Source organism: Pinus tabuliformis, chromosome 6, assembly GCF_031772625.1.
Source record: "Pinus tabuliformis cultivar Carrire ecotype Pingquan chromosome 6, CPIR1, whole genome shotgun sequence".
Lineage (NCBI taxonomy): Eukaryota > Viridiplantae > Streptophyta > Pinopsida > Pinales > Pinaceae > Pinus > Pinus tabuliformis.
Window position 1 is genome coordinate 1,055,433,855 of NC_142292.1, and position 144,179 is coordinate 1,055,578,033.

Sequence of the window (144,179 nt, forward strand, 5' to 3'; positions counted from 1 at the left end):
ATGTAAAGGTAATCAAATATTCCAAGGCTCATGAAAACCTCAAGAAAATCCCCAAGTTGAGGGAGAAGAAACTAGGGTTTCCCTCTTCGGGCAACACTTAGGGAAAGATATTTTATGGATGAAATTTGAGTGGATTCCCACAATAATGATAGGTCATGTAGCTAAGACCTACCTCTTGATGATTAGGCTCTCAAACCATGAAAAAATCTCCTCCCTAAAATTTCGCTCAAATCCATAGATTTCTCTCTAAACTTAAAATGACCGAAATTAAGGAGAGAAATGTATGGACAAAATTTTGGGATGATCACCAAATACATGGACTAATTCCTTGTAATTTAGGCATCTAGAGTCAAGTATGTTATAAATAAGCCATTTTTTTGGCCAATGAGGCCGAAGTTTGATGCCCTAGGTATCAAAATTCCAACATTTACCCACTTAATGACAAATGGAGTTTGATGGAGAGTTATAATAATTCCTCCACTAGGAACATTCATTACATGTTATAAAATTATTAACATGTTCAATTATCAACTATATAGCCTTTAAAATTTATTTTCAACCAATTAGGGCACAATCAAGCATAATCTAGAAGCAACAATTCCATACATTAGACAAATTAAAATGATAATCTTCAACAATAGGCACTTAGAAGATAACATGTAGTATATCCATCCATTCACCAAAGAAATATATCCAAATACAATCCAAAATAGCTTCCAAGTATCAAAATTCATTCCATGAATCTCCAATATCCAAGAAGGAACAAGTGTGAATTCTCTTATGAGATCTGAATTCTCCAAGTGATGATTATGAGAGAGTGAAATTACCTCTCTCTTATTTATAAATGTCTAATGATCTCTAATTTAGCCTAAAAGCCTTCCAAGTTGTATTTATGTACCTACTAGCTAATAGTTGCTGGCTAGCCGGTTGAACGATTATGAACATTCAGGTTTTCTTTCCTACTAACATTCTTGATTTCCCAATCCAATAACGCATAATATCGTAAGTAATATCTGTTCCGAACGCGCATCGACGAGGTACTACTTCTTTCCTCGAGATCGGCCGGATTCGAACCGGTCTGGCTGAAGCTGCCCCTGCTCCCCGATCTCCTGGCGTCCTCCTCTGCTGCTGGATCCTTGATACCGCGATTTGATGGGGGCCTTTTCCCCCTTCCTCGAAGGAGTCAGAGCCTTATTTCCCCTCCTCAGATGTTGAGCCTGATGCTGCTGAGCCTAATGCTGCTGAGCCTCTGCCTGTTGGGAATGATGGGCAAAACTAAGTGAGGTTATAGGCCAACCTCATAGCCAATGTAAAACATCAGAAATAACCCACAAAAAAGGCCAAAATGATGATGTAATGCATGTGTATGCGCTTGTATAGCATGCATTGAGCTCCGCTAGTGCCAAGTTGATTGTAGAGGACTCCAAAAATATGGATCTAGGGGTTTTCCCCTAAATCTCCATGCAAATCATTTTGTGGACCCAAGTTTTGTGTTTAGAGAACAAAATGTGTTCATGGGCCTCTTGTTTATAGAATATATTGGTTTTTTTTCAAGGTTGAGGGCTTAGAGGATGGTGCTACCCCTCCCACATCTCAAGGGGTGAAACAAACCTCATACAGGCCTCATATCAACTTCCAAAACTCATATATACTACTAAGGCGATTAGGGGCATGCTAGTCCAAGTGCATCATGTTGTAAATAATGTGGGGCAAAGTGCATACTATTAGGATGCTACAGATTCCCATGGAATGGAATGAAGCTCTAAAAGTGATAGGAGTACCTTGGCTCTTAACGCTTCACTTGTAGGGTGTCATAATGCTCCTCTATTGGACCTAGGCCTTAGTTAAGTTGCCCAACCCATAATGAAAAACACTTGCTAATCACATGTTGTTTTTCCATGGTACTGGAGTTTAGGAGAGACTCTTAAATCATTGATGCTAGCAATCCAAGTACCACAACAAGACTACTTTGCATAGCGGAATATTGTACAATAGTAAATCTACTATTACATAAAATATACAAAGACTTTTATGAATTTAATCAACAACCCAACTTTGTTATATTAATCAAATTGATAATACAATAGTCTAGGGTTCTCGTAATAGGGATAGTGGCCCTCATACATCCACTAGAACAAGAATACAAGATACAATATACACTGATGATCTAGCTGATGTAGCATGCAATCACAACTTCTTTGTCATATCATGTACACTATAGGTATTTCGCTTCCGTTCTGCAGCATTTGCCTATATCAATGCACCAACTCCTTTAGGCCACTAAACTTGGCTATCCAATCAATCCTATAGCTGATCATAAATCCATATAAAACCAACACATAGGGTCTTCACACTCACTAGCTACTCCTTCATTCATCAAGGCCACAACACTTTGAGACTTCTTGCCCATTGTTTATCATCATCTACCTAGGGATTTGTTCCCACTATAGTCTTCCTATGTTGCTTCAATGAATACTAACATAGGGTAGAAGGGATTCCACCTATCATTGTCAAATATGCTTCTCCAACAATGAACATGGGCTATCCAAATTTCTCTTGGTTGGCGAAACCTTGAGCTCTTATTCTCTTCCTCTCCTAGAAATCACCATATTCCATCAAGGTGCTTTTGTAGGCTACACTTGGTCAACTCTCACGTTGCCTTCCAATAGACCAAAAGTGTCCAATACCAAGTTCTCTCCTAGGAATATGCATCTACTAACATCCAACCATCAATAAGAATTCATCTACAACTCACTAATTTTGCATTCTTGCCTTGGGATATATGATTCCTTGACCTCTATTTAGGGTTGAAGTCATACTTCTCTAGCACGTAAACACTTCTCCTCATAACTATGTAACCCTTCCCAAACAATATGCCTCCTTTTCTTCCCTTCCTAGTCCTCCAAACACTATATTATGACTTGAGGAATCTCCGCACAACACCCTACAACACTCCTGTCATAAGAAAAACACAAATATTCCTTCAAGCAAGGGTTACACCCTCTGTCCCTATGTGTTGGTTAGTCTAAAGGTTATGGCTCAGTGAAACCCACTCCACAAGGCCTCACAACCCTCTAAACATCCTCCAATTAGTGTTTTTGATACAACACACCCTGTAACCTTGTAAACAAAGGCAAACAACACCAAATATAGCACATAATTAACCTCAAAATTACCTTTGATTTGTAGTCTAGGCCTACAAGAGAATACACCCTCAAAATATATCTAAGGTCATCCTCCAAGCTCCTCCTAGATTCCTCATACTTGTGGCTCAACTCCTCAAGGAATCCACACCCTAAAAACAAAGAAACCCTCTTAAAACTTTTGCTCCTTGCCTCCTACGTTCTTGCCTCATATTCGTTGTCCAATTTCAGAGCCAATCTTTGATGTTGGATTGCACTTGGATGTGCTCAAATGCCTCACACTTCACTTCTATTTATGCACTTTCATGTGGTGTCAACAAACATGTCTTGTGGCAACCTAAAACTCCAAGCTGACCTAACTTGTATGCCACAAAACCCATCAGCAACATAGAAAAATTAATTTCGCCACTTCTAGAACTTATATTTGAGTGATTTTCATTTTCCATTTCTCCTTTAAGGGTCCTATAACACCTCAATGTGTCAAATCACTCAAATTCCTCATGGTTTCACACCCACCAGCTTAGGTGGAAAGCCCGCACCTAGGGTTCCAAGCCCACAAACCACTTTTGTGGTGCTCCAACCTCTAAACCCTGAACCCTAGGGCTTGGAGTATCTCCAAAGCTACCAAATCTCAAAATTACATAAAATGTCCAGTTATAACATCTTCACCATTAGGTATAATTAATCACTAGTGCATCTAAGTGAACCAAGCTTGTTAGTCAAGGGAAAATTGAGACTTCATATGGGCTTCTCTTCCAAATTTGGGGCTTTGATCATGTAATATATTTCTTTTGTTTTTTTTAACCAAATTACAAATGTTCTAAGATGTAGAAGGAAATATCCTACCTTGTTCTAATTTTTTACCTTTGTTAGTCATTTTGTCTCTTTTCTTGTATCTCTCTTTTGACCTCAATGTTTTCTAGCACTTCTTGAAGCATCTCCCTTTTATGTTTGGACAAGATCTATCTAAATTCCAATGCTCATGGCACACCTTGCATTTAAAAGGGATGTTCACGGTTATCCTAGTTAATAATCTTTGTTGAAGTGTGTTTTATGAGTTTAAGACTTACAATAGCAGGTAGTTTGTTCTATTCCCTGAATCTAGATGTGTGCTACTTGTTCCTAGAAATAATATTACTTTCCTTGGTTGTTTGAAAATATTTGAGATGAATTTTCTAAATGAATTTCCAATTACTATGAATATAATAATATATCATCATGCAAACATAATTTTGGTGGCATAATATGCATGTTGTTTCTAAAACAATTGGGTCTATATTTCATTTTTGTATTTGTTGGCATTATGATGCCTATGTTGTCCTTGATGGAAACTCACTTGTAATAGAACAAGCATATGGTAACTAGATGAATGCACAGGTCAATTCAAAGGTGACAATGTTGAGAAATGGCAACAAAAAATTCCAGTTTAATTTTTCCTTGAATTAAACTAAAAACTACAATCGAATTCTATTCTCATAGCAACTTGTAAATAGTTAATTAAGTTTAATTAACTTAATTAGCTTAGGAATTTCGAGTTAGAAGTCTTTTTGAAGTCATGTATATGTTCTCCCTATATTATAGGGGTCTAGGATGAGTTAAGTATGAGTTGTAATTAGATAAATCAGTTTACCAAGTTAAGTTAATTTAAATTAGTTCCAAACTATTTGAGAAACTAATACTGAGTTAACAGTCAGTTGGTATACTAATGCATTAACTAGTGCTACTCCAATTAACTGAAGATTCCCTCATCAGATTCTCATGCATGTCAATTTTGAGAAAGACCCAGTTGAGACTAGAGTGCAGGGAAAGTTTACTATTAGTTGTATGATTTACTGAGTTGTATAGATCATGCATGCAATCAGAAGCTGAACCTTGAAGGGATTTCCCAGTTGTGGATGCACTGGTTTCCCATTAATATGGGTTGATTAGATATAGGAATTGCGCAAGGAAATAGGGACTTTGAGAGCTACAAAATTGGCTAAGTGTTGACCAAGGGTTTTCTTGTGAGTTGGAGATTGATTTTACTGAGTGTGGGGATTGTTCTCAAGAGAACAAGCATTGTACTATCATCTTTGATTTCTGATCTATGCAATACAGATAGTGGGGTTTTGAGCTATGGCTTTCCCTAGATACTTATTGTGTTATTTGTATTTGATTATCTTCCTCTTGTCGATTATTGTTTTCATCGATCTATTGGCTTTCACTGGTTGATAGTAGAAGTAGCTTCTTGTCTCTTGCTTTAGTACATTGCATGAGCTTGTGAATATACAAAATTTTATACAGACGTATTGATGGAATAGAATAACAAAATAATGGGACAAAGGTTTATAGATTAGAAACATAAGTTTAATAAAGGTGAATATTTTAAGATCTATACGTGGGTTTCTCAAGTCCAAATCACATATACACATAGGTACAAAGAAGAAAAGTCGTGTACATGCTGGCACACTAATTCAAGAATACCAAGGGTTATTACCATTGCACAGTAATGATTACTTGATCCCGGCCAATATTACCACCAGAACTAGTGTAGTTTTGACTCATGGTATTGGATAAGGATCTAACTATATAAGGAGGTGAATATCAAAGTATTAAGTGTGCATGTGAAAGGGTTTTTGATGAATACTTCAATCTGAAGTATATTTGCATTGTAAGGGCCATAGTTGACACATAGATCTGAAATAATTATGCATTAATGAATACAATGAGGGGTCAAGAATATGAGACCTGAAATTAATTTCCATTGTGTGATCTGTGCATGGATTGACTAGATCTAAGTATTGGCGCTTGTTTTTATCTATGAATATTATGATCTGTGTATTTCTGATGTTCTAAAGAGCTACACAATTTTAGGTCAAAATTTGTATATCTGTACGTAGGTTGGTCTCGGTCAAGTCTTGTATACATGCGGGTTCGTTTATTCCAAGTCACATACATAAAGGAAGGGTTTTTGTTCATAAATGAATGATCAACCTTATCAGTGCTACTGTATCTCTGATGTCTATCAATGATGTCCTCATGTTGATATGAGTTGAGTGATAATGTTTGAATTAGAACTGATTAAATGATAAAATTGAATTTGGTTACTTGGTTGAAAATATTATTGATGCTACTAACTATATGAGGGTTCTATAAGCTAACATAATATTTCAAAATAACTCGGGTCAACTTTGTGTCTGATTCAGAATTACAATTTTTTAGTATATTGAAGTATGTACATAGGTTTTTCTACAAAAAAGCACCTATACATGTGGGTTGCCTTAAGTGAAGTAGCGTGTACATGTTGGCATATGAATGATCAAGGTTGTAGTTTATTCTTTGTGTTGGTGCAGTATTCTAAATTTAGTTCTATTTCTATTTATAGTGATCTCACTGTTATGTTTGAATTAAGTTGGTGTTTACTTCAGTTGATCTACAAGTTGTGATGTATTAACGCAGGTGGATCCAGGGTGAAAATTTATGAAACATGGTCCAAAAATGTTGTTGAGGGTTGGAGCCTTCAGTGAGGAAGTCAAAGCTTCCTACTAGTAGTATCTAGTAATCATATTAGGGGGTTGGAGCTCCCTTCCAGTAGAAGCTGGAGAACAAGTGAAGGTTGTAGTCTTCAGCAGGTGGGTGTCTGTGTACTAGCACGAGTCTATACTTGTAAACAATATAAGAAGTTTTTGATATTGATAAGTTTGAAGACTGAGATAAAAAAAACAGCAGTGGTTTTCTCCCACATTGAGTTTCCACCTTAAATCCTAGTGTTCATGTGTGTTTCTTACGTGTGATATTTTATTATGTTCTTATTGTACCTTCTTATTACTTATCAAATGTCTGATAAATCTCTTACATAATGGATTAAGTTTAACAAATAAAGAATTAGTTGTTTTACAAGTTTACTAAGCATACGCTAGTTTATTTTACAACAGTCGTGTACATACAGGAGTTGGGTCCAGTAAAGTCACATACATATTTCAGAAAATAAAATTATTATTTTGAGTTTTTAAAATACTGATTCACCCCCCCCCCCCCCCCCACTCAGTATTTTTCCCAACAATTGGTATCAAAGAAGGTCCTTCAAAGAAGCTTGATCGCTTGAAGGAAGATATCCCAAGATGGAATGACATGTATCAAACCACCACGCTTCAACAAAAATAATTTAATATACTGGAAGACAAGAACTAGATCCTATCTTTAGTCCCTTGGAGCAGATGTTTGGGAAATTGTGGAAGGAGGTTACCAATATCCAGCCGCAGTTCCCACAGATGAAGTAGAAAAGAAGATGTATGAAACCAATGGAAAAGTTGTCAATGCATTATTTGGAAGTCTGCCAGAATCAGAATTTTTCAAAGTTATGTTGTTAAACACAACAAAATAAATATGGGACAAAATAATTCAAAGCTATGAAGGCAATACCAAGGTAAAAAATGTTAAACTCCAAACTCTCAGAATTCAATATGAAACTTTTAGAATGCATAATGATGAAAGTATTACTAGTTTCGTTCTACATATAGATGAGATTGTAAATCGCATGAAAAATATGGGTGAATAAATAAAGGACGCCACTTTAGTAGAGAAAATCTTAAGATCTCTAACTCCTAAATTTGAGTCAAAAGTGTCTGCCATTGAATAGAAGTAGGATCTGCAAACTCTTTCCTTTGTTCAATTTCACAGGATCCTAACTGATTTTTAAATGAGGAAAGGAGGTCCCTCAGAAGTCAGATAATCCACATAATGAAGAAGGAGAATTTGATCAAGATCTTAAATTACTCATGTAAAAAGATTTCTTTGAAGAAATTACTTAACTCCAAATTTTCTTGGAAGAAAATAAAGTAGTCGTAGATACATTAAAGCATCAACTCACAGAAAAGGAAAAGCATAATTAGAAGTTAGAATGTGAAGTAGTAAGTCTAAGAAAGGAACTTGAGAAAATAAAAACTTTGAATCTTAGATTTTTTAAAGGATCTAAAACCTTAGATGAAATTATCAAGGTATAACACTCTCCTCTTATGAAGAGAGGTATTGGATACAGTGGAGAAACATCTTAAACATAAATTTTTTCAGCCACCACCGAAAGCTATCTGAATGTAGCAAAACCCAGTCAGCAAAGTTTCGGTCCTCAAAAAAATAATAAATACATTCCACAGGTAAATCATTTTCACTCTAATACAAGGATGAATAAAAATAGAAGCACCAGGAAAAAGGTAAACAACACCAAAAGATTCTATGATCACAAAAATTTATTCTTTAATGGACAATGTTTTTCATGTCATAATTTTGGTTATAAGGCTTCTCAATGTGTTGCATACAAAACCATCATGACTAGAGAAGCAATAAAAAAAAGGAATGAGACAGGAGTTAAGAAGAACACTTATAATAACTTCTCACCTCTTAAATATGGAATTGAATGCTCATTTTTCAATAACTTTGGATATGAAGAATCTGAATGCAGGAGCAAATTACAGCCAACATCTCAAAAAGAGAAAATATCAACAAATTATATGGTATGGAAAAGGAAGGAGTTACATTCTGAAAATTGTGACATAGAAATGTTTGCACAAGGACAAGAAAATAAATGGTACATTTATAGCGGATTCCCAAAATACATGGCAAGTGATAAAGATAAACTTACTTCATACAATGCTTTAGAGAAAGAAAACAATGTCACTTTTGGAAATGACTCGCCTGCTATCATTAAGGGTAAAGGTTATGTTTTTCTAAAAGAAAAGGTTAAAGTTGGTAATGTTATGTATGTTTATGGATTAAAGTATAACTTGTTGAGTGTTAGCCAAATGTGTGACCAAGGAACTGAGGTTGTATTCCGATCAAAAGAATATGTGGTTTGTGAACTTGACACAGGAAATACCATAATAAAAGGAACAATAACCCCGAGTAATATGTATAAATTGAAAGGTGGCCAAGAACAATGTTCCCTAGGAAAGGTAGAGGCAAAATAGTTATGGCATAAAAGGTTGGGACATGTAAGCTTCTCTCAAATAAGCAAATCAAGCAGGCTCAAAGTTGTTCGTGATCTTCCCAACATCACCCTATGGGAAAGTACCATATGTAAGTCATGTCAATTCGGTAATAAAAAACAAAGTTCAATTCAATGCCAAAGAAGGATCATCAAATTGTAAGCCTCTTGAAATTATACATACTGATTTGTGTGGACTAGTAAGGAAAAATTCACCTCGTGGAGAACAATATTATATCTTATTCATTGATGACTTTTCTAGAATGTGCTAGATCGGTTTATTGAAACATAGAGATGAATAATTTAATAAATTTAAAGTATTTAAAGCATTAATTGAAAATGAATTAGATCCAAAAATCAAATGTCTTAGATCTGACGGAGGAGGAGAATACATATCATATGAATTCTTTGATTTCTGTGAACAACATGGCATTTAAAGACAATTTTCTGTAGCTAGAACTCCTCAACAAAATGGCATGGTAGAAAGAATGAATAAAACTATTCAAAAAATGGCTCATGCTATGCTTGATGATTCTGGAAATCCTAACACCTTCTGGGGTGAATCTGCACATACCACAATAAATATTCTCAACAAGGCTCATGTTCATGTGAATAGTGATAAGACTTCGTATGAACTTTGGTATGGTAAGCCTCCCACTGTAAAGCATTTTAGAGTTTTTGGAAGCAAATGTTTCATAAAAAATAATGATGAAAAAATTGGTAAGTTTGAAGCTAGAGCATATGAAGGAATACTTCATGGTTACTCATCTAGAATAAAAGGATACAAATGTTACAATAAGTGACTTAGGAAAATTGTTGAATTCATTGATGTTGTGATCAATGAATCATGCACAAATCCCAAAAAGGTAACATTAGTAAAACAATATGTTGATGATGAATTCTTTCCCACATCAAATCACAATAATATAGAAGAAGAAATTAGTGAAGCAGTAGAAGAAGACACATCAGACAAAGAAAAGGCTCCATCCAGGTATGTTCAAAAGAATCATCTAGAAACTCAAATTCTAGGAGAAAAGGAATCTCAGGTACAAACAAGAAGAACTCTTGTAGGATCTCCTAGTTATCTAGCTTTATTCTCCACCATTGAACCACAAAATGTAAATCAATCTAGTAAAGATGAATGTTCGGTTAAGGCCATGGATGAAGAACTTGATCAAATTGAAAAGAATGATACTTGGGAATTGGTTCCAAGGCCTCATGATAAAAATGTTATTGGGACAAAATGGATATTCAAAAATAAGTTGAATGAAAATGTAGACGTCATTAGGAACAAAGCTAGACTTGTTTGTAAAGGTTATGCTAAAAAAGAAGGTATAGACTTTGAAGAAACATTTTCACCAGTAGCCAAACTTGAAGCCATAAGAATGTTTCTTGCATTTTCAAGTTTTTGACATTTCAAATTTTATCAAATGGGTGTAAAATCGACTTTCCTTAATGGAGATCTAGAAGAAGAAGTATATATTAAAGAACCAGAAGGATTCATTTTGGGGAATGATGAAAACCTTGTATGTAAACTCAAAAAGGCTTTATATGGGCTAAAAAAACCTCTGTGGGCATGGTATTATAGTCTTGACAAATATCTTCAACAACAAGGTTTCACAAAAGGATTCGCAAACAACAACTTGTACATAAAAATTGAGGATGATAAATTGTTAATTATTGTTGTTTATGTTGATGATATCATCGTTGGCAGTAATGAAAAATCTATGAGTCAAAAATTTTCTTTTGTTATGCAACAATAATTTGAAATGTCTTTACTTGGGGAACTAACCTTTTTTCTTGGTCTGCAAGTGCAACAAGAAAAAGATGGCATCTTTCTCTCACAAACAAAATATCTTAAGCAGATTTTGAAGAAGTATGGGATGGAATGTTGCAAACATGTATGTGCTCCCATCATGAAATGATGTAGCCTCAATTCTAATGATGATTATCCTACAATAAACCAACCAGAGTACAGGTCTATGATTGGATTTTTGCTTTATCTAACAGGCACCAAACCAAATATCATGCATGTAGTTCGGATTGTTGGACATTTCCATGCCAATCCAAAGGAATCACATCTTCAATAAGTAAAGAGAACATTCAAATATCTCCAAGGAACCCAAGAATTTGGTCTATGGTATCCTAAAGACGCTGATCTTACCCTTCACGCATACACAGATGCAGATTGGGTTGGAAATGTTGATGACTAGAAAAGCACTAGTGGAGGTACATTTTACATGGGGCCCCGATTGGTATCTTGGTTTAGCAAGAAACAAAGTTCCATTGCCTTATCTACATCAGAAGTTGAATATGTGGCTAATGCACCTTGTTTCTCACAACTTCTCTAGATGATGCAAACATTACAAGATATACAAATCAAATGTTCTCCACCCATCTCCATCCTATGTGATAATAAAAGTGCTATTAGTATTTCAAAAAATCCTGTTATGCACTCCGAGGTCAAGCCTATTCCAATTAAGTATCACTTTCTATGAGAGCAAGTGCTTGAGAAAAAGCTTAAACTGGACTATGTTCCCTCCAAAGAACAAGTTGATGATATATTTACTAAACCTCTTCCCAAAGAAGCATTTGAATAACTCAGACAAATATTGGGAGTTGTCTCTACCTCATTTTGTTGTTAATCTAGTATGTTGAGTCTACAAGTAAAAATTCAAAGATTTCTCTTTGTATGTTGGTTTCATGAAGTATAGTCGTGTATATACACGAGTTTATTTTCAAGCAATCGTGTATGTTTTTATCTTATAGAAAAACAGTGGGACAAACTCAAGATCGACCTTTGACATGCTACTGACAGCTATGATTTTTCTTGGTCTGGTGTTGATGGGTACAATCTGCTGATATGGTATTGAGTTATGTTTTTCTCATTGATATTTATCTGATTGATGAAGATGCTTTGATGAATGAGTTGTTGACAATGAACAGGTAGGCGAAGTTCAGGGGGAGCATTAGCCTTGCAAAATATAATGCATTGTTGGCATTATGGTTGTTGAATTATGCTACTATTAAGATCTTTTGGTCTCATTTATTAATGTCATATCTGTCATTTGATGTAAAGGTCATGTGGAGACCTATGATGTTATAATTTTGATATTCAGTCATGTATGGGCTTTTGATGTCATGTCAAATATTTAATCCCACTTGGTTGGGTGGTAGTGTAAAAAATGTAATCCCACTTGGTTGGGTGGTTGAGTCAAATATGTATCCCCACTTGGTTGGGTGATTGATGTAAGTATGAGTCCTTGGTGATAGGAAGGTCAAACTCAATTGAGTTATAGAGCCATGTTCTTCATTTGAACTATATTTTTGAAGATTCAGCATGTGCTCAAGGGGGCATGGATAGTATAGTGCAAATCAGATCCAAAGGGGGAGCTTTGGTCCGCCCTTTGCCCTTGATGTCAAAGAGGGAGAGTATCTTGGTGTTTGAATAATAGTTATTTGATGTATCTAACAGGTTTCTACAAGTTGAGGTGATCAACACCAACATGGTTTCCATCAAGTCCAAGGAGGGAGATTGTTGGCATTGTGATGCATGTGTTGTCCTTGATGGAAACTCAATTGTAACAAAACAACTATATGGTAACTAGATGAATCCACAAGTTAGTTCAAAGGTGATAGAGTGATGGAATAGATTAACAGAATGATGGGACAAAGGTTTACATATCAGAATTAGAAGTTTGATAAAGGTGAATATTTGAAGACATATATGCGGGTTCATCAAGGCCAAGTCATGTATACATGCAGGTACAAAGAAGCAAAGTCGCATACATGTTGGCACACTAATTTAAGAATGCCAAGGGTCCTTACCATGGTATTATCGCACAATATTGAGCACAATAATGGTTACTTGATCCCGTCCAAGATTACCACCAGTAGTAGTGTAGTTTTGACTCATGGTATTGACTAAGGCACTCACTATATAAGGATGTGAATATCAAAGTGCTAAGTGTTCATGTGAAAGGGTTTTTGATGAATACTTGAATTTGAAGTACATTTGCATTGCAAGGGCCATAGTTGACACATAGATCTGAAATAATTATGCACTGATGAATACAATGACGGATCAAGCTCATGAGGCCTGAAATTAATTTCCATTGTATGATCTGCTCATGGATTGACTAGATATAAGTATTGGAACATGTTTTTATCTCTGAATATTATGATTTGGGTTTTTCTGATGTCCTGAAGAGTTGTGCAATTTTAGGTCAAAATATGCAGATCTGTACACAGGTTGGTCTCGATTAATTTGAGTATACATGCAGGTTCATTTCTTCAAATTTGCGTACATAAAGGAAGGTTTTATGTTCATAAATTACTGATCAACCTTATTAGTTCCACTGTATCTCTAATGTATGTAAAAGGTGTCCTCATGTTGAAATGGGTTGAGTGATAATGTCTGAAGTAGAACTAATTGAATGATGAAGTTGAATTTGGTTACATGTTGATTGGTTGAAAATATTATTAATGTTGCTAACTGTATTAGGGTTTTGTAAGCTAACAAAATTTTCCAGAATAACTCTGGTCAACTCTTTGCCTGATTCAAAATTACAAGTTTTCAATATATTGAAATATGTACGCAGGTTTCTCTACAGAAATATGTGTATACACGTGGGTTTCCTTAGGTGAAGTAATGTATACATGTTGGCATATGAATGATTAGGGTTGCAATTGTTTCTTTGTGATGATGCAGTATTCTGGGTTCAATTATGCGTTCTAGTTACAACGATATCACTGTTCTATTTGAATTAAGTTGGTGTTTGCTTCAATTGATCTACAATTTGTTATGTATTAAATCAGGTTGATCCAGGGTGAAAAATTATGAAACGTGGTCCACGGATGTCGCTGAGGGTTGGAGCCTTCAATGAGGAAGTCGAAGCTTCCTACTAGTAGTAGCTAGTAATCAAATTAGGGGGTTCAAGCTCCCTTCCAATAGAATATGGAGAACAAGTGAAGGTTGTAGTGTTCAGTAGGTGGTTGCCTACGTACTGGCATGTGTCTCCAAAAATATAAGAAAGTAAGAAGTTTTTTATATTAATAAGTTTGAAGACTAAGATGACAGCAATGGTGGTTTTCTCCCACATTGTGTTTCCACCTCAAATTCTGGTGTTCATGTGTGTTGCTTATGTGTGATACTTTATTATGTTATTACTGCACCTGCTTACTGCTTATCAAATTCCTAATAAATCTCTTACATTCTAGTTTAAGTTTAACAGATAAATAATTAGTTGTTTTACAAGTTTACTAAGCATACACTAGTTTATTTTACAAGAGTCACATACATACGTGAGTTGGGTCCAGTAAAGTCGTGTACATATTTCAGAAAAGAAAATTATTATTGTGATTTTTTAAAATACTGATTCACCCCCCCCCCCCCCTCTTAGTACTTTTCCCAACAATTGGTATCAAATCAGGTCCTTCAAAAGAAGCTTGATCGCTTGAAGTAAGATCCCCAAAGATGAGCAATCAAGATGGAACAACATCTATCAAACCACCACTCTTCAAGGGAAATAATTTAATATATTGGAAGGCAAGAACCAGATCATATCTTCAGTCCGTTGGAGCATATGTTTGGGCAATTGTGGAAGGAGGTTACCAATATCCAGTCGCAGTTCCCACAGATGCAACAGAAAGAAGACATATGAAACCAATACCAAAGTTGTCAATGCATTATTAGGAAGTCTGATAGAATCAGAATTTGTCAAAGTTATGCAATTAAACACAACAAAAGAAATATGGGACAAAATCATTCAAACCTATGAAGGCAATACCAAGGAAAGAAGTGTTAAACTCCAAACTCTCATATTTCAATATGAAACTCTCAAAATGCATAATGATGAAAGTACTGCTAATTTCTTTCTACGTATAGATGAGATTGTAAATCACATGAAAAATCTGGGTGAATAAATAAAGGACACCACTTTAGTAGAGAAAATATTAAGATCTCTAATTCCTAAATTTGAGTCAAAAGTGTCTGCCATTGAATAGAAGTAGGATCTGCAGAATCTTTCTTTTATTCAACAGCATGGGATCCTAACTGCTTTTGAAATGAGGAAAGGAGGTCCCTCAGAAGTCAGATAAGCCACATTTAAAGCATCTACAAAAGGAAAATAAAAGGAAGAACACAAGGAATCATGATATATATCAAAAGAATATGAGGTGAACTTTGTAAAGAAACTTCAACTAGGAACTGGAAGGTTCAGAGGTAAGCTTCCCTTCAAACGTTACACTCATGGTAGAGTTGGTCATTATGTTGCTAAATGTCATCATAATGACAACCATGAAAAAGGGAAGGATACTACAAAAGTTAATAGGAGATGGTTTGACAATAGAAGAAGTTATTATAGTCATGAATATAGTGATGGCTTATCACATAATGAAGAAGGAGAATCTGATCAAGATCTTAAATTACTCATGGAAAAATATTTCTTTGAAGAAATTACTCAACTCAAAATTTTCTTGGAAGAAAACAAAGTAGCCATAGATACATTGAAGCATCAACTCATAGAAAATTAAAAGCATAATGAGAAGTTAGAATGTGAAGTAGTAAGTCTAAGAAAGGAACTTGAGAAATTAAAATATTGAATATTAGATTTGTTAAAGGATCTACAATCTTAGATGAAATTATCAAGGTATAACACTCTCCTCTTATGAAGATAGGTCTTGGATATGCTGGAGAAACATCTCAAACATAAATGTTTTCAGCCACCACCAAGAGCTATCTGAATGCAGCAAAACCCAGGCAGCAAAGCTTCAATCCTTAGAAAAATAATAAATACATTCCATAGGTAAATCATGTTCACTCTAGTAATACAAGGATGAATAAAAATAGAAGCACCAGTCAAAAGGTAAACAACACTAGAAGATTCTATGATCATAGAAATTTCTTCTTTAATGGACAATGTTTCTCATGCCATAATTTTTGTCATAAGGTTGCTCAATGTGTTTCATACAAAACCATCATGACTAGAGAAGCAAGAAAACAAAGGAATGAGACAGGAGTCAAGAAGAACATTTATAATAACTTCTAACCTCTTAAAGATGAAATTGAATGCTCATTTTTCAATAACTTTGGACATGAAGAATCTAAATGCAGGAGCAAATTACAGCCAACATCTCAAAAAGAGAAAATATCAACAAATTATATGGTATGGAAAAGGAACAAGTTACATTCTGAAAGTTGTGACATAGAATTGTTTGCTTAAGGACAAGAAAATCAATGGTACATTTATTGCGGATGCTCAAAACACATGACAAGTGATAAAGATAAACATATTTCATACAATGCTTTAGAGAAAGAAAACAATGTCACTTTTGGAAATGACTCGCTTGCTATCACTTAGGGTAAAGGTTATGTTTTTCTTAAAGAAAAGGTTAAAGTTGGTAATGTTATGTATGTTGATGGATTAAAGTATAACTTGTTGAGTGTTAGCCAAATGTGTGACCAAGGAACTGAGGTAGTATTCCGATCAAAAGAATATGTGGTTCGTGAACTTGACATAGGAAATACCATAATAAAAGGAACAACAACCCCGAGTAATATGTATATATTGAAAGGTGGCCAAGAACAATGTTCCCTAGGAAAGGTAGAGGAAAACTAGTTATGGCACAGAAGGTTGGGACATCTAAGCTTCTCTCAAATAACCAAATCAAGCAGGCTTGAAGTTGTTTGTGATCTACCCAACATCACCCTCCGAGAAAGTACCATATGTAAGTCATGTCATTCGGTAAGAAAACCAGAGTTCAATTCAATGCCAAAGAAGGATCATCAAGCTGTAAGCCTCTTGAACTTATACATATTGATTTGTGTGGACTAGTAAGGAAATATTCACCTCGTGGAGAACAATACTATATCTTATTCATTGATGACTTTTCTAGAATGTGTTGGATCAGTTTATTGAAACAGAAAGATAAAGCATTTGATAAATTTGAAGTATTTAAAGCTTCAATTGAAAATGAATTAGATCTAAAAATAAAATGTCTTAGATTTGATCGAGGAGGAGAATACATATCAGATGAATTCTTAGATTTCTGTGAACAACATGGCATATAAAGACAATTTTCTGTAGCTAGAAATCCTCAACAAAATGGCGTGGTAGAAACAATGAATAAAACTATTCAAAAAATGGCTCGTGCTATGATTGATGAGTCTGGAAATCCTAACACCTTCTAGGGTGAAGCTGTACATATCGCGGTAAATATTCTCAACAAGGCTCATGTTCGTGTGAATAGTGATAAAACTCTGTATGAAATTTGGCATGGTAAGCCTCCCATTGTAAAGCATTTTAGAGTTTTTGGAAGCAAATGATTCATAAAAAATAATGATGAAAAAATTGGTAAGTTGGAAGCTAGAGCATATAAAGGAATACTTCTTGGTTACTCATTTAGAATAAAAGGATACAAATGTTACAATAAGAGACTTTGGAAAATTGTTGAATGCATTGATGTTGTGATTGATGAATCATGCACAGATCCCAAAAAGGTAGCATTAGTAAAACAGGATGGTGATGATGAATTCTTTCCCACATCAAATTGCGATTATATAGAACAATAAATTAATGAAGCAGTAGAAGAAGACACAACACACAAATAAAAGGCTCCATCCATGTATGTTCAAAAGAATCATCTTGATCCAAATTGGATCCTAGAACACTCTCTAAGTTTTCATGAACTCTGTAAAATTCATGCCAAAGTTTCAAAGTCTTATAAAGATCAAGCTTATTAGAGATATCCTCATAGCAGTTGCAATTTGTGATCAGCGCGAAGCAACGAGGACCCTCGGTCAAGCGTGCAGACCGTCGGCCCATGGTAACATGCGCTATCACAAATTAGCAAAACCAGAGGCCAATTCGAGAAACGGGGGTAGTTTTTTATATGAAATTAGCGACAAGTCGCTAATCGCATATCGCAGGGCAAACCCTCAAAGAAGGAAAGGGCCGCAAACACCCGGACTTAAAAAATCATAAAATACAATGGATATCACTCGAATTCATTCAGAAGCGGGGTCCCACAAAAATCAGTAGAATATCAGAGGGGCTTTGAGCGGCAAGCAGTTTCAGCCAAGTTCTGCCCGATGCCACACAACGATCACCACGCGTCCCGATGGGGAGAGAGAAAACCCCTCACATTGGAAGGGTAAACATCATGTGACTTAGATGCTTGATATGAATGATGATCGTAGGATCTGGGGCCCCCAGATCAATGGCAGAGATGCATTTCGATGGATGACCAGACTCGATGAGGTAAATAGATAGAGTTGTATAGGATTTGAAGTCCGATATGGACGATGTGTTGGCAGAAGGTCGTGTTTCGTGGGCATTCTTGGAGTAATGGAATAAACAGCCATGTCCAAGAGAACTGACACTCATCAGTTACGAAATAGGGGGCCACCTCCCTGTGAAGCGTTATACAGTGATTGATGACACAGGACAGGGGAATTCGAATGGACAGAGGCAGGGGAACCGGAAAGCCAGGAAGTGGAAATGAACAGTCAAGAAGCAGATTGGCTTTAAAGCCACGCACTGACAGAGAAAGAAGTAAGTAGTACGTGAGTTAAGAAAACTAAGAGAAAAGAACAGAGAGAAGAAGTCGAGCTGACCTACAGAAGCAAAGGCAGCATCGAGAGAGAGATAGAGAGAGTCAGAGATTTTTTGTACTCTAGAAATGGCTTGAGAGGTTCAAGCGAACTCCTTTGTATATGCCTGTCATGTATTGAGTCTCAGATTGGAGTCATACCATTGTGACCAATAGAGGTCGAGATTCAAAAAGGAGAGTCTGTGTACTCTAGAGACTTGGGGGATCCAAGTACAATCTTGCTAATTTATATCTGTTGAGTGAGACTCAAATTGAGCTCACTGTTGTAAAAACTCTACTTTGAAAACATAATAGAGAGGCCACCACTGAAGGCTGGACCCAGAGACGTAGCCCAAGAGTATTGGGTGAACTCCTTATTAAACTTGTTGTGTTTATATGTTTGCCTATTGTGTTTTCTTTAATTGCTTCAGTGTCTGTGTATTTCGCAATCTTATCGATCTGTTGCATAAAATAACATAGACACATCCATGCACATGAGTCTATAATACCTTATTAAATGTCTTAGATCAATTTTGGATCAAGTTGTATCAGAGCTTTAGGTTGCTAATTTTAGACAAGTTTGTGTTGGATTTTGTTGTTGAATGCTAACTAGGACAAAGCTCAAATTAGGAGAAGGAGAATTGGTTGAAGCTAAGCCATAAATTGGAAGAGTCTACCCTAAGAGGAAAATGACAGAAGAAAGTCCCTTGGAATCAGACTCTCAAATCATGGATAGTTTCATGACCATGAGAGCCATGGTAGAAGAAATGTATAGAGAATTTAAGAAAGGTAGAGATGAAGATTCATCAAACTCCAAACAAGATAAAGGAGCAGAAGAATCTCTCCTCCATGACCATTCTAAAGGCAAAGGGAAAGAAAAAAAGCTTCCCACGCCTCCTAATAGCCCTAAAAATAAAAAGAAAACATCTTTGATTAAATTAGATGTTAAATTTGATTTGTCGATATATGATGGAGATTTGAAAGCAAAGGAGCTGGATAATTGGATTAGATATATTGATGTGTATTGCAAGGTGCAAAGCATTGATTCAGACAAAAGTAAGATTCAACTAGCCAGCCTACGCCTTGGAGGCACTGCCTTGGTATGGTAGGAAGGTAGGACACAAGCTGATATGAAGAAGCATGGTAAAATTCTTTCTGTCTGGAGTGAATTTTTTTTTGTAATTAAAAAGAAATTCTATCCACTAGCTTATATGCAGCAAGCCATGATGAGCTGGCAAACTCTTCGCCAATTAAAAGGGAAAAGCGTACAAGGCTACACTCAAGAATTTAGAAAAAGAGCTTTGATTCTAGGAATTTCTTTAGACTCACTTGAAACTCTGCTGAAGTATATAGGTGGTCTACATAGCTATTTAAAGCACACCATTATCATGTTTAATCCCACTAGCATAGATGAGGTATATGTTCAAGCTACACATCTAGAGGCTAGAGGCAAGAATGTGAACCCAGAAGTTGGGGGATCATCAAAACCCACTGCAAGCAAGAACAAGGAAAAGAGAAAGCAGAAATGGAAAGAGAGGAAGACAAATGTTGTACAAAAGACCAAACCTTCATGCACTCACTGCAAGAAGGATGGGCATGATGATGAACATTGTTGGATTCTGCATCTGGAGCTGAGACCCAAGAAGTTCGATGGCAAAAAGAAGAAGACTGTTGCAGTTATTCAAAAATATTTTGGGTCAGACTCAAGGGATGAAACAACAATCGTAGCCACAGGTATAAAAGGTAAAAATTCTGAAGCATCTACTAGTAATTATGCACAATCTACTGATAATGAAGAAAATGAGAGGAAAAGACATGAACTTTTTCATATTCGAGTTATTTCCAAGCATCAAAAGATTGATACTTTGTTTGATAGTGGCTCACAAGTAAATTTAATTTCTGAAGCAATTGTAAAGAAGCTAGGATTACTAACCACACCTCACAAGAAGCCATATCCATTAGGTTGGTTATGTGATAAAGCAAAGCTACAAGTGACTAGACAATGTAAACTTAGGTTTTCTTTTGGGTCAGCATTTGTAGATGAGGTTGAGTTAGATATAGTTCCTTTGGATATATGTGGAATTGTTTTAGGAAGTCCTTACTTGTATGATAGGAAAGCCATTTTCTATAGAGTTGAAACCATCTATCAACTCATTAAAGATGGAACGAATATATTGTAAGAGCTCATAAACTCAAGAATAATTATACTCTCGTAAACTTAGGGCAAACGAAAAGAGTTGTAAATTCATGCAAAAAAATTTTACTGATGGTTGTAAAGGAAAAGAAACCTGATAAAACCAATATATTTGAAGGCTATAATGCTAAACAGAAAGCTAATTTAGAAAAAGTTGTTTCACAATATGATATACTATTTCAAGAACCTAAAAGTCTGCCACCCCAAAAGGAAATAATACATGATATTATTTTGTAGCAAGATGCTCCATTGCCTAACATTAGAATGTACAAGTTGTCCGCTTTAGAGAATGCAGAAATCAAGAAGCAAGTACAAGAGCTACTCGAGAAAGGGTTCATAAGACCTAGCACATCACCATGTGGGTCTCCAATTTTCTGGTGAGAAAGAAAGATGGCTCATGGAGAATGTGCATTGATTATTGAGCACTGAATAAGATAATGATCAAAAATCATTATCCCCTTCCTCGCATAGATGATCTACTAGATCAGTGGAAAGAAGCTATTTACGTTTCCAAGTTGGACTTGCATAGTGGCTACCATCAGGTCAGAGTTGCAAAGCAAGATGCATGGAAGACTGCTTTGAAAACAAAGCAGGGATTGTATGAGTGGTTAGTTATGCCTTTTGGATTAACTAATGCTCCTGCTACTTTCATGAGAGTAATGAATGATGTACTTAGGCCTTTTATTGATGATTTTGTCATTGTATGTTTAGATGGAATTCTTATATTTAGTAAAACATGGGAAGAACATTTGAAGCATGTCAAGCAGACTCTAGATGTTTTGAAAAGAGAAAATCTCTATGTTAAGCTATAAAAATGTGAATTTGGAAAAACATCTTTGAATTATTTGGGTCATATTGTAGGGGGTGATGAATTGAAGATAGATCCCTCTAAGGTTGCAGTCATTGTAAAATGGCCTAAACCCAAATCTGGTACAGAAGTTAGAAGCTTCCTAGGAGCAACACAATATTGGAGAAAGTTTATTGCTAACTTTTCCTTGATTGCAGCTCCCTTACATGCTTTAACAGGATTGAACAAGGTGTTTCAATGGGGAGGCAAATAGTATAAAGCCTTCGACACCTTAAAAGAAAATATTAGTACAACACCAGTACTAGCACTACCCGATCTTCAAAGACCATTTGAGATTGAAACAGATGCCAGTGACTATGCCATGGGAGCAGTGTTGATGCAGCACGGTAAACCCATATGTTATCATTCTAAGACATTTAATTCTGCAGTAGTTAATTATCCCACATATGATAAGGAATTTTATGCATTCGTACAGAGTGTGAAAAAATGGAAACATTATTTAATGGGCAAAGAGACAGTTATACATATAGATCATCAACCACTTTAATATTTACACTCCCAAACTAAGTTGAAGCAATCAAGAAACTATTGGTGGATGGGTTTTCTACAACAATTTCATCTTGTCTTCAGATATAAAAAGGGCATACACAATAAAGTTGCAGATATGTTGTCTAGACCAATCATAAATGCATCTACTATACTTAAGCATAATTCAGTATTGCATGAAAGCTACATTGAATAATATTCTCAAGATATAGATTTTAAAGATGTATATGCAACTTTAAGTCATGGCAAACAAGTAGAAGAATTGGATTATCATGCTAAGGAACAACTCTTGTATCATTTCGAAATGTTATGCATTCCACAAACTGAAAGAGTAAAGATAATTCGAGAAGCACACACTTCTCTAATATCAGGTCACTTTGGTGTAAGTAAAACAGTGGCACAGCTGCAAATATTTTGTTATTGGCCAAAAATGAATGGGACAATTTCTAGATATGTAAGAGGGTGTACTATGTGTTCTAAAAGCAAGCCCAACAATAGAAATCACTACCAGTTCCTTCTCATCCTTGGGAAAGTGTTTCCATGGACTTTGTTGGGGGACTGCCTAAATCTAGAAAAGGTCATGACTATTTATATGTTATTGTGGATAGGTTCAACAAAATGTGTATTTTAATACCTTGTAACAAACAAATTATAGCTGAACAAATAGCAAAGTTGTTCTTTTAGAATGTATGGGTTCATTTTGGATTACCCACTTGCATTGTATCTGATCGAGATTCCTGATTTGTTGGGAAGTTTTGGTCAAGTCTATGGGAATTGATGGACACTAGACTGAAGAAGAGCATAACCTTTCATCCACAAATAGATGGCCAAACAAAAGTGGTCAATACGACAGTGATCCAGTTGCTTAGAGGCTATTGCAGCAAGCATCCCAAGCTTTGGGATGAACATCTGTGTTATGTGCAACATGCTTACAACCATGCTAAACATTTTTCTACATAAAGATCTCCTTTTGAGACCTGTTTTGGTTTCACACCAAGGTATCCCTTGGATTTTGTCTTTGGTAAAGACATAGCAGTTGATGGACACAGTGATGTGGACAAGAAAACCAAGTTCATTGAACAAATCCAAGAGATTCACCAAGCAATACAGGAACAGCTAGAAAAGAGCCAAGCGAAGTACAAGGCAAGGCATGATAAGCATCAGATTGAGCATAGTTTCCAAGTTGGTGATCAAGTCTGGCTATATATCAGCAAAGACAAAATGCAAGGTGAAGGTAAGAAGCTGAAGCCAATAAGGTATGGACCTTTCAAGATACTGGAGAAAATTGGTGAGAATGCTTTTTTCCTTAATTTGCTAGCTTACATGCACATCTATTCGGCCAGTTCGAGAAACGGGGACAGTTTCTGAACAGGAAAACTCCTCAAAGAAGGAAAGGGTCACAAACACCTGGACCTGAAAAATCATAAAATACAATGGATATCGCTTCGATTCTGTCAGAAGCGGGGTCCCACAAAAACTAGCAGAATATCAGAGGGGCTTTGAGCGGTAAGCAGTTTCGGCCGAGTTCTGCCCAATGCCACACAACGATCGCCATGTGTCCCTGCGGGGAGAGAGAAAACCGCTCACATCAGATGGGTAAACGTCATGCAACTTAGCCGCCAAATATGAACACCGTAGGATCTGGGGCCCCTAGATCAATGGCAGAGATGTGTTTCGATGGATGACCAGACCTGATGAGGTAAACAGACAGAGTTTTATAGGATTTGAAGTCTGATATGGACGATGCGTTGGCAGAAGGTTGTGTTTCATGGGAATTATTGGAGTAACAGAATAAATGGCCATGTCCAAGAGAACTAACACTCATCCGTTACAGAATAGGTGGCCACCTCCTTGTGAAGTGTTATACAATGACTGATGACACAGAACAGGGGAATTCGAACGGATAGAGGCAAAGGAATCGGAAAGTCGGGAAGTGGAAACGAACAGTCAAGAAGCAGATTGGATTTAAAGCCACGAACTGTCAGAGAAATAAGCAAGCAGTAAGCGAGTTAGGAAAACTAAGAGCAAAGAACAAAGAGAAGAAGTCAGGCTGACCTGTAGAAGCAAAGGCAACATCAAGATAGAGACAGAGAGAGTCAGAGATTCTGTGTACTCCAGAAAGGGCTTGAGAGGTTCAAGCGAACTCCTTTGTATATGCCTGCCATGTATTGAGTCTTAGATTGGACTCATACCATTGTGACCAATAGAGGTTAAGATTCAATAAGGAGAGTCTATGTACTCCAGAGACTTGGGGGATCCAAGTACAGTCTTGTTGATTTATATCTGTTGAGTGAGACTCAAATTGAGCTCACTGTTGTAAAAACTCTACTTTGAAAACATAATAGAGAGGCTAGAACTGAAGGCTGGACCCAGAGACGTAGCCCAGGAGTATTGGGTGAACTCCTTATTAAACTTATTGTGTTTATATGTTTGCCTATTGTGTTTCCTTTAACTGCTTCAGTGTCTGTGTATTTTGCAATCTTATCAATCCATTGCATAAAATAACATAGACACATCCATGCACATGAGTCTGTAATACCTTATTAATTGTCTTAGATCAATTTCGGATGACATCCAGAAACTCAAATTCTAGGAGAAAAGGTATCAGGGGTACAAAGAAGAAGAACCCTTGTAGGAGCTCATAGTTATCTAGCTTTATTATCCACCATTGAACCACAAAATGTAAATCAAGCTAGTAAATATGAATGTTGGGTTAAGGCCATGGATGAAGAACTTGATCAAATTGAAAAGAATGATACTTGGGAATTAGTTTCAAGGCCTCGTGATAGAAATGTTATTGGGACAAAATGGATATTCAAAAATAAGTTGAATGAAAATGTAGACGTCATTAGGAACAAAGCTAGACTTGTTTGTAAAGGTTATGCTCAAAAAGAAGGTATAAACTTTGAAGAAACATTTTCACTAGTAGCCATACCTAAAGGCGTAAGAATGTTTCTTCCATTTTCAAGTTTTTGACATTTCAAAGTTTATCAAATGGGTGTAAAATCGGCTTTCCTTAATGAAGATCTAGAAGAAGAAGTATATATTAAACAACCAGAAGGATTCGCTTTGGGGAATGATGAAAACCTTGTATGTAAACTCAAAAAGGCTTTATATGGGCTAAAAAAACCTCTGTGGGCATGGTATTATAGTCTTGACAAATATCTTCAACAACAAGGTCTCACAAAAGGATCCGCAGACAACAACTTGTACACAAAAATTGAGGATAATAAACTGCTAATTATTGTTGTTTATGTTGGTGATATCATCTTTGGCAGTAATGAAAAATATATGAGTCAAAAAATTTTCTTTTATTATGCAGCAATAATTTGAAATGTCTTTACTTGGGGAACTAACCTATTTTCTTGGTCTACAAGTGCAACAAGAAAAAGATGACATCTTTCTCTCACAAAAAAAATATCTTAAGAAGATTTTGAAGAAGTATGGGATGGAAGATTGCAAACATGTATGTACTCCCATGATGACAAGATGTAGCCTCAATTCTAACGATGATTATCCTACAGTAAACCAACCAGAGTACAAGTCCATGATTGGAGGTTTGCTTTATCTAATAGATACCAAAGAAAATATCATGCATGTAGTTGGGATTTTTGGACATTTCCAAGCCAATCCAAAGGAATCACATCTTCAGGCAATAAAGAGAACATTCAAATATCTCCAAGGAACCCAATGCTTTGGTCTATGGTATCCTAAAGATGTAGATCTTACCCTTCATGCATACACAGATGCGGATTGGGATGGAAATGTTGATGACTGGAAAAGCACTAGTAGAGGTGAATTTTACATGGGCCCCCGATTGGTATCTTGGTTTAGCAAGAAATAAAGTTCCATTGCCTTATCTACATCAAAAGTAGAATATGTAGCTAATGCATCTGGTTGCACACAACTTTTATGGATGATGAAAACATTACAAGATATACAAATCAAATGTTCTCCACCCATCTCCATCCTATGTGATAATACAAGTGCTATTAGTATTTCGAAAAATATTACTATGCACCCCAAGACCAAGCCTATTCCAATTAAGTATCACTTTCTACGAGAACAAGTGCTTGAGAAAAAGGTTAAATTGGATTATGTTCCCTCCAAAGAACAAGTTGATGATATATTTACTAAACCTCTTCCTAGAGAAGCATTTGAATAACTCGGACAAATACTGGGAGTTGTCTCTGCCTCATTTTGTTGTTAATCTAGTATGCTGAGTCTACAAGTAAAAATTCAAAAGGTTGCTTTCTTTATGAGGGTTTCATGAAGTATATTTGTGTATATACATGAGTTTCTTTTCAGGCAATCGTGTATGTTTTTATCTGATAGAAAAACAGTGGGACAAACTCAAGATCGACCTTTGACATTCTACTGACAACTATGATTTTTCTTGGTCTGGTGTTGATGGGTACAATTTGCTGATATGGTATTGAGTTATGTTTTTCTCATTGATATTTATCTTATTGATGAAGATGCTTTGATGAATGAGTTGTTAACAATGAACAGGTAGAATAATTTCAGGACGAGCATTAGCCTTCTAGAATATAATGCATTGTTGGCATTATGGTTATTGAATTATGCTACTATTAAGATCTTTTGGTCTCATTTATTAATGTCAAATATGTGATTTGATGTAAAGGTCATCTAGAGACCTATGCTATTATAATTGTTATATTCAGTCATGTATGGACTTTTGATGTCATGTCAAATATGTAATTCCACTTGGTTGGGTGGTAGTGTCAAAAATGTAATCCCACTTGGTTGGGTGGTTGAGTCAAATATGTATCCCCACTTTGTTGGGTGATTGATGTAAGTACGAATCCTTGGTGATAGGAAGGTCACACGTAGTTGAGTTATAGATTCATGTTCTTCATTTGAAATATCCTTCTGAAGATTCAACATGTGCTCAAGGGGAGCATGGACAGTATAGTGCAAATCAGATCCAAAAGGGGAGCTTTGGTCTACCCTTTGCCCTTGATGTCAAAGGGGGAGAGTATATTGGTGTTTGAATAACAGTTATTTGATGTATCTAATAGGTTTCTACAAGTTGAGGTGATCAACACCAACATGGTTTCCATCAAGTCCAAGGGGGGATATTGTTGGCATTATGATGCATGTGTTGTCCTTGATGGAAACTCACTTGTAAAAAGCAACTATATGGTAACTAGATGAATCCAAAAGTTAGTTCAATGGTGACAGAGTGATGGAATAGATTAACATAATGATGGGACAAAGGTTTACAAATCAGAATCAGAAGTTTGATAAAGGTGAATATTTGAAGATATATATGTGGGTTCATCAAGGCCAAGTCGCGTATACATGTAGGTACAAAGAATAAAAATTGTGTACATGTTGGCACACTAATTTAAGAATACAAAGGGTCCTTACCATGGTATTATCGCACAATATTGAGCACAATAATGGTTACTTGATCTTGTCCAAGATTACCACCGACAGTAGTGTAGTTTTGACTCATGGTATTGGCTAAGGCTCTCACTATATAAGGAGGTGAAGATCAAAGTGCTAAGTGTTCATGTGAAAGGGTTTTTGATGAATACTTGAATTTGAAGTATATTTGCATTGTAAGGGCCATAGTTGACACATAGATCTGAAATAATTATGCACCAATGAATATAATGATGGATCAAGATCGTGAGACCTGAAATGACTTTCCATTGTATGATCTGCTCATGGATTGACTAGACCTAAGTATTGGCGCATGTTTTATCTCCGAATATTATGATTTGGGTTTTTTTGAAGTCCTGAAGGGTTGTGCAATTTTAGGTCAAAATTTGCAGATCTATACGTAGGTTGGCCTCGATTAAGTCAAGTATACATGCGGGTTCATTTCTTCAAATTCTCATACATAAAGGAAGGGTTTAAGTTCATAAGTTACTGATCAACTTGATTTGTATTAATGTATCTCTGATGTGCATAAATGGTGTCCTCATGTTGATATGGGTTGACTGATAATGTCTAAAGTAGAACTGATTGAATGATGAAGTTGAATTTGGTTACATGTTGATTGGTTGAAAAGATTATTAATGTTGCTAATTGTATGAGGGTTCTATAAGCTAACAAAATATTCCCGAATAACTCTAGTCAACTCTTTTCCTAATTTAGAATCACAAGTTTTCAATATATTGAAATATGTACGCAGGTTTCTTTACAAAAAAGTGTGTATACATGTGGGTTGCCTTAAGTAAAGTAGTGCATACATGTTGGCATATGAATGATCAAGGTTGCAGTTGATTCTTTATGCTGATGCAATATTCTGGGTTTAGTTCTATGTTCTGGTTACAGTGATCTCACTATTCTGTTTGATTTAAGTTGGTGTTTGCTTCAGTTTATCTACAATTTGTGATGTATTAAATCAAGTGGATCCAAGGTGAAAATTTATGAAACGTGGTCCACAAATGTCGCTGAGGGTTGGAGCCTTCAATGAAGAAGTCGAAGCTTCCTACCAGTAGTAGCTAGTAATTAGATAAGGGGTTTGGAGCTCCCTTCCAATAGAAGATGGAGAACAAGTGAAGGTTGTAGCATTCAGCAGGTGGTTGCCTACGTACTAGCATGTGTTTGCAAGAATATAAGAATGTAAGAAGTTTTTGATATTAATAAGTTTGAATACTGAGATGACAACAACGACAATTTTCTCCCACATTGGGTTTCCACCTCAAATTCTGGTGTTCATGTGTGTTTCTTATGTGTGATACTTTATTCTGTTATCACTGCACCTTCTTAATGCATATCAAATTCTTGATAAATCTCTTACATTCTGGTTTAAGTTTGACAGATAAAGAATTAGCTGTTTTACAAGTTTACTAAGCATACACTAGTTTATTTTACAAGAGTCTCGTACATACGCGAGTTGGGTCCAGTAAAGTCGTGTACATATTTAAGAAAAGAAAATTATTATTGGGAGTTTTTAAAATACTGATTCACCCCCCCTCTTAGTATTTTTCCCAAAAATTGGTATCAATGAAGGTCCTTCAAAAGAAGCTTGATCACTTGAAGGAAGATCTCCCAAGATGAGAAATCAAGACAGAACGACATCTATCAGACCACCACTCTTCAACGGAAATAATTTAATATATTTGAAGACAAGAACCATATCCTATCTTTAGTCCCTTGGAGCAGATGTTTGGGCAGTTGTGGAAGGAGGTTACCAATATCCAGTCGTAGTTCCCATAGGTGTAGCAGAAAAGAAGATGCATGAAACCAATGACAAAGTTGTCAATGCATTATCGGGAAGTCTAACAGAATCAGAATTTGTCAAACTTATGAAGTTAAACACAACAAAAGAAATATGGGACAAAATCATTCAAATCTATGAAGGCGATACCTAGGAAAAAAGTGTCAAACTCCAAACTCTTAGGATTCAATATGAAACTCTCAGAATGCATAATGATGAAAGTATTGCTAGTTTCTTTCTACTTATAAATGATATTGTAAATCGCATGAAAAATCTGGGTAAATAAATAAAGGACACCACTTTAGTAGAGAAAATATTAAGATATATTACTCCTAAATTCGAGTCAAAAGTGTCTCCCATTGAAGAGAAGTAGGATCTGTAGACTCTTGCTTCTGTTCAACTTCACATGATCCTAACTGCTTTTGAAATGAGGATAGGAGGTCTCTCAGAAGTCAGAGAAGCCACATTTAAAGCATCTTCAAAGGGAAAAGAAAAGAAATAACACAAGGAATCAAGATATATATCAGAAGAAGATGAGGTGAACTATGTAAAGAAACTTCAATTGGGCACTAGAAGGTTCAGAGGTAATCTTCCCTTCAAATGTTATGCTCGTGGTAGAGTTGGTCATTATGCTACTAAATGTCCCGATAAAGACAACCATGAAAAAGGGAAGGATACTGCAAAAGGTAATAGGATATGTTTTGGCAATAGAAGAAGTTATTATACTCATGAAGATAGTGATGGCTTGTCACATAATAAGAAGGAGAATCTAATCAAGATCTTAAATTACTCATGGCTTTTGAGAAAAATACTAATGAGTCTAATGATAAATATATGGATGCTTTAGAGGAAAAATATTTCTTTGAGGAAATTACTAAAATCAAAATTTTCTTGGAAGAAAACAAAGTAGCTATAAATACATTGAAGCATCAACTCATAGAAAAGGAAACGCACAATGAGAAGTTAGAATGTGAAGTAGTAAGTCTAAAAAAGGAACTTGAGAAAATAAAAACTTTGAATCTTAGATTTGCTAAAGGATCTGAAACCTTAGATGAAACTATCAAGGTACAATGCTCTCCTCTTATGAGGAGCAGCCTTGGACACACTGGAGAAACATATCAAACAGAAAATTCTTTAGCCACCACCGAGAGCTATCTAAATGCAACAAAACATAGTCAGCAAAGCTTCAGTCCTCAGAAAAAGAATAAAGGCATTCCATAGGTAAAGCATGTTCAATCTAATACAAGTATGAACAAAAATAGAAGCACCAGTCAAAAGGTAAACAACACCAGAAGATTCTATGATCATAAAAATTTCTTCTTTAATGGACAATGTTTCTCATGTCATAATTTTGGTCATAAGGCTGCTCAATGTGTTGCATACAAAACCATCATGACTAGAGAAGCAAGAAAACAAAGGAATGAGATAGGATTCAAGAAGAACACTTATAATAACTTCTCACCTCTTAAAGATGAAATTGAATGCTCATTTTGCAATAACTTTGGACATGAAGAATTTGAATGCAGGACCAAATTACAACCAACATCTCAAAAAGAGAAAATATCAACAAATTATAAGGTATGGAAAAGGAAGGAGTTACATTCTGGAAGTTGTGACATAAAATTGTTTGTAGAAGGACAATAAAATCAAAGGTACATTGATAGCGGATGCTCAAAACACACGACAAGTGATAAAGATAAAATTATTTCATACAATGCTTTAGAGAAAGAAAAGAATGTCACTTTTGGAAATGACTCACCTGCTATCATTAAGGGTAAAGGTTATGTTTTTCTAAAATAAAAGGTTAAAGTTGGTAATATTATGTATGTTTATGGATTAAAGCATAATTTTCTGAGTGTTAGCCAAATCTGTGACCAAGGAAATGAGGCGGAATTCCGATTAAAAGAATATGTGGTTTATGAACTTCACACAAGAAATACCATAATAAAAGGAATAAGAACCCCGAGTAATTTGTATCTATTGAAAGGTGGCCAAGAACAATGCTACCTAGGCAAGACAGAGGAAAACTAGTTATGGCACAGAAGGTTGGGACATCTAAGCTTCTCTCAAATAAGCAAATCAAGCAGGCTCAAAGTTGTTCGTGATCTACCCAACATCACCCTACCAGAAAGTACCATATGTAAGTCATGTCAATTCGGTAAGAAAACCAGAGTTCAATTCAATGCCAAAGAAGGATCAACAAGTAAGCCTCTTGAACTTATACATACTGATTTGTGTGGACCAATATGGAAAAATTCACCTTGTGGAGAACAATACGATATATTATTCATTGATGACTTTTCTAGAATGTGCTAGATCAGTTTATTGAAACACAAAGATGAAGCATTTGATAAATTTAAAGTCTTCAAAGCATTAATTGAAAATGAATTAGATCTAAAAATCAAATGTCTTAGCTCTAATTGAGGAGAATAATTGATCCAGGAGGATCTCAAGACACCAAGGGGATGGATAAAGGCTCGAAATTCAAAATGGTAGAAAGGAGAATTTGATTGCATCAGTGGAGAGGGCTCGTCTTCCTAATCACGGTGGAGCGAACGGTTTGTCAATCTGAGTTCGTATGCAAAAGATAGAGCTCTTCAAAGATTGGTATGGCAAAGGAAAAATGGGACCCATAGTGCGCCACATGACATCCCAGTCAGCACATAAGACCCACATGGAAGCCCATCAAACACTGACACATGGCAACCCGTCATTAGCCTCCTAAACCTGCCCTAAAAACATGCTATATTTTGGTTATAACTAAAATTAACTATATAACCGAAAATATATATATAACCAAATTACATAACCCAAATATATATACATATCCCAACAAATTCGAGCCATTTTGAAGCCATATAATATATGGTTATATCATATACCATATAATATAAAAGCCATATGATATGGTTATGTCATTCAACAAAACTTTAATACCATATAACATATGGTAGGATTGGTTAAAACAAAACAAACCAATGTGGAGGTGGTTATAACAAATCCAACATATGAGAAATATTATGGTTTGTAATCCATATAAAGCCCATAAACCTTATCCCAACGCAGATTATGGTTGAAGTGAAGACCAACGTATAATGGAGGCAATACGCGGCAACATATGGTAAAAAGAATATTACAAAGATACGCATGGAGATATGGTGGGCGGGGGCAGCCACATGGTGGTCCCGCCGACCCCACATAACCAACGTACAGCCTAAGTAAAAGCATGCTCCGTAGGGTGGGTGAGGGCGGTCCGGTGGAGTACGGGCCCATTCCCCAATCAAAGTTAAAGAAATATATATTTTATATATATATATATATATATGCGAGCAATATTTCCCCGACAACTGATTCATTAATGTTCTCTTAAGAGACTCTAACGACAGTTTTCCGGCTAACAGATTCTGATTCCATAGTGATGGAGATATGCATAATGCCATCATCCATCTCGTTGTTTGTATTGATGCCCCATCATCCATATGGCTGGGCCTTCCCCAACAAACTGGATTGAATTGACTACTACGGTGTCTGAGAGATCGGTGACTGTACCGTACTTCACATCCACGCCTGCATATTAGTCGTCGCGCTTCCTGTCATTTGAATTTTAAATTTGTTGTCCCGCCCTATTTTGAAATCAGTTGTCCCGCCTTTTTATCATATAATTGTTTTGATGCATGCTCTTTCATCTAGAGTTTTTTTATCTAAACGTCCCCTGATACCGCTGAACAATATCATGGGCAGCTGCAACTTTGGATGCAGGTTCGAATCAATGCTCGTTGTGCCCGCCTGGTGCCATGTGTGAGATCTTTCATTAGCAATATCATCGAAGAGCACCATCATGTAGAGCAGCTTAGGGAAACCACTGATCAATCTGATTTTGTTGATGTTCTACCGTGGTTACATGGAGAAGATAAGGTGGATGAGGATGATATGATCGTTGTTCTCTGGGTCAGTATTCTCACACTCTGCTCTCACTGGCTTGCTCAAGCCTCAGAACCCTGTTCATTCTTGAACCATCTGCCCGCCAGTAGTACAAGCCCTCTTTTCAATATGTTTTGGTGGTTCTGCTTCTCCTTCTCTGATGATGGAAAGAGAAGGGACGAATTAGAAAATGGGGATGGGGTGGTCTCATCCATGGATTATGCAGAAAACCATTTCTGTAATGTAAAACGTCTTCACCTCTGATCTATGTTTGTTATTATTATTGATGGACCATATAGAAGCTGCTGGTAATACATATTTTATGTTTATGTGGGTCACAATTCTTTACAATGAAAATTTGCAGCAACAACCTGAAAGTTCTTATCAAGTGCATGAATATAGGAGAGGGACTTGTCCACAAGTTCTAGCGTCCCCCTCAATTACAGGACATTATGGTGATTAACTTATTTATATACATGGGTTAGAGCTGTGGTTTGATTGGTTTGGAGAAGGCAAGTTGGTTCATTGGAATTTAGAAGGCGGTCAAATTGAATGAAGGAATAAGTGAGAGACGCTGATGAAACAAAACAAACAATCATAGCGGGGGCTGTCTGTATATGCCGCATGTTGGGATGGAGCTGTGGTTTGATTGGTTTGGAGAAGGCAAGTTGGTTCATTGGAATTTAAAAGGCGGTCAAATTAAATAAAGGAGTAAGTGAGAGACGCTGATGAAACAAAACAAACAATCATAGCGGGGGCTGTCTGGACTCTGTATATGCCGCATGTTAATGGGTGATTTTTTCTTGCTTCGAAAGTTACCTTGGCGGTGCCGCGGCAAGGATGTTTCACAGTTTTGTATGGAAACATTCATACGTCAACGTTGTAGGAAACAATTGTAGCTAGTGTTTTAAAAACCCTGATTATATTAAAAAGATACAAAGAAACGCGTGAGAGGAGAGACGGGTCGCGTAATAAAACGAATGAAACTTGTGAAATTCTCGAAACAGAAAGTAATAGTCACATCTTTCAATTTGACTCAAATCTGACGAAAGTATTTCTAAAATATTTGGATTTGAGAAAAAAAAAATTATATTTGCATAATTAAACTAAATATTTTTATTTTTAAAATTATTTGAATTCAGTAATTTTTTACATACTTGTGATGTTACCGAAATTTAACCACTAAATTCTTTTGCTGCTGGTTATCTGCATTGTTTTCAAATTTTTAATTAGTATTTGTTGCACTAAAGTCTTAACATTTGTAAAAAACCAATAAAAATAAAATTAAAAAGTAAAATTTGAGGTTAGTGATATTAGAGATGAAAATGTTTACTTCATAATGTTGATTTATGTCCCTAATATTTTTATTTACTACTTTGGTGAGCCTCTCTCATTTTACTATTGATCACTATCCATTCTAGAATACTTAGCATTCTTACGTAGCCTAAATGCAACTACCCTATGGTTGTTTTTTTGTTTTTTTTAAAGAAGTCTTGTTAAATGAGAGATGATGCATTCATGTTCTTGTAGCTTGATATACATTGAACTAAAGGGAAACATGGTGCAATAAACCACCAAACCAAGAAGCATAATCATCCAAGTAAGGAGAAATGAGATTCCCTTAACCAAAGGTTGTTATCAACTAATCTAATTCCAAGAAGAGAAAAATACTCCATGAGATATATCCCTCTTAGTTGATTTAATGCTCAAAGGTACTAGTAGCAAATCCCACCAATGTGATGAAGATCACAATGTGGAACCTCATACAATATGGGGTGAAATAGACCTTACAACTTGGTTAGCATCCCCCAAAAATGTGTAGTAGTTTCAAATATACAATAATTTCCTTCACAGATCGGTCTTAGGTTATATACCCTACATATTATACCATTGCCACATGGTAGCATGTATATCCATATGTTTTATTAGTCATGGTGCAAAGTTTTACTAATGAAGTTAAAGAGACTAACATAGTTGTATAATAGGAATATCCTACACTAATGGTAAGTAATATAAAATAAGATATGAGTGAATGGTTGGTACTCATCGTTAACAAACAAAGTGACCTAGAAAATGAGGCTACACCTAAAGGCCAATAGGTGGCTAAGGGTCTACTTTCTTTGCCTTTATTTGTGCATTAATCAAAATAGCATTGGAAGTAGAAGCTCCATGGAGATGACCAATATTAGCATGTCTCACCATAATTTCTAGATGTTATCGAGGGATACCTTCAACAAATTCCATTTTGCAAGCCTTTTTGTAGTAAAAGGTCAACTTTTTTCTCTAAACTTTGAAGCTTGTGCAAGAGAGATGGGTGAGAGCCACCTTGTTCCTCTAATAAACGAACAATGAATAATTTGTTAATCTAGTAAGGCTTCATGAGCTTGAAAATGTTGGTCTCTCTTGTGTGAGAGAACTTAGGGTCATAAACCCATTCTTTGAATTCCATTTCAATCTGTCCCTTGCATATCTACTACCTTTTTCTATTGAATTCTCAATTCAATGTCTTGAACTTCCTATTTGATATGTTGTTGTAGTTGCTACAATCCCCCCTCCTAAAATTTTTCCTATGCCTTGATTTTGGCCTCCCTCTTGTTAATAAGAAATTATCTTTCATTGTCGTTAAGTATTCCCTTTGTTTGTCTGAGTGTTATAAAGAATCATCCTTACATGCAGTGCTTTTGATGACTTGATTAGGTTATCTTGATGATGAACAAGTTTTATAGGCGACAACTAAGCAAATTTCAAACACAATCCATTCCCTACCATAATCTTGCACCAACTGTTGATCTTCCCTCTAAAAACTGTGCAACTTTTTGTCACTGGAAACTACGCTAGGCCTTGAGGACCAAAACTCCACAATTTTGAAGACAAGCAGTCACTGAGCACAGAAACTATGCTAGCCCTCTTTCACAATCAAGACTACGTAATCCACTGAGATAGTGAACTGTGCAATCCCTTGTTGTTGGGCATTTTGCAATTCCTTTTTCCAGTGTGACTGCGCAGTTTCCCGGATCAAGCCAATGTTCATCCCTAGATAATAGGGAGTCCAACATTAATGTTTTACAAGTAGCACCAAGTTGTTATTTTCTTATCTCAAGACAAGTGTGGCTTTTTCCTTGATTTTAGGCACGCGCGTCATAAACCCTAAACTAACCCCGTGGGGGCTAAATCTATATAATAGACGCTCTTAGAGCTCATTTGTACACTCGAAATTGCAACTCTTGCCTTCCCAACAAGATCAAGGAGCTTTTGAATTAGTTTGCTATGCTTTTCTAGGTAAGATTTGCATGTGTCACTTTTTGCTGCTTTCTTTGTTGCTTTTTCTTTTATAAGTGTTATTTCTCCCATTTATTTTCATGATAGTTGCCGTTTCTATTGTTATTAGCTTGTATAAGTGTTTTTCATTCCATCATTTAGTTTTTACAAGTGTCGCATCGCCTTCTCGATTTTTCCTACTAGTAGTTGCCGTTGTTGGGCCCTTTTGTGCATGCATGTTTTTCCTTTTGCATGATCATTTCTGGCCCATGCTATTGATCAATCTAACTCACCTTAAGGCTGATCTATACTTTGTTCTTCCTTAACATCCAAATCTTGAAGTTTTTCTCTCTCCTTCTTGGGAAGAACTACGCAATTCCTGAGCAACTGTTTCCCCTTCCAACTGCGCATTTCACATCTTCAAGGCTCAAGCATCATCCTTGGCTTCTAAGAATGCATAGTGAGTAGTCATTGGATTTCCCAATACGCAGTGTGCAGTGTTAGGCTTCAATCCTCAACCTTGGCCTCTAATATTGTACAATGTGCAGTCTCTTCCCTCAACTGCCCAGCTGAGACCTTAAGCTCCACCCTTGTCTACTGAGACTATACAGTGCATGGGTCAAGAGCCTAGTCTACCTCTCTGAGCCTAGAAACAATGCAATCCTTCTTTCTAGTGAGAGTGTTGTTGCTTTAATATTGATGAATGAACTGATCTTCTTGATTTGGTTTGTTCTTTCCATGAGTGCATCTTTTGGTACAAGTTCTACAGGTTTTGATCTCATCTCTCTTTCATCAGTTGTCATCATCATGCCTTCAAAGAGATCATCCTCAAACGAAACTACGTAGCACAACATTGGTGAATTAGTTGAGAGCACTCAAGCTACCATGCTTATTCTATCTGACACTTAATTCTTCATTGAAAAGGATTCAAGTATCACATGGCATACAGTCAAGGATGCATTCATAGCTACCAATTTCAAACTAGATCTAGAGGACAGGCAGGTGTACATAAGCGTATATTAGTTAGGTTTTCATAGAGTTGCTTTCAGGTTCCCAATTTCCCCTTATGTAGATATCATCAATTGGATCCTGTCACACTTGGATACAAAGACCATGACCCTTAGTAGTGTTAGCAAACAACGACTTGCTTCATATTTGGCCCATGATATTCACCTCATGTATCACTTGCCTAAGTCAGAGGCATACATGGATTCAAATTTTTATGTAGTTTCTAGTTAATACTTGAGAATCAAAGATGTTATCAAAACTTGGGTGAAAGAAACATCTAAATTTTACCAAACATGCAATAATATATACAAATATAGATCTCTTAGAAAGGTGTTCTAGTAATTGTATTATGTTGTCAAATATATGGTCAGAAGAATACTGAAACCTACCCTGGAGTTTGGGTTTTACATGTTGCATTTGATTATTAATGAGGGTGTTGACGGCGCTGGACTTGCCAACATGTCAGGGGATCTCCATTGTAAGAAGTCCCAACTAGACCTCTGACCGTTTGGAGTAGGAGTCCTAGTTGTGGATAGTATGGTATCGCCTTGACTGCGGTTGCGTGCAGAGGGAAGTAGCCCCTTAGAATCATGTGATATTACACAACTTGAAAGGGAACACATGATCAGAAAGACATCACGAGATGGAAAGCATGATAACCAACGATCCAAAGTGATGGATTATATCAACAACACGCTTCGATAAGATTCATACAAACACATACAAAATATTCCATACATACATGCATAAATTACAACTACATACATCATTAAAGTAACCAGGATAGCCAAACTACAATAACAACATATGCATGAAACGTGTTGGCTCTATTATATTAAAAGAGTGAAAGATCCAAGCATACATACAATTGTTACAACCACTAGCCCTGATAGCGGAACATTACAGTCACTACCACCTGCTCCTCCAAAGAGATGTACTAGCTCTGCACTGTGGAGAAGCCAAGGCTCATTACGGTACACTCCAATATTTCTCTAAGCTATACTTATGAAAGCTTCCCTCCCAAAATCCTGTACAATGAGCTATGAGGTTCTATAAATAGCAAAGGGTGGGGTGACCCTTGACATTCCCCTTTCTGACTCTTCACCTACCCTCATAGCTCTTCAACTTACACATGACTGTTACATTCTACTATTGACACTTGGTCTTTCAATTTTACAACATGTTTACATTACAATCTGCACATGTACCCATGTGAGACAAAATAAGCTTGAGTAAGCCATGCAAGACATCATTCAGACTCAGACAGTTGTGGGAAGACTAACTCTTCGACATCCTCTTGATGATCGATGGTGGCGAACTAATGCCAAGCTTGGTATTCTGTTATGGTGTTTTCGTACTCTCCTGTGACATCCTTCTGAAATCGAACTCTTGTCTTCATTGCATCTGGGTACACTCATTTGGCACCTCTGTCCAAATCGTTGGATAACATGTGCATCATGGCCTTGAGTGTAGCCGGACCAACAACATACTGGTGTATAGCGTCTGCGCTCATCTGCAAGACTATGCTGGCGGCTATGTGCATCAACTGATCAAAGTAAATGTCCAACTCTAGTCAAACTTGGTTCTTTGACTTCACCTTAGTGTTTGTGCCAATGGATGGGATCACATGCATGTGCACAATGACATCCATGCTCCTGAACACTCGCGCATGTGAAGCCTGTAAACTGGTGATGAGTTGCGGGAGTTCCTCATAGTTTCAGATTTGACTCTGGATCCACACCTTCAACTCTATCGCCTTTGGCTTCATCATATTTGGCAATTGCAATGGGGCTCGCTTGTACCTCATCGTCCATATTTTCATGTGATAAAAAACAGTGTGTAAATATGATAAGATGCGCTCTCTCCTAGCACAGTGCTGTTGCCAACAGTTAAGATGGATAACTGACTTTTGCACTGTGACGAACCTGAAGTACAACCTCCTCATCACTGTCTCGAGAGACGATACTTCATCTAGCATCTATCTCCTCAACTCTACTCTAGCGGATGCTGTAACTTGGTTTTCTTCCTGCTTGACCACTTATAGCTCCTTAGCCATGTAGTCGTTCTCAGCTATCAAGAATCTAACACTTGAGCTGGTGACTTTGGTATATGATTTGGTAGCGTTGGCTAATGCAGCTGGATGTTTGCGCACATCGGAAACGATCACTCGTTCTTCAAACTGTGTAGGAGATACATGGAAATCCGGAGGGAGTACTCTGTCTGAATGCACAAATTTGTGTTGTGATTTGTCAAAAGATATGTTATGCACATCTGATTCCAGATTGTCCTCAAGGATTTTAGTGTCTCCTTGATCACTTAGGACTTTCTCTGCTTCCAGATCTAGGGAAGCCAGTGAGGTGACCTCTTGGTTCTAAGGCATGAGGTCAATGTACTGATCTAACTTAGGCTTAACCATATCTATGTCCATCTACTCCAGCATCTGTTCAATCTCTTGAGCAAACTCCTACTCTTGCGACTTCTCACCGTGTCTGCTATGTGCCAGTTGTTTGAATGAATCAATAACCTATATAGACACAGTTTCATCAATGTTTGCATGTTGTGCCTCTTTTTGTTCCTATTCCTACTGCACTTCCTTCTCTCTTATGTGTAATTCTTGTTCTTCCCTAAGTTGTTGCTTCAACTCTAGCAACTACTTTTATGCTTCCTCCAACTTTTACTTCTCTATTTGCCTTTACGTGATCCTCCTATCATGTTGTCGCCTCTTCACCTCAATCTCCAAAGTTGCTTTCAACACAGGTGGATTTTCCTTGAACTTGCAACTTTGCTCCGCCTCTACGCTGTCAACAACCTTCCTCTTGCCTTTGTCAAGCGCAGGTATGTTGCCCTCTTCTGTTGATGATGATCTTGCTCTTTGAGATGATGGTTCCTTTTTCACTGCTAACCACTCTACAACTACTCTGACTGGTTCATTGAGCCTTGAGAAATGATAGCAATATCTCCATGGGTCTTCCTCAGGCCAATGAAACACCTCGTGGATCCAAGGATGATACATTCTCGCACAATGTTCCTTCACTAAGAAAGCAGGTCATATGGATTGATACTTCTGGTGTCGAAGGTGAACCTTTTGAATTCCTTCGTCTCGGCCTCAACATGCTTGAGATTCTGGATCTCATATAACTTGATCCGAAAAGGAAGAGCGGGACAAGGTGCCTTCTTCTTCCTGTGCAGTCTCGCTAAAAACCCTTGTCGAGATGTGATATGCAACCTCTTGCATGACCAGCTTGTCCATGGAAAACTTCGGTAAAACATGTGGAGCCTTCTCTGCGTTGAACATCTGGATGAAGGTGCCAAGAGGTGAGGCATACCAATCTACTATGTCGATCAATGCCTCCATCGTTGCCTGCGACATGCAAGGTGGATCCTGCTCAAAGATCATCCTGTATACTGTGGTGACGAAGTGGTATGATAGCTGTTTGATAACTCCATGGAAGTTGCATTTAGAGAACAATATGCAATAGGTGTGTAAAAATATTTTTGAAGGTGTCAATGCCCAACCCAAGCCTGGGAACCGTTGACGAGCAAAAACTACATCAAGTATGTAAGCGAACATGAAAATATTTGCTTTTTGTCCCTTGGGTGGATGCTAGGCATCTGTCACTTGTTGCTTCAGTCAGAGAGCCAACATGTTGGACCAGTTGAAAGGCCTTCCTTCGTTCGCCAGCTAATCCAACACAATCAGCCAACTCTACGAGAATGTTTCTGTACTCTCTTAGTCGTATAAGTAGCATGTGAAGATAACCAAGAGCTGATAGGCCTTGTCTTGTATAGTTGGTTGGGTGTTGTCCTGAACTTAGATGGCTCTTTCACCCATCTATTCAAGATGTCTCTTGGGTTTGCACTACTGTTGGGTTTGGTGAAGGGTGTATCCATCATGATCACTAGATGCGGTAAGTGATACATCCATTGAAAGTCCTTTGACCTGATGGTAGCAAGTTTAGTTTCACTAACATTGCTCAACGCCATTTTCTCTGGATTGGTATGCGAGACAATCCAATGGATCATGTCCGCGCATGGAAATGCGGGATACCTACATGCAATCTAGTACAAGTTGAATATTTTTCCATGAATATAAGTTATATCTTCTTGCAATGATTGAATTCGCCTTCAATGTTGCTGGAAGCAATTTTTATGATCCTTGTTTCATGCCAAACATGCAGTATGTTCCTCTAAATATTCTTTATTGTTCATGTCCACCAATTTGTCAATCAAATAACAAGTGAAGTGTCAACTCAGAAAAAAATACTCCAAGATACAAATACTGTAGATTTTGGTGTTCAGTCTTTCACAACAGGTAAGGGGTAAAACTATTATCATAATATGATCTCTACTAAAATACCGGCCTATACCCATCTTAACTATGGAGTTTTCTGGGCTCTAATGATATTGAGTTTAGTATGAATCATTATGGGAATTCATAGAAATTTGGAGTTTAATCATTCTGTTGAGGTTCTTGTGGTTTTTTTAAGGGACTGGGTTTGGTAATGGATAATATGTGGTTCCACGAGATGGAACCAAGATTGAAGATTTGCACTAGAATGAGCCTGGTTGTTATTTGTTTTTTGGTATAAATCTAAAGGTTCTTATATGTTTTCCTAGCCACAATGGTATGAGCTTTTGTGTAAATGATTATGAGAATTCACGATATTTAAGATGTATCAAATATTTGAATATTTCATTTGATTTTGAAGTAGTTTCTGATCAAGTCCTAAATCAATTGAGTTTTACATGGTTATGTGATATATTGAGGAGTATCTATATTGATCCAAACATGGGGTTTAATTCATCGGTAGACCTCCTTGACATGCTCCCAGATTCAGTTTTGCTGCTTATATTCAACAAATTTGGTGATATTAAGACCTTGGGACGATGCTATGTAGTTTCAAAGAGGTTCTCTAGTATAGTCCCCCAAGTGCAGATTGTGGAAATTAAGGTGGACTATGTTATATCCAGTGAAGAAACCAACCTTAATAATAGTGGTAAAAATAGGGGGATATGGAGCTATTTGATGAGAATCATGATGGGTACTAGGTAGCATCGTTAGGTCATGGCAGACATTGCAACATGTTTTGGGCCCAAATAAATCCATGGTTGTAGAGGTTTCCCATCATTCTCTCGGTGAGGTTTTAAAGAATTTCAAGGAAGTGTAGAATCTAAGGATTGAATTGCGTGGAAGGGAATTCAGAATTGTTTAATCAACACACCCTTTGATCTTTCAAAAATTTCACCAGAAATAAGAAGATTGTTGGTGTCGTGCTATGATCTCGGCTTAAGGAGTAGACAACTGTCATCTATGAGTCTCCTATATGGAAGTTGCACATATACTGTAGATTCACATATATAAAAGACATGCATATATGAAAGATATACACATATAAGAAAGTTACGCATATATGGAAGATGTGTGCATATATGGAAGTCGCGCATATACAAAAGATTCACATATATGGAAGTTATATATACTAAAGTTTCACATACATGGAGGTTATGTGTATATACGGAAGTTGCACATATACCTGGAAAATATGTGTATATAGAAAAGTTTCGCATATACAGAAGATATGCGCATATCCTCTGTATATGCACAATTTCTATATATGCAAAATTTCCATATATGGAAGTTGCACATGTACGGTAGATGCACATATACAAAAGATGGACATATACGAAAAATATGCACATATATTGCGTATATGCACAATTCCTGTATATGGAATTTGCATATATATTATAGATGCACATACATAAAATACGTGCATATACAGAAGATATGCACATATAAAAAAGTTATGTATATACAGAAGATATGCACATATCTTTCGTATATGTACAATTTCAATATATACGCACATATCTTTTGTATATGCACATATCTTTCGTATATGCACAATTTCTGTATATGTGCAATTTATGTATATGGAATTTACGCATATACGATGAAGATACATAAACAACGTGCATATACGGAAGATATGCACATATAAGAAAGTTAGGGATATACCGAAGATATGCGCATATCTTCCGTATATGCACAATTTCCATATATGCGCAATTTCTGTATATGTAAATTGCTCATATACAAAAATTGTGCATATACAAAAGATATATGCATATCTTCCGTATATACATAACTTTCTTATATGTGCACATTTCCGTATATGTGCAATTTCTATATATGGAAGTTGCGCATATATGTGTATATCTTCCGTACATGCATGTTTTTTATATATGTGAATCTGCACATAACTTCCGCATATGCACATAAGGAAATTATGTGCACATACGAAAGTTATGTGTATATAAAATGTAGTCTATACACATAACTTCTGTATATACGCGTAACTTCTGTATATGCACATATCTTTTGTATATGCGTAACTTTCTTATATGGAAGATATGTGCATATACGGAAGATTATGCATAGACTGCATTTTATATACACATAACTTCCGTATATACACATATGAGAAAATTACGCATATATGAAAGATATGTGCATATACGAAAGTTGTGCATATATGGTAGATGCACATATAGAAAAAATGGACATATACGAAAAATATGTGCATATATTGCATATATGCACAATTTTTGTATATGGAATTTATTTCTATACTGTAGATGCACATATATAAAAGACGTGCATATACGGAAGATATGCACATATAAGAAAGTTATGTATATATGGAATATATGCACATATCTTCCGTATATGTCCAATTTCAATCTATACGCAACTTCTATATATGGAATTTGTGCATATACGAAATTTATGTATAGACAAAAGATATGCACATATTTTCTGTATATGCACAGCTTCCATATATGTGCAATTTATGTATATGGAATTTGTGCATATATGACGAAAATACATAAACAACGTGCATATACGGAAGATATGCACATATAAGAAAGTTAGGGATATATCAAAGATATGCGCATATCTTTCATATATGCACAATTTCCGTATATGCGCAATTTTTGTATATGGAAGTTGCGCATATATGTGTATATATTTCGTATATGCATGTCTTTTATATATGTGAATCTACACATAACTTCCATATATGCACATACGAAAGTTATGTGTAGATTCACATATATAAAAGACATGCATATACGGAAGATATACACATATACGCGCAACTTCCATATACAGAAATTACACGTATACGGAAATGTGTATATATAAGAAAATTATGTATATACGGAAGATATGCATATATCTTCCGTACATGCACAATTTCCGTATATGCGCAATTTTCATATACAGAAACTGCGCATGTACGGAAATTGTGCATATAAGGAAGATATGCGCATATCTTCGGTATATCCCTAACTTTCTTATATGTGCATATCTTCCGTATATGCACGTCATTTATGTATCTTCATCGTATATGCGCAAATTCCATATACATCAATTGCACATATACGGAAATTGTGCATATACGGAAGATATGTGCATATCTTTTTTCTATACATAAATTTCGTATATGCACAAATTCCATATACAGAAGTTGCGTATATATTGAAATTGTGTATATATGGAAGATATGTGCATATCTTCCATATATATATAACTTTCTTATATGTGCATATATTCTGTATATGCACATCTTTTATGTATGTGCATCTACAGTATATACACAAATTCCATATACAGAAATTGTGCATATACGCAATATATGCGCATTTTTTCGTATATGTCCATCTTTTGTATATGTGCATCTACCGTATATGCGCAACTTCCGTATATGCACATATCTTTTATATATGCGTAACTTTTTATATGTGTATATATGGAAGTTATGTGTATATAAAATGCAGTCTATGCATAATCTTCCGTATATGCACATATCTTCTGTATAAGAAAATTACGCATATACGGAAAATATGTGCATATACAGAAGTTACGCATATATATGGAAGTTATGTTTATGTATGGAAGTTATGTGTATAAACTGCATTTTATATACACATAACTTCCGTATGTGCATATACGGAAGTTATGTGTATATGCAGTCTATACGAAAGTTATGTGTATATAAAATGCAGTCTACGGATATACAGAAGATATGTGCATATACGAAAGTTACGCCTATATATATGCATAGACTGCATTTTATATACACATAACTTCCGTATATGCACATATCTTCTGTATATATATAACTTTATTATACATGTATAACTTCCGTATATGCATGTCTTTTCTATTTGTGAATGTACAGTATATGCGCAACTTCCATATACAAAAATTGCACGTATACGAAAATGTGCACATATAAAAAAGTTATGTATATAAGAAAGATATGCATATATCTTCCGTATATGTACAATTTCTATATATGCACAATTTTCATATACAAAAATTGCGTATATACGGAAATTGTGCATATACAGAAGATATGCACATATCTTCGGTATATCCATAACTTTCTTATATGTGTATATCTTCCGTATATGCACGTCGTTTATGTATCTTCATCATATATGCACAAATTCCATATACATAAATTGCACATATACGGAAATTGTGCAATACGGAAGATATGTTCATATCTTCTGCTTATACATAAATTTCGTATATGCGCAAATTCCATATACAGAAGTTGCGTATATATTGAAATTGTGCATATACAGAAGATATGTGCATATCTTCCGTATAGACATAACTTTCTTATATGTGCATATATTTTGTATATGCACGCCTTTTATGTATGTGCATCTACGGTATATACACAAATTCCATATACAGAAATTGTGCATATACGCAATATATGCGCATATTTTTTGTATATGTCTATCTTTTATATATGTGCATTTACCATATATGCACAACTTCTGTATATGCACTTATCTTCCATATATGCGTATATACGGAAATTATGTGTATATAAAACGCAGTCTATGAATAATCTTCCGTATATGCACATATCTTCCGTATAAGAAAATTACATATATACAAAAGTTACGCATATATACGGAAGTTATGTGTATAGACTGCATTTTATATACACATAACTTCCGTATATGCACATAACTTCCGTATGTGCATATACGAAAGTTATGTGTATATAAAATGTAGTCTATGCATATATGGAAGATATGTGCATATATAGAAGTTACGCCTATATATGTGCATAGACTGCATTTTTTTTTTTTTTTTTACAGAAACGGTTAGGATGATATATTGATTCTTGGCTGGAAAGCCTTAATTTAGATTACAATGAGATAAACAGAGATCATATTTCTCCTCGGCCAGGAACCAAATGACTTCCCCTCTAATGAGCCTGCGATTTTTGCTAGCTGTAGTTCTTGTAGCTTTATCTATCTTTCCTAAATTGCAGATACAAACAAACTGCTCCAATAAAAGACAGTAAAACATTTTAAACAGACGGTTAAGGGATGGGATCCCAACCTTCATCTCCATCTCTTAGGATAACTCCGGGGGGGAGAAGAACTGCTTTGTTGGCTTCAAAATCGGCTTCTTTATTGTTGTCTTTCTTTACATGAAGGAACTCCAGATTCTGGAAGGTATTTGTCAGGGATTTAATTCTGCTTAGTATTCTTGATAATCTTAAATCTGAAGGAGAGGAATTATCCACAATGGCCTTTATAATAGACTGGGAGTCCCCAAAAATAATTGCATCTTTGATACCCAGAGAAGTGAGCAGCTTGAGCCCCCGGAGGAGAGCTAGTGCTTCAACTTGGATGCTGGAGTTGAAGCCCACTCCCCAAGCATATTTAGATTCAATTCTGCCATCTGCGCTTTTAATAACACCACCTGCTCCGGAGCTACCAGGATTTCCTTTTGCAGCATCGTCAAAGAAGAGAGTTTTTCTTGCCTTCTTTTTGCAAAACTCAATGAGTTCTGCAACCTTGAGGAGAATTTGCCAATGCTTTAGCGGAGAGGGGAGCCTGACTTTATCAACGAAATGGAGACCCAGAGAGTCGCCCCAAGCTGCTTCTTGATCGCTAAGATCTGCCCTGTCTAGCTGGTCTCCCAAACATTCTTTCAAGTGGCTTTTAATTTTTACCCAGGTTATCTTGGGATCGCTCTTTTTGTCCTTGAAAATCATTTGATTTCTTTCCAGCCATATGTGCCAACAGATTAATTTAGGAAGAGCGAGCCAGACTTCTTTGATATGGAGATTCTGAGAAGTGCCACCAAGATACATGCGCTTCCAGTTTGAGAACAAATCTGAGCAGTGATTAGGAGGAGCGAAGTCAGAGTTCCAAGGGCTTAATGCCTCCTTCCATAGATCAGCTGCAAATTTACAGAAGAGCATCATGTGAGCGGCAGTTTCTTCATGGTCTCCACACAGCGAGCAGCGAGAGGGTCCAATAACGCCTCTTTTGCGAAGCCTGTCCTCGGTCAAAATTCTGTGATGGCAAAGAAGCCAACAAAAGGTGTCTATCTTGGGGATTGTTGTCTGAGACCAGATCCCCTGCCAGGGCTCCGGGTCAGGTGGAACATCCGGATGCTGAGAGAGTTGTTTGTAACCCTGTGAAATTATGTAACTTCCCGGGATCGAACCCCATCCCCGAGTATCCGCTTTTCTGATATTCAATGGGGCTTTGCCTTTTAAGTGGGTGAGAAGGGTGGCATAATCTTTGGATAGGTGCGGTGGCACCTCAAGATTTCCCCATCTCTGCCAGTTGTTATTCTCCCATTGTGATAAGTCCCACAACGTTTTAACGGTTGCTCTATCCATCCAATCTTTTAACAGAAACAGAGAGCGATCATCAACAAGGGGGTCGTTTCCCATAATGCGGTCCTCCCAGATATTGATGCGCTTTCTATTTCCTGGAATCCAATGCGCATGAAGTTTCATTAAGGCAGAGGCTTTTTCGCACAATTTATGTATCATAATTCCAGAGATGGTGATAAGATTGTACAGGCAGCGTGCTCTCTGCCTACGAAAGTATTTTTTCCACAACGCAAGCTGATCCCAACCCGGGTTTGGAGCAATTATCCTCCATAACAGTTTTGCACCCAATGCGATATTTTGTTTGCTGATATTCTTAAAGTGCAGTCCGCCTTCCATTCTAGGCAAGGAGATTGTGTCCCAGCTTATTAATGGAATTCTCTTCTCATTTGCTTTGCCACCTTTCCAAAAAAAGTTTCTTATGTACTCCTCCATTTTCCTCGTGATGCCAATAGGATCCATCATAACTGCAGCCTGATAAATGGGAAGGCTATTCAAAACAACTTTTATTAGCACTGTCTTACCTGCTAGGTTGAGCCAGTTGAATCCCCAGGATCGAATTTTAGACTTGAATTTTTCCAACAGAGGCAGCCAATCTCTGCTGAGGGCTCTTTTTTGGAAGACAAGGAGCCCCAGATACTTGAAGGATGACCAAGTAGAGGAGGTTGCAAAACCAAAATAGTTAGAAATGGCTTGAATCGTTCTGATCGTTGCATTCCAGCAGAAGATATGACATTTGCCTTTATTGAGGCTACTTCCTGAGTCTTCACAATAGGCATCCACCACTTCTTTAAATCTTTTAGCCAAGGGCAAGGAGGCAGCACCCAGCAGGAGAGAGTCATCCGAGAACAGTGCATGGTTTATGATTTTGACACCTCTTGCGATGTTTAGTCCCATTATTTCCTGGTCCGAATGATTTTTATTCAAGAGGAAACTGAGGATAGAAGCTTGGAGGACAAAGAGCAAGGGGGATAGAGGACACCCTTGCCTCAGCCCTCTAGAGGATTTGAAGAAGTCAGTGGCCCTCCCATTCACCAAAGGGGTGATCCATGGCTCACTGATACATGCCTTGATCCAGTTGATGAATTTGGGGCCAAACCCAAATTTGTGCAAGACATCCAACAGAAATCTATGTCTCACTCTATCAAAGGCGCTCTCAAGGTCTAATTTGACAACCATTCCTTTCTCTTTCCGGGTCAAGCTTGAGTGAATCACCTCTTGGAATAGGATAAAATTATCCACTATCTGTCTTCCCTGAATAAAACCTCCTTGATTCTCTGGAATAATGAAAGGAAGAATAGTTTTCAGTCTGTTGGCAATCACTTTTGTTATCAGTTTGTAACCTATGTTCAAAGGGAGATAGGGTGAAATCTGGAGAAGGTGTTGGCTCCTTTTTCCTTAGGGATAAGGGCCAAGAAATCCGAGTTGGTTCTTCCCCATATTTTCTGACAAGCTTGAGATTTTCGGACCATTCTACATAAATATGTTTCCACAATCTGCAACAATTCTGCAAGAATCTGGCAGTGAAGCCATCTGGGTCGGAGCCTTACCAGGCTCCATGGCAAAGAGAGAGGTTTTTATTTCATCATTAGTGACTTCTGCTTCCAAAGACTGATTCTTTCTGGCCGAAATAAGAGTGGGAACCTCATTTACTAAAGTTGAAGTTTGTCGCAGGCCCTCTTTTTCACTATACATATTTTTGAAATGGAGGAAGGCAACGTTTTTTATGCTTTGTATATCTCTATGATTGATGTTCTCTTCCTTGATTTTGGAGATGGAATTGAAGTTTTTCCGAGCTTGGGCTTGCTTGTGAAAGAAGGCAGAGTTCCTAGCTCTTGCCTTGAGCCAAAGCCTACGAGATTTGACCCTCCAATACTCTTCCTCGGCCAAGCTTGCTTTAAGTAGCCTTTGCTGAAGTTCCGCCTCCTTTTCAAGAACTTCTTTTGTGATCACTTCATTTTCCAAGTTCAGGTGGTGATTCTCGAGGCATTCTTGTATCTTTTTCCTTTCCACTACTGGGTTAGGAATGGATTTTACCCAAGTTTTCAATGCAGCTTTCACTCTCTTGAGCTTTTCTTCCCAAACAATGAAGGCAGAGCCATTGACAAGTTGCTTCCAAGTGTCTTTTAATAATTGCATAAAGGACTGTTCCTTGACCCAAAGGGGACTGAATTTAAAAGGGATAGGGCCTTGATCCATATGGGCCAAAAGAGCAAGTTTGATGGGTCTGTGATCAGATACACTACAAGGGAGAATATGCATTCTAGATTCTAAACCAAGAAGAAGGAAAGTACTTTGAACAAGAAATCTGTCTAACCTTGCAGCAATGTGTCCCGGATCGAGTTCTGTTGGACCAGGTGTACTTTCCTGACGAAGGTTTGATGTCGATCATATCCTAATCCTGAAGCAGGTCCTCCACCCATTCTCGCGCCAGATCCCTTACTATGCTTCCTCCATGTTTTTCAACCAAAGTTAATGTGAGATTTAGATCCCCGACAATGATGATGTTTGCTAAATCTTCAGAATCTGACAATCCTCTAATGGAATCCCAACAGATATTTTTCTCTCCTACGCTAACTGGAGCATACACATTAAAGAGATAGAGGGTATCATCTGAGTCAACATGTTTCAACTTTGTGAACAACCAATGTGAGTTGGCGACCTCTTTAACCTTTGAGAATTTGTTTGCGTTCCAGAGGGTGCCCAGGCCTCTTGAGGCACCTCGGGCTAAGACAACTTGTCCTTCACTTCTCTTCCATAGATTTTTTCCGATATGGAGGAAGGCCTTATCCTCCATTTTAGTCTCTTGGATGAGGAGTATGTCAGGAGAATCGGATCTTATTAGACTTTTGATGGCTTCTTATTTTATTTTGCTCCCCATACCCCTACAATTCCAGGAGATGATCTTCATTACTTGCTTTTGGAGTGGAGAGATCCTTTAGAGCTCTGGAGCTGATTTCTAGTCATCTTCAGTGTTTTAGCCAAGAGTTTCTCGAGGGTAGGCTGGCTTCCTTGTAATTTGTATTTATAAGTCTCCTGCTCTCTTTTTTTGCAGGCAGATTTTTGCCCTCTCAATGATCTTCTGGCCGAGGATTGCGAACCTGCTATTTCACCTTCTTCTTCTGAGTCCTCCGAGCTTTGCACTTCCTCAACCTTTTTTGTGGGTATCTCTTCCATTCTGTCTGCATTGCTTTCGACTTTCTTTGGTTCTGAGGGGGGTGCTTTGTGGGGCGATCCTTCATTCTGCATCTCTATTCCTTGAGAATCCTCTATTGTTGAGCTTAACTGGGTAAATTTATTTCCTTGTTCTTCCATGTGAGGTGTTTGAAGCCCAAAGCCTGTCTGGGGAGCTTTACCATTGTTATTGCTAATTCTTGGGGCTTTGTTTTTGGTTCTTTTAACCTGCGTCCATCCTTCTTCATTGCCTTTCTCTACTTCACTATTTTTTGGACATCCTCTAGCAAAATGGCCGTTGACATGGCACTTCCTGCACTTGAACGAAAGCTACTCATAATCCAGATTTTGAATATGCGTCCAGCTTCCGACCCTAATCTTTATTGCCTCAAGTAGATCGACCTCGAGGTCAACTTCAACACAGATTCTAGCACAATCGAATTGATCTTTGCTGTTGGCTTGATCAACGAATTTACCTAAGGTATTTCCAATGTGCTTGAGGGATTCCCAGTTCCAGCAATGCATTGGCAGGTTGGGCAAACAAACCCACACAGGGACGGCTGAGGGGGCGTCAACTGCTGGATCAAAATCAAGCATCCACTTGTTAAGATACATCCCTTGAGGGCCCATGAAATAGGGGCCATTGCGAAATATCAGCTCCTTATCTTCTTTTTCAGCAAACTCAAACAGGAAGAAACCCTTCCCCAGAAAATACAAAGTTACTCTGCTTTTAATGAGCGGCGCCCAGTTCCTTGCGACCCAGCTCTCCGTAGTTTTGGGGGAGGGCCAGAGCCCAGTGAACTGTCCAACCAAAGCATGCTCCACTAAAGAAAGGGTGAACTGAATCGGTTTCTCGGGGGGAAGCGAGATCTCAGGGATGTCATCCAAGCGTTTTACAAATTTCGCAGCCTCGATCATTTTATTTTTTGGAAGAGAGTCCAACAGATTGACAAAAGCCTCGGCTTCAGAGAGGGGGGGGGCAAAGAAGACTCCATTGAAGCAGCCTTAGCTTGATTGAATCGAGCTCACCCAAGTCCAGTGGTCATAGCCCTCTGATCTGCTCAGAAGAAGCCCCAGGAAAATGGTCAAGAGTAAGGGCCAAACCACCGCTAAGGAAGTCTAACAACTCGCAGGAAAAGTGCCTCGTGGAAGAAGGCTAAGCCCTCCGAAACGACCTCAGGGCTGAGGCGACGACCTTAGTCACAGGGATCATATGCTGAGTGGCGATCCGATCGGACCAGCGCCGGTGATCTTTCTAGTTTATATCTAAATCAGAATTCCATGTAATCTTACCACCTCCTTAAGGAACAAAAAATCGTGCATACACTGCATTTTATATACACATAACTTCTGTATATACACATATGTTCCGTATATGTGTAACTTTCTTATATGTGTATATCTTCCGTATAAGCATATCTTTTATATATGTGAATCTACAATATATGCACAACTTCCATATACAACAATTGCACGTATACCGAAATGTGCACATATAAGAAAGTTATGTATATACGGAAGATATGCATATATCTTTCGTATATGCACAATTTCCATATATGCGCAATTTTCATATACAAAAATTGCGCATATACAAAAATTGTGCATATACAGAAGATATGCGCATATCTTCAGTATATCCCTAACTTTCTTATATGTGCATATCTTCTATATATGCACGTCGTTTATGTATCTTCATCGTATATGCGCAAATTCCATATAGATAAATTGCACATATATGGAAATTGTGCATGTACGGAATATATGTGCATATCTTTCGTCTATACATAAATTTCGTATATGGACAAATTCCATATACGGAAGTTGCGTATATATTGAAATTGTCCATATAAGGAAGATATGTGCATATCTTCCGTATATAGATAACTTTCTTATATGTGCATATCTTCCGTATATGCACGTTTTTATGCATGTGCATCTACAATATATACGCAAATTCCATATACAGAAATTGTGCATATACGTAATATATGCGCATATTTTTCGTATATGTTTGTTGATCTTTTGTATATATGCATCTACTGTATATGTACAACTTCCGTTTATGCACATATATTCTGTATATGCGTAAATTTCTTAAATGTCCATATCTTCCGTATATGCACGTCTTTTATATATTTGCATCTACCATATATACGCAATTTCCATATACAAAAATTGTGCATATACGAAATATATTCGCATATCTTCCGTATATGCGTAACTTTCTTATATGTGAATATCTTCCATATATGTACGTCTTTTATGTATGTGCATCTACCATACATGTGCGACTTCCATATATAGAAATTTTGCATATACAGAAATTATGCATATATGGAAGATATGTGCATATCTTCTGTATATGTGAAACTTTTCTATATGCACATATCTTCCAGGTATATGTACAACTTCAGTATATACACATAACCTCCATGTATGTGAAACTTTAGTATATATAACTTCCATATATGTGCATCTTTTGTATATGTGCAACTTCCGTATATGAAAATATCTTCCATATATGCGTAACTTTCTTATATGTGTATATCTTCCGTATATGCATGTCTTTTATATATATGAATCTACAGTATATGCGAAACTTCCTTATAGGAGACTCATGGATGATGGTTGTCTATTCCTTAAGCCGAGATCATAGCATGACACTAACAATCTTCTTATTTCTGGTGAAATTTTTGAAAGATCAAAGGATGTGTTGATTAAACAATTATGAATTCCCCTCCACGCAATTCAATCCTTAGATTCTACACTTCCTTGAAATTCTTTAAAACCTCACCGAGAGAATGATGGGAAACCTTTGCAACCATGGATTTATTTGGGCCCAAAACATGTTGCAATGTCTGCCATGACCTAATGATGCTACCTAGTACCCATCATGATTCTCATCAAATAGCTCCATATCCCCCTATTTTTACCACTATTGTTAAGGTTGGTTTCTTCACTGGATATAACATAGTCCACCTTAACTACCACAATCTGCACTTGGGGGACTATACTAGAGAACCTCTTTGAAACTACATAGCATCGTCCCAAGGTCTTAATATCACCAAATTTGTTGAATATAAGTAGCAAAAGTGAATCTAGGAGCATGTCAAGGTGGTCTACCAATGAATTAAACCCCATGTTTGGATCAATATAGATACTCCTCAATATATCACATAAGCACGTAAAACTCAATTGATTTAGGACTTGATCAGAAACTGCTTCAAAATCAAATTAAATATTCAAATATTTGATACATCTTAAATATCATGAATTCTCATAATCATTTACAAAAAATCTCATACTATTGTGGCTAGGAAAACATATTAGAACCTTTAGATTTATACTAAAACAAATAACAACCAGGCTCATTCTAGTGCAAATCTTCAATCTTGGTTCCATCTCGTGCAACCACATATTATCCATTACCAAACCCAATCCCTTAAAAAAACCACAAGAACCTCAACACAATGATTAAGCTCCAAATTTCTGTGAATTCCCATAATGATTCATACTAAACTCAATATCATTAGAGCCTAGAAAACTCCATAGTTAAGATGGGTATAGGCCGGTATTTTAGCAGAGATCATATTATGATAATAGTTTTATCCCTTGCCTGTTGTGAAAGACTGAACACCAAAATCTACAGTATTTGTATATTGGAGTATTTTTTTTCTGAGTTGACACTTCACTTGTTATTTGATTGACAAATTGGTGGACATGAACAACAAAGAATATTTAGAGGAACACATTGCACGTTTGGCAGGAAATAAGGATCATAAAAATTGCTTCCAGCAACATTGAAGGAGAATTCAATCATTGCAAGAAGATATAAATTATATTCATGGAAAAATATTCAAATTGTACTGGATTGCTTGTAGGTATCTAGCATTTCCATGCATGGACATGATCCACTGGATTGTCTCGCATACCAATCCAGAGACAATGACATTGAGAAGTGTTAGTGGAACTTAACTTGCTACCATCAAGGCAAAGGATTTTCAAGCGATGTATCACTTACCGCATCTGGTGATCATGATGGATACACCCTTCACCAAACCCAGACGTAGTGCAAACCCAAGAGACATCTTGAAGAGATGGGTGAAAGATCCATCTAAGTTCAGGACAACACCCAACCAACTGTACAAGACAAGGCCTATCAACTCTTGGTTATCTTCGCATGCTGCTTATATGACTAAGAGAGCGCAGAAACATTCTCGTAGAGTTGTGTGATTGTGTTGGATCAGCTGGAAAATGAAGGAAGGCCTTTCAACTGGTCCAACATGTTGGCTCTCTGACTGAAGGAATGAGTGACATATGGTTAGCATCCACCCAAGGGACAACAAGCAAATATTTTCATGTTCGCTTACATACTTGATGTGGTTTTTTCTTGTCAACAGTTCCTAGGCTTGGGTTGGGCATGAACACCTTCAAAAACCTTTTTACACACCTATTGCATATTGTTCTCCGAATGCAACTTCCATGTAGTTATCAAAAAACTATCATACCACTTTGTCACCTCGGTATACAAGATGATTTTTGAGCAGGATCCACCTTGCATGTTGCAGGTAACGATGGAGGCATTGATAGACATAGTAGATTGGTATCCACCTTCATCCAGATTTTCAATAGGGAGAAGGCTCTGCATGTTTTACCGAAGTTTTCCATGGACAAGCTGGTCATGCAAGAGGTTGCATATCACATCTCGACAAGGGTTTTCAGCGAGTCTGCACAAGAAGAATAAGGCACCTTGTTTCGCTCTTCCTTTGCTGATCAAGTTGTATGAGATCCAGAATCTCAAGCATGCTGAGGCCGAGACAGAGGAATTCAAGAGGTTCACCTTCGGCACCAGAAGTATCAATCCATATGACCTACTTTCTTAGTGAAGGAACATTTTGCGAGAATGTATCATCCTTGGATCCACGGGGTGTTACATTGGCCTGAGGAAGACCCATGGAGATATTGCTATCATTTCTCAAGGCTCAATGAACCAGTCAGAGTAGTTGTAGAGTGGTTAGCAGTGCAGAAGGAACTAGCATCTCAGAGAGCAACATCATCATCAACAGAAGAGGGCAACATACCTACGCTTGACAAAGGCAAAAGGAAGGTTGCTGATAGCGTAGAGGCGGAGCAAAGTTGCAAGTTCAAGGAAAATCCACCTGTGTTGAAAGAAACTTTGGAGATTGAGGTGAAGAGGCAACAACATGATAGGAGGATCGCGTAAAGGCAAATAGAGAAGTAGAAGCTGGAGGAAGCATAAAAGTAGTTGCTAGAGTTGAAGCAACAACTCAGGGAAGAACAAGAGTTACACATAAGAGAGAAGGAAGTGCAGCAGGAATAGGAACAACAAGAGGCACAACATGAAAACATTGATGAAATTGTGTCTATATAGGTTATTGATTCATTCGAACAACTAGCACATAGCAGACATGGTGAGCAGTCGCAAGAGTAGGAATTTGCTCAAGAGATTGAACAGATGCTGGAGTAGATGGACATAGATATGGTTCAGCTTGAGTTAGATCAATACATTAACCTCATGCCTCAGAACTAAGAGGTCACCTCACTGGCTTCCCTAGATCCAGAAGCAGAGAAATTCCTAAGAGATCAAGGAGACACTAAAATCCTTGAGGACAATCCAGAATCAGATGTGCATAACATATCTTTTGACAAATCACAACACAAATTTGTGAGTTCAGACAGAGTACCCACTCTGGATGTCCATGTATCTCCTACGCATTTTGAAGAATGAGTGATCGTTTTCGATGTGTGCAAACATCCAACTGCATTGGCCAACGCTACCAAATCATATGCCAAAGTCACCAGCTCATGTGTTAGATTCTTGATAGATGAGAACGACTGCATGGCTAAGGAGCTACAAGTGGCCGAGCAAGGAGAAGAGCAAGTTACAACATCCACTAGAGTAGAGTTGAGGGGAGAGATGCTAGATGAAGTATCATCTCTCGAGACAGTGATGTGGAGGTTGTACTTCAGGTTCATCACAGTGCAAAAGTTAGTTATCCGTCTTAACTGTTGGCAGCAACACTATGCTAAGAGAAAGTCAGATCCGGAACTATGAGGAACACCTACAACTCATCACCAGTTTACAGGCTTCACATGCACGAGTGTTCAGGAGCATGGATGTTATTGTGCACATGAATGCAATCCCATCCATTGGCACAGACATTGAGGTGAAGTCAAAGAACCAAGTCTGACTAGAGTTGGACATTTACTTTGATCAGTTGATGCACATAGCCGCTAGCATAGTCTTGCAGATGAGCGTAGACACTATGCACCAGTATATTGCTGGTCCAGCTACACTCAAGGCCACGATGCACATGTTATCCAACGATTTGGACAGAGGTACCAAATCAGTGTACCCGGCTGACATGTTGGAAATAATATTGTGAGGGGGGGTGAATCAGTATTATCAAGTCAAATATTCCTTTTTCAAAATCAAATGATATACGCTACTTCTGTTAATTAAACCCGCGTATATAATGCAAACTTTTAATTTACTTTATCTTTCTGATGTTGATTGTTAATCTGTGATTTAGAAGCAAATAACCAGTAACCAGAAATAGTAAAATAGAGCAGAAAGACAATTGCACACAAGAACACAAGATATAAGGTGGAAACCCAATGTGGGTGAAAACCACCTGCTGCAATTCGTCTCTATCTTCTCTTTAATTAGAAACTTCTTTTTACAATTGTATTGGTGCAATCCTTTACCAGTACGCAGGCTGCAACCTGCAGAGAGCTACAACCCTCTCTCGTTTTCCAGCTTCTCCTAGAAGGGAGCTACAACCCCCTGTGCTCTTGCACTAGCAAAGATACTAGTACGTAGGTGCTGGCCTACAGAAGGCTACAACCTTCTCTTTCTTTCAGGGACCACGTTTCATAAATTTTCAGACTGGACATCAATCTAGAATTTCTGCATCAACCAATCACCTTTTCACCAATCAAAACTGAATCAAGATAAACACTTCTCTGACTACTGTACCCAGATCACAGTAACAGTACCACACACCAAATCTGAACCCAAAACACTGCAGCAATAAATAAAAGCAGCAAGAATATAAATCAAGATATGTACGCTACTTCAATATTCATCAATTTGCGTGTATAAGCTTCTGTACCACAACCAACCTACGTATATGTTTCTTTCATTCACAGAAAAAGCGTGTATACACACCTGCACTTAACTGAACCTACGTACAGATCTATAAAGGATAATTTATTCTTTTAAAACATTCAGTCATTTGTTAACCCAGATTATCAGATTTATAGATCAAGAGAGCGCCACATATAACTGATCAAAATCATACAGAGATACCAATGTTCAAGCCTTGAGATTTTGATCCATCAATAGTCCTTATCCTTCTTGCGCTCAGGTGCCTCCTTCATTTAGATCTAGATCTGCACCATAACCCAATCTCTTGTATTCCAGATCTAGAGCAATATCAGATATTCAATAAATGAGATGGTTTCTTGCCACATGATCTCCTTCCTCTTTTATAGTTTTAGGCCTTCCACAATACCACGGTCCAAAACCATAATAAACAATACCAAGGGCCCAATACCTGGGGTCAACACTTCTGACGAGATACCATGGTCCAAAACCATAGGTTCAAATTCCAAGGACTAATGACCACGAACCAAAAAATAAGTTTCCCACCATGTACGCACTTTTATGTGCGTGAAAGTGTGTGTATACGCATATGCGACTTTTGAATGTCTAACCCGCGTGTATACGCTTCTTCGGCAAGGTGAACCTGCGTATACAAGATTTCCTTCATCCTGAGAGCTTGAACTGAGATCTGTCACCAAAGTGAGTTGCCATCAAGGACAACACCTATACCATAGCGCCACACCTGTGCCATAATGCCAACAATCTCCCCCTTTGGACTTGATGGCAACCCAAGATCCTCATTCTCCCCCTTTTTCATCAAGGGCAAAGGGCTGTGCTCCCCCTGAGTACATGCTGATATCTCTGCTCTGCTGTGCTGAACATGCTCTCCCTGACTGTAGGCAAGATCTGCAAAAATATGTTCTGTAAAAAGAATCATGACTTACAAATCATAAATGACCTTCCTATCACCAAAGGACGCGATACATACATCCATCACCCAACCAAGTGGGGATCATCCACCCAACCAAGTGGGGATACATCAGAAATTTACATATGATAACCAATTACATTGCATCAATCATCCCAGGCATAGTGGGGAAACCAAAATAGTCCGTTACATGACCTTGATAAAGAGAAGATATACATGACATAGAGACGAAATATCAAGACCATGCAAATCACCAATAACTACTATCAGCAGCATCTGACAATAACAGCAACCATGTTCTCCTTCTGTTCTCCTTTTTGCAGCTGATCCACCTGAACCAAACAACTTGAGTACTTGAACCAAGAGCTTCTTATTAGGTGTGGAACCTGATTATCTTCTATATTCAAAGGTATCCCCACATAGGACCCCAGTTCGAAATGGGGTCGGCAACGCCGCCCGTAAAATATTCACTACAGGGGGGGTCCAGGGGGGGTCCAGGGGGGGGGAGGCTGCGACCTTTGGGAGCCCCCCCCTAGCGGGGGGTTTCAGGGGCAACACCCCCGAAGCTAAAAACAGTTGTAAAATTGCCTTGTAAAAGTATAGTAATTTCTAGTCAATCTGGGTCGTTCATTAGGCGGATGATCTGATGGTAGAACTTATGTTTAGTTTAGGGTTTTTTTTCCCTAGAAGGCAACCCCTCTCTTTGTATGAGGGTATTGTATTTTGAGGCTGTGTGATAGATGTGTATTCTATGAGCGAGAAACAAAGAGGTGAGACTGTGAGAGAAAACAGAGGATATTACAGCAGATTTGTTGTAGGTTGTGTCTTTTCATTTTGATGGATAATAGAAAGGAAGGACTGACTGTTTAGGGTGGATGTAGCCCAAACTGGGTGAACCATGCATATCTGTGTCTCTCTTGTTTTGTGCGTTTTCTGTGTTTATATTTCTGAAATATTTTATGTGTTCCATTCCTCCGTAATATATAATTTTCTAACAACTAGTATCAGAGCCGAAGGTCTATTTGGCTGATAAACTCGTAGGAAAGTGTTGTGGGGAAAAATGCCTATGCAGGATGATCCTATCCACCTAAGGTGTGACAGTGCCTTAGCAACAAACAGAAACAACTACTCTAGTATTCTTCCTTTATGAATTAAGAATGAAGAGAGATGGATGGACTAACCGGTGTCTTCCGTTTGTCCCTCGATCCGGTTTCTCTTCTCTTTGGGAGTTCCCAGCTACTTGCCTTCTCGCTCGCCCAGCTTCAAGAGGTTTCTGCAAGATCACAAGAAGAGAACACTACACAAAGACATAGATTCATATTCATAACTAGTTCAGGATTAGAAATAAACTAAACATACTAATGCAATCATACATCAAAGATACACCAGTATATAGGAGAAACCAAGATAGCTTTATTGATGAATAACAAGGTTCAGGAAGAGATACAACCCAGAGGGCTCCAATCCAGCATCTCCTTCCCAGCAAATGAAATTCCTATCTTCCCCTTCCTTCAAAGCATTAAGCACCCAATGATTCCAATCTCAAACCAACAGCAATTCTTCGCAATAACAAAATTTCCAGCCTCTAGATCTCATGGAGGAGAGATCCATATATAGATGTTTGGAGAGAGGATGAGTCAGCTTGAGATCTGACTAGTGTCCTCTCCCTCTGTCAGTTCTTGCTTCCACTTGGAGATTCTTGCTTCCACTTGGAGATTGAGAACCTCTTACTCATCACTAGTCGAATTCACTGAGGCAAGCGTCATTGAGGAAGATTCTGGAAGCTTCCAAGGTCTTGACACCTTGTTGAATGAACTTGCCATTTGTCAACTCTCGTTCAGCGCACCCTGGTAGTGCTTCTACCTGCATTGCAGTGCAGGTAGCCAGTGCAGAATTTGCATTTCAGCGCAGACAGCTAGTGGAGCCCCTGAATTGATCCTGAATTGACTTGTTTTTGAGCAGTTTCTGGTGGAGAACTTCTGTGAATTGCTGTGGTTTGTTAGCCTTGTTCCTCTAGGGGTAGGAACAACATGTTTAGGGACTTTGGATCCCTTAGATTATGGAAATTTCATGCTTATAGCTGCAAGGCACAAAAATGTCTATAACAGTTGCCCCCTAAAGTATGAGGCTGTTTATCGGGTGAAATGCTTTATCAGGAGGATCCGAAGTTCATTCATTGCTGGGAGGAGACCTGTAATACAATACAATACAATACAATACATTATTTTTCATACTTCTTTCATGATCTAGCTGAGGCGGGCATTCCCATGCTCAGCTTTATAAATTCATTTTCCTGTACATAGAACAGACAATCGTCTGATGGTAGACTGATAATTTTGATGCAATTATCATCCTTTGGATAGGATTATTATCTGCTGCAATGATGTACATGTCAATGCCTTTATCTTTCCTGAATATATATCACAGCCCGGATGGATGAAACTAGATCCGGGGTCTTCAAACTCGTTCGATCTTCACTCTAAGTACAAGTCGATCCATGTGAGAAATGTTCTGAAGTCGAACATGGAAAGACATCGCTTGATTACCGGTCAATGAGGTAAACCGTTAACAAGTGCGAGAGGAATCACCGATAATGATAATGACCCTCAAGGTACTGCAGTACAATTCACGTGGTGTGAATAAAGGACTTGGTGTCGAACACCACTCAAAATCTTTCGGTCGAAGGTCATTGATGTATACCTGTCGCCGGAAGTGAGAAACTTGCCATTGAGGCATGCAAGCTTCAAAGTACTGAAGGGGTTGATCCTAGATCAACTTCTTGGATAATGAGCCGATGTCGACAAGAAGTGATCCGTCAAAGGAGGGCCTTAATGAATCCCACATCAATGACACGGAACGGAGCTAATGATTTTGATGGAGGTGAAAACGATCTGTGACATATGATTCAGGGTGGCGGTCATGAAAGGATGAAGGATAATGTACGGCAGTGGATGGGACACGGTTGACTTTTCTGAACGAATTCTCTTGAACATATGGCGACACTGATGCGATGGATCGGTAGCATTACCCCAAATATGGATGGTATGGCGAGACCATGGTGATGTGACCGGTGAATGAAACAACCCAACCCGATTGTGGTACGGAGGAAAAGTGTCATGTTCAAGAGCGACTTGCTACCATCAAAGTTTTCTTGAGTTTCTCCCAATTTTCCCCAGTCATTGCTGACCAGTACCTCTTTATTTTTGTCAAGCTTGAGGAGGATAACATATGCTTGTTCTATAACTTGCCCTTCGGGCAAGCCCATCGCTATGTTTTAACAAGCCTAGCGATAGTGAAACTCGTTCTCGTCTAAAGACAAGTTTGTCGCTATTTAATGATTTTAACGAGTCTAACGACAAAGATAACTCGGTCCTTTTCATTTTTAGAGAGTCTGAAAAGGTACATAAAGTTAACTCCAAAAGCCCTTTTTCGTCATCTAATCCCTTAGGTCCGAAAAAGTATAAAACAATATAGAAGGGATGAGTTTTCGATAGTTTTAACGAGCCGAATAAAACAAGCACTCGATCTTTTTGTGGAATAATCCCTCAGGTCCAAAAAGATTAAAATCTAGAGGAGGGATAGCACTTCCTGTCCCTTTAACGAGCTGGAAGGCCAAGGACTTGGCAATCTTTTCATATTTTACGAGTCAAATGAAAAGAGCTTAAAGAAGACTCGTCTTTTGAGGAACGAGTGATGAAACAGGTTAGCAGCTGATTCCAGGTACAGGTTGGAATTTTCCAATCACGGCAGTGTCACAAGGATGGCTAGTGAAATCACTCTTCGCAGCTGTTCCTCAAAATGGGTAAACAATCATATGGAGGTGAACGATCGGCCAATGGAAAAGTGGAGGTGACGGTGCAAACACGACCAAGGCTTTAATGGCTGATAATGTTACATTCATGGTGGTTATTTACCGGAAGATAGTTCATTTTTTAACGAGCTTAAACGTGGAAAAACATTGCTCAGTATTATGTTTATTTTTTAACGAGCATGAACTATGCGCTAAAACTACTCGAATCTTGCGTTTATTTTTTAACGAGCATGAACTGTGTGCTAAAACTGCTCGATGATAAGTTTGCATGCCCCCAGCATAACAACGCAAATCGAGGTGCATGCCCCCCAAGCTTCATTGCATTCAACTTGGTGGTTGGAATGAAGGTTTACCTTCGAGACTTAAAAAGGGGATTTGTTTCATTTTTTAATGAGGTTGACACAGTAAATGAACTATCCTCATGGCTCCTTGTTTCATTTTTTAACGAGGTTGACACGAGATTAGAACCGTCCTCGGAGCCCACTGTATTTACAATATTTCTATTAGGGCGATGATCCACGCTGACAAAATGTTTAGGAATCTTTCGAATCCATTAGATATAGAAGATTTCATATTGTAGGTTTCCACTGTGGCCACTTCCGCCAGATTACTTGCAAGCGGTAGGGCAAAAGTACCCATTAAGGCAGGGTCTTTTAGGAGACCTACTCCAATATTTTGAAGCGAATGATTGTTTCCATGGTTCATTGGAATGCTTCCCGTAACTTGTGAACTGTCGGGGAGGAAAGTTTGTTGGTCGACGACTGTAATTCCTCCTTGAAAGGGAAATGCAATCTTCCTGAAGTAGGTCGACACAACTGCGGCCATGGCATATATCCAGGGCCTTCCCAGTAGGATGTTGTAATCGAGATTTCCATCAATTACTTCAACATCAATTCCTACTGTTTTGCCCCCTAGTTCAACTTGCAAGTTACTTAAAATCCCGTATGGAGTGTATGATCGTCCATCAAATTCTTTTAACTTCGTTGACGATCTCAACAAGGGTGGTGAGCCTAAATTCTTCCAGCAACTCATCGACATAATACACGTAGATGCCCCCTCATCAATAATTATTCGATGAACAGTTTTGTTGAGGGCTTTCACTTGAATAAGGAAAGCTAGTTGAGCTGGTAACTGAGGGTCATATCCTTTATGATCAAAGGCCACAAGATTGGAGTCCATTGGGTCAATTTCACCTATTGCTGATAATAAAGCTTGCTCTTGGGAGAGGCAATTTTGGGGTACCTCAAGCGTCGACATAGCGGACGGCGATTGGGCCAGGTCCTCTATTATATTATAATTCTGTGCTATTTTTGCACGAGGATTAAATGTCGACTTGTACACTACTCCCTTTGGCGACTTTATCATTTGTTCAGGAATGGTGGGTGGCACAACTTTGGTCAAAGTTGTTGTCGAACTACTAGGTTGTTCATTAGCCTTGTTATTCGACACCTGTGGATTCCCGTAATCTTTATTCCTTGCCAAAGCATCATTTTGCTGCTTTGAGATAGACAACATAAGCACTTGGGATCGGGAAGCATTTTGATTAGCAACTAGTTTGGTACCCGGGCTTGGAAACGGATCAGTCAATACTGTTGAGGTTTTTGAACTCTTAAAGAGTTTCTTAACTTCAGCTATATGTGGACAATCTCTCGTCCAATGATCCTCATCGCATATATGACACCCCGCAGGGGGTTTCCTTTTTCTCCCTTTCTTTTTCTTCTTGCCCCTTGGTTGCTTCAGTTGTTTGCCCTTGTCGGTCGACACGGCATTTACTTCCGAGGCAAGAAGTTCCTCATTTGCATTTTGACTGGAAATCTTACGGGCCCTTTTAGATGTAGCCTTTATCGATTTCGTGTCTGTCGTGCCAATCACGCCATCGATGGCATGAGAGTCATTGTTTGATTTAGGAGGAGGAGGAATTGAGAATTCCGGTCTAGGGGCGTCAGGTATTTTGTTGTAGAGCGTGCTAGACTGAGTATAGACCAAGTCTAGATATTGCACACGAGCGATGACTTGCTCTTCCATTATGACTCCCCCCTTTGCCACATCTTCCGTGATTGTAGGAAGTAAGGATTTGATAAACCATTCAGCTAATAGCTGATCGGGAACGTACGTTTTTACCATCCTACGACGACGTCGCCACTGATGTATATGATTAGATATGTGAGTGGCCGTTGTCTGTTTGAAGTTGGTTAGGAGTTCCGTTCCCGTTTCATACCTTATCGGTAATTGAAAATGGGTTAAGAAAGTCGTGGCTAAGGTACTGAAGTTGTTGAACGAAGCTCTAGGCAATTCAATATACCATTTTGCCGCTGGACCAGTTAACGTCCTCTGAAAAAGGCGAAGCCTAATCGAATCATCGTTTAGGGTGTTTGATGAACACCACAGATGAAATGTCATCACATGATTCAACGGATCTTCACCCGGATTTCCATTAAATTTAGGAATATCTGACGGAAGTTTATGCGGAATCGCTGGCCACCAAGGGGCATAAGCAATTGGATCATTCGTTAGCCGGTTTAGATTTGGTAATTCTAGAGTTGCTACAAAGGGCAACTGTTGATTCAGGTTAGGCGAAGCATACCCAGGATAAGATGGAATCGCCTGAGCAGTGGGTCTTTGCATACCAGCATAATGTATTTGATGCTGGCAACTTTGACAAGGTTGATGGGCATAACCATTATAATATGGTTGTTGATTACCGCTTTGGAAATGCGATTGCCCATTACTTACAAAGACTTGTTGCTCAGGTCCTTGATATGATTGCCGGAATGGGGGTTGTTGAGTTTGAACCAACTCTGGTTGTTGAACCATTTGCTGTTGACCAATACTAGATGATTGACCAAGATGAGGAGTCACAGTACTTGTTTGATCCTGAGTCACTCGAGATAAGGAAGCACTAACCTGAGGTTGTGATTGAGTCGTTGAGACAAGAGGCTGTTGTATTGCAACCTGAGGATGTTGGGGTTGACATACAACAGGTAGCGCTTGTACTTACGACGCAGTAACCATAGCAGGTATAGTGGGAATATTCGTCACAGGGTGGACTCGTTGCATTGAATATACAACCCTTGGTTGCTGAGGCAGTATTGGTACCCAACCGCTGGATGTAATTCCAGTTTGACCTGAACTTTGTTGTAAACTCCCATATGGTTGTTCTCCGGGAGGGAATAATGAAAAGGAATACTGCCCTCCATATGGTGGCAATCCAGTACTTAAAGGGCAGATTGGCCTTTGAAGACACATTGGATCAATTTGTTGAGTTTCAAGATAAGAAATACCAGATGATAATCCGGATGAAGAAATAGGAACTAACCATGTCGTCGAAGTAGTCCCTGATGGGACTCCAGCTTGTTGTTGATAACTTGCCGGGACAGATGGTATACCATCGAACATCGTTGGGGTAGCAGCAGGAGGCTTTGCCGCTGCTGTGTCGGATGACACAGTCCTGGATGTCGACGATTGTTCAGACATATCTAGTCTATCCAAAAGATTTTCTAGCGATTCTACAAGAACTTACGATGAAAAGAGACTAACTTCGAAGATCAACGAGGGAATGGTGATGATTATTCCGTTTAAAATAAATTTTAACGACGCTTAGACACAACTTGCTTTTTCAATTTTAAAGAGTCGAGAAAAAGAAAACGATGACTCTAGTCTCCTTCGATGTTTTAACGAGCCCGAAGTGACAAATGCTCGGATGGACTTTTTCCGTTATAGAGTCTGAAAAAGGCCAAAAGGAATTGCTCTGGAGTTCTAGGTAGAGGGTGTGCCAAACTTTTCGCAAAACCGCAGAATACTTTTTAAGGTACGGGCGGTCAATTCCTGAATGCTGTGTTCAGTGCATTGTGATCAGTAGGGCGGCCGACACGGCTTCCTAAGGATAAAGGTTTTATGCCTATAGGAGTCTCCCAATATATACTCGAAGGTACGTGGGAGCACAATCCGTACTGGTGCTATCGTCCCTGAGGAGGAATCACCCACCATCAGTGAGATCGACAGTCACCAGGCTTTACGACGCCGGAACACGTCTCTAGCCTAGACCTCTATGTTGTGCGTTAAGTTACAAAGCGTTGTTAAGTTCATTCAATTTATTTTAGGTTGATCTTTCTTAGAAGTTTTCCTTTTTGGATCACCACGAGATGTTTGATACAATTCCTAAATGCAGTCTAAAGATGATAAGCAAGCTTTTATATCTTTTCAACAATGAAAATCCTAGCTACAAAGGGAAAAGAAAGACACCATCTTTTCTCAAAGAGCAATCAACACACTCTAAATGCATTTTTCCTAAATCAAGCATGCAAACTATCAAGATGCAAATGCACAATGCAGGTGTTTGTTTTCCGCTCTCTTAATATTGATGCCTAAAAGGAAATCTTTTTGTACAACTTTGAATTTGCTTTTAAATGACAAATACAAACAAGTTTACTTTTTCGAAATCAGAAAGGGTAGAAGAGATTACAACACTTAACGATTTTCGAAATGAATACTTGTTTTGACAATCAAAAGAGACAAACTCAGACCAAAAGCAAAAATGAACGTATAACCAACTGTAAACAGCCAATGAACTCTCTCCTAAGATCACAATCAACAGATCTGAATCAAGGGCTACAGGATGACTATTTCACTCTTGCAAAGGAAAACTGTAAATGACGCCAAAAACACATAAAAACACTCACAGTCTTTTTGTACAAAAGGAGGCGGAATTTAAGCAGAGAAAAGGAGTTATCAGACATGTACCTATGCTGGTTACAAGCTGCAAAAATCAGAGATCAAAACAAGGCAAAACAGAGCAGAGAACCCCAGCTGCACAAGGCCTAACTGGATCAGCGCACCCCTAACACAGAGGTTTTGACATTCAGCGCAGGTAGCCTTCACGGGACCTGCGTTGAAATGCAGAACCTCTTCACAGAGTCTGCGCTGAAGGAGAAACGAGAGTTCCTCACTGGGTTCTGGGTCACAGTTTGCTGATTAATCTACGGTTTCAGGCCAAATCAAAGCAACAAGCAAGGTACAATCAAAGGGATGCTTTGAGGGAGGGCTAAGATCTATCACAAAGGATCATCAAATCATTTGTGAGTCCATTGTTCAGATCATAGATAAATCCAGTGATTGGATCAAAGCAGCAGTTGTCTACTTTGCATATGAAAATAGCAGATGCAGTTCGATTGCTGCTCTTGAATCTATGAAACAAACAATGATAGAGACACAAATAAAATGACTAAACAGATTTCCCCAGCGGAGTCGCCAATTTGTTGTGGGGAAAAATTCCTATGCAGGACGATCCTATCCACCTAAGGTGTGACAGTGCCTTAGCAACAAACAAAAACAACTACTCTAGTATTCTTCCTTTATGAATTAAGAATGAAGAGAGATGGATGGACTAACCGGTGTCTTTCGTTTGTCCCTCGATCCGGTTTCTCTTCTCTTTGGGAGTTCCCAGCTACTTGCCTTCTCGCTCACCCAGCTTCAAGAGGTTTCTGCAAGATCACAAGAAGAGAACACTACACAAAGACATAGATTCATATTCATAACTAGTTCAGGATTAGAAATAAACTAAACATACTAATGCAATCATACATCAAAGATACACCAGTATATAGGAGAAACCAAGATAGCTTTATTGATGAATAACAAGGTTCAGGAAGAGATACAACCCAGAGGGCTCCAATCCAGCATCTCCTTCCCAGCAAATGAAATTCCTATCTTCCCCTTCCTTCAAAGCATTAAGCACCCAATGATTCCAATCTCAAACCAACATCAATTCTTTGCAATAACAAAAATTCCAGCCTCTAGATCTCATGGAGGAGAGATCCATATATAGATGTTTGGAGAGAGGATGAGTCAGCTTGAGATCTGACTAGTGTCCTCTCCCTCTGTCAGTTCTTGCTTCCACTTGGAGATTCTTGCTTCCACTTGGAGATTGAGAACCTCTTACTCATCACTAGTCGAATTCACTGAGGCAAGCGTCATTGAGTAAGATTCTGGAAGCTTCCAGGGTCTTGACACCTTGTTGAATGAACTTTCCATTTGTCAACTCTCGTTCAGCGCAACCTGGTAGTGCTTCTACCTGCGTTGCAGTGCAGGTAGCCAGTGCAGACTTTGCATTTCAGCGCAGACAGCTAGTGGAGCCTCTGAATTGATCCTGAATTGACTTGTTTTTGAGCAGTTTCTGGTGGAGAACTTCTGTGAATTGCTGTGGTTTGTTAGCCTTGTTCCTCTAGGGGTAGGAACAACATGTTTAGGGACTTTGGATCCCTTAGATTATGGACATTTCATGCTTATAGCTGCAAGGCACAAAAATGTCTATAACAGAAAGAAAGGTTCCTGGTTCGAGTGGGAGCAATGGCGAAAGATGGTAAGTTTAGGGTCGAGAAATTTAACGGCAAAAACTTCTCGCTGTGGAAGATGCAGATGGAAGATTATCTGTATCAAAAAGATCTATACCTACCATTCGGCGGAAAATCAAATATGCCGACGGGTATAACAGATGAAGAATGGAACCTTCTCGATAGAAAGGCACTCGGAACAATACGGTTGTGCCTTGCTGCATCAGTCGCCTTCAACATTTCGAAGGAAACCACGACAGAGGGTTTGATTCAGACGCTGTCGAAACTTTATGAAAAACCCTCAGCCTCAAACAAGGTATTTCTTATGAAACGGTTATTTAATATGAACATGTCGGAAGGTGGATCTGTTGTAGACTATTTAAATGATTTTAATACAGTTACAAGTCAGTTAAGTTCTGTAGGGGTAAACTTTGATGATGAAGTTAGAGCTCTGTTATTCTTGTGCTCATTACTAGAAAGTTGGAATGGTTTGGTAATGGCCATTAGTAACTCCGTTTCTGGATCTAGTACTTTAAAGTTTGATGATGTTGTCGGTGCTATCCTTAGCGAGGAAATGCGACGGAAAAGCTCTGGTGAGACATCGGGAAATGCTTTGAGTGCAGAGTCTAGAGGAAGAAAAATGGAAAGAGGAAAGAGCTCAGGATATCCCAGTAAATCAAGGAAAGGCAGATCCAAGTCCAGATCGGGGATAGTGTGCTAGAAATGTGGAAAGAAAGGACACCTAAAGAAAGACTGTAGATCTCGAAAGGGAAAAGAAGGAGATGCACAACAAGAAAACAATCATGAAGCAAATGTGACAGGTGAGGTGTTACATGATGCTTTGATTCTTTCTTTCGAAAATATTACTGATTCCTGGGTGGTAGATTCAGGGGCTTCATTCCATGCCACACCTGATAAGAAATACTTTCATGACTATGTTCAAGGAGATTTTGGACAAGTTCGTCTGGGTGATGATAAACCCTGTAAAATCATTGGAATGGGTAAGGTTCTTGTAAAAAAACAGAATGGAAACCAATGGCTATTAAAGGAGGTAAGGCATGTTCCAGATCTAAAGAAAAATCTGATTTCAACAGGGCAGTTAGGCGGTGAAGGTTGTGTGACAAATTTCACAGATAAAGCTTGGAAGGTCACCAAAGGAGCCCTGGTAATAGCAAAAGGCGATAAGGTTGGTACATTGTATTTATGCAATGGTATTTCTAACTCTGTTAATGATTTAACTTCCAAAGGAACAGATGCAGCATTATGGCATCATAGGCTCGGACACATGAGTGAAAAGGGGATGAAGATTCTTCACTCAAGGAATTTGTTGCTAGGTTTGAAGAATGTTGATTTGGACTTCTGTGAGAATTGCATTTATGGAAAACAGAAGAGAGTCACATTTCTCAAAGTTGGGAAAGAAAAGAAGAATGAAAAATTAGAGCTTGTGCATACAGATGTATGGGGACCTGCTCAGGTATCATCTCTCGGTGGCTCTCGTTATTATGTTACTTTTATTGATGATGCAACTAGAAAAACTTGGATTTATTGTATTAAGAAGAAATCTGATGTATTTGATACTTTCAAGAAATGGAAAGCTTTGGTTGAGATTGAGACAGGAAAGAAATTGAAGTGTCTTAGATCAGACAATGGAGGTGAATATTGCAGCAAAGAGTTTGATAGGTACTGTTCAGAGCATGGAATTCGTAGAGAGAAGACAGTTCCAAGAACACCACAAGAAAATGGTGTGTCAGAAAGGATGAATAGAACAATCATGGAGCGTGCAAGGTGCATGAGATTGCATGCAGGATTGCCTTTACAGTTTTGGGCAGATGCTGTAGATACTGCTGTTTATATAATAAACAGAGGGCCTTCAAGTTCCTTGGATGGTGGTGTTCCAGAGGAAGCATGGACAGGTAAAAAGGTAAACTACTCTATTTTAAAGACTTTTGGTTGTGAGGCCTTTGTCCATACTGATAAAGAAAATAGAACAAAGCTTGAGGCAAAGTCAAAGAAATGTACCCTTATTGGATATGGTGTTAATGATTTTGGTTATCGCTTATATGATTACGAAAATCACAAAATCATTAGGAGCAGAGATGTAATATTCAATGAAAAGGTCTTGTATAAGAATCAGTTGCAGGAAAAGAAACAGGAAAAGGAAAACAAGGAATACACAGTTCTTGATGAAATCACTGAAAAAGTAAAGGTGCCTGAAAATAATAATAATCAACAACCACAACAACAACAACCACCACAACAACAACAGGCACCCCAAACACCTGAAAGTGGTGTTAGAAGATCTACCAGGATAAGTAGACCCCCTGAACGATACTCTCCTTCATTATATTATTTATTGTTGACTGATTCCGGTGAACCCGAATGTTATGAAGAAGCAATGCAGGTTGAAAGCAGGAAGAAGTGGGAGGTAGCCATGGAAGAAGAGATGGACTCCTTAATTCATAACCAGACTTGGGATTTAGTCAGGTTGCCTGTAGGAAAAACTACATTGAAGAATAAATGGGTTTATAGGATGAAGGAAGAAGATGGAGGAATGCAGAGGTATAAAGCTAGACTTGTGGTGAAGGGGTTTGCACAGAAGAAAGGTATTGATTTTGATGAAATATTTTCTCCTGTTGTTAAAATGACTTCAATCAGAACTATTTTAAGTCTTGTAGCAGCTGAAGATTTGCATCTTGAGCAGTTAGATGTAAAGACAACCTTTCTCCATGGGGATTTGGAGGAAGAGATATATATGCAGCAGCCACAAGGATATGAGGTGAAAGGGAAGGAGAAACTAGTGTGCAGGTTGAAGAAGAGCTTGTATGGCTTAAAACATGCTCCAAGGCAGTGGTATCTAAAATTTGACAAGTTTATGTATGAACAAGGTTATACTAGATGTCACTCTGATCATTGTGTTTATTTGAAAAAGAAAAATGATGGCAGCTATATTATATTGTTATTGTTTGTAGATGACATGCTTGTTGCAGGAACTAACATGCAGGAAATAAATGTGCTCAAAAGAAAATTGGAAAATTCATTTGCAATGAAGGATTTAGGAGCTGCAAAATAAATCCTTGGTATGAGAATAACTAGAGACAGGAAAAATCGTAAATTAACATTGTCTCAGAATGAGTACATACAAAAGGTGTTGAAAAGATTTAACATGCACAATGCAAAACCAGTTAGTACACCTTTTGCTAGCCATTTCAAACTTAGCAAGGAAATGTGCCCAAAGACCCAAGAAGACATGGATTATATGTCTAAAGTTCCATATGAATCAGCAGTTGGAAGCTTAATGTATGCAATGGTTTGCACAAGGCCTGATATTGCACATGCAATGGGAGTTGTAAGCAGGTACATGAACAATCCAGGAAAGGAACATTGGATGGCAGTGAAATGGATTCTCAGATATTTGAAAGGTACCACAAATCAAGCATTATGCTTTGGTGGTTCAAACATCTCCCTACAAGGATATGTTGATGCAGATATGGCAGGTGACAGAGATAACAGGAGGAGCACTACAGGATATGTATTTACTGTTGGAGGAAGAGCTGTCAGTTGGGTTTCAAAAATCCAAAGTGTTGTTGTGCTTTCAACAACAGAAGCAGAGTATGTTGCTGCTACAGAGGCTAGTAAAGAAATGATTTGGTTACAAAGGTTTATGGGTGAATAGGGTAAGGAGCATGATATGGGCACGTTATACAATGATAGCCAAAGTGCCATTCATCTTGCAAAGAACTCAGCATTTCATTCCAGGACTAAACACATACAGCTCAAGTACCATTTCATACGATCAGTGTTGGAAGATGGAGAGTTGAAGCTGGAAAAGATACACACTAGCCAAAATCCCGCAGATATGCTAACAAAATTTGTAACCAGGGAGAAACTGAGAATATTCTCAGTTTCAGTTGGTCTTCAAGGATGACGATGAAGATGAGAAACAGCCAGGTCCAAAGAGGAGTCATTGTCCAGCAAATGGAGCAGCAGTGGAGTTGCTACAATTAGTCTCCAAGTGGGAGATTGTTGGGTGTGGAGCCTGATTATCTTCTATATTCAAAGGTATCGCCACATAGGACCCCAGTTCGAAATGGAGGCGGCAATGTTGCTCGTAAAATATTCGCTGCAGGGGGGGTCCAGGGGGGGGGCGGTTGCGACCTTTGGGAGCCCCCCCCAGCAGGGGGTTTCGGGGGCAGCGCCCCCGAAGCTAAAAACAACTGTAAAATTTCCTTATAAAAGTATAGTAATTTCTAGTCAATCTGGGCCATTCATTAGGCGGATGATCTGACGGTAGAACTTAAGTTTAGTTTTGGGTTTTTTGCCCTAGAAGGCAACCCCTCTCTTTGTATGAGGGTATTGTATTTTGAGGCTGTGTGATAGATGTGTATTCTGTGAGCAAGAAACAGAGAGGTGAGACTGTGAGAGAAAACAGAGGATATTACAGCGGATTTGCTGTAGGTTGTGTCTCTTCATTTTGCTGGATAATAGAAAGGAAGGACTGGCTGTTCGGGGTGGACGTAGCCCAAACTGGGTGAACCATGTATATCTGTGTCTCTCTTGTTTTGTGCGTTTTCTGTGTTTATATTTGTGCAATATTTTATGTGTTCCATTGCTTCGTAATATATAATTTTCTAACACTTCTAAGGTAATGCTAACAATGCATTATTAGAAGATTATCTGCTCCCCCTGGACCTGTGCCAGATCAACTCTGACAGACCCATATCAGACTCTCTGTAACCAGAGTCTGTCCCTGCTGATTTCCTTCAGAAACTCCATATACGCGACTGCACCTGCATAAATCGGCGTATGTATGCGGATTCCCCTCATCCAACTCGCGTACACCAATTTTTCTTTGAAATAGACAAGCTTCAACAGCAGGATGAAGCATCAACTACTCCCAGCTTCTGTCTGAGTTATTCAAAAGTTTCCCTGGGCAGTGGTTTGGTGAGTATATCAGCAACTTGTTCCTTAGAAGGAACATACTCCAACTTGACCTTTTGCTCAAGCACTTGTTCCCGAAGAAAATGATACTTGATGGGTATGTGCTTGGTCTTTGAATGCATGATAGGATTTTTTGAAATGCTGATTGCACTTGTATTATCACATAAGATAGATATAGGTGGAGTACAAGTGATTTGAAAATCCTGCAAGATTTGCATCATCCAAAGGAGTTGTGTGCAACAAGATACAACAGCCACATATTCTGCTTCAGCTGTAGATAAAGCAATCGAACTCTGTTTCTTACTGAACCAAGATACTAATCTGGACCCCATAAGGAATGCACCACCACTTGTGCTCTTCCTATCATCCACGCTTCCCGCCCAATCTGCATCTGTGTAAGCATGAAGTGTGAGATCTGTATCTCTAGGATACCATAAGCCATAGTTTTGAGTTCCTTGAAGGTACTTGAAGATTCTCTTGACTTCCTGATGATGAGTTTCCTTTGGATTTGCCTGAAATCTTCCAACTATTCCCACTACATGCATGATGTCTGGTCGGGTACCTGTCAAATAAAGTAGACTTCCAATCATGGATCTGTCGGTTGGTTGATGCACTGTTGCTGATTCATCATTTTCACTGAGACTGCATCCTGTAACCATGGGGGTACATACTGGTTTTGCATCTTCCATGCCATATTTCTTCAAGATCTGCTTGAGATACTTGGTTTGAGATAAAAAGATACCGCCTTTATTTTATGGATTTGCAATCCAAGAAAATATGTCAGTTCTCCAAGAAAGGACATTTCGAATTCTTTCTGCATCACCAAGGCAAAGCTTTGACTCATAGCTTCTTCATTGCTGCCAAATATAATATCATCTACATACACAACAAGTATTAGCAATTTTTCATTTTCAATTTTTATATAAAGATTGCTATCTGCTGACCCTTTTGAAAAACCTTGTTGATGAAGGTATTTGTCCAAACGGTAGTACCAAGCCCTTGGAGCCTGTTTAAGACCATAGAGTGACTTTTTCAGTCTGCATAAAAGATTTGGATCATTCCCAAGAATGAAACCATCTGGTTGCTCAATGTACACTTCTTCTTCTAAGTCCCCATTCAGAAAGGTTGATTTCACGTCCATTTGAAAAACTTTGAACTTTTGAAAGCTTGAGAGAGCAAGGAACATTCGGATGGCCTCAAGTCTAGCAACGGGAGAAAAAGTTTCTTCAAAGTCTATTCCTTCTTGTTGAGCATACCCTTTACACACAAGTCTGGCCTTGTTTCTAATTACTTCCCCATTTTCATTCAACTTATTTTTGAAGATCCATTTTGTCCCTATGACATTCTTATCTTTTGGTCTAGGAACCAACTCCCAAGTGTTGTTCTTTTCAATCTGCTCAAGTTCTTCATCCATCGCCTTGACCCAACATTCATCTTTGCATGCCTCTCTTACATTTTGTGGTTAAGTGGAGGAGAGCAATGCCAAATAGCTTGAGGCTTCTGCAATTGTTCTTCTTGTTTGTACACCTGCTTCTTTCTGCCCCAAAATCTGAGATTCTGGATGATTCTTTTGAACGTACTTAGATGGATTCTTCTCTTCTATCCTTATTTGCTCCTCAGGTGCCTCTTGAGGTTCTTATTCATCATCTGTCTGATTTGGAGAGTAGTCTTCATCCTCTTCGATATTTTCATGATTTACTTGCCTAGGGATGTATCCTTTTTCATCAACCACTACATCAATGCTTTCAACAATTCTTCCAAGTCTTTTATTGTAACACTTATATGCTTTACTGTGGGGAGAATAACCAAGGAGAATGCCTTCATCTGCTCTAGGTTCAAGTTTGCCAAGCTGTTCATCAGTGTTCTTAATATAGCATTTGCTCCCAAAAATTTTGAAATGTTTTACCGAAGGAGTCTCACCATACCAGAGCTCATGAGGAGTTTGAGTGCTGTTCACTTGGACATTTGTTTTGTTGAGAATAACAACCGCAACATATGCAGCTTCACCCCAGAAGGTTGTGGGAGTTCCAGACTCATCAAGCATAGCACGAGCCATTTGTTGGACTATTCTGTTCATCCTTTCCACCACTCCATTTTGCTGAGGAGTCCTAGCTATAGAGAATTCCCTTCTTATTCCATGTTCTTCACAGAAATCAAAAAATTCATTTGAGGTAAACTCCCCACCTCTGTCGGACCTGAGGCACTTAATTTTGTAATCTGATGCATTTTCAACCAAGGCTTTGAAGGATTTGAATTTTTCGAATGCTTCGTCTTTGTGGTTCATAAGTCCTAACCAAACAAACCTGGAGAAGTCGTCAATGAATAATATCAAGTATTCTTCTCCTCGAGGTGACCTTGTCCTAAATGGACCACATACATCTGTATGAACTAGTTCAAGAGGCCTGCTAGCTGATCCTTCCTTCTCAGGAAAGTTAGTTCTGGTTTTCTTACAAAACTGACATGATTTTCATATGGTGTTATCTGGAATTTTGATATCTGGAAGACCACGAATTGCCTGGTATTTGCATGCTTTCCTTATTTGTGAAAAGCTTAGATGCCCCAACCTCCAGTGCCATAACCAGTGTTCATCATCCTTGCTCAAATAGCATTGTTGTTTTCCTTCTTCAAATATGTATAGATTATTTGGAGTTCTTCTTCCTTTGATCACTGTTTTTCCCGTATCAAGATCACGAACACTACATCCATTTGATCGAAATACTACCTCGGTTCCTTGATCGCACATCTGACTAACACTTAGTAGATTATGCTTCAAGCCATCAACATACAAAACATTTCCAGCTTTGACCTTTTCTTTCAACTGAGCAGTGCCTTTTCCTTTTATGGTTGCAGGGGTATCGTTTCCAAAAGAAACCTTCTTTCCCTTTTCTAATGCAGTATATGATTCAAGTTTTTCTTTATCCCCTGTCATATGCTTTGAACATCCGCTGTCGATATACCATATATTTTCCTGTCCTTCTGCATAAAAAGCTATTCCACATCTTTCTGGTTGTGGTTCCTTCATTCTCCATGTTCTGGCACTTGAGGTTTGTTCCTTCTGAGTTGTCTTCCAAAACCTGCTCCTGCATTCAGAATCTTCATGGCCAAAGTTATTACAAATAGAACATTCAACTTCATTTTCAAGGGCCGAAAAATTGTTATAAGTCCTTTTCGTGATTCCAGTCATATTCCTTTGTTTTTGAGCTTCTCTAGTCATGATTGTCTTATAGGCAACACATTGAGCTGCTTTGTGACCAAATTTATGGCAAGAGAAACATTGGCCATTGAAGAAACTCCTGTGATTATCAAATTTATCATCCAACCGATTGTAGTTTCTACTGACATCCATTCTTGAGGCAAATTGGGAAGATTTTACCTGTGGCTGATTGTAGCTTTTGTTTTTCCTTAAGGTAGCTTACCCTCGATTTTCTTGATAGTATTTGTTCATTCTTAAGGTAAACTATCCCTGATTTACCTGATGATTTCTATTAGGCCTTTGCTCGCTCCTCCTTGCTGCATCAAGATAACTTTTGGAGGTGGATGCTTGAGATGTTTCTCCATTATATCCCAAACCTATCTTGATTAGTGGAGAACGCTGCACATTGATAATCTCATCCAGAGTTTCAGATCCTTTAACAAATTTAAGATTAATATCTTTCATTTTCTCAATCTCGTTTCTAAGACCAACAATTTCACATTCCAATTTTTCAAGATGTTTTTCCCTTTCAGTCAGTTGACATTACAGAGAATCAATAATCACATTTTTCTCTTCTAAGCAAATTTTGAGATTAGACATCTCTTCATAAAAACCTTCTACATCTATAGCATCCATGTAGTCATCATCTTCAAAAGCCATTAAAAGTTTATACTCATTACCTCATTCATCTTCGTCACTATTTGAGAGGTCATCACTGTCTTCATGAGTGTAGTAACTTTTCTTAGTTGCATTCTGTTTCTTGTTCCATCTAACAGGTTCCTTCCCTTTGTCAATATTATCCTTGTGAGGACATTTGGCAGCATAGTGACTGACTGTTCCACAAGCAAAGCATTTGAAAGGTAACTTACCTCGGAACCGTCCAGTACCCCGTTGAAGATTTCTGAAAAAATTTGATTCTTATTCTTCTTCTGACACGTGTCCTGACTCGTAGTACTCGCCTTTGCCTGAAGCCTTGAAGGCGGCTTCTTTCCTGTTTGATGGACCTCCTTTCCTCATTTCATAAGCGGTTAGAATTCCGTGCAGCTGTGACATTTTAAGGCTTTGTAGATTCTCTTTTTCTTCTATTGCAGAAAATTTAGATTCAAACCTAGGGGACAAAGATCTTAGAACTTTTTCAACCACAACAACCTCTTTTATTTCTTCACCCAAATTTTTCATACAATTAACAATCTCATCTACACGAAGAAAATAGTTAGCCACACTTTCATCATTATACATCCTGAGATTTTCATACTGAATCCTGAGGGTTTGAAGTTTTGTTCGTTTTACCTTCTCATCTCCTTCATAGCTCAGAACAATCTTGTCCCATATCTCTTTTGCAGATTTAAACTGCATTACCTTGACAAATTCTGATTGAGATAGGCATCCTAATAGAGTATTGACCGCCTTTGCATTTGTTTCATATTTCTTCTTCTCAGCCGGATCTGTAGGAGTTGCTGATGGAAAAGTATACCCTGTATCTAAATATATCCCAGATTTATGTACCAAGAGATTGAAGATAGGCAGTAACTCTTACCTTCCAATAAACGAAGTTTGTCCCATCAAAAATCGATGGCCTGATTGATGCTTCCCTCTCGTAGTTGCTCATGATGCAAGATCTTTCTTCAAGCGATCAAGCTTCTTCTAAAGAACCTGCTTCGATACCAATTGTTGGAAATAATACTGAGAGGGGGGGTGAATCAGTATTATCAAGTCAAATATTCCTTTTTCAAAATCAAATGATATACGCTACTTCTGTTAATTAAACCCGCGTATATACGCAATTATGCAGAAGGAAACCCGCATATATAATGCAAACTTTTAATTTACTTTATCTTTCTGATGTTGATTGTTAATCTGTGATTCAGAAGCAAATAACCAGTAACCAGAAACAGTAAAACAGAGCAGAAAGACAATCGCACACAAGAACACAAGATATAAGGTGGAAACCCAATGTGGGTGAAAACCACCTGCTGCAATTCGTCTCTATCTTCTCTTTAATTAGAAACTTCTTTTTACAATTTTACTGGTGCAGTCCTTTACCAGTACGTAGGCTGCAACCTGCAGAGAGCTACAACCCTCTCTCGTTTTCTAGCTTCTCCTGGAAGGGAGCTACAACCCCCTTTGCTATTGCACTAGCCAAGATACTAGTACGTAGGTGCTGGCCTACAGAAGGCTACAACCTTCTCTTTCTTTCAGGGACCACGTTTCATAAATTTTTAGACTGGATCCACAAATAACATCAATCTAGAATTTCTGCATCAACCAATCACCTTTTCACCAATCAAAACTGAATCAACATAAACACTTCTCTGACTACTGTACCCAGATCACAGTAACAGTACCACACACCAAATCTGAACCCAAAACACTGCAGCAATAAACAGAAGCAGCAAGAATATAAATCAAGATATGTACGCTACTTCACTATTCATCAATCTGCATGTATACGCTTTTGTACCACAACCAACCTGCGTATATGCTTATTTCATTCACAGAAAAAGTGTGTATATGCACCTGCACTTAACTAAACCTGCGTACAGATCTATAAAGGATAATTTATTCTTTTAAAACATTCAGTCATTTGTTAACCCAGATTATCAGATTTATAGATCAAGAGAGCGCCACATATAACTGATCAAAATCATACAAAGATACCAATGTTCAAGCCTTGAGCTTTTGATCCATCAATATTCCTTATCCTTCTTGCGCTCAGGTGCCTCCTTCATTCAGATCTAGATCTGCACCATAACCCAATCACCAATATTCCAGATCTAGAAAAATATTAGATATTCAATAAATCAAATGGTTTCTTGCCACATGATCTCCTTCCTCTTTTATAGTTTTAGACCTTCCACAATACCGCGGTCCAAAACCATAATAAACAATACCAAGGGCCCAATACCTGGGGTCAACACTTTTGACGAGATACCATGGTCCAAAACCATAGGTTCAAATTCCAAGGACTAACGACCATGGACCAAAAAATAAGTTTCCCACCATGTACGCGCTTTTATGTGCGTGAAAGTGTGTGTATACGCATACGCGACTTTTGAACGTCTAACCCGCGTGTATACGCGTCTTCGGCAAGGTGAACCTGCGTATACAAGATTTCCTTAATCCTGAGAGCCTGAACTGAGATCTGTCACCAAAGTGAGTTGCCATCAAGGACAACACCTGTACCATAGCACCACACCTGTGCCATAATGCCAACATGCAACGGAGGCAAGAGTTCGCTTTCAGAAGGATGTCACAGGAGAGTACACAAACACCATAACAAACTACCAAGCTTGGCATTAGTTCGCCACCATCGATCATCGAGAGGATGTCGAAGAGTTAGTCTTCCCACAACTGTCTGAGTCCGAATGATGTATTGCATGGCTTACTCAAGCCTATTTTGTCTCACATGGGTACATGTGCAGATTGTAATGTAAACATGTTGTAAAAGTGAAAGAGCAAGTGTGAATAGTAGAATGTAACAATCATGTGTAAGTTTAAAAGCTATGAGGGTAGGTGAAGAGTCAGAAAGGGGAATGTCAAGGGTCACCCCACCCTTTGCTATTTATAGAACCTCATAACTCATTGTACAGGATTTTGGGAGCCAAGATTTCATAGGGATAACTTAGAGAAATCTTGGAGCATATTGTAATGAGCCTTGGCTTCTCCACAGTGTAGAGTTAGTACATCTCTTTGGAGGAGCAGGTGGTAGTGACTATAATGTTTCGCTATCAGGGCTAGTGGTTGTAACAATTGTATGTATGATTGATCTTTCACTCTTTTAATATAATAGAGCCAACACGTTTCATGCATATGTTGTTATTGTAGTTTGGCTATCCTGGTTACTTTAATGATGTATGTAGTTGTAATTTATGCATGTATGTATGGACTATTACGTATGTGTTTATCTGGATCTTATCGAAGTGTGTTGTTGATATAATCCATCACTTTGGATCGTCGGTTATCGTGCTTTCCAACTCGTGATATCTTTCTGCTCGTGTGTTCCCTTTCAAGTTGCATGCTATCACATGATTCTAAGGGGCTACTTCCCTCTGCACCCAACCGCAGTCAAGGCGATACCATACTATCCACAACTAGGACTCCTACTCCAAACGGTCAGAGGTCTAGTTGGGACTTCTTACTAGGGAGATCCCCTAACATGTTGGCAGGTCCAGCACCGTCAACACCCTCCTTAATAATCAAATGCAACATGTAAACCCAACCTCCAGGGTAGGTTTCAGTATTCTTCTGACCATATATCTGACAGCATAATACAATTACTGGAACACCTTTCTAAGAGATCTAGTCTTGTATATATTATTGGGTGTTTGGTAAAATTTAGATGTCTCTTTCACCCAAGTTTTGATAACATCTTTGGTTCTCAAGTATTAACTAGAAACTGCATAAAAATGTGAATCCATGTATGCCTCTGGCTTAGGCAAGTGATACATGAGGTGAATATCATGGGCCAAATATGAAGCAAGTCGTTGTCTGCTAACACTACTAAGGGTCATGGTCTTTGTATCCAAGTGTGACAGGATCCAATTGATGATATCTACATAAGGGGAAATTGGGAACCTGAAAGCAACTCTATGAAAACCTAACTAATATACGCTTATGTACACCTGCCTGTCCTCTAGATCTAGTTTGAAATTGGTAGCTATGAATGCATCCTTGACTGTATGCCATGTGATACTTGAATCCTTTTCAATGAAGAATTAAGTGTCAGATAGAATAAGCATGGTAGCTTGAGTACTCTCAACTAATTCACCAGTGTTGTGCTACGTAGTTTCGTTTGAGGGTGATCTCTTTGAAGGCATGATGATGACAACTGATGAAAGAGAGATGAGATCAAAACCTGTAGAACCTGTACCAAAAGATGCACTCATGGAAAGAACAAACTAAATCAAGAAGATCAGTTCATTCATCAATATTAAAGCAACAACACTCTCACTAGAAAGAAGGATTGCATTGTTTCTGGGCTCAGAGAAGTAGACTAGGCTCCTGACCCATGCACTGTATAGTCTCAGTAGACAAGGGTGGAGCTTAAGGTCTCAGCTGCGCAGTTGAGGGAAGAGACTGCACATTGTACAATATTAGAGGCTAAGGTTGAGGATTGAAGCCTAACACTTCACACTGCATATTTGGGAAAGCCAATGACTACTCATTGTGCATTCTTAGAAGCCAAGGATGATGCTTGAGCCTTGAAGATGCGAAATGCGCAGTTGGAAGGGGAAACAATTGCTCAGGAATTGTGTAGTTCTTCCGAGGAAGGAGAGAGAAAAACTTCAAGATCTGGATGTTAAGGAAGAACAAAGTATAGATCAGCCTTAAGGTGAGTTAGACTGATCAATAGCATGGGCCAGAAATGATCATGTAAAAGGAAAAACATGCATGCACAAAAGGGCCCAACAACGGCAACTACTGGTAGGAAAAATAAAGAAGGTGATGCGACACTTGTAAAAACTAAATTATGGAATGAAAAAACACTTATACGAGCTAATAACAATAGAAAAGACAACTATCATGAAAATAAATGTGAGAAATAACACTTATAAAAGAAAAAGAAACAAAAGCAACAAAGAAAACAGCAAAAAGTGACACATGCAAATCTTACCTAGAAAAGCGTAGCAAACTAATTCAAAAGCTCCTTGATCTTGTTGGGAAGGCAAGAGCTGCAATCTCGAGTGTATAAATGAGCTCTAAGAGTGTATATTATATAGATCTAGCCCCCACGGGGTTAGTTTAGGGTTTATGATGCGCGTGTCTAAAATCAAGGAAAAAGCCACACTTGTCTTGAGATAAGAAAATAACAGCTTTGTGCCACTTGTAAAACATTAATGTTGGACTCCCTATTATCTAGGGATGAACATTGGCTTGATCCGGGAAACTGCGCAGTCACACTGGAAAAGGGAATTGCAAAATGCCCAACAACAAGGGATTGCATAGTTCACTGTCTTAGTGGATTACGTAGTCTTGATTGTGAAAGAGGGCTAGCACAGTTTCTGTGCTCAGTGACTGCTTGTCTTCAAAATTGTGCAGTTTTGATCCCCAAGGCCTAGCATAGTTTCCAGTGACAAAAAGTTGCACAGTTTCTAGAGGGAAGATAAACAATTGGTGCAAGATTATGGTAGGGAATGGATTGTGTTTGAAATTTGCTTAGTTGTCGCCTATAAAACTTGTTCATCATTAAGATAACCTAATCAAGTCATCAAAAGCAATGCATGTAAGGATAATTCTTTATAACACTCAGACAAACAAAGGGAATACTTAACAACAATGAAAGATAATTTCTTATTAACAAGAGGGAGGCCAAAATCAAGGCATAGGAAAAAATTTAGGAGGGGGGATTGTAGCAGCTATAACAACATATCAAATAGGAAGTTGAAGACATGGAATTGAGAATTCAATAGAAAAAGATAGTAGATATGCAAGGGACAGATTGAAATGGAATTCAAAGAATGGGTTTATGACCCTAAGTTCTCTCACACAAGAGAGACCAACATTGTCAAGCTCATGAAACCTTACTAGATTAACAAATTATTCATTGTTCGTGTATTAGAGGAACAAGGTGGCTCTCATTCATCTCTCTTGCACAAACTTCAAAGTTTAGAGAAAAAAGTTGACCTTTTTCTACAAAAAGGCTTACAAAATCAGATTTGTTGAAGGTATCCCTCGGTAACATCTAGAAACTATGGTGAGACATGCTAATATTGGTCATCTCCATGGAGCTTCTACTTCCAATGCTATTTTGATTAATGCGCAACTAAAGGCAAAGAAATTAGGCCCTTAGCCACCTATTAGCCTTTAGGTGTAGCCTCATTTTCTTGGTCACTTTGTTTGTTAAAGATAAGTACCAACCATTCACTCATCTCTTATTTTATATTACTTACCATTAGTGTATGATATTCCTATTATACAACTATGTTAGTCTCTTTAACTTCATTAATAAAACTTTGCACCATGACTAATAAAACATATGGATATACATGCTACCATGTGGCAATGGTATAATATGTAGGGTATATAACCTAAGACCGATTTGTGGAGGAAATTATGGTATATTTGAAACTACTACACATTTTTGGGGGATGCTAACCAAGTTGTAAGGTCTATTGCACCCCATATTGTATGAGGTTCCACATTGTGATCTTCATCACATCGGTGGGATTTGCTAAGTTAGTACCTTTGAGAATTAAATCAACTAAGAGGGATATATCTCATGGAGTAATTTTCTCTTCTTGGAATTAGATTAGTTGATAACAACCTTTGGTTAAGGGAATCTCATTTCTCCTTACTTGGATGATTATGCTTCTTGGTTTGCTAGTTTATTGCACCATGTTTCCCTTTAGTTCAATGTATATCAAGCTACAAGAACATGAATGTATCATTTCTCATTTAACAAGACTTCTTTTAAAAAAAAAAAAGCAACCATAGGGTAGTTGCATTTAGGCTACGTAAGAATGCTAAGTATTCTGGAATGGATAGTGATCAATAGTAAAATGATAGGCTCACCAAAGTAGTAAATAAAAATATTAGGTACATAAATCAACATTATAAAGTAAACATTTTCATCTCTAATATCACTAACCTCAAAGTTTACTTTTTAATTTTAATTTTATCTTTTACTTAAAAAAATTACCACAAACATTTTTACAATTTGTAAAATAAATATATAATGATTTTACATTGCTAACTTCAGAGTTTATGTTTTTAATTTTAATTTTATAGCACATCATCTAATAGAAACATTCTATTAAAAAATAAATCAATAATGAATTTTTCGTTGAATCTTAACTATCCTAAGCCAACCTAGATAATTGTTTTTGTACAAATGTTAATACTTTAGTGCAACAAATACTAATTAAAAAATTGAAAACAATGCGGATAACCAGCAGCAAAAAAAATTAGTGGTTAAATTTCGGTAACATCACAAGTATATAAAAATTATTGAATTCAAATAATTTTAAAAATAAAAATATTTAGTTTAATTAAGCAAATATAATTTATTTTTTCTCAAAATACAAATATTTTAGAAATACTTTCGTCAAATTCCAGTCAAATTGAAAGATGTGACTATTACTTTCTGTTTCGAGAATTTCACAAGGAAGTTTCATTCGTTTTATTACGGGACCCGTCTCTCCTCTCACGCGTTTCTTTGTATCTTTTTAATATAATCAGGGTTTTTAAAACGCTAGCTACAATTTTTTCCTACAACGTTGACGTATGAATGTTTCCATACAAAACTGTGAAACATCCTTGCCGCGACACCGCCAACGTAACTTTCGAAGCAAGAAAAAATCACCCATTAACATGCGGCATATACTTTGGAAGCAAATGTTTCATCAAAAATAATGATGAAAAAATTGGTAAGTTTGAAGCTAGATTAGATGAAGTAATACTTCTTAGTTACTCCTCTAGAAGCAAAGGATACAAATGTTACAGTAAGAGACTTCATAAAATTGTTGAATGCATTGATGTTGTGATTGATGAAGCATGCACATATCCCAAAAAGGTAACATCAGTAAAACATGATGATGATGATGATGAATTATTTCCCACATCAAATTGCAATGGTATAGTAGAAGAAACTAATGAAGTAGTAGAAGAAGACACATCAGACAAAGAAAAGGCTCCATCCAAGTATGTCCAAAAGAAACATCCAGAAACTCAAATTCTAGGAGAAAAGGAATCTAGGGTACAAACAAGAAGAACCCTTGTAGGATCTCCTAGTTATCTAGCTTTATTATCCACCATTGAACCACAAAATTTAAATCAAGCTAGTAAAGATGAATTTTGCGTTAAGGCCATGGATGAAGAACTTGATCAAATTGAAAAGAATGATACTTGGGAATTGGTTCCAAGGCCTCATGATAAAAAATTTATTCGGAAAAAATGGATATTAAAAAATAAGTTGAATGAAAATGGAGACGTCATTAGGAGCAAAGCTAGACTTGTTTGTAAAGGTTATGCTAAAAAAGAAGGTATAGACTTTGAAGAAACATTTGCACTAGTACCTAGAGTTAAAGCCATAAGAATTTTTCTTGCATTTTCAAGTTTGCAACATTTCAAAGTTTATCAAATGGGTGTAAAATCTGCTTTCCTTAATGGAGATATAGAAGAAGTATATATTAAACAACCAGAAGGATTCGTTCTGGGGAATGATAAAAACCTTGTATGTAAACTCAAAAAGGCTTTATATGGGCTAAAACAAGCTCTACGGGTAGGGTATTATCGTCTTGACAAATATGTTCAACAATAAGGTTTCACAAAAGGATCTGTAGACAATAACTTGTACACAAAAATTGAGGCTGATAAACTGATAATTATTTTTGTTTATGTTGATGATATCATATTTGGCAGTAATGAAAATCTGTGAGTCAAAACTTTTCTTTTGTTATGCAGCAAGAATTTGAAACGTCTTTACTTGGGGAACCAACCTATTTTCTTGGTCTACAAATGAACCAAGAAAAAGATGTTGGCAATATGATACAGGTGTTGTCCTTGATGGAAACTCACTAAAATGAAAGATCATGGTGCAGCATGTCAACAACAAAGAATTACAGCTGAGACTACAAAGAATGAAGAAAGAGAGGTATACGCAGTTTCACCTTGACCAAGCTGCATATACACGCAAGTTCACTGAACACAAGAAGCGTATATGTACACACACACTTTCACAGAAGGAAAAGCGCGTATATGTTGGAAAACTAAGTTTTTTGCCCGAGGTATTTGGTCCAAGATATTTGGTCCGAGGTATTAACCCTAGGTATTTGGTCCAAGGTATTGGTCCTAAGTGGTTTTGATCCGTGGTATTGAGAAAGGCCTAAAACTATATAAGGAGGAGAAGATCATTAGGCCAAGGTGTGCAAGTATCGAATATCTGATGAAGTGTGAGATCTAGTATGCAGGTTATTGGCTTATGGTGCTTTGCTTGATCTGAACCAAGGATGAACTTTAGCGGTTGATGAGGGATAAGATCTAATGATGGATCGAGATCTTAAGGCTTGAAATGAATTATCATTATATGATTTTATCATGTATATTTTAGATCTTAATACTAACGCATGTGTTATTATGTAAATGTTATGATCTGGGTATAACTGAAGTCTAGGATAGCTGCAAAATTATGAACTAATATTTACAGATGTGTACATTGGTTGGCTTTGATAAAAGCGTGTATACATGCTGGTTTGACACATGGAAGTAGTGTATACCTTATGAAGTATGTTTCAGTTGTTTCTGTTTGCTGTTGCAAAGTTCTGGATTCTGCTTTGGGTTATGGTGATTGTATTCTGGTGAAAATGTTCTAAATGATCAGATTCAGGTTATGATGATTGAGTTTCAGTGATTGGTTGATGCAGATGTACTTGATGATTGTATTGCAGTTATAATGTTGTTGATGGGTCTAGTATGAAAATTGAATGAAATGTGGCCTTCAGATTGTGGTGTTGTGATCAAGGAGTATCCAGTTTGAAAAATCATGAAACGTGGTCCCTGGTAGAAGAGTGGAGTTTTATGTAGGTTGGCACCTACATACTAGTAAACATATTGGCTAGTATAAGAGCTAGGGGGTTTTAGCTCCCTTCCAGTAGTAGCTAGAGAATGAGAGAAGGTTGTAGCCTTCTACAGGTGGGTTCTTGCATACTGGTATGAGTTTGCACCAGGACAAGATTGTAAACAGATTTTCTTATTATTAAAAGAAGACATAGATGATAGCAGTAGGTGGTTTTTACCCACATTGGGTTTCCACCTTATATATTGGTGTTCATGTGTGTTGCTTATATGTGATTCTTTATTCTATTTTTACTGCACTGTCTAATAAATCTTTGATATACTGGCTAAAGTTCAATACATGATAAACTATCTAAATCAAAAGTTCTCTGCATATACGCTGGTTGCTTTAAGTACAGTTGTGTGTACATGCTAGTTCACTTAGCTGAAGTAGCGTATATAACTCTGTTTGGGAAATTAAATTATTGATCTGATAACACTAATTCACCCCCCTCTCAGTATTATTTCCAACAATTGTTATGAGAGCAAGTCCTTTAGAAGAAGCTTGATCGTTTAAAGGGAGATCCACCATCATGAGTAATCAAGAAAGCGTGGGATGCATCAGAACGCCAATCTTTGATGGGAGAATTTTTTTTTATTGGAAAATAAGAACCATAGCCTATCTACAATCACTTGGAACGGATGTCTGGGAAATTGTCAAAGGAGGATATACATTTCCAACAGCAATTCCTATAGATACAACAGGTAAGAAGTAATATGAAACCAATGCCAGAGCTGTCAATACCTTATTGGGAAGTCTGTCACAATCAGAGTTTGTCAAAGTCATGTAGCTCAAATCAGCCAAAGAAATATGGGACAAAATCGTTCTGAGCTACGAAGGAGACTCTCAGGTAAAACATGCTAAACTTCAAACTCAAAAAATTGAGTATGAAACTCTTAAGATGCACAATGATGAAAGTATAGCTAGTTACTTCTTATGTATAGATGAGGTTGTTAATTGTATGAAGAATCTGGGTGAAGATAAAAAGGAAGTTACCATAGTTGAGAAAGTTTTGAGATTCTTGTCTGCTAAATTTGAATCAAAAGTGTCTGCCATAGAAGAAAAATAGGATCTGCAAACTATCACTATGACACAGCTTCACAGAATCTTAACTGCCTTTGAGATGAGAAAAGGAGGTCCATCAGATATGGGAGCAACCACATTTAAAGCTTCAGCAAAAGGAAAGGAAGAACACAATGAATCAGGACATATTTTAGAAGAAGAAGATGAGGTAAACTTTGTCAAGAAGCTTCAACGGGGTTCCAGAATATTTATAGGTAAGCCGCCTTTCAAATGCTTTGCCTATGGCAGAGTCGGTCATTATGTTACCAAATGCCCTCATAAAGATAGATATGAAAAAGGGAAGGAATATGCAAAATGGAATAGAAAACAAGTTGTAGATAAAAGACGTTACTATACTCATGAAGATAGCGATGGTTTATCAAATAGTGATGAAGATGAAAATAGTGATGACTATAGACTTCTAATGGCTTATGATGATGATAATTTTTAGGATGCTTTAGAAGAAGACGACCTTCATGAAGAAATTTATAAAATCAAAATCTGTTTAGCAGAAAAGAATATGATTATAGATACCTTGACATAGCAACTTACTGAAAAAGAAAAACACAATGAAAAACTAGAATGTGGAATTATGGGTATAAGAAAGGATCTTGAGAAAACGAAATCTCTCAATCTTAGATTTGCTAAAGGATCAGAAACCTTAGATGAAATTATCAAAGTGCAGCATTCTTCTCTGATAAAGAAAATCTTGGATATACTGAAGAAGCATCTCAATCACAAAAGCCGTCAACCTCCACTAAAATCTATCTTGATGCAGCAAATACTAGTGAACAATATAATAATCATCAACAAAGGCATAAAGAAGATCACCAGGTAAATCAGACTCAATTTATTCCAAGGATGAATAGAAGCCACAACCAATCTCAGGTAAATCATACTCAATTTGCTCCAAATATGAATATCAATAGAAACTATGATCACCAGGTCAATAGATTCGATAGTCACAGGAACTTCTTTAATGGGCATTGTTTCATGTCATAATTTTGGACACGAAGCTACTCAATGTGTTGCTTAAAAAACCATCATGACTAGAGAAGCAAGAAATCAAAGGAATGTAATAGGGGTCAAGAAAAGTTCCTATAATAACTTTTCTCTTCTTGAAAATGAAATAGAATGCTCAATCTGTAACAACTTTGGTCATGAAGAATCTGAATGCAAGAGAAAATTTCGGCAATCATCTCAAAAGGAGAAAACTCCATTAAATCCCAAGATATGGAGAAGGAAATAATATCAAACAGAAAGATGTGGTATAGCCTTGTATGCAGAAGGACAAGAAAATCAATGGTACATCGATAGTGGATGCTCAAAACACATGATAGGTGACAAAGAAAAACATCACTCATATAATTCCTTAGAAAAGGAAAATAATGTCTCATTTGGAAATGACACTCCTATTATCATAAAAGGTAAAGGATCTATTTTCTTGAAAGAAAAGGTCAAAGATGGAAATGTTATGTATGAAGACGGTTTAAAGCATAACTTGTTGAGTGTCATTCAAATGTGTGATCAAGGAAATGAAGTGGTGTTTCAATCAAACGGATGTGTTGTTCATGAACTTGATATAGGGGAGACTGTGATCAAAGGTACAAGAACTCCAAACAACTTATACATACTCAAGGGAGGACAACAACAGTGTTATCTAAGCAAAAATGATGAAAACTGGCTATGGCATAGAAGATTGGGACATCTAAGCTTCTCTCAAATAAGAAAAGAATGCAGATTCAAGGTTGTTCATGATCTTCCAGATATCAAAATCCCTGAAAATACAATATGCAAACCATGTCAATTCGATAAGCAAACCAGAGCTCACTTCATTGAAAAAGAAAGGTCAGCTAGTAAGCCTCTTGAACTTGTTCATACTGATTTATGTGGACCATCAAGGAACAAGTCACCTCGTGGAGAAGAATACTTTATTTTGTTCATTGATGATTTTTCCAGAATGTGGTTGATAGGTATGCTAAAGCATAAACATGAAGCATTTGAAAAGTTCCAAGCCTTCAAAGCTTTGGTTGAAAATGAATCAGATCCAAAAATCAAATGCCTCAGATCTGATCGAGGAGGGGAATTTACCTCAGATGAATTCTTTGACTTTTGTGAACAACATGGAATAAAAAGGCAATTCTCCACCGCAAGGACTCCTCAGCAAAATGGAGAGGTAGAAATAATGAACAAAACTATTCAACAAATGGCTCGAGCTATGCTAAATGAATCTGTAACTCCTGCAACCTTCTGGGGTGAAGCTGCATTCACCGCCATAACTATTCTCAACCAAGCAAATGGTAAATAGCACTCAAACTCCACATGAACTTTGGTATGGTAAGACTCCTACTATAAAATACTTTAAAGTTTTTGGAAGCAAATGTTATATCAAAAGGACTGATGAAAAACTTGGTAAGTTTGAGCGCAGAGCAGATGAAGGTATTCTTCTTGGTTACTCTTCCCGAAGTAAAGGATATAAATGTTATAATAAAATACTTGGTAAAATTTTCAAAGTATTGATTTTGTAGTTGATGAAGCATGAAAAAATAAAAAACAAACAAAAACAGAAGATTATGACAATGAAGAATATGGGGAGTATTTTCCCACATCAAATCACGATGATATTGAAGAAGAAACCAATGAAGCACCAAAAGAAGAGATAACAGTAGAAGAAAAGACTTCGTCCAGGTATGTTCAGAAAAAATCATCCAGAAACTCAAATTTTAGGGGAAAAAGAGGCAGGTGTACAAACAAGAAGGACTATTACAGAAACCTCAAGCTATCTAGCATTACTATCCTCCACCAAACCTCAAAATGTAAATGAAACATGCAAAGATGAATGTTTGGTCAAGGCCATGAATGACAAACTTGAGAAAATTGAAAAGAATAATACTTGGGAATTAGTTCCTAGACCTCATGATAAAAATATTATGGTTGCTGAGTCTAACTATGGCTTCAGTGATTTATACCATTTGTTACTCAAGTCATGTAAAAGTCTAGGAAGTGATATGAGTCCTCTTGGACAAATGATGTAATTTATATCCCCACTTTACATGGGATGGATGATGTAATATTTCTTGTTTCTATCATGTATAAACAATTGGTATATCCCCCCTTGGTTAGGTGAATGAGTCAAATTTGGCATATCCCCACTCGGCTGGGATGGATGTATGTATGAGTCATTGGTGATAGGAAGGTCATCCTCACATAGTTGAGTTATAGAGTCATGTTATTCTTTTAGAAAATATTTTCTTTTGCAGACTCTGCTTGTACTTAGGAAGAGCATAGATGGTTTCAGTTTATCTGAGCATGTACAAAAGGGAAGCTCAATCAGAGATTTCAGCATGTACTTAGGGGGAGCATGACCAACATAATGTATGTTAAAGAGAGAAATTATCTTGGTCCACCCTTTGCCCTTGATGTCAAAGGGGGAGAGTGACTTGGTGTTGTTGTTGCCATCAAGTCCAAACAGGGAGATTGTTGGCATTATGATATAGGTTTATCCTTGATGGCAACTCACTCAGATGAAAAATCACAGTGTATCATGTCAACATCAAAGAATTACATATCAGACTACAAAGAATGAAGAAAGAGAGGTATACGCAATTTCACCTTGACCAAGTTGTGTATACATGCATGTTCAATGAACAAAAGAAGGGTATATGTACACACGCAGTTTCACAGAAGGAAAAGCACATATATGTTGGAAAACTAAGTTTTTGGTTCGAGGTATTTGGTCCAAGGTATCTTGATCCATGGTGTTGGTCCAAGGTATTTGGTCCAAGGTATTGACCCTATGTATTTGGTCCAAGGTATTGGTCCTAAGTAGTTTTGATCCATGGTATTGATAAAGGCCTAAAACTATATAAGGAGGAGAAGATCATTAGGCCAAGGTGTTCAAGTATCGAATATCTGATGAAGTGTGAGATCTAGTATGCAAGTTATTGGCTTATGGTGCTTTGCTTGATATGAACCAAGGATGAACCTTAGCAGTTGATGAGGGATAATATCTAATGATGGATCAGGATCTTAAGGCTTGAAATGAATTATAATTATATGGTTTGATCATGTATAGTATAAATATGAATACTGATGCATGTGTTATTCTGTAAATGTTGCGATCCGAGTATAATTGAAGTCTGGAATATCTGCAAAATTATGAATTAATATTTACAGATGTGTACACTGGTTGGATTTTATAAAAGCGCTTATACACGCTGGCTCGACACATGGAAGTAGTGTATACCTTATGAAGTATGTTTCAGTTGTTTCTATTTGCTATTGCACAATTCTGGGTTTGGCTTTGGGTTCTGGTGACTGTATTCTGGTGACAATGTTCTAAATGATCAGATTTAGGTTATGGTGATTGAGTTTCAGTCATTAGTTGATGCAGATGTACTTGATGATTGTATTGCAGTTAATATGTTGTTGATGGGTCCAGTATGAAAATTGAATGAAACGTGGCCTTCAGATTGTGGTGTTGTTATCCAGGAGTATCCAGTTTGAAAATTCATGAAATGTGGTCCCTGGTAGAAGAGTGGAGTTTTTTGTAGGCTGGCACCTATGTACTAGTAAACATACTGGCTAGTACAAGAGCTAGGGGGTTGTAGCTCCCTTCCAATAGTAGCTGGAGAATGAGAGAAGGTTGTAGTCTTCTGCAGGTGGGTGCCTGCGTACTAGTATGATTCTGCACCAGTCTAAGATTGTAAACAAAATTTCTTATTATTAAAAGAAGACAAAGACGATAGCAGCAGGTGGTTTTTACCCGCATTGGGTTTCCACCTTATATCTTGGTGTTCATGTGTGTTGCATATGTTTGATTCTTTGTTCTGCTTTTACTGCACTGTCTAATAAATCTCTGATATACTGGTTAAAGTTCAATACATGATAAACTATCTAAAACAAAAGTTCTCTGCATATATGCTGGTTGCTTTCAATACAGTCGCATGTACATGCTAGTTCACTTAGTTGAAGTAACGTATATAAATTTGTTTGGAAAATGAAATTATTGATCTGATAACACTGATTCACCCCCCTCTCAGTATTATTTCCAACAAAAGATGGCATCTTTCTCTCACAAACAAAATATCTTAAGCAGATTTTGAAGAAGTATGGGATGGAAGATTGCAAACATGTATGTACTCCCATGATGACATGATGCAGCCTCAATTATAATGATGATTACCCCGTAGTAAACCAGCCAGAGTATAGGTCTATGATTGGAGGTTTGCTTTATCTAGCAGGTACCAAACTAGATATCATGCATGCAGTTTGGATTTTTGGACATTTCCAAGCCAATCCAAAGGAATCACATCTTCAGGCAGTAAAGAGAACATTCAAATATCTCCAAGGAATCGAAGACTTTGGTCTTTGTTATCCTAAAGATGTAGATCTTATCCTTCATGCATACACAGATGCAGATTGGGCTAAAATTGTTGACGACTGGAAAATCACTATTGGAGGTGCATTTTATATGGGGCCCCGATTGGTATCTTGGTTTACTAAGAAACGAAGTTCCATTGCCTTATCTACATTAGAAGTAGAATATGTGGGTGATGCATCTTGTTGCACAAAAATTCTTTGGATGATGCAAACATTACAAGTTATACAAATTGAATGCTCTCCACCCATCTCCATCCTATGTGATAATATAGGTGCTATTAGTATTTCCAAAAATCTTGTTATGCACTCCAAGACCAAGCATATTCCAATTAAGTATCACTTTCTATGAGAACAAGTGCTTGAGAAAAAGGTTAAATTGGAGTATGTTCCCTCCTAAGAACAAGTTTTTGATATATTTTCTAAACCTCTTCTTAGAGAAGCATTTGAATAGCTTTGACAGAAACTGGGAGTTGTCTCTGCCTCATTTTGTTGTTAATCTAGTTTGTTCAGTCTACAGGTAAAAATTCAAAAGGCTTCTTCCTTTACATTGGTTTCATGAAGTATAGTCGCGTATATACGCGATTTTCTTTTCAGGAAGCCATATATGTTTTTATCTAATAGAAAAACAGTGGGACAGACTCAAGATCAACCTCTCACATGCTACTGATAGCTATGATTTTTCTTGATCTGGTGTTGATGGGTACAGTCTGCTGATATGGTATTGAGTTATGTTTTTCTCATTGATATTTATCTGATTAATGAATATTCTTTGATGAATGAGTTTTTGATAATGAACATGTAGCACAAGTTCAGGGGGAGCATTAGCCTTGCAGAATATATTACATTGTTAGCATTATGGTTGTTGAATTATGCTACTTTTAAGATATTTTGGTCTCATTTATTGATGTCATATCTGTTATTTCATGTAAATGTCATGTGGAGACCTATGATGTTATAATTGTCTTATTCAGTCATGTATGGAATTTTTAGGTCATGTCAAATATGTAATCCCACTTGGTTGGATGGTAGTGTCAAAAATGTAATCCCACTTGGTTGGGTAGTTGAGTCAAATATATATCCCCACTTGGTTGGGTGATTGATGTAATTATGAGTCCTTGTTGATAGGAAGGTCATACTCAATTGAGTTATAGAGTCATGTTCTTCATTTGAAAAAGATTTTTGAAGATTTAGCATGTGCTCAGGGGGATCATGGACAGTATAGTCTAAATTAGATCCAAAGGGGGAACTTTGGTCTTCCCTTTTCCCTTGATGTCAAAGAGGGAGATTATATTGATGTTTGAATAAAAGTTATTTGATGTATCTAACAGGTTTCTACAGTTTGAAGTGATCAACACCAACATGGTTTCCATGAAGTCCAAGGGGGGTGATTGTTGGCATTATGATGCATGTGAGGTCCTTGATGGAAATTCACTTGTAACAGAAAAACTATATGGTAACTAAGTGAATCCACAAGTCAGTTTAGAGGCGACAGAGTGATGGAATAGAATAACAGAATGACGGGACAAAGGTTTATAGATCATAATCAAAAGATTGATAAAGGTGAATATTTGAATATCTATATGAAGGTTCGTCAAGGCCAAGTCGCGTACACATGTAGGTACAAAGAAGCAAAGTCATGTACATGATGGCACACTAATTTAAGAATAATAATGGTCCTTACCATGGCATTATCCCACAATATTGAGCACAATAATAGTTACTTGATCCTGTCCACTAGTGTGGTTTTCACTCATGGTATGTTAAGGCTCTCACTATATAAGGAGGTGAAGCACAAAGTGATAAGTCTTCATGTGAAAGGGTTTTTGATGAATACTTCAATTTGAAGTATATTTTCATTATAAGGGCCATAGCTGACACATAGATCTGAAATAATTATGCACCGATGAATACAATGATGGATTAGGATCATGAGACCTGAAATGACTTTCCATTGTATGATTTGCTCATGGATTGACTAGATCTAAGTATTGGTGCATGTTTAATTATCTCTTAATATTATGATTAGGATTTTTATAAATTTCTAAATAGTTGTGCAATTTTAGGTCAAAATTTGCATATCTATACACATGTTGGTCTCGGTTAAGTCGCGTATACACACGGGTTCATTTCTTCAAAGTCGCGTACATAAAGGAAGGGTTTATGTTCATAAATGACTGATCAACCTAATCAGTGTTGATGTATCTCTGATGTCTATAAATGGTGTTCTCATGTTGATCTAGGTTGAGTGATAATGTCTGAAGTAGAACTGATTGAATGATGAATTTGAGTTTGGTTACATGTTGATTGGTTGAAAATATTATTGATGCTGCTAACTGTATGAGAGTTCTGTAACCTAACAAAATATTCTAGAATAACTTTGGTAAACTTTGTCTCTGATTCAAAATTACAAGTTTTCAATATATTGAAATATGTACGCAGGTTTCTCTATAGAAAAGTGTGTATACGAAGTAGCATATACATGTTGGCATATGAATGATCAGGGTTGCAGTTAATTCTGTGTGTTGATGTAGTATTATGGGTTTTGTTCTGTGTTCTGGTTGCAATGATCTCGTTGTTCTATTTGAATTAAGTTGGTGTTTGCTTCAGTTGATCTACAAGTTGTGATGTATTAAATGAGGTGGATCTACGGTGAAAATTTGTGAAACGTAATCCATAGATGTTGCTGAGGGTTGGAGCCTTCAATGAGGAAGTTGAAGCTTCCTACCAGTAGTAGCTAGTAATTAGATCAGGGGGTTGGAGCTCCCTTCTAGTAGAAGATGGATAACACATGAAGGTTGTAGCACTCAATAGGTGGGTACCTGAATACTGACATGTGTCTACAACAGTATAAGAATGTAATAATTTTTTGATATTAATAAGTTTGAAGATTGAGATGACAACAATGATGGTTTTCTCCCACATTAGGTTTCCACCTCAAATCCTCATGTTCATGTGTGTTTCTTATGTGTGATACTTTATTATGTTATTATTGCACCTGCTTACTTCTTAACGAATTCCTAATAAATCTCTTACATTATGGTTTAAGTTTAACATATAAAGAATTAGTTGTTTTACAAGTTTACTAAGAATATGCTAGTTTATTTTACAACAGTCGTGTACATACACAAGTTGGGTCCAATAAAGTCGCATACATATTTTAGAAAAGAAAATTATTATTGTGAGTTTTTAAAACACTGATTAACCCCCCCTCTAAGTATTTTTCCCAACAATATCTATATATATCTATATATATATATATATATATATATATATATATATATATATATATATATATATATGTATGTATAATGTGTCACATGTGTCTTCTTCTTGGGGTTGACTTATCCTGTATTGGATATTTTTATTTTTGTGCGCTTGTGTCATGTGAATTAGTTGAATTTTAATTTTGGCAAACAAATTAGCCTTGTCCACTAAAATAAGGTGACTCGTCTTGAGATATATTTCGCATCTAAACTTAGCATTGATTATTTTAAGGAAGGCACAATTCTTATGGCTATCTATGATATTTTAATTCAATGTTTAAAATCTCAAACAAGGTACACCACTTGAGGGACCTTTTGCAATCTGAATGCTAATAAAGGTAGGTCCATTAATGTGTGTTATTGGGAAAACTAGTGTTCATTCAGAGCTTCTAGTCCCACTAAGATAGGTAGCTATCTTAGAAATAAACAGATTAAAGTTACTTGTGTTTTCCTTTATGAGAGATAGATGAGAGAGAAGCAGAGAGAACCAACCTCAGTCTTTCGCTAGTCTCCTTGCTTTTTTCCTCTCCCATTTGATAGAGCTTTCGCCACTCCTTTCTCGCTTGTCCCGCTTCAAAGAACACCTGTAGAGCCAAGGCAACAAAATACCATCAAAGCATAGAGATCTATAACCATAAATAATGTAGGATCAGATGTACATTAACCATATAAATGCATACATAAACAAGATTTAGAGATATACAAGCATATGGAAGAAAACTCAAATAGATTTATTGATAGAAGTAGTAGAAGAGAGGATTACAACCAGGCTATCTGATCCAGCATCATCCTCCCATCATGAAATCCCTCTTCACCTCATACAAAGCAAGATCACCCAACAATGTCTTCAAAGAGAAACCAACAACACTTCCTTGCAAATTACAAAATTCCAGCCTTTGGATCTCTTGGATGAGGGATCCATATATAGATGTTTACAGGAGAGTGAGTCAGCTTCTGGAATTTTGATTAGTGTGATTTCACTGATAGTTCTTGGTTCCAGTTGGAGTTTTCATATCTCTTACTCATCCCTAGGCGAATTCAGAGAGGCAAGTGTCATATGAGCAGTTTCTAGAAGATTCTCTGGGTTTCCACCTAGCAAACTACTTCTGCCATTTGTATACTCTCACTTATCGCACCCTATAGAAGGGCTTTCCAGTATGCATCACACCCCCCATGTGTAATAGGTGAGATGCATTGCACCCTATGCATGGTGCAGTTTGTATGGTCCTGTTTTGACCAGTTCTGAGTAGTTTTTCATGGAGAACTTCTGGGAGATGATGTAATCAGCTGAACTTGCTCCTTTAGGGCATGAAACAACACTTTTAGGGGTTTAGAAGCCCTTGGTTTATGGACATATGTGATTGGGGTTGCAGTGCCCAAATATGTCTATAACAGTTGCCACCTAAAGCATGAGGTCGTAAATCCTTTTGATGTCAGGTGAAAGGCTTCATAATGAGGATCTGAGGTTTTTCTAACTGGAAGGTGACCTGTAATAAGATACAATACAATACATTATCTTCACAATATTTTCATGATCTAGCTGAGGCGGGTATTCCCATGCTTAGCTTTATAAATTCATATTCATGTACATAAGATAGATAATCGTCTGTGTGGCAGACTGATGATTCTGATAGAGCCATCATCCTTTAGTTTGGATGATTATCTGTGCAGCTGTGATGTACATTTGATGTCTTTATTTTCTTGAATATATCGCAGCCTAGATGGATGAAACTAGATCCAGAGACTTCAAAATCATTCAATCTTCACCGGAAGTACAAGTCGATCCATGTGAAAAGATGTTCTGATGTCGAACATGGAAAGACATCCCCTGATTACCAGCCAATGATGTAAGTTGTTAACAGGTGCGAGAGGAATCACCGATAATGATGATGACCCTCAAGGTACTATAGTACAATTCACGTGGTGTGAACACATGAGTTGATGTCGAACACCACGTAAAATCTTTCGGTCGAAGGCCATTGACATAAACCTGTCGCCGAAAGTGAGAAACTTTCCATTGAGGCATGCAAGCTTCAAAGTACTGAAAGGGTTGTTCCTAAGTCAACTTCTTGGATAATGAGCTGATGTTGACAAGAAGTGACTCATTGTAGGAGGGCCTTAATGAATCCCACATCTACAACACGGAACAGAGCAAATGATTTTGTGAAGGTGAAAATGATCTAATGATATAAGGTTCAGGGTGGCGGTCATGAAAAATAGAGAGTGAAGGTATTGCAACAGATGAGATGTAGCTAGGTTGGTGAATTCTCTGAGCGACTTCTCTTGAACATATCAGCGACAATGAAATGGATTGGTAGCGTTAACCCCAAGGTGGATGGTATGGTGGACCAATGGTGATATGACCGGCGAATGGAAAAACCCAACCCGACTCAATCATGGTGACAAAGTGAAAGTGTCATGTTCAAGAGTGACCTACTACCAATGAAACTATTCAAGTTTTCTTCCCTTTTTCCCCAGTCATTGTTGACCAGTACCTCTTTATTTTTGTCAAGCTTGAGGAGGATAACATATGCTTGTTCTATAATTTTCCCTTTGGGCAAACCTGTCGCTATGTTTTAACGAGCCTAGCGACAGTGAAACTCGCTCTTGTCTGCATGGACAAGTTTGTCGCTATTGTTTTAACGAGTTTAATGACAAAAATAACTTGGTCCTTTTCAATTTCAGAGAGTCTAAAAGGGACGGAAAGGAAACTCCAGTGGTACTTTTTTGTAATGTAATCCCTTAAGTCCAAAAAAGTCTAAAATAATATGAAAGGGATGACTTTTTGATAGTTTTAACGAGTCGAACAAGAGAAGTGCTCGATCTTTTTGTGTAATAATCCCTCAGGTCCAAAAAAGATTAAAATCTAGAGGAGGGATGGCACTTCCGATCGCTTTAATGAGCTAGAGAGGCCAATTGCTCGACAATATTTTCATATTTTATGAGTCATATGAAAAGAGCTTAAAGGATACTCATTTTTTGACGACCGAGTGATGTTTTTTGGATAGAAACTGGTTCCAGGTAAGGTTTGGAACTTTTCAATCACGACAGTGTAAAGAAGGTGGCTAATAGAATCACTCATCGCAATTGTTCCGCAAAAGGGTAAACAATCAAATGGAGGTGTATGATTGGCTAAAAAAGAGTGGAGGTGATGGTAAGAACCTCACCAAGGTTCAAAAGCTGATAATTATGTGATCGAAATGGTTATTTACCGAAGGTGGGGTTCATTTTTTAATGAGCTTAAACTCTATGGGAACGCTTAATCATCGCTAGGTTTATTTTTTAACGAGCTTGAAATTCGCATAAAACTGCTCGTGGCTAGGTTTATTTTTTAACGAGTTTGAACTTTGCGTAAAATTGCTCGTGCCAGTCATATGATAAGGATGTCTCATCGATAGGTTCATTTTTTAGGGAGCTTGCACCATTCGAAACTTTGCTCTGAAGCCTTTCGTTATGCAAGCTAGGAATGACCAACCTACGAGTTTAAAGGGTTAAGAGCCTACAAACTAAGAAAATAAATGGTTTCTTTTCACTTGCATGCAAAAAGGTTTGCATGCCCCCAGGTATAAAGTAGAGTTTCCAGGTCACCATATGGAAGTTCTTGCATTAGCAAGATTGCTCCATCCGCGTCGCAGACAAAACACTTCCTTGGCGATGTCCATCGAAATGGAAAAAGGTGACTGTTGTCAGTGCCAATCACATAACCTTTAATGGGGGAATCCTTTTCCAATCTGATCCATTTTCCTAAACGGATAGGATTGTAAAACTAGTCATATTCCTATGCAGAGACCTACCTTATATCTGAGGTTTTTTGCCAAAATAGACCAGGGCGCATGCCTCCTGGGTTTCAGTCACAATCAATGAATCACTCGCGATCATCAGGTGGATGGACTGGAGATTGATGAGACATTCCTTGTGCAGAAAGACCAGTTAGGGATGGCATTTGACTAACAACTATGTTTGAACCAAGGAATGAAAGCTGGTCAACTAAGTGGACCACTCTGCCTTCATGTGGAAAACATATCACTCGGAACAGTGAGGAGACGATGGCTCGCACGCTATAAATGTAGTCACACCCAAGGAGTAGATTGTAATCTAGAGGTCCTTGGACTACCATCACGTTTAGATGAACGGTTTTCCTTCTCAAAGTTATGGGCAAATTTGGAAGGATCCCTAACGGTCGACTAGTTTCTTTGTTGAAGCCTGTCAGATTTCAAATCTTAGGCAAAAGCGATGGCGAACCAAGCGCTTTCCAAGCAGTTGAGGAAAGGATACTCACAGAAGTCCCTTCATCTATAATAATACCAACCATGATCATTCTGTAAGCTTGTACTATGATTCGAAATGGTACATTAAATGGTAGGCGGGGTCTGCCTAGTAGATTCCAATCGAAGGAGACGACTATTTTGCTTGGTGGTGGGACCGAATAAACGGTCGGATACATCTCTGATGAACTTCCTTCTTGTGGTAAAGGAATGGGTAGATTTCCCCCATATTCATCAGAGTCTGTGTTTACGAAGAGAACTTGAACGACGTTGTCCTCATTATCCTTGGTGACAGTATCATCTGAAGGTGGACCTTCTGAAGACAAGATTGGGTTGACTACCATCTCGACCTGTCGACTTTGGTCTGGTGTGGATTTAGAGGGTTTATCTTCAATGATAGGTGCTTTGATCGACAACAAAGGTGTGTCAGTCGGATTTTTAACTAGCGATGGACTCGACAAGAGTTTCTTGTATCCAGGAGGAAATCACTACGGTGATGTAGGACGGTTATCCAAGACTCCTTTAGCTTCATCTAGGAAGGGACAACGGTGGAGGGCATGATCACCTTGATACACTCTGCAAGGAAATTTAGATCTTCCTTTTTGTCCATTGACTTCGTTTTCACTAGTTGACGGTGTACTTTCAACATGATCGTCAGAAGTTGAGGACACCGAATTGTGCAAGCGGGGAGACCAGTCCCTTAAGATCTGTGGCATGTAAGGACAATCTTGATGATAGTGGTCTCCCTTGAAAATGGCACATGGATATTTAGGTTTGGAAGGTGCTGTGTGTGGATTTTCACCAAATGTTGCATGGTTGCCCCCTTTCGTGGTTGGATTCTTCTTCTTCTTCTCCTTCCCTTTCTTCTTCTTCTCCTTCCCTTTCTTCTTCTTCTCAGTTACTTGGTTTTTAGCGTTACTAGCTTGACCAAGTGAAGAGGAAGAAGGAGAGGGAGAAACAAATGAAGTAGAAGGTGGGGGAGCAACTTCATCTGGTTGCTGATTTGATTGCTGAGGAATTGCGGTGTTTTGAACAACAAAGGTCAAGAAAAGCCATACTGGTAGGCCAATTGTGAGTCTTGGAAGGGATAATGTGGCCATGTGTGGAGCACCAACATCCCCCCAAGAGGAGAAGGGACCAGGATTCCCCCCAAGGGGAAATCCTTGATTGGTAGACTCCATTTCTCAACCTAAAGACCAACGAGGGAACAATGACGTTATTCCGATTAAAATAAATTTTATGACACTTTGACACAACTTGCTTTTTCAATTTTTAAGAGTCGAGAAAAAGCTAAAGATGACTCTAGTTGCCTTTTATTTTTAATGAGCTTGAAGTGACAAGTGCTCAGATGGACCTTTTCTTTTAAGGAGTCTGAAAAGGAATGAAAGTGACTACTCTGGAAATCTAGATAGAGGGATTACCAAACCAATCACAAAACTGAAGAATACTTTTTACGGTATGACAGTCAATCTTCCTGAATGTTGTGTTCAGTGCATTACGATCGATAGGGTGGCAGACATAGATTCCTAAGGATAAAGGATGTAGCCTATTGTGGTCTCCCAATATATACTCAACGATATGTGGGAGCAAAAGCCCGTACTGGTACTTGTCATCTGAAAGAGGAGGAATCAACCAACCTATGATGAAAGCGATAGTTACCAGGCTTTATGATGCCATAATACATCTCTAGCCTAGACTTCTAAATGTTGTGCGTTAGGCTCCAAAGCGTTTTTATGTCCATTGAATTTTATTTTATAGTTGATCTTTCTTAAGAAGTTTGCCTTTAAGGTTCACCGCGTGATGTAGATATACAATTCCTAAATATGCAATCTAAGATGATAAACAGTCGTTTATTTTCTTTTTGCAATGAAAATCCTAGCTATTAAGGGAAGAGAAATGAAATTCTTTCAACATAGAGCAGAGAGCACACACTAGATGCAATTTTCCTAAATCAACTTCAGCATGTAGTCTTAATGGAAATGCACATGCATGTATTGTTTTTCAGTTTCCTTAATGTGAGAATGACAAAAAGAAAACAAAGTATAGATCTGAACTATCTTCTTTTAAAGCGACAGTACTGACAATTTTCTTTTCAAAAAACGAAAGTAAAGCTAAGACGACACTTTGTGATTTCAAATTCAAAATTGCTTTCGACACTTGAAATGCTAATGATTCAAATCAAATACAATGGCAAAAGTGTAATCAACTATCTAAAACATGACAGTTCGATTAAGCTGCTATTTGCAAAAGAGAACTGTAAATGATGAAAAATACGTAAAAAACATTCACAATTCTTTCTGATGGAGGCTGAATAATGCAAAGGAAGATGGTTTCAACAGAGATATACTGAAGACAATGAAGAAAAAACCAAAATATGGAGGCAGAAACAGTATTAGTCAATCATCGGACCTGTAACATAGGGAAAAACGGATGCATCTCACCTGCAACACATGGGAGGTGTGATGCATCCAGGTTTCCAAAAAGAGACAGTGAGATGGACCAGGGACAAGACTGTGCTTGGCTTTCACTCACAGTTTGCAGCTAAGTTCCGGGGTTTAAGCTTAGCTAATGATAGCTAGTAAACACAAAGTATAGGGGCTGATCTAATGAGGTTATTTGAGCTACCACCAGGGCACTTAGGATGTTTGAAAGTCAGATGTTCAGTTCATAAACCAACCCAGAGATTGACTGAAGCAGCATTGATCTACTTTGCAGTTGCATAGCAAAAGCAGTTCGAAGGCTAGCTGGCTTAACTTCAGGCTCCGTCTGTGGTTTATAAAGAAAACAACAGTAAAAAAACAAACAAACTATTCGCTCCCCAGTATGGTTGCCATTTTGTTAACGGGAAAACTAGTGTCCATTCAGAGCTTCCAGTCCCACTAAGATGGGTAGCTATCTTAGAAACAAACAGATTAAAGTTACTTGTGTTTTCCTTTATCAGAGATAGATGAGAGAGAAGCAGAGAGCACCAACCTCAGTCTTTCGCTAGTCTCCTTGCTTTTTTCCTCTCTCCTTTGATAGAGCTTTCGCCACTCCTTTCTCGCTTGTCCTGCTTCAAAGAACACCTGTAGAGCCAAGGCAACAAAATACCATCAAAACATAGATATCTATAACCATAAATAATGTAGGATCAGATGTACATTAACCATATAAATGCATACACAAACAAGATTCAGAGATATACAAGCATATGGAGGAAAACTCAAATAGCTTTATTGATAGAAGTAGTAGAAGAGAGGATTACAACCAGGCTATCTGATTCAACATCATCCTCCCAGCATGAAAGCCCTCTTCACCTCATACAAAGCAAGATCACCCAACAATCTCTTCAAAGAGAAACCAACAACACTTCCTTGCAAATTACAACACTTTTGGGAGATGATGTAATCAGCCGACCTTGTTCCTTTAGGGCATGAAACAACACTTTTAGGGGTTTAGAAGCCCTTGGTTTATGGATATATGTGATTGGGGTTGCAGTGCCCAAATATGTCTATAATAATGTGGGGAACCATTTTTGATCGATTTCTTCATTCTCAACAAAGAAGATACACTCTTGTTCTTGACATATTGCATCCCTTTTACATCTTTATAACAACAATAGGCGGGTGCCCATGAGGTAGATGGGATTCTAGTTTTACCCTTCTTTGAGATCAGCAGTTGAATAACAGTGAATGCATAGCCATTGAAGTTTCCTGACATGTTGGAAGATGAATAAATGAATGATTTAATTGCAGATATGTTTGGTGCATGATTGTTAATAGAAGGGCACACTTTTTTGGTCTATCTTCAGTGGTTTTGATTTATATTTACTCCTCATATTTACTTTCTTATGTATGTGTTACTCTAGTGTTTTTTCAACCTCATAACAAAAATGATGAGGGTTCTTCCATTTCTAGTAGTTCTGTTTATTTCCATCTTTGGAACAATAACTTGAGAGCACATTATTGGTGTTGGTTTTTCCAGAATTGAGCTCTCTTTGAAGTCAATGTTAAATAATGACTTACATGTATCTTTAGCTTAACTTCTTATTCTCATATTCCATAGCTGCTATTCATGGCATGGATGGTGATCTTTTGTGGTGATTTTCTTGTTATGATGGAAAAATCAACACATATCATTATTTTACTCCATATATTAATTTTACATGGAGAAGAGTGCCTAATTTAAAGATACTTTTAATTATTAATTATTTCATTTGGAGAAATCAAGGCAAGAGGGAGATTAATCTCTAATAGAAAACTTTGTGGTCTACTATCTATGCCTTTCCATAAATTATTCCTTATACATATAAAATATTATGTCTGATAATTGTCATTTGGAGTTGTCATGCTTCCATTTTTATCTATAGATTTTATCTTTAGGAATTGGAATGTGATTTCTTGTTATGATGGAAAAATCAACACATTTCATTAGTTTACTCAAGATCTAAATTTTACATGGAGAAGAGTGCCTAATTTAAATATACTTTTAATTATTAATTATTTCATTTGGAGAACTCAAGACAAGAGGGAGATTGTTCTATAATATACAACTTTGTGGTCCATGCCTTTCCATCCATTCATCCTTCTACATCTAAAATATTTTGTCTAAGAATTGTCATTTGGAGTTGTCATGCTTCCATTTTTCTCTATAGATTTTATCTTTAGGAATTAGAATGCATACAGGAACCATGGCCATGTGCAAGGATTTTTATAGTTTGTAAGCCTATGTAGGCTCATTGAATTTGTTTGTTTGATCATTGTTGGTGAAAGTCAGGGGATATTCCTTTTTTCCAAATCTTTTCATCTTCCTTCATTTTATTCTTTTTATTTCTCACATGCACATAAGTTGAATTCACAACCCTTCAAGCAGGCACTGATTTACAGAACCAAATATTATATGAAAACATATCCACTTCTTACTAGTTTAAAGATGAATTTACCATTTTAAGGGTATAATCATCGCATATATGCAATTTGTATAGGAAAATATACAAAGTTTTTTTGTTGGTTTTGTGAGTTCTATGCAATGTCTCAGCCTTGTGGCACCAATTGGTGAAGTAACACTTCAGACTTGATTTATTTTGTTTACTAATTTCACTATTTTAAACCCGATTTAGCTAGGGATACTCCTCAGGGATAACATACAATAGCTTTGTTTGAGCCCTTGGAACACCTCACTCTGAGGACAATGTCTAGTGATAAAATGTCGGAAAATGAGATGATCTTTTGACTTAGAGTCTTCATATGCAATTTACAAATGTGGGATGTGTCGATAAAATATTATATGCCATTTCCTTATTTTCCATCATTTCAAGTGGCATTTCTTTTACCCACCGCTGTTTTAGAAACCATGATCGTTTCCCCATTTACATAGCATATACCAAATTTTATATGTCCCTTGGTGCTAAGGAAAGTTCCTATTTAGACTTCATTTAATATGTTTAAAAGTTATCACACAAAAAATTGTGAGACCCGGGTTGTTTTATTCTCCATGATTTTGGAAGTGGTCTATATAGAAAAAAAATTGTATGTTGTTAGCAACCATATCAAGTGAAAAGTTTAGTAGTTTAATTTAGATGTTTAGAATGTATAACACATTAATACATTTTGTATTTGGTGGTAGGAAGTAAAATATTTTCAATTTTTCATTTACATAGTTTGAGTTGCTTCTGCATATTTCAAGAAGGTGGCTTTGATTTGGATATGACATATATTACTAAAAACATAATTTATATGAGATGTCCTATTGGTGACATCAATTCTGGTATTTTTGGATATGTGGAGGTAACAATAAAAGAACTGAATCCTTTGGATTCTTTTTTTGTACTGTGTAAAACAAAAAGTTATAGTGTTGTAATTTCAAGTAGTTTTTTGAATAACTATTCCGACCATTGAGATATGTTTTGCATCTTTCTTAAAAGTCGCTTTATGAAAATTATCATGCAGGGGTTTTATTGGAATCACAAGGAAGAGGTAATGAATTTTTTTTAAGTCATCACAAGGTAATTTCCATGATGTACCCATACATTTATGTGTTTATTTGAAGGGACACTAGTAGTTGGTGTGCTCTACTAGTTGGTTTAGCATGTTTTTATTCACATACAAGTCTTTTGTATTTTCAATCTATTTGGGTTCTACGATGTTCTCTATTTTCCCCAAAAAAACACAAGTTTTGCTTTAGATTGTATTTTGGTTTGCAGGAGTCGTATATTTTTATCCACAGTGCAGGGGTATTTATTGGAATCACAAGGAAGAGGTTTTAATGAATAATTTTTTTAAGTCATCACAAGGTAATTTCCAGTGATGTACCCAATACATTTATGTGTTACCATATTTGAAGGTGACATGGGTCTACCATGTAGTTGGTGTGCAATCTACTGGTATTTGGTATTATAGCATGAGTTTCGTAAATATTGACACATACAAGTACTTTTGTATTTTCAATCTATTTGGGTTCTACGATGTTCTCTATTTTCCCCAAAAAAACACAATGTTTTGCTACCTTTAGGTATTTGTAGGATTTTGGTGGATTGCAATGGAGTCGTAAATTTACCTTTTTATCCACTATTTGTGCTATGGATTGGTAAAATGGTATCTATAAGTAAAGATGATGTGAATGCATATTCTAAATTTCAAATCAAATTTGTATATGCTTTGACCTAAAACTACAGAATTCAGTTGCACATTAAATAATTCAAGAATATTTTCATTGCTCAAAGAAAATAGAAAAAAATAAATGAGCTAACTGAAAGGACCACAGGAGAATTTCTTCATCAAGTTACTATAAAATGAGTGATCGATGTGAGGATGATGACCTTAAAATTTTTCCCAACTCTTGGGATTATTTCTTTACCTATAGATGACCAAGTTAAACTTATATCGTTGTCCGTTATAGATTTATATGAAAAATAATAACTAATACATGATGGATTGATTAAATTCCTTGTCATGTTCTATGAGTGGGGATGTCATGTTCTCCACCTCTTTCCATTTGAGAGATTCTATTTACTAGCATTGATCCATCTAACCTTGGATCTATTTAAGCGTTGAGAGGGGTAAACATGCAAAAAGAATTTTTGTTTAATCCTGCACATGTAATAAATCCAAGGTACGAAAGATAAATACTATGCTAACTCTTTCTTTCCTTAGAATTACATACACACATTCCACACAAAAGTGTTGAGGATATCTCTCTGCTTGTTTTTTAGAGTACTTCTCTTCTCATAATAATATTGCGATCTCAAGAACCAATTGCCTACTTCAAATTTTTTCTACCTTTGATGTTGGTTTTTCTATAATTATATCATGTCTTGGGGACAACTTGACATTCTCTTTTGGTTGTTTCAACAGTTATCAACTGCCCTTGAGGAAATTACAAACAAATGGCACATGGGTGTTTTTAGTGTTCTGATTAGTCAATATGGGAGGATCATCATTGTGAAGGGCCTTGATTGGTGAAACTCATGGATGTGAAATTTGTTGTATTATTTTAATTATTACCAAACACAAAATTTTTCGCTATGAAGCTCCATTCAAAAAGTGCTAATTAATTTTGTGTCTTGATATCTAAAGATGTTATTTGTAATTCCATGTCTTTTATATATATATATATATATATATATATATATATATATATATATATATATATATATATATATATATATATATATATATATATATATATATAATATTGCATGAATTTTTCAACATCCATAGAAATAAAAATAATTACGTGGTCATCATGCCAACCATGAGAAATGTAGAATTTGATTCTTTTTCATTTTGGGAGTTCAAAGGAAATGATCAAATGGTGCATGTTAGAGTCTACCTATGCGTAATTAGTGTCACCTTAAGAAGAAGCATACCTATAGTAGAGAGTTGTTCCTATTAATTCTTGTGCATAATAGTGTAGATATTGACATAGTAGAAACAACATGGAGTCATTTTAATGAGGATGAGCAGGAACACTTATGGAGGGAGGGTGCATGCATGCGCCAAACTAAGACCATTTCCAATTTAGCTTGTGTTGTTATTATGTTGTTCCAAATTTAGAATTTTCTTTAATTATAAATTTTCTTTTATTTATTTTAGCTTTTCTAGATTTACGAAAAGGGCCAACCTTAGGGAATTTTCCAGATTTAACTAAGGTGCATGGGTTGGAGGCTTTTCTAGAATCAAAACAGGGCACTTTATTCTAGGAAATTTTCTCATGCATAGGGCATACTTATATAGGCTAAATTTAGGGTTTAGAGTTTGCTTCTAAATTTAAAGGCACTATTTTGTGAAACCTTTATTTCATTTATAAATGAAGGTAGAGTGGGTGAGTTAAGTGTTAGTAATTCATTTTTTTTTTGAGCTAGTGATTAGCATGTAGTGCAATATTTCTCTGAGTATATGTTTTGCAGTAAATACTTTGAGTCGGTTCATGATTGAATCTAGGTGGATTCATTGGATTGTTGCAATGCATGTGCTTCGATACTTGAAGGGCATAGTTCATTATGGCATGTGGGAGATGGTGAGTTGACTTTGGTTGGATAGGAGATGCAATTTTTCTTTAAGACTTTTTTCAACTTAGGGTCAAGGTACCTATGCTAGCTCAATGGGAAGCAAGTAGTGGTTGCAGTCAATTCAACAGATAGGTAGTAGTTGGTAGTTGAGAACTTCAGTGATATTCCCCTTTGTATATGAAATATCCATAGACTCTAGTAGATATTTCTTAATTTCTAATATGAAATACTTTTTTACCACTATTCTATTCAATTTAAAACAATGGTTTGGGTAGAGACATATAAACTTAGTCAATTTATTGCTAATATCCACCAAGATTTGGTCCTTCTAGAACTCAAGTTGTAGTCCTAGAAGTTTTACCCATAGAGCCTAAGATTTCGTGGCTCTTTCTTGGGTTGGAGCTAGCTTCCCAATGTTTTAATTCTAGATGAGTATTATTCCAAAACCAATAGGAAAGTTATCCATTTTTTGGCAAGGATGTGGAAGAGATGAACATTCCACAATAGATTAATTCACTTCCACCCATTATATAGCTTTCATAAATGAAATGACCATGGAACTTTCCCATCAAAGTGAGACTTTGATATTGAATGGTCTCCAACGTGACACCTTCCCACACAACCTACCTTGGCCTTTCTTGATTCTACTTAATGACCACCAATATTCTTTTCTTTGACTTGGATTCCTCCTTTACAACCTTCACTTCCCCATTAATTATCAATTGATTCTTTGTATATTTTGATGGGTAATCCTTACGAGGGGTTTTGGACAACACCATTGGCGCCTAATTAACATGTGTAGTTTGTAATTTTTTTTCACGTTGAATCACAACTGGGGTTTGAGGGTGTTGAAATTTACTCTGCCTCATGGTATTATTTTGTCCAATAATTCCATGTGTGTGGAATGTATATTTTTCAGCTGAAACACTCACCCTTTGCACATCCTCCCTTGTCCCTTTGTAAAATATATGGACTTTGATGAAGGGGACTACGAAATCTACTTCCCCTTGGTCCTAGAGGGGGATCCTCTATTTTGTAAAGACCTCGCTTTCTACATCAGTGGAAGAATTCAAAGTGGGTGACATCTATTCATTTAGTCTTGTATTGAACTAATGATTAGTGAGTGGTGTGCATTGAATAAATAAAGTTTGATGTGATTTGTTACTGCATTTTGTAGCTTGTTGTTCATATATCCAAAGTTGTGTGTTTTCACTTCTAGTGTTCCTTTACCCATGGTTTTGATATGTTAAACAATTTTCCACCTGAGGTTTGATTAGGAGTGCAAGCTTGTTTAGCATGGTTTGAAAATTTAACAATACATATCATCCTTCATGTTCCTACTATTGATTAGAATATCGACAAAGAAAACAAATATAAATTTCCTTCTTGTGGCTTATAAATTTTGTTTACTCCATTCAAGGGTATTATTCCTTAAACCAATAATTCATTGCTTTGTTTCTTCATTTCTTTCCATGTGGAAAATCTTATTTGGCCAATTCATTGATTCATTTCTTTCCATGTGGAAAATATGTTGGAAAATAAATATATCAAGTTTTATTCTTCAGGAATATGTGCAAAAAAATTTCATCACTCACACTATAGACAAATCTAGATGGAAAGTTGTTTTATAAAAATTATAATCATTGAAAATTTTGTGGCCTTTTGATTTCATACTAATTAAGAAAGTTAATTTTTGAAAAAGGTGGTGTGCCAATTGGTGATGGAAAAAACTCACATTGAAGAAGAGAAATCTTTGACAAGAATGGTTGTATTGGAGATAATGTCAATTTAATGATTAATCCTTTATCACTACAAGGATTAGCTGTTGCTTTCATGAATTTTAGCTATAATTTCCTCAAATGGCATATTGGAATGGACATTTTGATTTAGATTATAAATGTGAACAATTTACAAGAAGAAACGAGAGTGGCAGGTGGATACTTCATAATGGTTGGTATTGTCATCATAATTAAGGGTGCTATAGTATCTAGTGGAACCATTATCTAAAAGTTTTAGCACTTCCAAAATTTATTCAAAAATTAAAATTTTATTTTTTTTCATCTTCCAATCTGATGACTTATTTTTTCTCAATGGTTGTGTACTACAACGGAAATTACATAACATGGAAACTTTTCATTTTTCAAAATAAATATTGAATATTTTTATTATTCCTTAACATCTCCCAATAAGGCTCTTGCTTCATGCAAATCAAGAGGCATATCCGAGTTCTCATACCAATTAGTTTTGTACATATTTGTTGGGAACGGATTCCCTAGGGTCAATTTTGGGGTAAAAGCCCAAGTTTTGGGGCTAAAGGCCAAAGTTTTGTATAAAGAATGTAAAGTCTCCACTTTTTGTGGTCGCAGAGTGCGAAGATGTAAAGAGTCATCAAGGGTTTCCGCCCTTATTTTAGGTAACTTGTGTTGGATTTATGAGATCCACCATTGTTCTACGGACCATGGGAATGTATAAAAAGGGGGCTCTTAGAAGAGTCTAAGGCAATCGGGAGTTCGTAGTAGATTTTGGAAATTGATGGATGTAATGGGTCTGTGAGGGCTAAGAGTGAAGAGTCTTAGTGTAGGAAGAGGCTTTGCAGCTGAGTGTGCAGAGGCCTAGGGTAGAAGTCTACATCTGAGTGCGTGGACCCTTGCAGCTGTGTGTTCAGGGTAGTTGGAGTCTGTAAGAAATATCTGAACATCAATAAAAAGAATTATTCTGGAATTAACTGTGTAGGAGCTATTTTACTTTTGTTATGAATGCATGCGTTTATGTTATGTTAACTACTGGGTTTATGATTTAATGCTATATTGATGCGTGAATATATGTGTTTTACTTTATCATACGAATGTAATTAAGAATATCTATTTATGCAAAGATAATCATAATGCATGTTAAATTTATCCAATATTTAAGCTAATCTGGGTAAACACAGAAGTAAGAGTAATTAAAGAGGCGTGTAAGCGCCTGACCTACTTATTTAGGGTACGCAAATGACAGTCCTAGACCTTCGCAGAGGTCTAGAGGATGATTAAGGGTAAAGGTATAAAGCGACATTGCTGCCATCTCAGGGTGCGAAAACTTGGTTCCTACATCCCCCCATACTTCTTTGGGTGAGACTTCAGTCCGCGCTCTGCAGATTGATGCCGAAAGGGCTAGTAGTGTAGGGATTTGCTTGGCTAATAAGAACTGAACATGGGTCAGGGACCATCAAGCCAACAAATGGTTTCATTTCCAAGACCGATATCTGCATAACGAGATGTGTGATGTCACATCACTGGAATCCAAATAAGAAGGAGATCGAAGACTGGTTGGATAGAAAGATCCACGAATTCATGCAACAATAGAACATGAATCCGTGATTGACGAAATAACATTGGTTGGACAGATTTATGAACACAGAGATACACGAAATCTTCTTCTATTCGTTCTCGGTTGAGTTATACAAGTGGATCACGGAATTGGAAGACAGCTAAGGGAGGTGGAGGCTTGATGGTCCAATAGTCTAGACCTTGGAGTTAGTGCGAAGATTAGAAGCATCTAAAGGTAAGATCACATGTGTTGTCAATCATTGGCTTGATCATATCATAGGAGGGTTCGTAATAGATTTCACGGTCGATACCTCGATCAGTTACAACGAGGCAGAGTGTCGCTTCCTCAAGTGGCTACGAGGTAAGTATTTGAGGTATTTAGATACATGGATTAAGATGATATTGTGTGAAAAGCAGGTTATTCAACTACCTTGATGTTTGGGGCTATGGGAAGTGGAAGGAATTTCAGGAACGAAGGAAATACATGCCCTGAATATAGTCCGCTGATTGAACCTCCTCTGAGTAATGACGAGGAAGCAGCACAAGCTTCTCCACAGAACATTGTTTAGTTGATAAAACAAGGGTTCCCGCAAATACCCCATCCACCCACACCGCCTCCATCTTCACCTCCACTGCATATGCCCTCGCCACCACCACCACCACCTTTACCACCATTCAGTATGGTGAACTCAGTAAAACTACTTGTGTTCAAGGGTTTGGGAAATGAGGATTCAGACCAGTTTTGGTTCATCGTGAAGGCTATATGGGAAGCTCAGGGTATCATAGATAATCAAATGAAGAAATCAACATTTGTTAGTGCTTTGCAGGAACGCGCGCTAACGTGGTACATTAAGTACTGCATTGATAACCTGACGTTTGCATTGGCATATATTAAGACCGTGTTGAATAAGGAGTTCAGTAGGCCTAAGTCTGAAGCGCAACCAATCGTTGGATTTAGAGAAATCATAATGAGACCTGGAGAGACACCCTTGGAGCTGGATCAAAGATTGAAATGCAAGATCTGCAAAGCTAACATGAATTTGACATATGACCAGCATCGCAAATGGTTTGTGGCTTCACTCCTACCTCATCTACGGATTGTGCTATCACAACAAAAGATTGGGACCTAAGTGGAATCTCTGGAGATTGTGATGAGATTGAATGAGACACCAATGGAAGATGCTAATTTGGGGGTTCAACAGATTCATATGCAGTTGCAGAACCTTTTCCTAGAAAAGAAAAGTCTAAAGAGTGATAGAACAGTTCGACAAGAGGTGCGCAAAGAAGTTTGGTGCCTAAAATGCAAGGGTCAGGGGAATGACAAAGATCACTACCCAGTATTTACGAATTATGTTGTAGCAGGAGGACCAATGCCTCTGAGGTCGGAAGCTCAAGGAGGGCCAAGTATAGGACCTGTGAAATGGTGTACGATCTGTTAGATAGTGGGAAAACACGTGACAAACAATTTCCATTTTCTATAGAAATTTGTACAAAGACCACAATAGATCTTCTACAACTTCTTTCAATCAGTGGGTCATGATGAGCATAATTTCTGTAGTTATGACTTAATGATGGATAGAATGCCCACATCTAGGGTGCAAGCAGAAACCTAGCTTCAAAACAAGGCATTGGGGGAGACCGAGGCAAATATTAGTGGCACAGACGAGGCCGAGGTGGAGGAGAACCTGGTCAAGGTCGGGGATAGGTCATTTGTTACAACTATGGAGGACTGGGATACTTCACACGAGACTTCCTGAATCCGATGCATCTATCATGCCAATATTGTACTTATTTTGACCATGCAACTAAAGATTTCTAGGTGTTGCTAGCTAAGATACATGAAAAGGGGGTGCAGCCTCCGCAACCAACTCATAACCTATAGATAATGAGGGTTGAACCATGTGAATAGGATCCCAAGGTAAATATTGTGCTGCGGAGTAGGATGACAACTCGTGAAGATAAGGGGAAGTAGCCTAAAGAAACTGAATGGGTCCGCAGAGCTCCAAAAAAATAGGCCGAGTTTGATCTGAAGTGCACATGGGAAACATTTATGGAAGTAAAGAAAAGCTTTGATGAGGCCTCTACTTCAAAAATTCATAATAAGCCAACTGAAGAGATGGATCCTTCCATGCTTACTACTTTCTTGGAGACCTGTATGAAGTTGGTGCATGACAACAAGGCTGTGAAAGCACTAAAGGAACTGATAAATAAGTGTATCGAGAAAGAAAACGCTCCTGATGGACCGCACGTAGTCAGGAAGATTGGTAATAATAGGGCAAGAATGGGGCGTGAGATGAGGCTTACTATGCAGATAGGAGAATATGAGATGGATCAAGTAATCCTGGATCTAGGGTCGGATGCGAATGCCCTGCCTAAATAGACATGGGAAAGGATGGGGAGACCTACGTTGTAGTGGTCGTTGATTTAGTTAAGGATGGAAAATCAATAGAAAATCGTCCCCATGGGAAGATTGCCGAGGGTGATAGTGGATATTGAGGGCACTAGTGCATTGGCTGATTTTGAAGTGATAGAGATTGTGGATGATAACAATCCCTACCCTGTACTCCTTGGAATCGATTGGGCGACCGACATGAATGGGGTGATCAAATTGAAAAAGCGGAAGATGATATTTGAGAAGAAAGCTCTCTGTGTAGTAGTACCCCTAGACCCTGAAGAAGGACCGCGCTATACTGAACTAGTCCGTGATTACGAGAGTGATGATGATTTTGACTAGATTTATAAGATAATTGCACGACATCAGGATTGGGTGAATCCGATAGCAGATGGACGTATTGCATGGGACCATGAAAATTCTTGCACATCTGATTTAGACGAAGAGTTGGAGGACTGGCAGAATCGATTACATGAAGTATCTACATTGCAATGCAATATGATGACTAAATCAATGCGATGTGTATCATCGGAGGTAAGAAGTCTGCCCTATTATGATGGTTTAACTGATGTTGATAGATTTTTGGATACATTTAAGAGGGAAGTGCCAGAGAAGCATCGCTTCTAGGCCTTGGATTAGGCACTGCGCGCTATGCCTGTGAGATGGTGGGGTGTGCACAAGGACAATTTTGATGATTGGTGCATGTATAGAAATATGATGGGATTGCGGTTTAGTCACCCACAAGTGTGACTAACAGAAAAGTATGATTGAAGGGATGATTTATGCGATCACCTGGCCAAGTGGACTAAGTTCTATAGAGTGGAGCCTCTGCTTGAATGGGTGCATCTCTTTTTCCATACTTTGGATGTTATATCGATGAATTGGTACATAGAGATAGAGCTCTGCCATGGCACTTAAGAATGGGATGTTTTGCGACAGGGATTATTGATGACATTCAACTTTGAGGATGGATTTGAAAGTATTGATGAGGCATTATAGGAAGTCAAGGTTGCGATCTTCAGGATACTGTAGGATCCTTTAGATTTGATTCAACCTAATTGGACCACTCAGCTAAGCCACGCGTTGGAGTGCTACAACGTGACTGTAGAAGAAGAAGATGAGAATCCTAGGAAGATTAATATCCCAGAGACTGAAGGTCACTGTGAAGTTGAAGGACCGCAGATTGCGAATCCACATATCACCGCACCACTAAAAACATGACAAGTGAACATTGGGATAGAAGCGGAGCCGAAATTTGCAAAAATTGGGGACTACTAGGATGATGCAACAGTCGATAAGGTCGTTGAATTGCTCCGCGAATATCAAAATTTGTTCCCTACGAAGTTTTCAGATTTGAAAGGGATAATAGGGGACCTGGGAGTCATGAAGATCACATTAAAACTAGACGTGAAGCTGATTAAGCCAAGGCCTTATCACCTTTGTTAGAGCCTATATTGACCTCAGGTTGAATTGAAGCAATTCTAGGGTAACCACAAACCACGCTTAACATGGTAGCTAGCCCTACCAGGTCGGGAGAGGGCTCTCTCCTTGTCAATATTAGTTGAAATGGCTGAATTAAATATGGATTTTAGGCTAGGTATAGTAGCTCTAGGGTTTTTGGTTGATTTTGAAGGTTGTGTTGCTGGATCAAATGGAGCAGGTAGCTTTGGGTTCAGTAAATCAAGTAAAAAATGCAGGGTGTTCTGTAGGGCGAGGTAGGTAGGTGGTTTGGCACTTGGAATTGAGTGAGATGGTAGGTCTAAGACTAGTGAGGGGCTAAGGAGGGCATGCAAAGATCATGAGTCGTCTTCAAATAGCTGAAAACATAAAAAACTAAATGTATTCCCAAGGCAGAGCATTGTAACCAATGTATTCTACCTATCTATCTTGATTCATTTAATTTAGAGGAATGAATTAGATTTTGGCACACATAACACATGAGAAAAAATAATGACAGAAGGAGAAACAATGCAAAATCTCATTACCACAAGAATGCCACAAAAATAGATGCAAATCCTGGTTTATTTCCTTGCTAAACTGTTGTAGAAGTGTACAATGTAGCTCAGAGCATCCAAGAGAGTCCAATTTTTACAAATAACTAAGAAAGTACATAATATAGGCATCAAACCACCTATGCTAGCCATCAGGGGTCGAATCCATGAGAAGAGGGGTGGTTTCAACCATATCTAAACTAAGAATAGGAATATAGGCAGTGGAACAGCTTGCCTCTAAAACCATGGAAATTGATTAATTCAACCCCAAACCACCTCAAAATGATGAATATACCCTCTAGAGTCATTTTAAAATTACATTTGCATAACATAGAATCATTTACATTCATAAATTCATCCAAAATCAGAGTAAAAGTTAACTTGTAGAAAAAATAGACGAAATTTTGACTTTTGAGCAAAATTGGCAAAATTCATCCTATGCGTAGCACCTTTTCAAACCCAGTTTTGGAGGCCTTCCCCTTAACCAAATTGATCCCAATATAGATCGTTGGAAAGATCATCTTGTCTAGTTTTTGGAACATCTTGGATTTTTTCATTTGGAGGTAATTTGCCTCCTAAAAAGTGGAACTACCAATACTGCTTCCTTTGTGTCCAAAAAGTGGCAGAGAGGGCATTTGTTGATGGTTTTTTGACCTTTAGGTGACCTAGATTTGCTCGAAATTTGCTGAAAATTTCTGGGATTGTTCATTTTTTCATGCTAAATCCAAATATGTAAGCCACTCTTCCAACAAGTTCCCCAATCAAAAGCGCAGTGCCAGTGGCGCTGCGCACCTATTGCAATTTCCTATGTTGCAAAATTTAAAATTTGAAAATTACAAAATTTTACCAAAATTTTCCCAAAATTGGCACAAGGCACCCTCATGCACTGCTTTGATGAGCTAATGAGGAATCAACTAGGATTTCCAACTTGTTTTTCTCCTTTTTTTCTTCTCAAAGCCTTCCTCAACCTTATATTGCATATTTTGTTCCGGGTCATATAGTGATAGGCCATGTGGCAAAGCATCTTCTTTTCTTTATTGGCATTCTCAAGCAGCTTCTCAAGGTGTATGTTAACCCTTTCTAGCCAAGTGTCCTGATCATTCTCAATCTCTTGCTCAATGGAGGTCATCTTGATCTTTGCCTTCTTTTCCTTTTTCTGGTTCTCCTTGATCATTTGCAACTCCATGAGGACTTGCTTGTCAGTTAATTGCTTGTTTTCTTGCTCAAGATAATTGATGATCCACTTTTCCCTCTCTAAATTAACTGACAAGGCTTGTATATTAGCCTCTTGCTCTTTGATGATTATGTATTTAGTTATCTTTGTACCTTGACTCTCCAAATCAATGATATCAACTCCCTGTGTCTCCTCATGATCAACTAGGACAAAGTCCCTCTCTTGCTCATCACTAGGATCCTCCTCCTCCATTTTTCCTTTCGCTTTATCTTTTCCCTTGTTGTGCTGCCCAACATGTACCTGTTTTGCTGAAGAAGAAGGTAAATCCCCTTCCACTCTTTGTGGAGATAACATTTTCCTATGGTCTAAAGATGAAGGCAAGACCCCTTCCACACCTTGTGGAGATAATACTTTCCTAGTAGCTACAAAGAGACCCCTAGTTCCCCTCTGATATGTCACAAACACTGGAACTCCATCAGTTTCAGTTTCTTTGTCTTGTTCATGTCCTGAAGGTCCACCTTCCTCCTAATGCACTGATGAAAATACTCGAGGGCCTTTGAAAACTTCATGAGAAATGAAGGTCTCCCATGGTATATTCAGTAGACTCAGCTGATGTAAGGCAATGATTTTGATCATAGAGAAGTGGTAGATGTTGTTTAACTGTTGGGGATATGGCTTTTTCTTGACATAGAGCGCCATCTTCTCAATATTTAGAACATGAAGTAAGGAATATTCATCATCCTCACCCTATTAAAATGCATCAACAATCTAATGTGGTAGGCATACAAGTGAGAAAACCTACCTTCACAAGTAAAGTATTTGATGATTATCTTCATAAGTGGAGCAAGCCTATCCTCCAAGAATTTGAAGGGGAACACTCTCTTCAATTTGCCATGGTATTTAGACTTGATGAAAGGCTCATAATACTCCCTGTCAATATACTGTCCTTTGTTCCATCTTTCACCTACATTTGGAATGCCTGTAGCCTCTGAAATAATAGCAGGTGACAAAGTGAATGTAACTCCAGCAAGGTTTACTTCATTTTTGTCCAAAGGTGTCACAAACAACCTTGCTATTTCATGATGAAACTTAACTTTCTCCACCATTTCACAGAAACCAAAACATGACTGATGTTTGAAACATGAGATGGCAAGTGGACAAGCAATAAATTCCCTCAAACTAGTGGGCTCCTCCTTGATTATCTTTCCCCCTTTGCGAGGCTTCTTCTGCTGCAAGTTTCTTTCCCTAGAACTGTCACTAAAGGTGTCTTCTTCAAACTTATAGTCATTGTCCTTTTCCATTGCTCTTGATGGCTGTGATTCCTTGTGGTCAATGATGGGAGGGGTGAATGAAGATGAGTATGAAGAGATTTATAAATGAATAGAGTTTTAGGGAATGGTGAATGAGTATAGTATAACTTTTGGGAATAATGTAAGTGAGAAAATGGGAATAGGGAAAATGTATGAGGGGGATGGGGTTTGGGAAATAGGTGAATGGGAATAGGGTTTAGTTTAGGGAATGATGGTGAGGGTAGGGTAAGCAAGCAATGGAGTGATAAAGAAAACTAGAGAACCCTAGAAACTAGGGTTTCACTTTAAAGATGCTAACAAACCAACTCTAGCAAAACAAACCCTAGCTCAAGTGATATGGTAATGGAACTTACTTGCAAGAAGGTGGAATGAATGATTTTGAGTGGAATTTGCAATTGTGGAGCTTCTTTGGGTGAACTGGAGCTCGACTACATAGGTGCACAATGCTTCAAACTAGTGCGCAACACCGATCCTATGCACAATGCCTGTGTAAAAATACAAGGTGAAGAAAACTCAAGTGCGTAGCGCCTATCCTATGCGTAGCGCTGGGATTAGGTGCATAGTGGTAGGTGATTTTTCTCCAAAAATGCAAAAATCACCCTCTTTTGTTCAATGACACTTCAAAATCACTTTTTCTCTCCTTTGGCACTTGAAACTTTCAACAATGAAATGACATACGATATAGATGACCTTCAAATAGCTTTTCAACCTTTGATTTTTCATTTTTCACAACCCACTTTATAATGTCTATTTGCTTTCTTGAAATACTCTATTTTTCTGATATTTGACTTTTTGGCTTTTGACAGGTGGATTGATGCTTGATTGCTTGTCTTTTTGTAGTGGTATGTACTTGGAAAATGTCACCAAGTGATCAGGAGCAACATATAAATATTTATTACATAAAGGATCAATAAAATTACATGAAATTACAAATAAATACAAATGCTCTGTTTTTTACCTCAAACTGGTTTTGAGATGAAAAACTTATTAAATTTACAAATTATGATTTTAAAACTTTCATGATGGTTATTGTCATCCTCATGTGTCTGCTGACTCTTATTGGTCAATGGTTACTGAAAATTTGACATGGTGAAACCCTAATACCTAAGACCTAATGAAACTGAAACCCTAAGACCTAAGACCTATTTGATGAAATAAATTGAAAATGAACCTGAACCTAACCATTGACTGAATTACACAGGAAAAGTGGTCAGCAAATAAGTATCATGAGGAAAAAAAATGAAAGGTGACTACCATCAGTTGATCCAATGACCTAATGGGATGCAACTCATGAAGAATGGGACTCCTAATATGAATGCAAAAGAGTGAATTTTGATCACTAATGACAGTGTGAAGACACTGACACTAATAGCCTCAACCCCAAGTATAAAGAGAAGGTCTGCTTAGAGTTGGATAAAATCTTGGCTGCAGGAATTATTGATCTGGTCGAAGAATATGATTGGGTGAGCCTAATAGTGGTTCAGGAAAAGAAGCGAAAGTATGTAATAAGGATATGCATAGACCTCAAGAAGTTGAATGACGCCTGTGTGCATGATCCCTTTCCAACTTCGTTCACTGATGAAGTGCGATAACTTTGCTGGCTAGGAAGCATATTCATTCACTAATGGGTTCTCGATGTACCATCAGATCAAGATCATGCCTGAGGATAGAAGCAAGATGACCTTCTCGACTGAATGGGGGTGCTTTCAGTATACTGTGATGCCATTTGGACTGAAGAATGCACTGGCAAACTTTTCGCGTGTAGTCATTACGACATTCAAGGATTTCATACTTAAGTTTCTGGAGGTATACTTTGATGATTGGACGGTGTTTGGGTTGGTAAAGCACCATGTAGCTAGCTTACGCTTGATGCTGGACACATGCCATAGGTATCAAATCACACTCAGTTTGAAGAAGTGCTTGTTCTATGTCCCTTTTGGGATATTGCTGGGACATGTGGTATGTAGACAAGGATTAATGGTAGACCCTACTAAGATTGTAGTCATCATCAATTTGGAGGCACCAAAAAGCATGAAACAGTTACACATAATGCTAGGGCATACTAGACATTATAGGAAGTTCATCAACATTTATGCCCATATTACCGCACCGATGGAGAAGCTGCTAAAGAAGGATGTTATGTTTTGCTGGAATGAAGAGTGTCAGAAAAGTTTAGATGTGCCGAAGGAAAAGATGGTCATCGCGTCGATCCTAGTCTTCCCAGATTGGAAGAATGAATTCCATGTGCATGTGGATGCGTCATGTTTTGTGCTTGGGGCAGTATTGACATAGGCTGGTGAGGGAGAATCGGACCATCCTATAGCATTCACAAGTAGGAAGTTGCCTAAGGTTGAGAAGAATTATCCAACAACAGAGAGTGAAGGGTTGGCTATGGTGTACATGCTCCAGAAGTTCAAGCACTATTTGTTAGGTGGACACTTTAATATGTATACAGACCATTCTGCATTGAAATACTTGGTCAACAAGATTGTGTTGTGGGGGGGGCATGCAGGTGGTTGTTGTTGTTCCAGGAATATGATTTTGAAGTTATCATGAAGCTAAGATGATTGAATGTGGGTCTTGATCATCTATCGCGCATTAAAATAGGAGAGGAGACTACTAATTTGGAGGAAGGACTGCTTGATGTGCAGCTCTTTGCAGTGTGCATCGCGGAAAGTCACTTTGAAGATATTATACACTTCCTGATGATGAGAATGGATCCAAAGGGGTATGCTACGAAACGAAAGAAGGAATAGGTGGTGCGCACGACAAACTTTTCTGTCATTTCAAGGCATTTATATAAGATGGGCTCGGAGGAAATTCTGTGACAATATGTACCTGACTTTGAATGGAACAACATCCTTGTTGAAGCTCATGGAGGAGCCACATGAGGACATTATGAAAGAAACTCTACAATGCAGAATATTTTACGTGTTGGGCTATGGTGGTCGACGCTTCATAAGGATTCCAAGGCTTATTCTAAGGCATGTGATGCATGTCAAAGGATGGGCAGGCCATTGCAGAGGGATGAGTTTCCTCTGAATCCGAAGATGTCATTACAACCATTTGAAAAGTGGGCAATTGACTTTGTAGGACCAATTCAGCCTCTAGGAAAGAAGATGGGTGCGCGGTAGATCATCACCGCAATTGAGTATTTGACCAGATGGGCGGAGGTGCATCTTGTGAAGGACTATATAGGGGTAACAACAAAGATCATCTTTGAGTATGTACTAACTAGATTTGGTTGCCCGGAGATTTTGATGAGCGATTGCAGTACACATTTTCTTAATGAAACAATCAGCGCATTGACGGAGGAGTTACAGGTTTATCATCAGAAGGGTACACCATACCACCCGTAGGTTAAGGGGATGGTGGAAGCGTTTAACAAGATATTGGAGAATGCACTGACGAAGGCCTATAATGCACAAAGGAATGATTGGGATGTGCCCGTACCCGTGTTGCTATGGGCTTACAGGAGGACTTGTAAAAATATGACTGGATAGATGCCTTTCAGGCTAGTTTATGGCGTAGACACTGTGATGTTGAGGGAGTACATTGTACCTAGTCTATGCATAGTGGAATTTACAGAAATTGTGGATCACAGAGCCTTAGAAGAAAGGCTCGTTGTAGCTAAATGAGCTGGAAGAGGATAGATTTTTCGTTGGATTCCATCAGCAAGTTCAAAAGGAGCATGAAAAAGCATGGCAAGATTGACACATCAAACTGCGCAACTTCATGGGAAATGATTTGGTTTTGTTATATGATAGCAAGTTTGATAAATTTCCATAAAAATTTTGGATGCATTGGCTAGGGCCCTATGTAATCAAAGAGATTACTGATGGTGGAGTAGTTCAGCTGGTGAAGTTGAATGGTGAGCTATTTCCAGGGAAGGTAAATGGCAGCTGATTGAAGCCATACACTGAGAATCTGACCAGATGACTATATGACAGAAGCACATTCTTAGTGCTCCATGCAGCTGAAGGAGGCGCGGGACTATAAACTACACTACCATGGGGTATATATCTACACGACTATGGGACTGTGCAAAAGGGAGGTATGTCATAGTATCATAAGAAGTGTGAAGGGAGCTACGCTATCGGAGGAGGGACCACGCAGGATCACCAGGAAGTGACTGTTATGGTCACTATTCATGATTTGACAGTGAGAAAATGGCTAAATGGAGCGGGGGGGTGACATTTAAGTCAGAATTGTTATCGGGAAATCTAGTGTCTATGCAGAGCTGCTAGTCCCACTAAGACTGGTAGCTATCTTAGAAACAAACAAACTAAAAATACTTTCGTTTTCCTTTATGAGAAGTAGATAAGAGGGGAACTAAGGAGACCAACCTCTATCTTGTGCTTGGTTCCTTTCTTGATTCCTCTCCCTTTCAATAGATCGTTGCCACTCGCTTCCTCGTCTACACAGCTTCAAAGAGCACCTGTGGAATCAAAGCAGCATAACACTATCCAAGAACAGAGATCTACTATCATAAACAGTATAGGACTAGATATATATTGACCACACAAATGCATATATCATCAATCATACAAGAATGTGGAGGAAAACTTGAATAGATTTATTAATATAAAGAATAGAAAAGACAATTACAACCAATTGTTCTGACCCAGCGTCATCCTCTCAGCAAGAAATCCCTTCTTCACCTCATGAAAAGCTTAGATCACCCAACACTATGATGTTACACCAAGAAACCAGCAGCACTTACTTACAAGATATAAAATTCTAGCCTCTGGATCTCTGGGATGAGGGATCCATATATAGATGATTGCAAGGAGGTGAGTCAGCTTCTGAGATTTGATTAGTGTCCTCTCTCTGATAGTTCTTGATTCCACTTGGAGATTGATGATCTCTTACTCATCCCTGGGCGAATGCAGAGAGGCAAGTGTCACAGGAGAAGTTTCTGGAAGATTCCATGATCCTCCACCTCGCAAATTGACTCTGCCATTTGTCCACTCTCGCCCATCGCACCCCATAGAAGGGATTTTCAGTATGCATCACACCTCCCATGTGCATTAGGTGGGATGCATCACACTTTGACCATGGAGCAGGTGATATGGTCCAGTTTTGACCAGTTCTGAGTAGTTTTTCATGGAGAAATTCTGGGAGATGATGTAATCAACTGACCTTGTTCTTTTAGGGGATGGAACAACACTTTTAGGGACTTAGGAGTCCTTGTTTTATGGACATGTTTGATTGGGGTTGCAGTGCCCATAAATGTCTATAACAGTTGCCCCCTAAAGCATGAGGTCATTTAATCTTTTTGATGTCGGGTGAAATGCTTTATCATGAGGATCCGAAGTTTTTTCGAGCTGGAAGGTGACCTGCAATAAGATACAATATAATACATTATCTTCATAATATTGTCATGATCTAGATGAGGTGGGCATTCCCATGCTCAGCTTTATAGATTCATTTTCATGTACATAAGATAGACAATCGTCTATGTGCAGACTGATGATTCTGGTAGAGCCATCATCCCTTAGATTGGATGATTATCTGTGCAACAATGATGTACATTTGATGTCTTTATTTTCTTGAATATATATTGCAGCCCGGATGGATGAAACTAGATCTGGGGTCTTCAATCTCGTCCGATCTTCACTCAAAGTACAAGTCGATCCATGTGAGAGATGTTTTGGAGTCGAACATGGAAAGACATCGCCTGATTACCAGCCAGTGATGTAAGCTGTTAACAGGCGCGAGAGGAATCACCGATAATGATGATGACCCTCAAGGTACGACAGTACAATTCACGTGGTGTGAAAAATGGACTTGGTGTCGAACACCATGCAAAATCTTTCGGTCGAAGGCCATTGATGTAAACCTGTCGCTGGAAGTGAGAAACTTGTCATTGAGGCATGCAAGCTTCAAAGTATTGAAAGGGTTGTTCCTAGATCGACTTACTGAATAATGAGCTGATGTCGACAAGAAGCGATCCATCATAGGAGGGCCTTAATGAATCCCACATCTACGACACAGAACAGAGCAAATGATTTAATGGAGGTGAAAACGATCTAATGATATAAGGTTCAGGGTGGCGGCCATGAAAGAATGGAGCGTAAATGTATTGCAGTGGATGAGACACAGATGAATTCTCTGAGAAACTTCTCTTGAACATATCGACGACAATGAAATGATGGATTGGTAGCGTTAACCCCAAATGTGGATGGTGTGATGGACCAATGGTGATATGACCAGTGAACGGAACAACATAACCCGACTCGGATGCAGAGTTAAAGTGTCATGTTCAAGAGCGACTTGCTACCAATAAAGTTTCTTCAAGTTTTCTTCCCAATTTTCCCCAGTCATTGCTGACCAGTACCTCTTTATTTTTGTCAAGCTTGAGGAGGATAACATATTCTTGTTCTATAATTTTCCCTTCGGGCAAACCCATCGCTATGTTTTAACGAGCCTGGCGATAGTGAAACTCGTTCTTATCTGTATGGACAAGTTTGTCGCTATTCGGCTTTAACGAGTTTAACGACAAAGATAACTCGGTCCTTTTCAATTTTGGAGAGTCTGAAAGGGATGTAAAGAAAACTCCAACAATCCTTTTTCATCATATAATTCCTTAAGTTTGAAAAAGTATAAAATAATACAAAAGGAATGAATATTCGGTAATTTTAACGAGCCGAACAAAACAAGCATTCAATCTTTTTGTGTAATAATCCCTCAAGTCCAAAAAGATTAAAATCTAAAGGAGGGATAGCACTTCCGGTCACTTTAACAAGCTGGAGAGGCCAATTACTCAGCAATCTTTCCATATTTTACGAGTCAGATGAAAAGAGCTTAAAGGAGACTCATTTTTTGAGGAACGAGTGATAAATTCGGGTAGCAGCTAATTCCAGGTAAGGTTTGGAATTTTCCAATCACGACAGTGTCACAAGGATGGCTAACAGGATCAATCTTCGCAGCTGTTCCTCAAAAAGGGTAAACAATCAAATGGAGGTGAATGATCAGCCAAAACAGAGTGGAGGTGATGATGAGAACACGACCAAGGCTTCAAAGGCTGATGATAATGCATTCACAATGGTTATTTACTGGAAATTGGTTCATTTTTTAATGAATGAGCTTAAACTCTGGGGAAAACATTTTCTCACTGCTTATGTTTAATTTTTAACGAGCTTGAACTCCACATAAAAATTTCTTGATCCAGTCGTATAATAAGGATGTCTCATCTAAGATACCATTTTTACAAAGCTTTGCCCCACTTCCTTTCTTTATGCAAGTTAAGAAACGACCAATCCTATGAGTTTAAAGGGTTAGATGACCTAAAAATTTAAAAAATAAATGGTCGCTCTCCGCTTGCATGCCAAAAGGTTTGCATGCCCCTAGGTATAGCGAAAAATTTCCAGGTTACCAAAGATTGTTCTATCCGCACTGCAGATAAAACACTTCCTTGGTGATGTCTACCGAAATAGACAAAGGTGAGTGGTGCAACTTGCCTCCACTCACATAAATTTGACGGAGGAATCTTATTCCAGTCTAATCTCATAAACTAGTCATATATCCTTCGCGGAAACCTACCCTATACCCAAGGTTTTCCTGCCGAAACAGACCAGGGTGCATGCCCCCTGGGTTTCAGCCATGTCCTCCCAAATCACTTGCACTCATCAAGTGGACGGACTGGGGATTGATGAGACATTCCTTGCATGAAAAGATCATTCAGGGATGGTATTTGACTATTTGCTATGTGTGACCCGAGGAATGAAAGCTGGTCTACGAGCTTGCCCACTCTTCCTTCATGCGGAAAACACATTACTCTAAAGAGTGAGGAGACAATGGCTCCCATGTAATAAATATAGTCGCGTTCAAGGAGTAGATTATAATCTAGGGGTACTTGAACTACCATTATGTTCATGTGAATGGTTTTCCTTCTCAATGTTATCGGCACATTGCGAAGGATCCCTAACGGTCGACTGGTTCCTTTGTCAAAGCCTGTTAGATTTGTCATCTCAGGCAAAAGCGATGGCGAACCAAGCTCTTTCCAAGCAGTTGAGGAAAGGATACTCACAGAAGCCCCTTCATCTATGATGGTACCAGCCATGACCATTTTGTATATTTGAGCAATGATTTGAAATGGTACACTAGCCGGTAAACGGGGTCTGCCTAGTAGATTCCAATTGAAGGAAACAACTAGGTTGCTTGCAGGTGGGACCGAATAGACGGCCAGGTATGACTCTAACGAAATTCCTTCTTGCGGTAAAGGAATGGGTAGACCGCCTCCATGTTCATCGGAGTCTGTGTTTATGAACAGAATTTTAACGGTGTCATTCTTATCCTCTCCAGTGATTGCATCATCTGAAGATGGACCTTCTGAAGGCAAGACCGGGTCAATTGCCGCCTCGACCTTTTGACTTTCGTCTGGTGTGAATTCAGATGGTTTATCTTCAATGATGGAAGCTTCGACTAACCACAATGGCGTGTTGGTCGGATTTTCAACTGGTGATGGAATTGGTAAGAGTTTCTTATATCCAGGAGGAAGTCGTAACGGTGAAACCGGATGGTCGTCCAAAACTCTTTTAGCCTCGTCTAGGAAGGGACAACGGTGGATGGCGTGATCACCTTCACACAGTTTACAAGGGAATTTACTTTTCCTTTTCTGTCCCGATGGTTATTTTTCACTAGTTGACGATGTATTTTCAACATGATCATGAGAGGTTGTTGACACTGGATTATGCAAATGAGGAGACCAGTCCCTTAAGATCCAAGGGATGCAAGGACAATCTCGATGATAGTGATCTCCTTTGCAAATGACACATGGAGATTTAGGCTTTGATAGTGCAGTGTGTGGATTTTCACTAGATGATGCTTGGTTGCCCCTTTTCGCCTTTGGCTCCTTCTTCTTCTATTTCTTCTCCTTCCCCTTATTCTCCTTCTTAGTTACTTGATTTTTGGCTTTACCAGCTTCATCAAGCGAAGAGGAAGGAGGAGAGGGAGAATCGGATGAAGTAGAAGGTTGGGGGGTAGCTTTGGTATCGTCTAGTTGCTTACTTGATTGCTTAGGAATCATGGTGTTCTGAATGACAGAGGTCGAGAAGAGCCATACGGGCAGGCTGATTGTCAATCCTGGAAGCGACAATGTGGCCATATGGGGTGCACCAACATCTCCCCAAGAGGAGAAAGGACTAGGATTTCCCCCAAGGGGAAATCCTTGGTTGGTGGACTCCATTTTTCTCAACCTAAGACCAACGTAGGAAAGGTGATATTTATCCCGATTAAAATAAATTTTAGACGCTTTGACACAACTTGTTTTTTCAATTTTTAAGAGTCGAGAAAAAACAAAATATGACTCTAGTCGCCTTCGATTTTTAATGAGCCTGAAGTGACAAGTGCTCAGATGGACCTTTTCCTTTAAGGAGTTTGAAAAGGAACAAAAGAGACTACTCTGGAAATATAGACAAATGGATTACCAAACCAATCACAAAACTGTAGAATACTTTTTACGGTACGACAATCAATCTTCCTGAATGCTGTTTTCAGTGCATTGCGATCGATAGGGCGGCAGACACGGCTTCCTATGGATAAAGGATATAGCCTATTGTGGTCTCTCAATATATACTCGACGGTACGTGGGAGCACAAGTCCGTACTGGCACTTGTCGTCTCAAAGTGGAGGAATCACCCAACCAACAATGGAAACAACAGTTACCAGGCTTTATGACATCGGAATACATCTCTAGCCTAGACTTCTAAATGTTGTGCGTTAGGTTCCAAAGCATTTTTAGATTCATTAAATTTATTTTACAGTTGATCTTGCTTAAGAAATTTTCCTTTCAGGTTCACCGCATGATGTAGATGTACAATTCCTAAAATGCAATCTAAGATGATAAACAATCATTTAATCTTCTTTTTGCAATGAAAATCCTAGCTACTAAAGAAAGAGAGATGATATTCTTTCAACATAGAGCAGAGAGCACACACTATATGCACTGTCCTAAATCAAACCAACAAACAGTCTAAATGCAAATTCACACGCATGTATTTGTTTTCAATTTTCTTAATGTGTGAATGATAAAAAGAAAGCTAAGCGCAAATCTGAATTATTTTCCGAAGCGACATTACTAACAAGCTTCTTTTCAAGACAAAATGAAGACAATAATGACACTTTGCGATTTGGAATGGAAATCTTGCGTTCAACACTTGAAAAAATACTAATTCAAATCAAATACAAGGGTAACAGTGTAATCGACTATCAAGAACAATCGGATTCTCTTCTATGACTGAAAACAACACTTGCAACACTTCCAAATCAAGAAACGACAGTTCAATTACGCTACTTCTTTGTAAGAGAGAACTGAAAATGGCTCACAATACATAAAAACATTTACATTTCTTTGCACAATGGAGGCAGAATAATGGCAAGGAGGGGGTTTCCAACAGAGGTATACTGACTACAGACAACAAAACTCCTGAATAGAGCTGAAAAGAGTGAATAAAAACCAAAGTCTGGAGGAAAAATTAGCCTTCTCTGATCAGCGCACCTGTTACACAGGGATTCTAGTATGCATCCCACCTATAGCACACGGGAAGTGCGATGCATACTGATATCCTTGAAGATAGGGTGCAATGGTACAGTGCGAGACTTTTGATCCAGTTCTTGATCACAGTTTGCAGCACAGTTCAGGGATTTAGGTCGAGCAAGTGATAATTGGTAAATAAATCACAAGGGTAGATCTAAGGAGGTTACTAGAGCCACCACAAGGGCAATTAGAGAGTTTGTAATCAATTGTTCAGTTCATAAACAAAACCCGAGGATAGACTGAAGCAACATTGATCTACTTTGCACTTGCATAGCAAATGCAGTTCGAAGGCTAGCTGGCTTGACTTCAGGCTCCGTCTGTAAGTTTATAAAGAAAATAAATATAGACAAACAATATATTCACTCCCCAGTGGAGTCAACATTTTTTTATCAGGAAATCTAGTGTCTATGCAGAGCTTCTAGTCCCACTAAGACTGGTAGCTATCTTCGAAACAAACAAACTAAAACTACTTTCATTTTCCTTTATGAGAAGTAGATAAGAGGGGAACTAAGGAGACCAACCTCTGTCTTGCGCTTGGTTCCTTGCTTGATTCCTATCCCTTCCAATAGATCTTTGCCACTCGCTTCCTCGTCTACCCAGCTTCAAAGAGCACCTATGGAATCAAAGCAGCATAACACTATCCAAGAACAGAGATCTATTATCATAAACAATATAGGACCAGATATATATTGACCACACAAATGCATATACCATCAATCATACAAGAACGTGGAGGAAAGCTTGAATAGCTTTAATATCAAGAATATCAAAGAGGATTACAACCAATTTTTCTTACCCAACGTCATCCTCTTAGCAAGAAAGCCCTTCTTCACCTCATGAAAAGCTTATATCACCCAACACTATGATGTTACACCAAGAAACCAGCAACACTTCCTTACAAGATACAAAATTCCAGCCTCTGGATCTCTGGGATGAGGGATCCATATATAGATGATTGCAGGGAGGTGAGTCAGCTTCTGAGATTTGATTAGTGTCCTCTCTCTGATAGTTCTTGATTCCACTTGGAGATTGATGATCTCTTACTCATCCCTGGGCGAATGCAGAGAGGCAAGTGTCACATGAGAAGTTTCTGGAAGATTCCATGATCCTCCACCTCACAAACTGACTCTACCATTTGTCCACTCTCGCCCATCGCACCCCATAGAAGGGCTTTTCAGTATGCATCACACCTCCCATGTGCATTAGGTGGGATGCATCGCACTTTGACCATGGAGGAGGTGAGATGGTCCAGTTTTGACTAGTTCTGAGTAGTTTTTCGTGGAGAACTTCTAGGAGATGATGTAATCAGCTGACCTTGTTCTTTTAGGGGATGGAACAACACTTTTAGGGACTTAGGAGTCCTTGGTTTATGGACATGTTTGGATTGGGGTTGCAGTGCCCAAAAATGTCTATATCAAGAATTTAAGAGCAAGATCTTTGAAAATATTCCACCAATCTAGCATTTATGAACGGATTTTGGGGGAAACGGTCAGATTCAAATTCGAATTTTCCTATAAATTACAAATGGCCACCCAACGAAAAACACTTGGTGTTTTGAGAATTGAGGTGTTGAGCTATCAAGCATGCATGAACCTTGACTATTTCGAGGCTTTGGTGGTGAGTTCAGTGTTTTAAAAGCTTCCCAAGGAAACTCGGGAGTTCTTGACTAGCATCATGTCAGCACCCATGGAGACTGCAAGTGTTGGAGAAGTGATGGGAGCTGCCCCGGAGGTAGCGAGTGTAGAATTACCTGCAGAAGTACACCAACTACACTGACTACAGAGGGGACTAAAGTGAAGAAATACAAATAGAAATTGGCACATCCAGTGCACCTGTTGCCCAGGAGACATCTGCAAAAGGAAAATCCCACCACGCAGGAGAAGGGAAAGGTAGTAGACCTAGAACTCGACGATGACATAGAAGAAATTGATATGGGTGTGGAAGACATTGATATGGGTGCAGAAGACATTGATATTGAGGGGATAGACCCTATCTCCAAGTTACCAGAATACGTTCCTCCACACTAAGGCAAGGCGAAGGTCCCAAAGGACCTCGATGAGAGAAAAATCTCACTTCACACACCACTACTACCCACATTTGAAGGCCTGCACCTGGCACACATCCCCCATTTAAAACTCAAGGACTAGGACCTGGAAAATACTGAGCAGCTTCCCCACTTAGCGACTGATATATTCATGCACTGCGTCTTCTATATATACTCTGGTGTGACCACGTTGGAGCCAAGACAATGGATAAAAGGGGTGGATAAGGTAGGACTGTTGAACTTGCTATGGGTGCCACATTACAACCGTGGGCCCATAAATTTGATAGTGATCAAACAACTGTTATGCTTGGTGCACCATGGGTCCCTATGGCTAGGGGAATAAATACCAATCATCGACATGCTGATCCATAGGATCACTCTGCTCCTGCATTCAGGATTGAATTTGACCATGGAATTTGGTGGAAAAACAGGTGAGCGCCCTTGCCAAGCCAATGAAGGACAAGTTCAAGCTTGCCAAGAAGTCATGCGGCTACTCCATTTTCAACATAATCGACCCCGCGGTTAAATTAGCCGCCCACATCCTGGCTAGGAAAATAATGAGGAAGTATCACGTAGATGAAGTGTCGGCACCAATTGTGTCATTAGCGGCTCAATGTGCAGGTGGTGTACAATTCAACTGGGTGCGATACCTTTGCAATGAGTTCCTCATGAACTGTAGAGAAGCACAAGACCAAAGCAAGACCTTCCATTATGCATGGCTGCTGCTGTAAATTATATTAGTTTCGTGGGATTTACCAGAGGACAGTCAGTTTCCTCTGATTGCATCAAATCTACCAGAAGAAACGAAGTTCACTTTGCTCTGGGCCACAAAGGACCCCCAAAGGATCAAGGACAATAAGATATTTTAGGTCCTGATGGAATCAAGAATCCATGCCACAATCAACCACAAGTTGTGGCTCTCACCAATTGTCTTTGAGAAGTTGTCCAAATATGTGGAGTTCAAGGAGAACTTCCACTGCATGTCCATCAAAGCACAAAAGGGCCTCGAGAAAAAATGGTATGATCTTCTATACCTGGAAAAAGATGATGCAATCACCGCGGTCCTAGATAGTTGGCCAATAGAATGGCGCATAACCTCACACTTATCAGCTGGGTCTAGTAAGTCTGTTGTGAAGCGAAAGAAGGAAGAGGCCAGGTTAAAGATGGAGTAGTTTACCGAAGAAGGAAGAAGGAGGCCGAGGACAAAGCCAAAGTAGAGTGCGCTGCCAAAAGCAAGCAGAAGGGGAGGAAGAAGAGGAAGAACATGACCCTGACAAGAGTCAGAAGTATCCTTCCCCACAAACAGAGGACAAAGAGTAGCACTCAAAACAGGGAGGAGCAGACCTGGAGATTACTCCGTTCTAGATTAAGCACACAAGGGAGCAGGAAAAATTAGGGCCGCGTAAGAAGTCCAAGGCCAACAAGTCATCGCTTGACCCAATCACTTTGACTGAAGGTGATTTGAACAATATTGGGGACACAGTGAGGGATGCAACCATGGAACTGATGCAACAGTTCAAGCAACAATAGAAGCAAGCCTTGTCGCCATTCAGACGGGTCTGCATGAGCTACAGATCCAGGCCACTCAAGTGTAGATCAGTGTGGGGCAGAGCAGCATGGCATCAACTAGTTTGACACCTGGAACTTCAAAAGCAATGGAGATGGTCCACTCAATGGATCCCCGAGCCATCGCGCTGTCAGATGGGGCTTTGACCACAGAAACAGAAGTTGATAGGGCCACTGTCAACGCTCTCAAGAAGAAAGGGATAAACTTGGTTGTGCTTCCAAGTGAAGCCCTTCAGACCCTGCAAGACGGTGTGATCACGAAACTTTGGGCTTAGGAACAACGCACATTGAATGTTATCAGCGAGCATAAGGTGAATAATGCCCATATGGCTGTATAGAAGACGTCCGCAGTTGATCTCCTTAAGAAGATCACTGAGAATAGTGAGAGCACAACAACCATAGTAGTTGAGGCATGCAGATCTCTTCCAGAGCTAGATATCCCTAAAGATGCGCCAATCGATGGTAGAACTTGGAAGCTCGTTGCAAGTGTATGTGACACAAGGATGGAGCTAGCTAAGGTTCAGTTTGAACTGAACCTTAAGACCACAGAGCTTGAGTTGAGGGCCCAGCCTCTGACTCCACCAGAAGTCAGAGAGCATTGCGAGGCCATTTTTAAAGATGTCGTTTTTGTTGTCGGTGCTGCAGTGCAAGAGTGTATTGCGCTCTTCGAGAAGTCGCTCGAAGTAGTCACCAACCTACATGAAGACCCCAATGTACAGAGGCTAGAAATAGAACCATGAGAACTGTAATAGAGATATGACAAGGTTAAAGTGATGGTGCGCACTATCGCCATCACGCAGAGGTTGCCAAAGTTGCAGGAAGAAAAGGCACTCAAGGAATAGGTGGACACAACACAAAGCAGGAGTTAGTATTGAATGCCAGGCTAAGGCATTGGCTAGACAAAGCATATGTTTTCATGGCCACCATTGAAGGAAAACTTGCTAGTTTGCAGGAAACATAGCACAAAATACAGGTAGATAACGGAGGATCAACGATGGAGCAGCTGGTCGAGCAGGTTAAGCAGGTGACGACACAGTGTACCACTAAGGTTGCAGTAGTGCAAGTGGTGTTGGGAGGTCTTCGTGACAAGATCTTTGTGCCACCGGAGTGACTCGAGGGCGAATCACCATATTTGTGTTGGGGGCCTGTTGGGAATGGGTCCCCTAGGGTCAATTTTGGGGTAAAAGCCCAAGTTTTGGGGCTAAAGGCCAAAGTTTTGTATAAAGAATGTAGAGTCTCTACATTTTGTGGTCGTGGAGTGCAAAGATGTAAAGAGTCATTAAGGTTTTCCTCCCTTAGTTTAGGTAACTTGTGTCAGCTTTATGAGATCCACCCTTGGTCTACGAACCGTGGGAATGTATAAAAAGGAGAGTCTTAGAAGAGTCCAAGGCAGTTGGGAGTTCTTAGTAGATTTTGGAAATTGATGGATGTAATGGGTCTATGAAGGCTAAGAGCAAAGAGTATTACCGTAGGAAAGAGGCTCTACAACTGAGTGTGCAAAGGCCTAGGGTAGAAGTCTGCATCTGATTGCACGGACCCTTGCAGATGTGTGCGCAGGGTAGTTGGAGTCTGTAAGAAAGATCTGAACATCAACAAAAAGAAGTATTCTGGAATTACCTATGTAGGAGCTATTTTACTTTTGTTATGAATGCATGCGTTTATGTTATGTTAACTACTGGGTTTATGATTTAATGCTATATTGATGCGTGAATATATGCGTTTTACTTTATCATATGAATGCAATTAAGAATATCTATTTACGCGAAGATAATCATAATGCATGTTAAATTTATCCAATACTTAAGCTAATCTGGGTAAACACAGAAGTAAGAGTAATTAAAGAGGCATGTAAATGCCTGACCTACCTATTTAGGGTATGCGAAGGATAGTCGTAGACCTTCGTGAAGGTCTAGAAGGCGATTAAGGGAAGTATATCGATAAGCCCTAAAAGGCTTATCAATCTACCCGAAGGAAGGGTAAAGGTATAAAGCAACATCATTGCCATCTCAGGTTGTGGAAACTTGGTTCCTACATCCCCCCATACTGCTTCGGGTGAGACTTCAATCTGCGTTCCACGGATTGATGCTGAAAGGGCCAGTAGTGTAGGGATTTTATTGGCCAATTAACGCTGAACCTGGGTCAGGGCCCATCAAGCCAAAAATATTCAAGTCATGGTGAATTCGATAATCATTTCCAAAGTGCTTAGTGTTGTCAGTCTTTCTTATCAACAAAAGCATGCAACACCAACTCACCATCTCCCACATCTTCACTATGCCTTTCAAGTATCCACATGCTTATCAGGTTTATAATTAGTCTTCTTGAATTCAACCATGAATAGGGTCGAAGTATTCACTGCAAAACATATGTTAGGCATGGTATTCATAAGATAGATAAAGGAGCCAATTAAATACATATGCAAAAAATAATATACCAAATGTGAAGCTAAATTAACATAGAACTTAAGATTTGGAACCACAATAGTACCCAATGGTTTTCAATCCAACATATGAAATCTCTTCAAAATCTCTCCTATGTATTTTCCATGTCTAAGGAAGACCTCACTTGTACCCTAAAAAACCCCTAGACCTAGAAAGTAATGAATACAAAATATGTTCTTCATATCAAATTCACTAGCTAGCTTGTTCTTGCATCATGCATGGGCTTCTCAAAATTTCATGTAAGGATCATATAATCTACATGCAGGACCAAGACAAGAAAAAGAGATTTTTCATATAAAGCATAAATATTATGATCTACAATAGTCTTGGTGAAACCCAGACTTAGTAAGTAGTCATCTACACATGAGTACTATGCACGTGTTGCTTGCTTCAACCCATAAAGGGACTTTTCAACCTCTCAATTGATTAAGGTACACTTCATATTCAATCAGGTCATTTAGAAAATAAGTTTTTAGAAGACACTTGTCCTATCAAAAAGTGGTTGTGATATATGATATCTAAGAGCAGAGATAGCCTGCAACAAATATTGTTATGATTCTAGTATGTTGTTGTCACAAAGGGTGTTGAGCCTCCAAAGGAGAGTGTTGTTGTTTCAATTTTTTGTGCATGTTATAGGATGAAAATATCATTCTCTATTTTGATCTAGCATCTGTAGCAAGGGTAATATTACACCCATTCACAATTCTTTATTTTTGGGCTCAGTTTCATCAAAACTTTATAGAAATGAGAATTGGACACTTTTGGGCCCTTTTTCCTAGTCTGAACTGTTGTTGACTAATTATTAAGCTTTCCTTTCTTTAAACTAATCCTTTTTCATTAACAGGTCAAAAACAAACCTTTATGTTTTCAAAATTTGCATCTATCCTTCTTCAGAGTTAACTCATTAGTATGTGTCATCATCATGCATAAGAGGCTTATGAGCAAAAATATTATCAACAATGAGCATAAATGTGCCTAGTTATAGATGGTGGAAGTTATCACTTCCCATCATGGAAACTTTGCATCATCTCATAGGACAAATACTTTTTGACTTGAGTAATAAAATTTATTTCTATCTCTTTGATATGGAGTCATTTTACCCAACAAAAGCATTACACATGTGCATACTAGGTATTATGAAGTCTATCCCAGAAAATTGTTGTTTCAATATTTCGTGATCTATTTTGTTTCTCTTGTCATAACTGTTATTGTTACAATCGAGTTCATACTTTTACTAACATGTCTATTTTAACAACAGGAGGACCAAAGTTTGAGCCTTTGTATCGAGATATGGAGATGGGTGATGAAGACTAGTATGAATTAAATGACATTAATAAGCTTATTATCTACTCTCCACTTTAGACATAGTATAGAGTTGTATTTCCTCAATTCTACAAGAATAGGCCTAGGAAAGTTAAGTTTAGTGTATATCACAGTCCCATGGTGATGTACATAAAATCTGAAGATCCAGATTTACCAACATTTTATTTTGATCCTCTGATTCATCTAATTTATTTTCATATTACTAATTTCCGTGAGAATAAAACTTATGAGGAGGATGATGATGATTTTTTTGTTCTAAAAGGTGTGGAACCTTTGTTGCACGATACACCACTTTACACAGATACAACAACTGCTAATATTTCATTATTGTTTGCTCCACGCCCATTCAATATGTGATCAGGTTGTATGCGACAAGTGAAAGATATTCATCTTGTTTCTAATTGGTACAAGGAACATTTTTATGCATTTTTCTAATGCATGACACATCATTTCGTGTTCCTTAGTTGTGTTTTGCATGTGCCATGGATTTGATTCCTTAAATGTTTCATGTCATACAGTTCTCCCACATATCCAATGAAGGTTCCTGTGAGCTATCATAAGCTCCTAAAATGTTATGTGTTGAATGGAATTCATCATAGGCCTCAAAAGGATAAAAAAGAAGAAACACTTGTTTCGTTCCCTAAAACCTACCAAATTTTCTAGACGACTGAGCTAGATTGGGCAGAGGTTGGACTTACGGTTTCTAGACAAGGTTACTATACGTTGAATCTTCTTTTTCACCAAAAGAAATTGAATTATTTTAATATTGATTAAAATTTCATTATGAAGCTTGTGAATACACTCACAACAAAGGAGTGTAAGAAGTCATGGTTTGGAAATTCTTTCCATTTATGTCGAGAAATTTTACGACTAGTAAAACTAGTTGTCAATTCAAATATCCAATTTCTACTAGGAAATGTAGATGCTTTCAAGTTGGCACACATGTAACAATATACATTTTCAAACGTAGGGAAGTTTATTGGTGTATTTTTACAAGTATTGGCTTATGCAGAAAATAAGAATGTGTAAATATCTAGAGAATTTGATTTATTATCACTTTAACAGTGGGCATGTTGGGAAAGGACCTGAATGCCGATTTTTGGCTCCAATGTGGAGAGTATGGTTGCTTTTCCTACGTGGTATAATACCACTACTAGAAAGGTGGCTTGGAAACTTGTTTGCATGACAATTTGAAGGTAGACATTCAATGGGAGTGGAAAACACTATGACGAAAGAAAGGGTTGAAATTCATTTTGATTTGGAGCTTAGAGAAGCTTTCATGCATGATGTTCTTGATGAAATGCCAAGTGATTTTAATTTTTTCCTTCTGTGATAACTGGTGGAAAAGGGATGTTTTTGTTGTTTGGAATGTATCAATTAGATTTAAATCACTTTGATGTTGATAGTAAACAGGCTTGAGTTAATCTCTTATGTATATGTTCAACCCTTGATGGGCATGCTATTTCTCCTCTTCCTAGCTCATTTCATAACCATTCATTTCATTGTTTACTTTGAAGTTTCTACATCCATGTTTCTCCCTCTGTTTTGTTTTAGTGTTATGTAATTTCTGAGTCTCTTAGTGATTTTCTTATCTAATTGCTAACATACTCAATCATATTGTGTCACAAGGAATCAAGTAGAACAAAGCTCGCACCATTTTGCAACATTTGAGTGAAGCCTATCGTTGTTGGAAGGAAAACATCCCCTAGGAGGTACATGTTGTAATAGAAATTTCAATTAAGAATGAAAAAAATATTGTTTTCTTTACTTATGTTCTATGTTGTATCTCAAATTTATAAATAATATCACTACTTTTGTACTCCAGGTTCCTATCCTACCAGTGCCAATTGAGAATATGACTCTCCGTTATGTAAAAAGCAAACTGGTGGACTAATGTTTCTCATTATAATCATGAACATATAAGGCACAGTGGAACTATGGACAAGATAGTATATTGGAAAAATATAGGAAGGTTCACACATCTTTGGCTGAAAGAAGAGCATGCATGATTTTATTTCCCCTACACTATATTGAATGGACAATTTGTAATGTTCAAGATCAAAGAGGTTTATAAATTACTAATCAATTATGTTGATTTCTTAACAAGAATGGAAACATAATTACTTGAAATATGGCCCCTATGTAACACCTGAGGAAGTTGTGGCCATCTATACCACTACAATGCATTGGCTAGAATCGAGAAAAACTTATCCCATTCCTTTTCCACCATTTTCATATAAACATGATATCAAACTCCTAATACTAGCACTCGAATGATTGAAAGAATATTATAGTGTTTATGTATGGTTAAATCGACAATAGAGGGAAGAGTTGGGTCTTATCGACCAGGTATATGATAATCCACATGAGGCATTATCATGTATCAAACATCATCTGCTTGCACAACATGCCTTCAAAGAAGTAATTAGAATAATTAATCACTTCCAGATGTTAAATCAATGGCATTGAGATGTTGTTAGTGTGGGTTTCTAATAATTGGTTGTGTTTCACATTATAGGTGGGCATTGAGTTTATGGAATTGTAAACTATCTGATCCCTATGTATGAAATTGAACTGATTGAGAAAATTATAGATGCATACCTTGATCAATATATTTTGTATGAAGGTGACAAACATCATCTCTTTCCAAACTGGATCAAACCTACAGATTTAGAGCCACCTCCACTTTTGGTATATAAGTGGTGTCAAGGAATCAATAATTTGCAGGATATATGGAATACCAACGAAGGTCATTGTGTTGTGAGGCTTCAGACAAAAAATGAAAATTTCTTTGAAAAAATAGATCTCATAATGTTAAATAGGTAATTTTTTAATTTTATGTTGTTAGTTTGTGTGTACTGAAAATATTTCTTTTCATTCAGTTATTTTTATAGAATATGAATTAATAATTATTGTATGCTTCTGTGTTTGGTGCTCGACCACAACATTGTTGATTATGTGATTGCAAAAAAAAACAATGTTCTACCATACAAATATATAAGCCATACCAATTCATATGGGTTGATTCAAGGTCTTTAGTTTTCCTCCTTTGTTATACAATATTATGGTCTGGTCTTGGATCTCTTGGTCCTTAGTTTGACTCAGGAAAGTGGAATAGCTGGTCCTCCACATATGACAAATGAATGTATTACTTACTAGGATATAAAAGTGGAGACAGGGCACCCTATAAGATTCTATTATCGTTATATTGACAAGGTGCACATTCTCTTTAGATTCACCCATGAAGAGGAAAGGGATATTATCAAGAACTACTTATAGAAAATCCATATTTCAACAATGAAAACATGGTTTGTTACAACAACAAAAAAGTGTTTGCCTAGAGATGCTCGCATGAGGCTAATGAAACATGATGTTAAGGTGGTGTTTTTTCCTTTGGTTTGTTGTTTTTATTTCTTTCAGTAAAATCTCGAGGCATTGAAGATTACTCAAATCTAAAGTCAACCATGTATGGTCTCTTGGACATTTTGGAGTTAATATTTGGAGGAGTGTTTTTTGGGATATACAGAACTTATTACCTTGTAGTATCACAACATTAGAATGGAGAATAATTTATTCTTTGTTTATAGAAAATACAACCCAAATTTTCTTTTCAGCATGTAAGTCCTTCTTATCCAGCTATCTTATTTGTTTCCATGTATTGATAAGTTATGTGTTTTATGAAAAAGGCTAAAAGATAATTTTTTTGTGGATTTTGTTTGTGTAGGTGTGCATTTGAAGTTTTAATATTACAAAATATAACAATGCCTCAAGAAGCATTTAGCAATATAAAGGATGGAGTTTGGAATTTGCAAAATGAGCAAATTAAAGAGTGCATTGTTGTTTCTTTCTTGTGATTTGATGATGAACACATGAAGGTGTCTAAGAATTGTGTTAGGAAGATCCTCATGTCATAAGGTCTAATAACCTTTACCAAAATCATAAACAAATGGAATATTTCACTAATCAATAGGTGCTTCTAGTTATTACATACTGAAGTGTACTAGTTTTTCATGCCTATTCTTGCATGATGCTCCAAGCTATTTTAGATTTTCAATTTAAATAAATTTTATTATTTTAGATGCTTATTACGTACCAATTTGTCTTATTTAATTGGTGTAGGGATCATAACCTATTTCCATGAAGCAAATGCATACACATGAGCTTCTTGATCTCCTTGTCAAATGTGAAATTAAAATTCAAATGCGCATAAAGATTGGTTTGAACTCCAAGATGCAAAGTAGGTATCTTGTGTCTTTTCAGAGGAAAATGACAGTAATATGCATAAAGGAAATACTCAATAATCTTAAATTTCTTGGTTAGATTTGAATATTATTCTAAAAATTTATGTTTTGTAAATTAGGTTTAATTCCTCTTGTTGTCTTCTATACATCCAAGGAAATTGGAGGGAAATGCTACTTATAGGCCATATTTCAGTCCCACAAAGTGACCTATGTTATAATATACAGGCGGATTTCATGTTACACACTTCCCTAGTGGTATGAGCCATAAGGAAGATCAACATATTCCAAATCTGTATCAATATATACAGGTAAGTGTAGGAAATTTTATCTAGATGAATTTGTTTAAAAGTGAAAGTTCAAAATAGTGTGTTGAGATAGCAATATGATCTATGGAAGCCCTCAAAGAGTGAATTCATTGACTCTCAACGTGTTTGGGTTGAATATTCTTTAAAGAGGAAGGAAGTACATGCTCAGAATAGACGATTAAATTTTGAGGATCTTGAGGTTTGCTTTCTACTGAATTCTCTTTATAATTACTGAACCTACTTTGTTTACAAAAATTCCTTATTTTTCTTGGATATTACAGGAATAATGGGATAGAGGTATTCCTCGCATTAATACTCTCTTTAAAAAATATATACAAACATTGGCTTATGACAAAGGTTGGAGGGTACGAACAAACTTCAAACAATATCAGGTGTTGAAACAAAATCCATTTTGGTGGACTCATCAGTGACATGATGGGAAGTTGTGGAATCTAAATAATTACTGAACATATGTTATTCGGGGTCTTATTGGAGTGGAAGACATTTTGGAGCCAATAGAGAACTGGACTAGTGATACTCTTAAAGACAATATCCTGCATGAGACATACATGCTGATGTTCAAGTCTTTATAGTTGGTGAATTCCCCTGCAATGCCTTGGCAACCCAACGATAATGTTTTGAAGTGATGAAACATTATTTCATGTGTAAATTGT

The 144,179-nt window shown here is 37.8% G+C and overlaps 1 pseudogene; it reads left to right on the plus strand.

Annotated features, from left to right (window-relative positions):
* Nucleotides 1-138,595: 138,595 nt before the first annotated feature.
* On the plus strand, nucleotides 138,596-144,098 carry LOC149262593 (pre-mRNA-processing-splicing factor 8A-like; annotated as a pseudogene).
* The last annotated feature ends 81 nt before the right edge of the window (nucleotides 144,099-144,179 follow it).